This window comes from Clarias gariepinus, chromosome 17 (assembly GCF_024256425.1).
Source record: "Clarias gariepinus isolate MV-2021 ecotype Netherlands chromosome 17, CGAR_prim_01v2, whole genome shotgun sequence".
NCBI lineage: Eukaryota > Metazoa > Chordata > Actinopteri > Siluriformes > Clariidae > Clarias > Clarias gariepinus.
Window position 1 is genome coordinate 15,308,683 of NC_071116.1, and position 121,312 is coordinate 15,429,994.

General features: G+C 37.6%; 5 protein-coding genes across 25 annotated transcripts in view; 3 read left to right on the forward strand and 2 right to left on the reverse strand.

Moving 5' to 3' along the window:
• The window catches only part of zpld1a (zona pellucida-like domain containing 1a), a 5,741-nt gene extending 3,126 nt beyond the window's left edge, over positions 1–2,615 (reverse strand). Inside the window, exons 1-4 of the mRNA XM_053476164.1 lie at positions 2,510–2,615; positions 2,068–2,288; positions 1,250–1,431; positions 219–291 (exon numbers count right to left, since the gene is read on the reverse strand). Coding sequence (XP_053332139.1) covers positions 219–291; positions 1,250–1,431; positions 2,068–2,288; positions 2,510–2,615 — 582 coding nt within the window. The remainder of the gene's footprint in view (positions 1–218; positions 292–1,249; positions 1,432–2,067; positions 2,289–2,509) is intronic.
• Positions 2,616–28,742: 26,127 nt separating this feature from the next.
• On the forward strand, positions 28,743–75,910 carry picalma (phosphatidylinositol binding clathrin assembly protein a). 17 transcript variants are annotated; one of them, XM_053515747.1, is made up of 23 exons: positions 28,743–29,362; positions 51,415–51,557; positions 51,887–51,962; positions 52,725–52,827; positions 52,964–53,057; positions 53,131–53,242; positions 53,930–54,036; positions 54,266–54,307; positions 55,294–55,379; positions 56,027–56,150; positions 56,424–56,560; positions 57,328–57,425; positions 62,084–62,233; positions 63,540–63,620; positions 64,032–64,139; positions 64,835–64,963; positions 65,574–65,604; positions 65,699–65,798; positions 66,016–66,039; positions 67,250–67,309; positions 71,237–71,329; positions 71,924–72,026; positions 74,510–75,910. In XM_053515747.1, exons 1-22 carry the CDS (start codon positions 29,233–29,235, stop codon positions 72,014–72,016), a joined length of 2,121 nt encoding a protein of 706 aa, XP_053371722.1. In that variant the 5' UTR covers positions 28,743–29,232; the 3' UTR covers positions 72,017–72,026; positions 74,510–75,910. The 17 variants fall into 17 exon arrangements, with proteins under 17 accessions (XP_053371722.1, XP_053371723.1, XP_053371724.1 ...); XM_053515748.1 differs by lacking the exon at positions 74,510–75,910 and adding an exon at positions 72,268–73,256; XM_053515749.1 differs by having other exon boundaries at positions 28,744–29,362; positions 64,847–64,963.
• An 899-nt stretch (positions 75,911–76,809) lies between these two features.
• ccdc83 (coiled-coil domain containing 83) lies at positions 76,810–84,276 on the reverse strand. The gene is made up of 10 exons (XM_053476222.1): positions 84,135–84,276; positions 83,946–84,030; positions 83,400–83,568; positions 82,942–83,109; positions 81,011–81,102; positions 80,863–80,931; positions 80,653–80,774; positions 78,790–78,851; positions 77,567–77,697; positions 76,810–77,092 (listed from the first exon to the last, which is right to left on the reverse strand). The coding sequence occupies exons 1-10, from the start codon at positions 84,191–84,193 to the stop codon at positions 76,916–76,918; spliced, it is 1,134 nt and encodes a 377-aa protein (XP_053332197.1). The 5' UTR covers positions 84,194–84,276; the 3' UTR covers positions 76,810–76,915.
• A 2,020-nt stretch (positions 84,277–86,296) lies between these two features.
• On the forward strand, positions 86,297–96,890 carry vps26bl (vacuolar protein sorting 26 homolog B, like). Of its 2 annotated transcripts, XM_053476103.1 has the most exons (7): positions 86,297–86,778; positions 89,381–89,537; positions 89,708–89,872; positions 92,063–92,238; positions 92,456–92,598; positions 94,321–94,488; positions 95,113–96,890. In XM_053476103.1, the coding sequence occupies exons 1-6, from the start codon at positions 86,556–86,558 to the stop codon at positions 94,453–94,455; spliced, it is 999 nt and encodes a 332-aa protein (XP_053332078.1). In that variant the 5' UTR covers positions 86,297–86,555; the 3' UTR covers positions 94,456–94,488; positions 95,113–96,890. The 2 variants fall into 2 exon arrangements, with proteins under 2 accessions (XP_053332078.1, XP_053332077.1); XM_053476102.1 differs by having other exon boundaries at positions 94,321–96,890.
• Positions 96,891–103,271: 6,381 nt separating this feature from the next.
• On the forward strand, positions 103,272–117,864 carry fez1 (fasciculation and elongation protein zeta 1 (zygin I)). 4 transcript variants are annotated; one of them, XM_053475804.1, is made up of 10 exons: positions 103,272–103,568; positions 106,274–106,643; positions 111,608–111,725; positions 112,490–112,576; positions 113,616–113,784; positions 114,278–114,552; positions 115,222–115,302; positions 115,428–115,503; positions 116,957–117,022; positions 117,148–117,864. In XM_053475804.1, exons 2-10 carry the CDS (start codon positions 106,324–106,326, stop codon positions 117,162–117,164), a joined length of 1,209 nt encoding a protein of 402 aa, XP_053331779.1. In that variant the 5' UTR covers positions 103,272–103,568; positions 106,274–106,323; the 3' UTR covers positions 117,165–117,864. The 4 variants fall into 4 exon arrangements, with proteins under 4 accessions (XP_053331779.1, XP_053331780.1, XP_053331781.1 ...); XM_053475805.1 differs by having other exon boundaries at positions 111,608–111,707; XM_053475806.1 differs by having other exon boundaries at positions 111,656–111,725.
• The last annotated feature ends 3,448 nt before the right edge of the window (positions 117,865–121,312 follow it).

Sequence of the window (121,312 nt, forward strand, 5' to 3'; positions counted from 1 at the left end):
GTGTGGCTCCTATTTGGCTGAAAGGAGAAAAAAAAAAAAAAAAAGACTGCTGCCACAACGACTCTTTGTGGATAAGGTTAGTAGCCCCTGTTGTAAAGACACATCTCAATTGTAAAGAAACTGCCCAGCTTCAGATCAACACATTAAAATAAAAGCACCTGCACTTTTTCCCTAAAAGGTAAAGCACAGCATGAGACAGAGTGGATGCAGAAACTTACATTGTACAGCAGTAAGTTCAGTGTGCTTACAAATGTACCATTGCTGTCCTTTACTGAAATGGCTGCGGCAGACCTTTAAGAAAATAATAATGGGAAACATTAAACGCTATACTCCTGGTGCCCCTGATATCTATTTTCCTGTCTACCTCCTTTACTTCACGTAACCTTTTCTCTGCATGTGTACTTTCTCATTGTTTGTCTTGTCAAAATATTAATCTTAAAATCTTAGCACTTTACATAATCGGAACCATCTCAAAAACCACACAATGACTTGAAACTGGCTCAAAGTGTGTAAGCATTTTCTTCCCAAGGTTTTTCTTCTCTTTTTTTTTTTTTTTTAGTCCTATAATGGGAAACAAGGTCACTGTGGTGCATACAGTTTTCTGATTTTGCAGCATCTGTAATATGCTTTTACATCCTTACCTGGTACAACCATTATCTACATTATACACTGTGTATACCTAAACACTTAGGTAAACTTTATATGGGTTTACCTAACTTTGTATTTAAAAAAAACTGATTGGGTTTAAATTGTTTGCTTAAAATAAAATAATAATCATGCAGACTATTTTTTCCCTATCCTCACAACAACAAAAAAACGTGTGAAAACTAGACCAATTTGGCATAAAAACTGTGACCTGAACAAAAGCCTTCAGGATGATCAATGAAAAGCAAGTAAATAAATTATGAGGAGAGCACTGTCGATGTAGAATGTTTGCAGTCATTAGAATTGCCTCTGAACATAATTATCTAGGATTTGCTAAATTCATTTGTTTCTTATCATGCTGTGATCAAGGCACGGCCACGTCTAGCTGCGAAGATACACAAAATTAACTATTATCTATATTGACATTTTAAACTGCCTGGATGCATTAGAAAATAATCCTTTATGCCTTTATTGTATTGAGAATGCATACTCTGCTTCATGCAAATCCTTGGCACCCACATAAAGGCTTGACAGGGTATTTTGGGCCACAATGCTAGACCAGAGTGTATTACAAAGACTGAAAGAGATGGTAGAACCCACTTACGATGCCAGCTGTGTGTTGTTCACCAGGTACTCCAGTGGATAGCTGCAGCTGAATTTATAGAGCAGTCCAGGCAGGTAGCTGATGATAGTAGGAGGGTCAGGCGTGTCAATATACCCTGATATATTTCCAATCTGCACCAATGAAAGGTTCCCATATGCATTGGGCCCCTGAGCTGTGGACACCTGCAATCACAGAAGCAAACACAGAGGCGAACACACACACACACACACATCAGTAGCAGCTTGCCTTCCTAGCTCATGTTGTTTTGCTGATAAGAACTTCACACCTCCTTAGTGAAGCTTTGTGTAACACAAGGCAGCACTCAGTCAATCAGAGCTTTTATCAAACGCTTAGCTGAGCTCAAAGCATCTAGAATTATATGGTTGCTTTGTTGTCAGTTATAAGCAATTTCAAGCAACATGTCCGAGCATAGCTATGCTAATAGCTTATGTTTATCTTTTTATATATTTTAACCAAAGGACGTACACATATGTATGATTTTCAGTAGATAACAAAAAGCAGGTTGACACTCATTATGATTTAAAAATGGCAGTGAGATCCAATGCTGATAATAGCTTGCTGTTTACACCATGAGTAATTCCATAAGTCGCATCTAAATCATTAACAGGCCTATAGTGTTGGAAAATAATTTAGAGATCTTACACACTGACCAAACCTGATCAACACTCCCATATTCCTGCCTTAGTACAGTATATCACTATGGTGATGCTTGCACAAGGTTGATGGTTGTAACTCAATAGTCAAAGCATATATTAGCAGTTTTCCTAAGGTCTAGTGTTGCAAGGCCAATGTCCTACCACTAGCAAGTTGCCGCAGGCCTCCAGTGTACTAAGGCTGATGCTGAACAGCACCACAGTAGGAAAGGTGTTGTTGTTAATGAATCCTCGGCAGTGGGCATCACCATGGCGCCCGTTCAGGGCCAGGTCAGTGTCGGTGTAGCCAGAGAAAAGCACCGGGCAAAAGTTAATTTTCAGAGTAATGGTTTGTACTCCACAGTACACGCTGATGTCTCGCTCAGCTACAAAAAGAAGAAAGAAAAGAAAAGAAAAGATGTTCAGTTCATTTAAATTTTCTTTTCAAATAAAATTTATTAGTGGGTCAGTGGACTTAATAGAGTTAGATGCAATACATTCTTTCTTTATTATATACTTGTGATTCATATATTCAGTAACAGAGAGAAATGTTTATGAAAAATGCAACAGGCTGGCAAGCTCATATTTATTGCTTTGATATACTCACCAGGAAAACGGCTATGAAAGTTCGCATCACAGTTGTATCCGTTGAACTGAGCTTTAACTATTAAAAATTTATATAACAGCAAAAGAATCAAACATATACGTTCCATGTCCGCACCTGAGAAAAACAACTTGTTAGCATTTTTCTTTTACTTTGTAAAAAAAAAAAAAATAGACAAGAACAGCACAAGGATATTTTTTTTTGACTCTTAAAATGTATTTTGTTATTCCATAGTAGTATCAAATTGCTCTTCTGGATTTTGTAAAAGAAAATAAATATGCCAAGAAGTATTATGTTATGCATTCAGCCAATATTAAAAAATGCTTATGGAATAAGTGAACCGAATCATTCTTACAGCATATCAGAGTCTATTATTGCATGAAATATGCAGTTAATAATGCAGCCTTGTTATTGTCTCATTATTACAAATCAAGTATTCTTTAAATCCAAAAAGATAAAGCTTATCTAAAATGATTCGCTTTCTTTTTTAAATATATATATATATATATATATATATATATATATATATATATATATATATATATATATATTAACCAGTTTGGTTTAAACCTTCATGGCGGTGCAAGTCCCCCTGCACTCACCCGAATCCCTGGCAGCCGAGGAGTCAGCGGTACTCCATATGCTCCCACCTCCTGCATGAGACTGACTGAACGCGCATCGGCCTGCATCGCTGCAAAACAAGCTCACACATAGGTTTTACTTTCTCAAAAAAAAAAAGATTAAACATAAGAGATACTTTATTCGAACACATTCACAAAAAGGGCTGTCCAGGGAAACATGGGAAAGTCCATCAAAAATTGAATGTGTTATACAAATCCTTTCACGGACCCAGAAACATGAGCGGGTTTTGAAGTTTCCCACTCATATCCTTTCTGCTTGATCTCTCTCTGTCGGGGTTCGCAAACGGGCCCCAGCATTGCATGAGATCTGCGTGGGGGGAATTATCTTTTCATCAATTGAGTGGGCTGCTGACGGAGATGGCCCTTTTGTGTGCCAGCATGAGCAAACCCAAGTCCAAGGATCGGTTGGCCACTTTGGAGGCTTTGTTTCAGTCTGCCTCAGTCAGCACGTCCCCAGCCACCTCACATGATGGCTGCCGAGGCCGTTATCCCACTTATTTGTTCATGCCCTCCCACTCTCTCTAGAGCTGAAGGCTTTATGCCAAGCAGGCATATGTGCCCTACTCCATTCTAAAGGCCATTGTGAAAATAGATCAGATAAAAGACAGATTCAGGGTCTCGCATCATCCTTATTTTTAATTAACATATTCTTATGCACTGCATGACCCTATAGGACAATGCTGCACCTATTCCTAGTTGATCTTTATTTTCTGTGCAGTGCCAGCCCCAAGCCTTTAAAAAATGCAAGGTTTGCGTCATGAAGGGCATCTGGGGTAAAAACCAAGTTGTGCACATCGGATGGTCCACTGTGGTGACCCCTTGATGGGAACAGCTGAAAGACCAATGACAATCTATGTTTGGATCTATGGATCTATGGAGCAAAAATGACAATAAAGGTAGAAAAGAAGTAAACTATATTCACATTTTACCTGGAAAACCAACTGTGATATATGTTGTATGAACCTAGTCCTTAAGCTTATACTTTAATATTGGCTTTCATCAGTTGCAACAATGTGTGAAATGTAGAAGTATTGAAAAGTTCATGACATGTTATCGGCACTGGCCCCTTAAATCCTTAATCCATCACAATTTTATCTTAGGCATGGAGCACAGATTAGGCTCTATTTTCCTCTGCTTGGACTTAGCTGGTCTTTTTTAAAAGATAAACATTTCCATTTATGCAGCTCCAGCAAATGTCATTTTTTATTTTTCACCCATTTATCTCAAGTAACAGTAGGTCACATATTTTATGCTATATGCATGATGTGCTTTTTTTATCAGTACAAAGCAATCATATTTAACCACACTCCACTTAAGACCAGGCCTAGACCTACAGTAAATATGTAGACCATATTCTTGAGATCCCTTTAATCTGCCAACAATAAATTACACTATATGAACAAAAGTATTTGGCGAAACCTGTTAATTATTGAATTCAGGTGCTTCAATCAAGCCCCTTGTTCCCAGTGAAGGGCAACCTTAATGTTTCAGCATACTGTACCAAGACATCTTGGACAATGCTATGCGTCCAACCTTGTGGCAACAGTTTGGGGAAGACCCTTTTCTATTCCAACATGACTGTTTTTCGGAGCACAAAGCAAGGACTATAAAGACATGGTTTGATGAGTTCAGTGTGGAGGAACTTGACTGGCCCGCACAGATCCCTGACCTCAACCCCATCAAGCACCTTTGAGATAAACTAGACCAGAGATTGCAAGCCAGGCCTTCCAACATCAGTGCATGTCCTCATAAATGCTTTAAAGAATGAATAGACAATTGACAAATCTTGTGAACAGCCTTCTAAGAGGAGTGGAAGCTGTTATACAAGTAGCTGCAAAAGGGGAACCAACTCCACATTGAAGTGTATATATTTGGATACAACATCATCGCAAGTTTGGACAAATATTGTTGTCCATATGTGTACCTTGGGTGGAATTTACAGCAAATTAAAAAAAGTTCATGAATTTTGTTGTTACTTTAAATTTTCCCCAAAATCCTAAACTTAATAAACAGCAACATTAAAATGATTGGTGCTTTTTACAAGAGACTAGTCTATATGTTCACCTACAAATAAAAACATGTTTATTATTACCTAAATAAATTTAATTGTTAATAAAATAATGCTTTTCACATGCAATCTCAATTTTTTTTACTTTATTTTGTCTTTAAGGTTAGAAGGTTTATTGTTATAGAAATAACTTGAATTGGTAATAACAAATTCATATCAGGATTAATACTGACTTTCAAAAGCTCTCTGTTAAACCATATAAATCCCCCTCTTATACAACTTAAGTGGGAACAGCAGGTAATTCAATCTCGCAAACGAAGGACTTCTGCACTCTGAAGGATGCCTCTAATTCCACTTAGTCACTTACTCACTCATTTACTTTCTCATCGTCTACTCTATATTATTATCTTGTATACAGGGTCCTGGAGCCTATCCCAGGAGATTTAGGGCATGAGTTAGGGTACACCCTGGACGGGGTGCCAATCCATTGCAGAGCACACACACATATACACACACTCACATGCTTATTCGCACACTACAGGCAATTTCGGAACACCAATTAGCCTAATCTGCATGTCTTTGGACTGTAGGTGGAAACCAGAGTACGCAGAGGAACCCACCAAGTATGGGGAGGACATGCAAATTCCACGCACACAGTCCACCAGGCAGGAATTGAACTCTGGACGCCATCGTCTTGCCTCTGATTTCACTCTTTATTAAAAACTTTATTTCAAACTCACAGCATTTGTGAGTATTAATAAGGATGACTTGCATTTATATTAAACAATATCACTCAAAGGCACAGGGCTGGCAGCTTTGTGCTGCTGGGATTTAAACTTATGAGCCTCTGATCAGTAAGATACTGTTACTACGTTACCCTTAAAAGAGGGCTAAAACTACCTGACTGGTAATAATTAACTGTATATCTATATGTGTGTGTGTGTGTGTGTGTGTGTGTGTGTGTGTGTGTGTGTGTGTGTGTGTGTGTGTGTGTGTGCGTGCGCGCGTGCGTGTGTGTGTGTGTGTGTTTTATGATTAATAGCCTGTTCACTGGTATCATAAATTGGGAAAACATTGCTGGATATTTTTCCACACTTGTCTACCAGGTTTGCTAGAATTGTATGTACACACAGTCCCATGGTTAGAATTCACAGTTTATTTAAACAATGTTAGAGTTATGTCTTTATTAAAGATAGCAATAAAACAAATTCATGATCTCAATAGATTATCAAAAATAAATCAAAGATTTGCCTACAACCTACAGAGTGACTGGTGCAATATATGATCTGAACAAAACCATGTCAATAGCAAATAATCCATATCAGAAATACACGGGTGATTTTATTTCATGAAACCTGACATTTGAATCTCGTTATTGTTCAAGGCGCACAGAAATTTTAATGAGCGAGAATAATTTTGCTGGATCTTTCTCATGTCTTTTTATACTTGTTGGGTTTGCAATCATGAACCAATGATCCTGGGTCAGCTTAACATCAAAAAATTATTACTTACTCAAACAGCAGCTGTGTTGCTAGGCATCCTAAATGCTAGGCAACAAACATAATGCCTACAATTTAGATAAGGAAAAACTTTTATTAATGATATGAGAAATATATCAGCAAATAGCAAGTCTAGGAGCTGGGTGTACTATATGGGGACATTAAAGCAGGTGCTGGATCTTGTAATATTTACAAGTTCCAAAATTAAATTCACATTGCAAGAATCAAATAACAGGAAGATATAATCTAGGCAGCATTACTGGAGAGAAAGCAAGTAAAAGCATGGAATATAACATAGTAAGTCCCCTACAAGACTCTTCACTTGTCCTTGTTCTTTAGGATTGTGCACATTCATGTTGAAAGAATGAGCAATGTCTGCCATCTTTTCACCTCGCTCCACTCACTCAATTATATTTACTTTTGTCTCCATTGTTATTGCTTAGCACTACCAGCTTAAACCGTACCGGCTTCATCACCATGGCTCTTAGGCTTGTTTCTGGACATTCTGTGCTTGTATTGCACTACTATACTCTATACAGTACAGTACACTCGAATGATTGTGTGTATGGGACTTAATGCAATGTTCTCAAATCTGCTCAAACAATAATTATAAAACATTGCACTGCTTAGGTAAAGTGAAATGAAATTCACTTCACTTATTCTCATGCTCAATTTTTTTTAAGTCAATACTCAGTCTAAACATCACATTAGTGTGAGCTTAACTCTAGAAATTAGGCTTAACATACAGTATATACAAATATTTTGCATACCCAAATATAATATCAAGAGAGTGCCATTCTATTGTATTATACTGTACATGTAAGCCTTAGTATTTGGATTGAAACATTTACAAGTTCTAAAATTGCTTGCTAACAAAATATTATATATATATATATATATATATATATATATATATATATATATATATATATATATATATATATATATATATATATATATATACTGTATATATAAATTAGATAGATTCGTTGGTACTGTAGCAGTAAGAGTGAGTCTTCAAAGGAGTTTAGTGAGCAGGTGATAGTTTTCTGGGTGGTGTTAAAGGCAGCTGGCATTCCACACAATAATATAATTTAGTACTCCTGTGTTTTTATTTGTCCATGAGAGATTGTAAGCGATCTGTTTGCAGGGACCTGAAAACAAGACATGCAGCCTCTGTTGATGTGTAACAGATTGGGGCTTGTCCTATAAATCTAGAGGTTTTTATAAATCCTTTGTTTTTGAGAAAATATGGGTGAAGTTGTTTTCTGAACATGACTTTACCAGTCATTGGATTTCATCTCTGTCTCCTTCTGAGATAAGTTTAATCACAATCATGTGTCCTGCAAATCTGATGGTACTGGTGGTGATATGGGAGTGAACTCAGACATAAATGTAGAGGAGTAGAAAAGAATGCTCAACACACAACATCGGGCTCTATTGCTGATTGTAGAGTGGAGGAGTGATTGGGGTGGTCTGGGTTTTATTTGTCAGAAAATCCTTGATCCAGGGCAGGTGGTTTGGGACAGTCCCAAGTTCCTAGAATTGGTGACCAGGCTGCCTGGTATAGCGATTGAAGGCAGAGTTAGGTTAAGGCAGATTATGTAGGTTAACTGGCAATCCTGAATTTCCTCGAGTGCATGAATGTGTGAATGAGTGTTTGAGTGTACGTGAGGGAATAATTGTGGCTTTTGAATACATTTGTGAAGACCACAGTGAACTAGTCTCCACTTTTCTTAAGCTAAGTTCACTGCTTTAAGGATATACCTTACATCATGCTCCTGCACAGTGAGCATGTGACAATTGGAGGCTGATGGAGGTGTTGTTACGAACTTGCAGCAGACACCTGAGAGCAAATAATGAAACAAGTTCTTCTGCCAGCAAGGTGTCACCTTAGACATTCCAAGAGAGTTTTACTGCAGAGCTTGCTGTTAAGTAGATTGACACTTTTTTGTTTTTAAACGTTTTGGAGGGGAAATACCACATAAAAATTGTAGTTAATTAGAAATCGTATACTATTTTTTTTTTTCAATTTAAGTTTACTACGTTTTTACTACGTTTTTAAGTCGGTAATTGTAGCACTTGTTATGAAGATGTGGAGTTAAGAAAACATGGGCACAGGTCTTGTGATAACAAGGTGAACCTATCCATAGATAATATGTATTGTTTTTCAGTTTGTTACTAAATACACAAGAAATATTAGGTAATAACTAGTGTGGCATGTTTTATTCGCCATACTTTTTAATGATGTCTTTCTAGACTTCTTTTTAGACTTCAAGAAAAAAAAGTGAACAGGTCATAAAACAGAAATGGTCCAATTAACAGATTTTTATTCCTTTGTTTCTAAAATATTTATTTGTGGTAGCACTGTCTTGTAACCAGGCAGAGATGATGTTGCCTTTTTTTCCATGTGACTGTAAAAGGTTTGTACACTGAATAATTGGGGCCGGGTTCCTGAACTTGCATGTCTTTATTTTTTGCATTGAATTTTCTTTTAGCTGAGATTTTATTGTACTGATGAACACACAAACAGCTGAAACCTACACACACAAGGTAAATTGCTCCAGCCACTATACTATACACAATGTGTAGATGAAGGATTCTGTTCATAACCACTGAAACACTGTGGCTGCTTCACGATTCCCAGACTGAAGTGCCATGCAGTGGTGTAAGTTGAACAGTGTGGATAAATGTTTTCTGTTTTTTTGTTTTTTTTTTACATTGAATTTTGGATATATGGGAATCTGGAACAGATTTTTTTCCATAGTTTTAAAAGATTGAGTTGGTAAATTTAAAATGCATTGCCTCTATCCATTCACCTAACCGCAGAGTCAGCATTTTTGACTTACTGCTTGACCTCAAATGGTCCATGGCACTTTGCGAGTTTTAACAAAATGAGGACTTTATCTCCTGGGACAAATTCCAATAGCTACGTGTCTTTGTTATACAATACTGTGAACAGATGAAAAAGATATTGAGCTCTACTTTTATTTAAAGAAAGTTCTTCCTTGCAATTTTCCAATGATGTCTTATATAATAATTTAAATAGGGAAAACCCTGTAAAGGCTTTTGAAGGGGACTTTGATTAACAGTAATGAGCACAAGGGCACTTTTGGGGTTGCTGGCAGATTCACCAGCTGACATGCGTGGTGCACACCACCTGCAAATATCTCCATAAATGCCTGACCAATTAAATAAAACCATTAGATGGTGTGAAAGTGTTTTAAGTAACATTTTGGGTGATTTGAGATATGCATATTTTTAGATCGCTTCCGTCTGAGTTTGTTTTGTTACCAAGTTTATTGGTGCATAATACCCAGTTGCTGAGATATGGCCAGGGCATTTTTGTTTACAAGGTTCTCAGAAACATCTGTTAAAGTATTGGTTTAAGAATATTTAAATGAGTTTATTATGAAGTAGTATAAAAAAGGGAACCCTTAGCCACCAGAATGTCACTGCTACTCCTAAAAATAACTTTGACAACAGTGTTGATTTATAGCAAAAAAAGCAAGGTTTTCTGTCACACCTAGAGACAATTTAAACCATTCACATGCTTTAAAACAAAAGTTAGAATGAAAATTTGGAGGGTAAGAACCAGGAAGATAAGGCATTTATCAACTTTATACATTTCACCTACAGCACACTGTGTGCCTTAATACCTGACTTGATATGATGGGTCACAAATCTTTCCCTCATCAAAGCCTGAAATACTGGCCAATTCATCTTAAGAATTAAGATGTGAGGGAAGGTCTAACTGCTGCCTCCACTTTATGATTTTCATTAAAATCAGTGTGCACATACTTCACCTTCATCATTTATGGATTTACCCAGATAAGTATTTAGGTACAGCAAATGTGCACAAAAAAGATTCAGAATGGTGGTGACATTTTGTGTGATTGGGTGTTCTATCGCTTATTTGCAAGTCAAAAAAATTATGTGGGTTTGGTAACCATTGTTGGACAGCCTAATGCATGGGAAGATCTTCCAATAAAAAAAGACTGAAAAAGAAAAGGGCGGTGAGGTGAAGGAACCTCAGGAATCAATAAAAAAGTGCACCTGTAATTTTATACAGTAATGCAATTAGTAAAATCAGCTAAACTATGAAATGCTACCAAATAAAGGACAGTTCATTATTAATTGTGTCTCCATACTATATAATTTCACAGAAATATTGTTGTTGTTTTTTTGTTTGAGTGAAATAAATATACAGTAATTGCACATAATTAATGTGACTTGGTTTAGTCCTGACTAAATAGTGACATTTTTAGAAAAGAAAAACAAGAAAAGGAGAGACAGGCAAAAGATAAAGGTATGAAGCTACTGTATGTTATTTCTTTATAATTATTATATAATGCATGCAGTGAAATAGGCTAGTATAACACTTATGTTTGTTAACCTATGTTATGATCATGTATGTAGTCTGGAGCAAAATGATTCTATCATAACTAGTTTATGACATATTTAATTAATTGTCATAGAGGTTAAATCATAAAAGATTTCTGTGTTTTTGTTGACTAGGTCCTGAGCATAGGGGAATTTCCAATGCTAAACTTTTAAGATATCCATATACTGCTTATATGTTGTATCATTTGTGATATAATGCTTTGGTGCTTTTTTTGTCTGCAGGGTGCTTAGTGGGAAATTTACCCAGAGCCAGATACATGCTAAAACTGGCACTGCGTGTCCCAATTTCAAAACTATTAAAGAACACATATGGCATTAGATAATGTAATTAGGTAACAAGAAAAGAATGAAAAAGAACAACAACAGTCAGTTGTTATTTTAGGACACTAAGGTCAGCTGTTCTGGAACAATTCTTGTAAATAAAAGAACTGCTTGTCCTGCAGTCCTTGTCCTACAAAGATTACTGTATATATTTAGCATCAAATTTAATTGAACTGACACTCACACATATAGAGTCTCACATACACTCGGCTTGGTGCAGATCAGCTCTCATTCTCGTTACCATTCTTTATGTGCCATCAAAAGGACAAAACAGATCTGATGTGATGGCTATCATAATATGTTACCCGCTGGTTCAGCCTGCTGCTCTCTGTTCCTTACCAACACTCGCTACAGTGCCTTGTTTATTACATTATGTATTACGGGCCTAAAAATAGAATTTAAATAAAAAATATATATATTAGATGATTGTAATGCACAATTGGTCATACTTTGTAAATCTCTATTGCCTGATTGTAAAAATGCAGTAACAGATAGGACAGGTGGAGGTGTTAGGCAACAGTGCTAAGCCCTTGTGTGTGTGTGTGTGTGTGTGTGTGTGTGTGTGTGTGTGTGTGTGTACACACACACACACACACACACACACACACACACACACACACACACACACACACATGTATACACAGTATACATGTTCCCAATGTGCTGTATCTAAGCACAGTAATAGAAAGTTATGTGGATGGGAAAAGTGTAGAAGAAAAAGGTGCACAAGCAGCAGGGATGACCACAGCCTGGAGAGGACGGTCAGGAAAAGGCCATTCAAAAGTGTTGGGGAGTTTTACAAGGAGTGGACATGGGTTCCAAATGTTGTTTTCCCCTTGTCAAGCCGCCCCTGAACAAAAAACAACATCAGAAGCGTCTTACCTGGGCTAAAGAAAAAAGGATCTGGTCTGTTGCTCAGTGGTACAAAGTCCTCTTTTTGTGATGAGAGCAACTTTTGCATCTCATTTGTAAACAAAGGACCCAGAGTAGCCGTCTCCCAGGAGATTTTGGAATACTTCATGCTTCCTTTTGCAGATGAGCTTTATGAGGATGCTGACTTCATTTTCCAGCAGCACTTGGCACCTGCCCACACTGCCAAAAGCACCAAAACCTGGTTTAATAACTGTGGGAATACTGTGCTTGATTGGCCAGCAAACACGCCTGATCTAAACCCCATAGAGAATCTATGGGGTCTGTCTGTCTGTCTGTCTGTCTGTCTATCTATCTATCTATCTATCTATATGATTTTGGGCTTTACTAACTTATTAATCAAAACAGGGGTCTAGAGTTACCATAGACGTCTTTAATCATTTCGGAACAGTAACAGGATCTTGGATCTTCCATTCTATCTTAGAATGGATAGCATTATGCATTCTAATGTTGCGCATGAACAATGCAACTTTTTGGTTTACAAAGACAGAAGTCTTTTGTGGTTAACAGAGATTATTTTTAAAAAGATCTCATCATGCTGCTGAAAAGGGGCAATTTGATCCAAGGGCTAGGTTAAATTTATATAATAGAGGGATCCCAAAAGTGTCCATAAACTTGAAAATTTTCACTTTTTAGCAAAATGTAATTTTATGTATTATTTACATGCCTGGCATTTATTTGTAAACATGCATGGACTCATTTCTCCCACTCATAATGAACTTGTGTTAATACATCTGGTGTTTTGCATGTAATTGTGCTTTTAATGCGTTCTGGATGTGACAGCTTCCCAATGCAGCCATGAGAATGATTTTGATACATTCTCCTTTGTAAAAATGAAAGGACTACTCCTTATGTAGACTAAGTATGAAAACTTTTAAACAATCTTTTGCTTAAAAAAAAGAAAGTTAGTTTTACCTCTGTATGGAAACTTTTTCATATTAACATTCATATTCAAAATTAGACATAATTATTACTTCCTCTTGGATAAGGGTACAACATATTTATAGCAGAATAACTATATATTACTATTTCTTACAGCAGTAATAAACAAACTGCTTATTTTCGCACTGAAATACATGATAGCTGTTAACAATCGTTAGTTCGAATAAGACTGGAAAAATGTTATTTTAACTAACAGTTCGTTCTAATGCTTGAGAAACCTCAAAATATTTAACGATAAAGCCTGAAAAATGACAATTAAACCATCTGATTACTCAGCATGTGAAATGTTTTCACTCAGGAATATAATAACTTTATTGTGTGTGATTATCTGAGATAATACATTTTGAAGAGAACTGTAGGTGATTCATATTAGTTGGTAGTAGTAAGTGAACCAACCGCATGTTGATTATATTTAAATAAGCTAATGATATATATATGGCATAACAGTTGTAGCAATGAACAAGCAACACAACATGCATAAGCCTAACCTTAAGCACTACTGCTTTTCATATACGTATAGGATACGTATATATCATATATATTTTATACAATTTCACAGACAAATCGACTAAACCCAATTAATTTTGATGAATTTCTAACTTTTGTTTTAGGTTAGTTTTAGTTACAGTAGATATATGATTTGGTTAAGTTACAGTATTGCAATTTTTATTTTTTACACTATAAAAAGTTCCCTGTGAGTACCTTATACTAAAACGTTAATTTTTTTGTATATTTCTTTTTTTTAATCAGTCTTAAATAAATGTTTAGTAGTTTTAAAATGTGTGTTAAGGAAATAAGTTGTGGCATTACCAAAACTGAAACATGAACTATACATATACTATACATTTATTAAAAGAAAAACATGCTTATGCTAGTAAGGATATGTTTCATATATTAATATGAAATGTAGAATGTAGAAAAGACTGAGAAGCTGAGAAAAAAACTAAAGAGACTGATAGAGAAAAGAACTCTTTAAATACCACATTGCTGATTGATGTGTGGGGTAATACAGTAGATAAGGTTTTTACTGAGTTTTAGGTTTACTACAGATGTGAGTAACAGTATTGCAGATCAGACCTCTTCTTGTTCTCACCCTCATTTTTTAGCTGGTGTTTATATGCTTCTGTCATTGCATTGTAAAAAAAAAGAATATATAGAGATTATGCTGTGCTATTTCACTGCTTCTACTTTTCATTTTTTTATATTCCAGAGGTGCAAAAAATGAAAAATTCAATAAGGAATGTGATCCATGGAAGTTATTATGGGCTTTTACAATAGCATGCCAAGAAGCCACAAAGGGAGTGAATAGGGTACAGTAATAACAACAGTGTTAGACTTTCATTGATATATTTCATTGGTATAATCCCAGGCAACAATAGCTCAGTCACACACTTTTTGTCAGCCAGTTGCTATCACGTATCCGAGATTAAATCTCAACATGGAGCTCCCAGTGCAAACATATCTCCTACGAGAAGTTTGTTTGGTTACCATGGCTCGAAACAGAACAGGACAGTTGAGTAGGTACACACAACATTATAATGATGCCTTGTGTAATCCTCTAGGCAGTTAATTCTTGTTCATTTGTGTGGGCCCTTCTACATTTCTCTTTTTCTTTCAATCGTGTGTTCCAATAACATATATAAAGTATGCTGGTGATATTAAATTATAGAAGAGTAATGTTTACTGAAGCAGACCAATTGAGAGAGAGAGAGAGAGAGAGAGAGAGAGAGAGAGCGATTTCGTTGTGAGTAATAGAGTAATAGTAATTTATTGGTTATTTATTTTCTGCTAAACTACATAAAACAAACAGGTTAACAAAATTTGCTTAAGAGCAGGTGACATTTAGAAAGCAGATTTTTTTTTTACTTTTACCTTTATTTAATTTATAACCTTAGTCTAAAAAGAATTATTATTTCAGACAATTTATTGCATTTTATTAGATGCTTAAATATTACTACCAATGTTATTATGATTAATGAAGCACAAACACAAGGCGAGAGATCCTTTGAATGCGGATAGGGTTTGTTGAATGACTCAGTTGTTCTGAGGAGAGTGCTATTGTCTTGTGTGTGTGTGAGAGAAAGTTCTCAGTCTGAGCTGACAGTGAAGCCGCACTCAACTCCCCAGTGGCAGAAATCAACAGGATGCCTTATTGTTTATATATGAAACACAAACCACGTGTATTCAAACCACGGGAATACACCTCTCTCTCTCTCTCTCTCTCTCTCTCTCATACACACACACAAACACACACACACACACACACACACACACACACAAAATACCCAGTGAACTCTATAATACACAGCTATTCTTACAAGTTTTGTATGCAGTGGAGCGCATTATAAAGTTAGGAGAGAGAATTTGAGTGACATATATTGAATATGTATTCACAATATTCATTTTTATTCATGAACTTCAGTGTCTGAAAATTAAATATGGACAGAGAATCAATTTATTAGGATTCTGTGGACCTGGTTTTTATCTGATTTGAGAAATATCTAACTCTACTTTTTCTGGACTGCTAAGCAACCCAGCCAATAATAGTCAATTTTGTTAACTGTTTGACTTACTTCGATATATTTAGTATTGTATATTAAAGCCTAAAACATTAAAATTAAGAAATTAAGAACGAATTTGGACACTCATGACATTCTCATAATCAGCCTCATGAGGTAGTCAACTGGACAATTGTTTTCCATCCTCTTGAGGGAGTTCCCAGAGGTGTTGAGTACTTGTTGGCTGCTTTTCTCGTACCCTCTGGGCCAACTTATTCCAAACCATCTCAATAGGATTAATGTAAGGTGATTGTGGAAGCCAGATCATCTGATGCAGCTCTTCATGACTCCCCTTGGACAAATAGCTTTTACATAACCTAGAAGTGTGTTTTGGAGCTATGTCCTTCGTGGAAAACAAATGATGGTCCCACTAAGTGTAAACCAGATGGAATGGCAAATGTCGTGCAAAATGTTGGTGCATAGCACCAACCAGCATAGCACCCACACCATCACACCTCCTCTGTGTTTCCCAGTGGAAACCACACATTTAGTAATCATCTGTTCACCCCCTTTAAGTCTAACAAAGACATGGCAGAATTTGACCATGAAGATCTGACTCAGGTATTTTTCTGAAGAGTGCATATTAAATATTGAAATATATCTGCCTCTTGAACCCTGAGAGGCATTTGTGTGTGCAATAAATGCTGTAAATCAAGAGTTTTTGAGGCTGGTCATTCTAATAAACATATCTTCTGCAGCAGAGGTAGCTCTTGGTCTTCCTTTTCTGGGATGTTCCTCATGAGAGCCAGTGTCATCATAGGGTTTGTTGGTCTTGGTGACTGCACTTGGGGATACATTCAAAGCTCTCAAGATTTTTCAGATTGACTGAATTTCTTAAAGTAATGATCCACTGTCTTTTCTCTAGACAAAAGCTAACTCTTTACTTAACTGAGCATTTCTTATGTCATAATATGGATTTGTTTTGGTAGCATTAATAGGGCTATTGACTTTATACCCTCCCTTTCTCTGCACAAGGCAAAAAATATCACAAATTAACTCTGGACAAGAACACCTGTTAATTGAAGACCATTCCAGGTGACTACCTTATAAATCTGATGAGAGAATGCAACGAGTGTGCCAAGCTGTCATCAAAGTTAAATGTAGCTACTCTGATCAATCTAAAATATAAAACATTTAGAAGTACAATACATCGAAGTGCATTATGGGTAGTTTGTATTCTGCAAGGTAAATTATTTGGAAATTAATCCACGGTATCCTACAATGCATTGTTTAATTGCATGGGTTCATGGACATTGTCACCAAACAGTTAAAATTTTTAACATAGTTCACTACAGATGATTGTAGTAAATAGTAGTAGTATTTCAGTATTTTTGTCACAACACATATAGTAAATTTGTGTACCACATTTAGAGGTAAATATAGCTTAAAAATACTCGGATGAAAATTTTAATTGCCATGTCTAAAAGCTATTTTTTTTTTTCATTTTTCATGATTGCCAGCAACTAACATAGGCAGAAAATAACTGAAAATATCTGGAGAATAACACAAAAAAATAAGTCAAAATTTAACATCATGCTAATTTTGAAATAGACTTATTTGCTCTATGAACCTGATTAAAAATCAGCTAAGTACTGTATGTTGAAAGTGGATCAGTTGGATCTCTATGTGTGAGGTGGAGATATAGCTGCAATCTGTAAATCTGTAAAGCCAAATGAGTTCATTACTGTCCACTCTGCAGTGTTTTATTACATTTATTTAAATATGTAAATTGAACAGTTATTTAAATGTGCTACATACTTACTGACAGGTAACAGTGCTCCCTAATCCACAATATTAATATCCAGAAAACTAGTACTTCCATATTAGAAGTTATTATAATTATTGTATTTTATATGATAATTATCTATCTATCTATCTATCTATCTATCTATCTATCTATCTATCTATCTATCTATCTGTCTGTCTGTCTGTCTGTTTGTCTGTCTGCTTATCTATCTACAGTATCTATCTACATCTGTGGACACCGGACCAACAGATGTGGCTCTTTTCAAAACTGTTGCTGCAATATTGAAAGCACAAAAGAAAAATAGAATGTCTGTCTTGTAGATGTAGCTTTAGGATTTCCCTCTACTGAATCTAGATATTGAATCACCTTTGGGATGAATGAAAACGCTGACTGTGCATCAGGCCTTCTAATCCAAAAACACTCACACATTCAGTCATACACTGCAGGCCATGTCTTTGGACTGTGACATTGGGGAAATCAAAGTAACCACAGTATAACCACAACGCATAGGAGAACATGCACACTTTCACTTTATATCCCCTTTAATTGCTTATATTAACACTTGGGGTGGATTTCCACAAACTCCTCACAATATTTTACACAGATGCACAAAATCAGGAACAACTCCAAACAAAAACCCATGAACAGAGACTTGTGATTCAAGGGGTGATAAAAGATGTGGTTCAGCACCTTCTTCAGAAGTTCTCTACCTTTTTGTTGGAGCTCAAACTAAAATCTGCAGGACAAAGGGGTCTTTTAGGCCCAGGGTTAGAAACCACTTTTAGGTGAAAGTCAATTGTTGACCTTAACTGTATCCATCTGTGTGGGCTCTGTATGAATTCTGAGGTGGTCATCAGCATCATTATTGTTGGGAGGAAAACTGGAGCATGTTAAAAAAAAAAATCCATCTGCCCCCTTCTGACATTAACGCCTCGTTAATGCTGTTATCAAGTCATTATTGATTTTATGCCCATTTATGGAGTCCTTACCTGTTTGGCAGTATTCGACAGCCAAAAATCCTCATATTAAATGCAGAGGTAATGACAAAATTAACATAGGGATATTTTTAGGAAAACAGTCATGGTTACACACGATTAAAAGATACATGTTCCTGTTAATGTCATAATACAGTCTGATGACAAATTTATCATATTTTTATAATAATTAATTTTGAATAATATAATCATATTTATTATTAAATTATTATTTTAGTAGATGCAAAATAACACCGTTTTTACAATTATTATGATTATTATTATTATTATTGTTGTTGTTGTTGTTGTTGTTGTTGTTATTATTATCATCACATATTTATATTGTGATTATAGTTAAGTATTTTTTACTTCAATTTTAATTTAATTTAATTTAATTTTAAAGCCTAAAGCTTAAACCTATTGACTTTGAAATCTTTTTTGAAAACATGCTATATAAATACATTTTACTTGACTTTAATTTAGCCTTTTTAAGCTGAGACTATGCAATTCTATGCACAATACCTACAACTTTTCACTAGATACAACAGAGCAACGTGAGCTTCAGTAGTCTCATGTAGATGTGGCCAGACACGAGGCTGCGTAATAGCGGCATACTGCCCCCTAGCGGAGATATTAATTGAGGCACTGACTGCAGTTTAACTCTTTTCTGAAAGCAATCATTCCACATTTTGCTTTGCTATCTTATACCTTATCATTATTTACTATCTATCTCTCTCTTTCTCTCTCTCTCTCTCTCTCTCTCTCTGTAATTCTCAGTTCTCAGTTACACAACAAGGTGCCATTTTCTGTGCTCTGTCTCTGCCTAGCAGTTTGTAATAACTGTCTACTTCCTTGAAACTAGGTAGATAATGTTACAGAAAATCACTAGTCAGTTAAATCTAATCAAATTACACATGATGCAGTGAAAATATTATGAATCTGTACTACTCATAGCATACTTCACCACTTATAGTCTAACAGTTCCAGTGATGTTGCTGTGTGTTCACCCTGTTGGGGAAAGGTTTTTGGGTTAGTGGCTTCGGCCATGTGTGTGTGTGTGTGTGTGTGTGTGTTACAGTAGGTGTGTATGGCCTGTTGAATGTGCTTCAATTTATGCTAAGGCTAAATCAGGTGTGGTTTTCGTGTGAATGTGCTATACATGCTGTGTGTTAAATAAAATGCTCCTAGCCATTGCATTGGGTAGCAATTAAACTCACTCATCTCTCCAACATCCCTTCCGATGGTAAAACGCTACATTGGTGTCAGAAGTGGGATGGAGAGTTTGAGGGCGGCTAGCTAATCTAAGGAAAGTTTTTACTTTGCGGGCATGTGTGCTGGGGATGGTTCATGGGCATGCAGGTTCGGGACACTTCAGAGTAACTAAAACTCTGCGGCGTTTGCGCGCTCGCTTCTACTGTAATACTGGGCTGTAATACTGATAGCGAACTCTTTGTTCACAGATGCGACTTCTGCACGGCAAAGAAGGGCCCTACCCAGCGCTCGCGAGCACCCCTGCAGGACTTTCGGGTGGGGGCAGCTATGGAGCGTATGGGCGTGGACATTCTCGGGCCGTTTTCCCATTTCCGATCGTGGGAACCAGTATGTGCTGGTGGATCCTGACCAGAGCGCTTCCACCACGGCTCGAGTGCTGGTGGATTAGGTGTTCAGCCGATTCGGCGCCCCACAGCAGTTACACAGCAATCAGGGGCGCAACTTCGAGGCGGAGGTGTTAGCGGCGGTGTGTGAGCGCCTTGGGGTGAAAAAGACCCGCACCACGCCCCTTCATCCGCAAAGTGACGGCCTCGTGGAACGGTTCAATCGGACGCTTACCACACAACTCGCCATGCTTACCAGCGCTCTGCAGAAGGATTGGGATGAACATTTGCCTCTCGTGCTCTGGGCATATCGCACAACAGTGCAGGAGACCTTGTGTTCGAACCACCTCCCCAAATGGATCTACCCACGAAGCCTGGGTTGGATTATTTTTGTTCTTTAAAAGACAAATTGTTCCGTGTTCACGAGTTGGCGCGTAAACACTTGGCGGACGCCGGTGTTAAGCAGCGCCGTGTGTACAGTATGACAGCCGGGGGCGAGACTTTGCTACTGTAGAGCAGGTTTGGGGGTATTCCCCAGGAAGGAAAAGGGAGCTCTTGCCTAAGCTTATGTCTCACTGGGTGGGCCCCTGTACGGTAATTGCCCAGCTCTCCGATGTTGTCTACCGGGTGCGGTTGGCGGGGCGGGCGCAAGTGGTCGTGCTCCACCGAGACCATCTCGCTCCCTATCAGCCCCACGCCAGCGAAACATCAAACTCTGTACAGGCAGGTCTGCCTCAGGGAGATGGTTGCGTCCCTCTCTCCCCCGCAAAAGGACTCCGGCGTTCACAACGCCAGCGCTGACCACCGTCACGTCTTCGAGACTGAGTTCGTCATGGTGACCAGGGACGGTCACAGCTCGGGTGGGGGCAGTGTGGCGTAGGCGGGGTTTCGGCTGGCGACCATCATGCCTTGCGGGAGGGGTTGCTGTGTGTTTACCCTGTTGGGGAAAGGTTTTTTGTTTATTGGCTTCGGCCATGTTTTGTGTGTGTGTGTGTGTGTTAGGTGTGCGTGACCTGTTGAATGTGCTCCGATTTATGCTAAGGTTAAATTGGGTGTGGTTCTTGTGTGAATGTGCTGCTCATGCTATACATGCTGTGTGTTAAATAAAGTGCTCTCAGCCATTGCATTGGCCAGCAATTAAGCTCACTCGTCTCTTCAACATCTTTTCTGGCGGTAAAATGCTACAATATAAAAATACTTAAATATTTAAACATCGATATATGTAATAATACCATATAGGAATAATAAGAGATTAAACAGGATGTGGGTCTGTCATCAGTAAAAGAACAATAATTTATGATTTAAGTGCTTTATGAACTTTAATCATTAAGGCTTTTAATCATTAATCATTTTAAAAAATATTGATATACAATTTATATATCCATTCCTTAATATTAGGCTGTTATTCATGTTTACTTGCTTGATAAACAATCAAAGTCGCCTTGCAGCTCCAGGGTTCGATTCCCAGGTTCAATTCCCTCCTTGGGGTCTCTTTGGAGTTTGCATGTTCTCCCTGTGCTTGGTGGGTTTTCTCCTGGTACTCCAGTTTCCTCCCACAGTACAAAAACATGCAGATTAGACTAATTGGCATTCCCAAATTGTCCATATTGTGTGAATGTTTACTGGAGGTCTTACTACAGTTGTAAAAAACAATGTAAATACAATGACACTGACCTCCACGGCCACTAGTTGGACTACAGAGGCTCCTAGATTGATAGATGGATTGTAAATGTGACTGTGTAAAAATGACTGTGCATCCTTGACAGCAGCTTTGCTTGTATCACTATTAAAACTTGATGGCCGCAAGGGGGCGCCAAAGGACTTGTTGACTCCGTTTAGTTGGTTTTAATTTAGTCAACTTATTTATAAAATCTGTTCGGATATGGATGGTTATTGAACGTCATCAAAATTATAAATAAATTCCTGTAATTGTAATTAGAATGACTAAAGCTGTTGAAAGGGGGCATCAGACGCTAAAGCTACTCTAAAACTTGTGCAGTGATTTAATTTTATGTTTAAGAGGTTTTGTAGTAAATGTACCATAATCCACATAATCCATGCTTTATAGTTTAACCATACTGTATTATTTTACTGTATATATGAACAAACATCTATCAGGAAGCACTCATTTCCGAGATGTTTATTGTACTGTATAAATGCTCCCTTGTTAAATAACGGTAATTTGGTCAGTAAATAAAGTAATTTTGACCAAAATGACTGAAGTAACTGGGTCATATTCAGTCCCTTTTGGGCCTTAAAAATGACTATTTCCAAGCATCATGTTTTTAATGCTTTGTCCAAACTTTATTATAAAATGATAAATTTAAATTTGCATGAATGTATTTTGCCCAATTATGTTAAGATAACAAACTTGAGTCCACACTGTAATGGACAAGTGCATAACTGTTCAAAAGACTTAAACATACTGCATGTGTAATGGGTCCATATCCTGCACTTTTTCACGTTTTTTTTTCCAACTTACCAAACAAATTTTTTTCTGTGTAGGGTGGCGGGAGGCCTCACACCTATCCTACACAAGCACACACTTTATCGTCAATTTGGAAATGCCAATTAGCCTACTGTGGGAGAAAACTCTGAGGCCCGCGCACGCATATAGGTGTTTTGAGGGGTCTTCCCCTGATGACCCCAATAAGAAGTTAAATTACACTTTCAGTTTTGATCGTACAGACAAGATCTATATATTAATCAAATCTGTAAAGTGTCTACTTTTTTGTTTGCACACATGTTAAAAATAAAACTTTGTGCATTAATAGGATAAAGAAAACAAACCGGGTGCGCTGTCTGTCGCTTTGGTCTGTGTGAACTGCAGGGAGAAACACGTCATTAAAATGAACTGAAACTCAGCAAATACTCCACAGAGAGACACAAAATACATATCTATAGAAAGCTTGAATTGTCTACTTTTACATTTACCAATTCAACTCGAAAACAAATATGAAATGAACTCCCTTTATAAACAGCGTGAACACAGGGAGGTGGGATCACATTAGCTGTAATGAGCCAATACAGGAGAATCTGTACCACTCCATACTTTCATACGGATTACATTAAAACAGATTATTTGTTTTCGAGTTGGATTAGTAAATGTAAAAGTAGACAATTCAAGCTTTCTATAGATATGTATTTTGTGTTTCTCTGTAAAGACTAAAAACTGAAAGTGTAATTTAAGTTCTTAATGGTGTCATCAGTGTTTTTTTACACTGTTCTTACACTTTTATATTTTAACATGTAATGTATGTGTAATTTGTGATAACAGCTATATTTTCTGTTATAGTGACTGCACTAATGCTGCTAAAAAGTCAACTTTAATTGTTTAATTGTGTAAAACTTCAGCAGCAACCTCATTTCTCTTCTCATCTGTTTCAACCCGTCGCATTCAGCATTGCCAGTATTCTAATCGCTGGCCTGATCATCTGTCATCATCTGCACCTGGCTCTCACTGGTATTTTTTTTATGCTTGAATGATTCATAGATCACTGTGTGGTTTAACAAACCACAAGCATTCCTCTGAAACTGCTCAGATACATAATCTTGCCAAAAATGAGAGCCAAAAAAGTTCTCCAGGAAGCTGGGAATGATATTTCTCAATACTGCATTAAAAATGCAAGAAAATCTGGCTCTTTGGAAGCAAAATATGAAGAAATGACTGATTGCTTAAGGCATTTCCACAGTATGGTATAATTAAATGCCTTTATTTTGTGTGACTAAAAAAAATAATACATTTAAAAAAGTTTTTGAAGTTTTGTTTCTAAATACAGAATGTAAGGACCATGGGGTGACCAGTCCACCAAATAAACAAGAAAATCTCACTCTTATATGTTCAAACAAATAACTTCACAGGAAAAGAGATGGCCCAGTACTTTTATTGATTAAACAATTAAACATTATTTGTTTGTTACACAATTACAGTATTTGGCCATCACATTTAAATAACATTGTGCCAACATCAAGCTTACAGTAGCACCATCATGAACATGTACAGTAAGAGCACATCTCAATTAGTACCAGTTTTGGCAAACTCAGTAGTACATCAAAGTAATGTCTATATTTCCAGTAGAATGTTTATGCATATTTCAAATTCAAATTTTATTTGTCACATACACAGTCATACACAGTACGATATGCAGTGAAATGCTTAGACAACTGCTCGTGACCTAAAATAGAAGACTATGAATAGTAAAGGAAATAAATATGAAAATTAAAATATAGGGTAAATAAAATTAGGAAAGAATAAAATAAAATATAAAACTAAAGTTAAAAAATAAATAAATAAATGTACAACAAAAATACACAATATAGAAAATATTTGAAGAATGTATAAAGAAATATAGAGCAATAAGAGCAGCTGAAGGGGTAGGTATATATTTATGTAATTTTTGTGTGGATAAATGGTAGAATAAATGAACGTTTGTGCAATATTTAAAGTGTCTAGTGCAGTGCAAAATATGCTTAAAAGTGATTTATTTAATTTATAATTCCCTCATATGATTGTGGAATTAATTATTAACGAATAGGTTTATGAAACAAAACAAAACAAAAAATATCAAGATGCATGCCATTTATTTTCCTGCAGAAATTAGGCATCAGCTTAAGGCTTGATCCTGATCACACCCCCTTATATGACAATACATTATAAGTCCTATTATTTTTTTATCAGGCACTCCCACTGCAAGGGCACAATTAATAGTGTTTAAATTTCACTTTAGGCCAAAACATAAATACTGCTATGTTTAAATGTTCTAGTACACATATCTTTGACACATTCATTCTGTCAGTGCTTAGAGCAGTAACAAATAAGCTGGGAAATGCTGAATATACATTTTAAATCAGTGTGACTCATTTAGAAATAAAACCCTCCTGTGACTACAGTACTTAATTAATTCTATGGTACACATTGACTAATGTGTCTAATACTTGAACACACTTGTTTTAAATTTAAAATAATGTATAAATGTGTTATCAAATTAATTCCATTGCTTTGGCTTTTTCCACTAGATGGCATCTGTGGAAACAAAACTGGTTTGAGCTGGCTAGTCACAACTTGATCACATTCATGATTCACTCTTGAGATAAAATGCAACTTATATCTCATATAAACTTCTATTTTATTAAATAAACCTTCACAACATCATTCATCAATAAAAGTTACATAATGCATAATATGTTTTTAAAAGGCCCCGGTTTAAAAGGTCAAAACTTAAATTAAATGTGTTTACTTAATAGCTTTAATTTATACACAGATTAATCAAAACACATTCATTTATATACACCACCAGTCAAAAGTTAGACACAGTTTCTACTTCTTAATTTTCCTTTTTTCCCACATTGTAAAACAATGCTGAAGTCTTTCAAAATATGTAATAATCTCCTTTGAACAGTTGATATTGAGATGTGTTTCCTACTTGTGCTCTGTAATGCCTTCATAACAGTTTTTGAAGTTGGTAACTGTAAATGAACTTCTCCCCAGAGGTAACAGCAGAGGTAAATTTTGGTCTTGCTTTCCTCGGATGATCTTTATAAGAGCCAGTTTCATCATGGTGCATGAATGATGGGTTTCTCAAATGCACTTGACAATACTGTTCTTGCAAGAACTATTCCAGAACAGCTGACCTTAGTGACCCAGTGTATTTTTTACAATTTTACGTGATAAACGTGGTAAAAACCTCTGGTTAACATACTAAAGGCAATTTGGGAATGTCAATTAGCCTAATCTGCATGTCTTTGGACTGTGGAAGGAAACCGGTGTACATGGATGGATTTTTTGCTGTTAGCATCACAAGAAAAGTCGAGACATATACTACAGTACCATAATAGCATCACACTCTAGCCAATGGGGGGCAGTTCTTAGTACAGTATGTTTGCTATTGAATCGACTCTGAATGGGCGCAAGCTAGTAATGGTTCGTTCATGAACGATTCGCTCTATTTGAACGAAACTTTAACGTGACTCAGAAGAATTAGTAGTCTCGGAGGGTGATTCGATCTTTTTCTACTGGGCGCAAATCATCGCAAAACCTTCGTAGGTTCGGTACAGGAACCAGAATTGAGTAATTCTTTCTCAATGACTCTTTTACTTCGAGTTGTTCGTTCTTTTGTTACGTGACTCCCATAGACGCTATGCAGTGCAGTACACAGAAAACAGAATTGAGCGATTCTTCTCAATAAGTCTGCTACTCCTAGTCGTTCGTTCTTTTGTCACGTGACTCCCATAGACGCTATGTGGTGCAATAAATCCAAAAGAACGAACGACTCAGACTGGAAGATATGAGAGGTGAGCTACTCATTCTGTTTTTATAATATTGTGGCGTGGGCGGGGCGGCGGCTGACGACCAGCATGCCTTGCGGGGATGTCGGTGTGTGTTCACCATGTTGGGGAAAGGTGTTTGGGTTGGTGGCTTCGGCCCTGTTTGTGTGAGGGGTGTGTGACGTGTGAAATGTGCTCCAGTTCAAGCTAGTGCTGAATTGGATGTAGGCTCCTGAGTGAAGGTGCTGCTCATGCCTTACATGCTGTGTGCTTAATAAAGTACTCCCAGCCATTGCATTGGGTAGCAAATAAGCTCACTCGTCTCTCCAGCATTCTTCCCGGCGTAAAAACGCTACATTGGTGTCAGAAGTGGGATGGAGAATAACGGGTTCAAGCGCACAAAGGAGGACCTTCTAAAAATCCAAGCGGGCCGCCGAGTAGCGGAGCGACTACTCGCGCAGAAGAAGCGCTTTCCTGGCGGAGCTAGCGCGAGCACACCACGTCAACCAACGCGGAGCGGGAAGCAGAAAATCCCGGCGCTGGATCTCGGGGCGGAGGCTGGCGCTGCGCAAGAGCCGGAGCAAGATACAGCTCCGTGCGCTGTTAGCCGGCAAAGCAACCTGCCGCTGCGCGAGGCCGAGCGCGCTGAGCCCATATCGGCGGCACATCGCGGCGGAAGAGCCGAGCGACCGCCCGCGGCTCAGTGGCGCTCGGTTCGTGAACCTAGCCGGGGACAGGGCTACCCGTCGCGGCTAGGCAACGAGCAGCTCTCCGACGTTTCGCGGCGAGGTGACGGCGCGGGTGACCGTAAGGAGGCGCTGTGCGAGGTCGAGCGCGCTGAGCCCATAATGGCGGCACATCACGGCAAAAGAGCCGAGCGACCGCCCGCAGCTCAGTGGCGCTTGGTAGGTGAACCTAGCCGGGGACAGGGCTACCCGTCACGGCTAGGCCTCGACACCGCTTCCGAGATTCCGCGACGACGCCGAGGCCAGGGACCGCCGGACTACCACTGCAACGTTCTCAGGCCGGAGGGACAGCCGGACTACCGCTTCAACGTCCTCAGGCCTGAGGGACAGCGTACACCAGCAGCCGCTAAACTAGCGCCGGGTGGACGGTTGGGGAGCCCCGCGGGGCTTTACATCGACTGTGTGCCGGACGGCGTCTTACTGCGGGCGCTCGTGGACACCGGCTCCACTGTTTCCCACGGGTTGTGGAACTGTGAACCGCTCATCGCCAGGCAGAAGGGCCCCGCCCAGCGCTCGCGGGCACCGCAGCAAGACTTTTGGGTGGGGGCACCTATGGGGCGAATGGGCGTGGACACTCACAGCCAGCTCGGCTCTCCGATGTCATCTACCGGGTGCGGTTGGCAGGGCGGGCACGAGTTTTGCCCCACCGGGACCGTCTTGCGCCTCCACAGCCGCACGCCGGGGAACCATCGAACTCTGGAGGCCGGACCGCCTCAGGACTACATTCGCGTTCACTCCTCACCTGCCAAAGGACGCCGGCGTTCCCACCGCCAGCGCCGACCGCCTCCACGCCTCCGAAACGGAGTTCGTCATGGTGACCAGGGACGGTCACAGCTCGGGTGGGGGCAGTGTGGCGTGGGCGGGGCGGCGGCTGACGACCAGCATGCCTTGCGGGGATGTCGGTGTGTGTTCACCATGTTGGGGAAAGGTGTTTGGGTTGGTGGCTTCGGCCCTGTTTGTGTGAGGGGTGTGTGACGTGTGAAATGTGCTCCAGTTCAAGCTAGTGCTGAATTGGATGTAGGCTCCTGAGTGAAGGTGCTGCTCATGCCTTACATGCTGTGTGCTTAATAAAGTACTCCCAGCCATTGCATTGGGTAGCAAATAAGCTCACTCGTCTCTCCAGCATTCTTCCCGGCGTAAAAACGCTACAATATGTCCTTAGCTGCATTGTAATATTTTCATTACTGGAACTATAGCCAAAATGTGTGTATGTAGATGTATTGGGGGTCTGTTTATTAAAAATGCAACATTTTATTTCATTTCTTATAAAAAAAAAACCGAAATGAACTAAATGACTAAAAAAAAAAAAAAGATTCATTCATTTTGATGAACGAGATTTTAAATAACCGAGTCACTAAAATGATTCAAACTTCCCATCACTAGCAGAAGCACCGTGAATGAACTATGAACTAGCACCTGGGTCACTTCGGTGGGAAGAGGGTACTAAAGGCCGGGATTTTTTTCCCAGTACCAAATAACACCAGAAGATGGCGGTTCTCCCTCAGCCGTTCACACGCTCCGTATAACAGGGCTAATCGGGAATGCGGCATCTATGTATTTATATCTATGGTTACATGGAGCACACAAGCGTTGGGATGATCCAGTGAGAAGAGGAAACAGGCCCGCCATTTTCCTACGAGCCTTCAGTCCTTTTAAAAGCCACCGAGGGGCGGCGAGCCGAACAGGAGCCAGTCATAAAGGGGAAAGGGGGAAGTTATAAAGAGAGACAGGGAGGGAGGGAGAGAGAAAGAGGAGAGAGAGACGGACAGACAGATAGGGAGAGGGTAAATGAGCAGGGGGTAGTGGAGAGGACGGTTTTGTAATAGAGGAGTATAGCTGTGGTATGTAGTGAAGTTTGTATCTCTGGCTTGTGAAGAAACACACAGACCGAGCTGATATTTAAAGCGGCTAAAGCTGTACACAGCTACCAAAAAGCTTTAGCCTGTTAGCTAACTACAGTTTTTTCCCCTTCAGCCGTTATTTTTTTTCCACTTTCCTCTCCTGGTTTTAGTGGGCTGGAGGAAAAGTGAGCATCTTTTGTGGGATAATACCGGTCTACGTTTTGGTGCTTGTTTTTTTTTATACATAACTGCAAAAATGTCTGGCCAAAGCATAACGGACAGGATAACGGCAGCGCAGCACAGTGTCACCGGCTCGGCAGTGTCCAAAACGGTGTGCAAAGCGACCACACATGAAGTCATGGGGCCCAAAAAGAAGCATTTGGACTGTAAGTATGAACCTCAACCAGCACCCGAGCTTACTGTACAGGAGTGTGTGTCAGTGGGAGTGTGTCATAACTGTGGTTTCGTGACCGAGGCCTAATACTCATTTAGCTAACGTTACAGTGATGTGTAGCCAGCGTGTCTCTCTGTCCAACTTTCGCCCGTCTGTCTCCAGGTTAGTCCGTGTTTAAGGTCCTTCATGTTTGCTCCGAGTTTACAATAAGCGATGACACGTGAACGCTCGATTAGCTCAGACTGCTGCAAGAACTGTACTCATTCACAAATAATTAACCACACTCAGATCCAAACAGAGGTCCAAGTTACCTGCTCTCTGCTGAGGACATTCTTCATACACATACATTCTTTCTACACACTTCACGAGATCTACTTAGGATATTTTTCCAGCTAAAAGCCATGAAGGGTTATAGTACCTGTGATAAAGTCTTTAAATGATCTGTTATTAGAGAACTGGTATCACTTGTTAGAAAAGTTTTGTTTTTTTCCCCGTATGGTTTAGAGGTCAGAGAAAAAGAACAAATGTGACATAATGATGGGAAACAAAACCAATCACAAATGTGCAAATACATAATGCTTTTTAAAGATCGTAATCACAAAATCAAAACAATTTAAAGTCAGATCTTCTCTCACTTTCTTTGCTGTGATCTAAGTAAGGACACAAACACAATTGCATGTTCAGTTTGATGTTTTCGTGAACCTGATCACTTTTACTCCAAGAACAGTATTTATACTCTGCCCAGGAACAATTGCATTCCCGAGCTAGTCAGCATTCACATTTATTACTATTCTCCATACTCTGGCACACTTTATTTTCAATATTATCTCCTAGTTGGTTGGACCTAGTTGATTTGTGAGGCTCCAATAAAAGAATATCCAAGAAGAGAACAAGTTAGTCGATCTTCACTCTATGACTAATATTATTGCTATTTTTTTAATGCCAAGAGCAACACTATCGCGTGCCTTCCTACTTTATCAGCTATTAGTGTGTAGGTCAGAGGATGAGATTGGCACATGCTATGAACACGTAGAGATTTCAGAGGAGACAGACGGCACTAATGACGATGTTTTAAACAGCTAACCACTTTTGTGTTCAAATATGATTGGCTTTTATATGTCAAATTATATTTGATTTGATCCGTGCCGAAGTACGTAATTCGGCACAGACCACCATTTTAAGAGGACTTTCGGCCCAGTTCCCCAGTTCACACAGATAAAAACGAACTAAACTTTGGAGTCAAGTGTACTTGGAAATGATCCCAGTTCCCTATTTGTACAATAAATAATATTGGTTCCATACCAATGTCATACCTAAATGTAAAAAGGAACAACCAAAATAAAATTAAGCATGAAATAATTTAACATTTGTAAAAATGCCACTGAAAAAAATCACTACAACTTTTGCATTGTACTCTTGATTCTCTGTGCAGAGCAGATAGCTGTTGTTCCCTGCTTCTTTTCAATTAATCTTTTTTTTTCTTACATTTTTTCCTGTCAAATAAGTAAAAAAAAAAAAAAAAAAAAGATTATCATCAACATCAGAAATTTTTTATGTTCAGCTCCAGAGATCATAGAAATTTAAAAGTCGACCTCATCATGATGGTGTGTTCAACATTCATGTTTGTAATGTCTGTGTCGAGTGAATGAGCCTCTGTTATTGATCACAGCTTGAAAACACTGGCCGGATTTTCTGTATGATTTCTCAAATGACTGGTCTGTCTTGTCTTAAAGGGATATTTGGGTTTTCAAAACATGAACTTTGTAAACACTTGTACAATGTAATCTTTTAAAAGTTGCTGGTTATTCCATACAAATTTTTGTTTTCTTTGTTTTTATGGTACATAAATCGCCTGTAACTTCTGCAGAAGCTTCTTTTATGTATTTTTGTATGGAACAAGGGTTGTGGAATTTGACCCTGATTACTTACATTGTACTCACATTCCAGGTGACAATCTTCATGGTCAGTGTGCAGTGCAGGAAAACTTAAAACAACCAAGATCTACTTTAATGTACTTATGTGCAACTTAAACTTTATTTTTTTATTTTATCTATTTAATTAATCCTTCCTGTCTTGGCGTTGTCAGTCCTAAATTTTCTCGAACTGGGTTGATCAGCAGAGGAATCAGTTGTTAGGAATCTAACTGGAAATGGTATTCCTGGCCACTCCAATCCGTCTGGCAACGTCAGCATGCGTTAAAGCATTCCGATGGCCCTCTCTCTTTTAAGCTTTGTCTAAATTGTATCATGAGGACAAAATGCACACTCATCATGCAAAAATCTGAATTTTTTCTTCACTTTTAATACTGGACCAAAGGACTGATCTTAAGCCATTCAAGAAATTATTAAGCACCTTCTGGCTAAAAAGTATTGGGAGTTAATTCAACAGCACTGTAATTTAAATATTCTGTAATAATCAGTATTATTATTATTATTATTATTTTTTTTAAATCTATTTTTGCATATTCTCTGAGCAACTTTTTGGATCCTTCTAGCATTCTTCTGTCAGATTGCATCCTATTAGTGGTGATTTAGTTCTTCTTTAATTTATATACCAAAATGCACAACATACACTAACTCGCATTTAGTAGTGTGTGTAAGGCACATACACAAACTGCTTTACTTTTTTTCCTTTCTTTCTTTTTTTTTTTATAGTTGTGTTTCAGCTGCCAGGAATAAACACCTATGTCTGTTTGCCTGCTATCTGATGTCATGGATGCTGCATTCACCTTCATGTTCTCTTTATAGCTTTGGCTTTAGCATTGTCTGCTGTCTAGTTTTTTGTACATGCTCTCTTTAGAGAAGCTCCCCCACACTGGAGTTGGATGAACTGCCATGGAAGAAAATCTGGAGGGTCAAGATGGCGCAAGCCCTCTATTTAACACATTGATGTTTGGCCTTTTTACTTTTGTGTGGTTAGCTGAGTGACTTATTACTGATAATGATCGTTTCCTCAGTCTCTGTTTTAAACATTGCAGGTGAGCCATTTAGGATATGTAGGCTGCTCTTTGCATTTGTTGAAGCTGTAGTCAGGTTGCAAGTTTTGTACTTGCAAGCAGATGTTTGTGAACGCTTGTTGATCTTATGTCACTCAGGAATGGTGGGGTTGCAAGATTTTTTTTTATTTTATTTTTTTGGCAACTAGAATACCAGCACCAGTGCTTGTGGATAGTGATTATATTTTATATGTTAATGCACTTCTGTGTAAAGCAGGAGGCTGTGGATCAATTTCCATAATGGTGTACGGTACACCTCCTACCAAATCCTAACAAAATTGCTTTGCAAATGGGTTCACTTGTGCAGGAAAAGTTTCAAGAGAGCTTAAACCACAGCATAGTTAAATTCTTTGATATTTTTTTTTTATATGACCACACAGCTCGGATAGTAGCTGTAACGTGAATATATGTAAATATATTTTTGTTTCTATAACAACAGATCATTCACAGGGGACGCTTCATGTAATCTAAATTTTTCTAAAAATATATAACTCAACGAAGAAAAGCCTTATAATAGTTAATGTTTTGGAAATATGAATTTTTATTAGCTAGGTAACATCTATGTAATCTTAAAGCATAAAAGCTTGTGTTGTAAGATTTAAATTCCCAGCACAGGAAAGTCTTCAGAACGGAGAAGTGTGTGCTTCTAGTTTCTCAGTAAAATGCCATGATGCATTTTGTTTATTTTGAGAGTGAGATGGTCTGGTGAGAGAAGGACTGTTAATCACTGCACTTCCAGTCCTGGAGCACAGTTTTTTTCTCCTTGTTCTTCTTCTACTTCTTTTTTTTAATATATATATAAATGAACCAGACATTGGACGATCTTCTGGTTTTATTTGCCATAGTGAAGCTATAATAAAAATCTATAAATACAGTTTTTTTTTTTTTTTTTTTGACCATCTAATTGGGTCAAAGCTCATTCTGTAAATGGGTGATCTGCTTAAAAAATCAACGAACAATACATTTTGGAACTTGTGTTTTTCACATACATTATGACTTTGAAACACCTATGTCGAACCCTAAACCTACAGTAGATGTCCACTGGAATTGCTAAATTAGTATTAGTATTTTCTCACTGCTCAACTGCCTCTTAACTCATGTCTCAAGTTGTAGTATTTAGTTTTCCACTAGGGGCGAAACGAAAGTAATCCGTTATGTGACACGGTATGATTACAGAGAACTCACTTACCATATCCTTCATGTCCTTAATGCTGTCCCTTGCATGGAAATGTTGTCTATTTACATCCAGTCTCCTGTTTCTAAGGTATTGATGATATGATATGATGAATTGTTGGAAAGATTATTTGTAGTCGTTCTTCCGGGTTGATAAAGTAAGTGGAGTGCATTCCAGACACTCCTGTAGGACTAAACTAACCGTTACTATCTTCGTTAAAATTCTCGTTCTGGCATGAACTTTATGACCTCCTTACACACAAGGGCAGACTTTGAGGGCTGATTTTGTTTCTAAAATCTGTTTTTAGGTGAATTGTACACAATTTAAATTAAAAACAACCAGAAAGTTGTTAAAGTACTATTACTAAAGTAAGTTTTGTTCTGATTGCAAAAAATGCTTCCTGCTTTAAAAAAAGGAAATATTGAAGATCAGAGTTGAGCTGTTTGAACAAAATTCAGCAAACTTATTCTTTAATCAGGAAACGTTCATAAATACCCCTATGTTACCATGACAACCAGTGTGAATATGCAAGTAAACCTGACTACAGTCTGTCGAGACGGATCGAATTTGGTTGCTTGAAATTTTCAGTGCTGGTATTTGATCTTAAAATTTAAGAAATAAACCCGACATGCTGTTTTCTGTCTGACAACATGGACGAAAAGAGTCCTGGTCATGACTGAGGGTTCTGAACATGTTCCGGTGAGTGACTGGTAGTGTTGCAGGACGGTGACGAGGGTCGTAGGTATTTCAAGCAGCTTGTTGTATGCTGTAGTTTCCTTTGGGACAGAAATAGCAATGTGTCTCGCCCCTTCCCTGGTTGATTTGTATGTTAGATATGGCTGTACCCCTCCCTCGGCCCTTTTGATTTGGGCTGGGTTTCCGGGGTAGAGAGAACATTCCTCTCAACTTACCCTTGTTTCTTAAAAGACTGCACAAAAATACACAACAATTGTTTTGTACTGAATCTCTGTGGTCGGTCACATTTTACCATTTCTGCCATCACCACACGACATTAAACTATGATCCGTTATTTAACATGAGCAGCAGGTTATGGTACTTTTGTTTGGTACAGGCTTTGTTCAGACATTTATTTAATGAGGTAAATGAACCAACGTCAGCTGAACGAACAGGACTTTGTCCCTGATCTGCTTATATATATATACCAGGTCCTTCTCAAAAAATTAGCATACTGTGATAAAGTTCATTATTTTCTGTAATGTACTGATAAACATTAGACTTTCATATATTTTAGATTCATTACACACAACTGAAGTAGTTCAAGCCTTTTAATTATTTTAATATTGATGAAATTCTCATGAAAACCCAAAATTCCTATCTCAAAAAATTAGCATATCATGAAAAGGTTCTCTAAACAAGCTATTAACCTAATCATTTGAATTAACTCTAAACACCTGCAAAAGATTCCTGAGGCTTTTAAAAACTCCCAGCCTGGTTCATTACTCAAAACCGCAATCATGGGTAAGACTACCGACCTGACTGCTGTCCAGTAGGCCATCATTGACGCCCTCAAGCAAGAGGGTAAGACACAGAAAGAAATTTTTGAACGAACAGGCTGTTCCCAGAGTGCTGTATCAAGGCACCTCAGTGGGAAGGAAAAAGTGTGGCAGAAAACGCTGCACAACGAGAAGAGGTGACTGGACCCTAAGGAAGATTGTGGAGAAGGACCGATTCCAGACCTTGTGGGACCTGCGGAAGCAGTGGGCTGAGTCTGGAGTAGAAACATCCAGAGCCACCGTGTACAGGCGTGTGCAGGAAATGGGCTACAGGTGTCGCATTCCCCAGGTCGAGCCACTTTTGAACCAGAAACAGCGGCAGAAGCGCCTGACCTTGGCTACTGAGAAGCAGCACTGGACTGTTGCTCAGTGGTCCAAAGTACTTTTTTCGGATGAAAGCAAATTTTGCATGTCATTCGAAAATCAAGGTGCCAGGAAGACTGGGGAGAGGGAAATGCCAAAATGCCTGAAGTCCAGTGTCAAGTACCCACAGTCAGTGATGGTCTGGGGTGCCATGTGAGCTGCTGGTGTTGGTCCACTGTGTTTTATCAAGGGCAGGGTCAATGCAGCTAGCTATCAGGAGATTTTGGAGCACTTCATGCTTCCATCTGCTGAAAAGCTTTATGGAGATGAAGATTTAATTTTTCAGCACGACCTGGCACCTGCTCACAGTGCCAAAACCACTGGTAAATGGTTTACTGACCATGGTATTACTGTGCTCCATTGGCTTGCCAACTCTCCTGACCTGAACCCCATAGAGAATCTGTGGGATATTGTGAAGAGAAAGTTGAGAGATGCAAGACCCAACACTCTGGATGAGCTTAAGGCCGCTATCGAAGCATCCTGGGCCTCCATAACACCTCAGCAGTGCCACAGGCTGATTGCCTCCATGCCACGCTGCATTGAAGCAGTCATTTCTGCAAAAGGATTCCCGACCAAGTATTGAGTGGATAACTGAACATAATTATTTGAAGGTTGACTTTTTTTGTATTAAAAACACTTTTCTTTTATTGGTCGGATGAAATATGCTAATTGTTTGAGATAGGAATTTTGGGTTTTCATGAGCTGTATGCCAAAATCATCAATATTAAAACAATTAAAAGGCTTGAACTACTTCAATTTTTTTAGAAGGACCTGTGTGTGTGTGTGTGTGTGTGTATATATGTATATATGTATATATATATATATATATATATATATATATATATATATATATATATATATATATATATATATATATATATATATATATACATACACACACACACACACACACACATTTCTTTTCCCCAAACTATGGCGTAACTCAGAAATTATCCGAAGTGCACCATGCTCGCAGTGTGGCCAAATATCCACATAATACAGTTTTCACATGGAATGACTCTGATCTCTCTCTGACGCCTAATCTCTGATGCAATTAAGTCATGTACCTGCTGTGTACTGTTGTATTCCGGAGGGTGTTTGGTCTGATATACAGTGGACCTGCACTCCTTTCCTTAGGCCGTGAACATGGTTGCGTGTGGGGAGTTTTTATGGGTGCTGACATTTAAGTCAGGAATAAAGTCCACATGATCGTCAGAGTGGGCTAAAATATCAGACATGCTCTGTACGGCTTTGCTGCAACACCCAAACTTGCCCACAGTGCAATTCTTTGTCCCTTGTTCTGCCTTTTCATCAGACGGGCAGCATCTGTTTTCAGGAATGTGAGAATTTTGAACAGAGGCCTCACCTGAACAATGACACAAGTGTAAATATTTTGCTTAAAATTATTATAGAGGAATTCCGTAGAAAGCCTTTTGGTTCATCACAGTAGAGCTAGTCTGTATTCTTTACGTTTGGTTGGGGTCACATTTTATGCGATTATACCTGCAGTAAGTTACCTCGGGATATTATTCATATTTTTTTTTTCTTAAATGCAATTTAAAATCTGTGAATCCCTTACTGTTTGTTTCCTTGTCACTTTCACTGCAATATAGAAATATGCGCATGGTGCTGCATATTTTTGACTTTCGCGTTTGCAAACAGTTGCTCATTTCGAACCAAACAAAGGCACACAATCTTTTCAGTTTATCGCATCAAATAAGCTTTATCTAATAGTTTAATATTGACATGACAAACATTGTTCTCATAATCGCAGCAGAAGATAAAAATCATATTATAGTAAAAAAAAAACACGGTCTGGTTGTGAACATTATATCATACATTTAATAACTTGCTGCAGTAGTAAATTATAGTCCTGGATGTTTGGTGAGAACTGGGGAAAATTTGTAGACCTGCATCATAAACCAGTTCAAATATGTCAAACACGACCAAATACCTAACTTCAGTCTTCAACTTCAGCCGCGTTGTGACAGACGGCTGCCAGCAACCAATCAGTGGAGTAGAAGAGTAAATGATAGCCCAATCAAGGTAAAAAGAGGAAGTGGAAATAAAGACTGGACCGTGTGTGTATTGGATTCTAAAATATTAGGTGTGGTGGAGCTTTATCCAGATGCAAGTATGTTACAGCCTGTTTTTACTCATTACAGAATTTAACTTGTTAGCCAGTAGTTAGCAAATTAATACAGCCTTTCAAGGACCATCATGTCAGGTGAAGACTTTGTCAGTAGTCATTTTACTACGTTGGGGTTGTAATGAACCGCAGGTAGGTAGGTTATTTTAGGTCCAATTTTTGAAAATTGAAATGTTATTGTGCACAAATTGCCATTTAAACACAACAGGACAGTTAACTGGACTGTAAATGACTAAAGGGTAATTTATGCATTGTGAGCATTAATACTTGTATCAGTACTAGAAACAATAGTGAATGAAACTGAATGGATCTTGTTGGAGTTGATAAATGTTACTTTTACTGGAATTCTGCCGCACAGAAACACGATGGAAGAGATGGTATGAGTGTTGAGATGGACGTTCAACTCAATTCAAGAATTGAATTGAGATGGACGTTCAACTCAATTCAAGAATTGAAGTGTAGAGAAGGAAGCCAGAAGTGCTATGCTACCAGACGGACCAATCACAGTTGTTGGGATCACTATACACCTACGGCATAGACTTGATGCTGAAGCATAAATCAGGCTTAATGCAGCTCCCTCTCTGACTCTGGGTGTGGGTGATATTCTTTGTCTCAATAGATGAAAACCGTTGATGATACCTCATGATATAATGCATTACTCAACCCCAGGTTTCATTATCAAGATGTAAGATGTTGGCTTTCCCGGTTAATATCTCCACCAGCTGTCACTGACTCTGTACATAGCACTTTTATAAACCTGAGGGAACAGTGATAACAGCAGATAATTATATCTTCAGAGCTGTAAATACTTGGTTAGGCCGTGGTTTGGGAGGTGCTTTAGGCCAGTTGTCAAATTAAACCGCACAGGCCCAGGGATGAAGCCCAAACCACTTTATAAAAAGGGGTTCTTCCAAAGTAGATGACAGTAGCGCTTTGCTACCAGAGAATTTGTTTATTTTCGCAATGCTTATATTCTCTAGTTTTAAAGCAAAATCATGCATCAGTCAGCATAATTTTTTATGAATCCATAATGAGACTTGCTTTATCTTAGTGGTTAAAATATGTAGATTTTTGTGGCACAGTAAAATGGATTTACCATCAGTATGTTCATATATTTCTTCAATATCACCTTAGCCGTGTTCCAGGAGACAGAATTATAGCAGTGGCCAAAACCTATAAGAAAGAGAGTGAAATTCAGTGTTTTAGATTTATTCTCAATTTTTTTTTAATTATGACAATCTAGATAATAAGAATAATTAACTTAATGCAATAAAATGGTTATATAACAATCAACATCTAGTGTGCAATCCTTCAAGACCTGCTGTATCTGCCTGGACATAGAGTCAGAAAGACATCTCAGGTGGCGTCACTCGCTTAATCCATGACTGCTTGATTTCTTTCTAAATATCATATGCAGAAGTTTACAGTCCACTTGGAAATTCTCTAGCTTTGTGCAGGGGTGGACACCTTGGCTTCAGAAACTAAAAGTCATGCCACATATTTGTTCAATCTTTTAACTAAACCTAAACCAGCTGATTTTTAATAGCACAACTTTTCATGCAGGATTAGCGAGAACTAATTGGTGACATCTGTTTTATGCATATGTATGTCATCTTAATACGTTACATGTATATGTTGTCTTAATACTTTTGGCGACCACTAAATTATTAAAATATCCTTAGCAATGCCTAGTCTTAAGAGCCATTACTGAATCTTTTTTGGGCCTTTAAAATGTTGCATCTGAGCTAAAGTTGATGTTCCATACAAACTCTAAAAGTGGTCATCAGAGATGGCATGAAATGCTGTGTCTCATTGATTGGAGTCTGAGTCACATTGTACGATTCAGATTTCTTTGGGGCAGATTTGCGTGTCATGATGGTTTACATTCATAATTAGAAGTGCCATTTTTTTTCTGATTCTATTGAATAATGTGTCTGTCCTCTAAATGGAATGTACTGTATACGTCTTTGCTTGTGCCATCTCAGGTTAAAATAAATCACAAGTTTGGGCAACCACACATTCACTTCAAATAATGGATGCAATTTTAGCATAAAATATGCCTGTGATTTTACTCTAGGATGGCAACCAGTTACATGGCTGTAATTTTTGAGTTCCAGAAGAAGGAAGAAAGCCAGACACCTCACTTTAACATTTTTTTCAGAAATTCTCATTCTGCTGGTGCTGATTGATGTCAACAAACACCACACACATGCGCTGGGACAAAAAGTTGCATAAATTACAATCTCACTGTTCTCATTCAGGTCCCATGACCACGTATGAAACGTATCAGATCTAGGAGCACATATGAAAGTGATTTAGTTCCAATCTGAGAAACATCAGATTTGTGAGTTCAGACAGTCCTAAAAAAAAAAAAAAGAAAGTTTAGATCTGTGTCACGTTATGGTAAAAATTCAGAACTGAGTCACTTCATGCTGGTAATATGAACCTTGTGTGTGCTGCTGTTTTTTTTTTTTATGTTACAATAATTACATGATTTTAGAATTTCAGTGTTGCTTTTATACTGTCTGATTAGCTCATGCAACCCAACCTACAATGCTTAAGGACTCCCGGGACCCATCACAGCCTCCTGGCATTTTGAGGCGAATGAGTAGAATATTATGTGTGTTGATTGCATATTGTAAAAATGGACTACTGGGACACACCCAGCTGAGAGTAATGTACATGTATTTTACTGATGGGAAGTCTTGGCGCTAGGCAGTCATGGCTAGTTTACTTTAAATTATGTGTATTCAGCTCTTTGTGTGCTTCATGCTAGGTCAGTCTACCTGCTATAATTAGCATTAATTCACATACTTCTCCTGATATTAACAGAAAGCTAGAAGTTTTAAGCCTTTGCATGTTTGTGCTGTGCATTGTGTGTGTGGCGGCTTTTCTGAACCACAGATTTGAATAATTCAAACCAGGGGAAAAGGAAGTCTTCCGTCGTGGCTCCATGTTTTATTTTTACTGTGGTTACACTGATGCTAGCAGTTGACAGTGGGGGAAAAAAGCTGTATGAGGAAACAGGAGTGCATTTGAAGCTGGATTTTATAATTTAACAAGAGAAAGATTATTTTAAACTAACACATGTCTGCTATAATTGTGATAGTGAAAAAACAGTAGAACCAATGTCCAATTCTTGCCTCAAAATAAAAATGGACATCTCAGTAAGGTGGCTTGACATGTTGTTCTCTCTCTCTGCTGCTCTAAGCTGTTCATGCTTTGGCAGGCAGCCCAACGTCCCATGTGATGGGAGCAAAGTTTGTTTCGAATTAAGAAATTATGGCTGATTACATACCATGTGCTGCTTCGTTAAAAAAAGTTGGTTAATTTAATTTAAACATTTATAATTTCATATTTAAAGTAATTTTTGCGTTGTTTAAATGCGTAAAGCTCATTGGTGTATGGCTATAAAGTTATGGTTACCCTTGTGTTAAAGTTAGCTGGGCTCATTGTTGCTCTTTTGTTGTTAATACATATATTTTATTTATTTATTTTTAATTATTATTTTTCCCCTATTGAAATGGCGGTTTTACCAATACAGATGTTACTCGCTCTGCTAGCTCTACAGCGCCCTCTGCTGGTTTGGAGAAATCACCTGGTGCATATAAAGAGGTTTATTTCCTTGTTGTGATATAAACTCAGATATAATTTTTGTGTATTTATTTAAAGGCATATACATTTTTGTATTCAAACAAATGTGTGTAAAGTCCAAAGGCAGATGCTTGTAAAAATCCTCACAGATCAGCATTTTCTGAAAACCGCAAACCAGTAAGTCTGGAACTAACCACCATGCCTCAGACAAAGCCACACTTTCCAACCATTCTGATGTTTCATGGGAACCTTAAATTAATACGCTCTTTGCCCATATCTGTGTGTTTTTATTTTTTTAGTGCACTGCTGACACTTGACTTGATTGGCTGATTTAGATCATTTAGATCACTGCACAGACAGGTGTTCCTTGTAACGTGCCTGCTGAGTGTAATAGTTTGTCCGTCAGCTCTGCTTTCCCTCCACCTTTGCATCAATTGAAAGCAGTTGTGGTTGTTTTGGAGAAGTGATATTGTTTAGCTCTGCAAATACAAGCCAGTGTTAGATTTAGCCACGCTTGGTTGCCTGCGCCGCATCTCACGATTATATTGCATTGTGATTCTCAGTGGGTTTGCGCTCCCAGTGGTGGTGTGTTACACAGCACAGCTGTTCTTGAGGTTTGAGTCTTGCCTTCTAGACATAGTGATCCCTAGACATCCATGCCGATCAAACTAACTTGAAAAGTCTGCAGAGGGATAAGGGTTAGACTGTCCTACTTAACTGCCTCTGCCCAGTGATAACGCTGGGAAATAGGCCATAAATGTGCAGCTGTGAGGCATTAAGAGTTGCTCCATATTTGTGTAAGGTCTGCTTAGAGAACAGAACAGGGGCAGGCAGGCAGGGACCTTGAGCACTTGCCATGCGTTTTTTTTTTTTTTTGTTTGTTTTTGTTTTCCTTCCTGTGTGTTAAAGCTGTTAATTTACTATGAAGAACAGGGGTTAAAGGTCACTTATTTTTATTTATTTTTTTTATCTGAGCCCAACTGACAATTAGTGATCGCCTCCCTTTTTTTAAAGCATGTTCATTAGGTTATGAGGAGTCGGTACTCCTTTCTAGATTAGCATGCTTAGCACTTCTGCTCTGAAGTAAAGAACCAAAAATGGGAGTCTGAACCCAGTGAACCTGACAAAGTGCTTCCTGCATTCTTTTATGTCGTCAGCTATTCTAAATGTAAACACCCAAAAGGAAGTTATTACTTAACTCATGAAAGAAAAATGTCAGGACATGATTAAATATGAGATAGTCGTGATTATAGGATGCGGTGCTATTATGATCAGTCTAAAGCAGGAAAGTCTGCTGTCGGCCCTTAAAGCGCTAGATCTGTTACACAATTTAATTCTTTTACTGCAATCCGAGGAAGCGGCAAAGAAATGCCTTAATAACGAAATGTAAACATGGCTTGGTCTTGTATTGTGCTGTGTAACTGATTTAGATGTTTAAACTTGGATTTCTTGATTGTGCGACAAAAAATTTTTTAGTCACGTACAGTTCATCTGCTCCTGTGATGGTCAGTTTTGCCCAGATAATCAATCACCGTTTACTGGCACAGAGAATTTTTTTTTTGTTTGCCTGGAAAGAAAAAAATACTTCCTCCAAGGGTGGTCTGCCTTTTTCATCATCACACATCTGGGAAGGACGTCTGTGAATTTACAAGCGGCTGTTGCGTCTTTTGCAGGATACCATTGCACATCATGCTTCATCGTATATGTGGGGAAATTGCAAACTTAACAAAGTCTCTTTCATCACTTCATCTCTTTAGTGTCTATTAAACGATCCAATAAAATGAAGAGGAGAATTAAACCCACCAAGTGAGCGAGAGTCTGCAGTTAAAGAAGCAGCAAATACTACATGTACATGTGTCTGTTTCCAGAATCCATTCACCATTCACATCACTGTGCGTGAGACAAACAAAAAGGTTCATAAGAAAACAAACCTGCTAGTGATGCCCAAGTTTATAGACGTCACGTTGGCAGAGTAATGCTGAATATATCTATTGATTTTTTTATATTTTTCTAGGGAAAGGGGTGGTGATGGCTGTTGTATGCAGGAATGGAGTGAATGTGAATTTGCGTTTTCATTTAGAAATGGTCAGATTATTTCTGCTGCCTGAAGTCCAGTAATACTTGAACTTATAAATGTAACAAATGAGTCAATGTGCATCTCTGCTACTTGGTTAAAGATTTCTTACGAGAGCACTGTTCTTATATGGAAATAAATCGGCTTTAAAAATTAGTTTGGCCATTTTAGATTAAATCGCAATATGGGACTTATTGTCATCTTATTAACATAAGTTGTTAACTTTATTCAAAAGTCTAAATCAAATCAATGCTGTCAGTAAATGCTTTATATACAGTAGGATGGGGTGCAGCAAAACAGGCAACATCCTAATATTGTGGCATTTGATTTGGATTCATGTTTAATTGTGCACTTTCATATCTTGTGGATTTTGTACAAGAGGTGTGTTTAATACACAGACTCTAGCTTTGCGTGCGCTTGCATGTGAGTTTTCCGAAAAACTAAAAGCTTTCGGATGTGTGTGTGTGTATATATATTCGTGTGCTCTCGGATGTAGTTCTGATGAAGTACAAGTATTCCTTTATTCTTTTACATGGCGCTCCTCTCATCTCGGCAGTAATAAATTTCATTATGTTTAAAATACTGTAAAGTATTGCTGAATGTGCTTTAATGTTTAATGAGTTTCCATGAGCAAATTAAAAAGGCGACTTGTGTAACATGCCATTAGCTTGCTGATGCTTGTATTTTAAGGCAGTGTGTGAATACTCTGCGTTGGCCAAGCACAGTTGTGTTGGTTTTGGGCCCATTTTTTATGTAGTGGTACATTTAATAGTGGTACATATTAGTGTAGTGGTACAATTTTAATGTAGTGGTGTCCTAGTGGTACGCAAAGAATTTAGTTCTTTGTGTACCACTAGGAGTCTGGTAGCCGGGTAAAAGTTGCTTGTTTTATACTTATTGTTTGCTATAGAAGTAAAAAAAAAAATAATAATAATAATCCGGCATCCTGACCTATAATATACCTTTTCCTGTGGCTTTTTTTTGGCACTTTGACTTGCATTTTACTCACATTTTCTCATTACCAGCTTGTGTATTTATAGTTTTTCCACTTTACATCATTGAGTCAGACAGTTACATATTCAGAGTTTGAGATATTGATCATAAGAATAGCATTTGGATGGGAAAACCATGACTTTTGTCTAGGCGGCATTAAAACAAACATATGTGCATGACTAGTCTCTTGCTGTTAACATTTTGCTGACTGAGGTCACTTGATGTGGAGGAAGTCATCCTTATTATTCTGCCTTAACTCACGGGACGCATGGGAGTATTCAGTCTCTAATACATACTTAGTTGCTTTAAGTAAAAATCGCATTGCCCAGATTTAGAGTTGAGAACGCTGTTTAGTAACGAACCCTTGATGACTGACACCTACTCTTGTCCATGTCTGCCCACAATCGCTTCCAACTCTCTACCCACTTCGCTATGATTGGAATGTTCACATCATTAAAATGTTTGAAAGGTATTGACATTGTAGCCCATGAGCAGATGAAAATTCAGCTGAAAAAAAAAAATACTACCTCCATGTGCCAGATAACCAATTTCCTTTTAAAGCCCTGAATTTGTAAAGAGGACCTTCGCAGCTCATCAAGAATATTAAACTTCCTTCCTGGAAAATTTCTCACATTGCCTAATATCATAACCATGCGGAGCAAAGGTGCACAGAAAGAATTTATTTACTCTAACAAGAAAGAGACGATCAGATCATGTGTTTAATAATCTGTTTAACAAAAAAATATTAGCCATGTTAAAGGTAACACCAATATATATTTTTTTAAAAACCCGCCGGTTTGGGTCGGTCTGTTCTGATTACATGGTTAGTTATTATTCTGATTAGGATGTTATTCAATTCTTTAGTGGAATATTACAGCCCATGAAAATGCAACAACTTGTTATAAGAGGGTTTTATTATTTAGAGGGTCATGACAAATAGCAGCTAAAAATTTTAGCAGAAATGAAAGGCTTAAATATGTAAAAAAAAAAAAAAAAAAAAAAGTTAAAATCTATTTTTAGGGGCGTGCATGCATTAGTCTAGGACGGTGGTACTCATGTGGGTCATGGCTGGCCCTGCACATTTCCTCTTAGGAATTCAGGAAAGCCTGTTAATTAACTGATTAATTAAATCAGGTGTGCTGGGAGCTGTGTGGTTGAGGGGAAAAAAAAACACACAAACAGATTTGCAGGTTCTCCATGACCAGGGTCTAGGATCTATATATTAAATGGTTGCACCCAGCCTCACTTTTTTTTTTTTTTTTTTTTTTCCTGACACTGGACACTGACCCTGGAAGTGCAAAGAGACAGTACTGACCATTAAGCTGCAAAAGAGAGAGAGAGAGTCTGTACCAGTCTGTGTTATTGGTCTGTAAGGTAGCTTAGTAATGTGAAAACAGGGTGTTTTCTACTCTCTCAGTATTTTTTCTGGAGACATATGGCCAAAATCTTTTTTAGTTTTTTATTTTATTGTTTAGAATAATTTTACAGGGTGCGGATTTGCAAAATTTACAGCAGTAACAACGGCATTGACCAGTTGCCCCGATGCCCTATTAATTTTAGAAAACCACAAAGGCAATAATTTGATGTCCTTTTCTTATGGTGTCTTAGTGTCCTTTTTGTTAAAAACCAAAAAAGGTCATTAAAGTTGTTAATATAGGATATCGGCTAGGGAAATCCCCTTCCACTGACACTGCACCAAAATTTATTCCATACTCTGTTGACTGGCAGTGATGCCAGGTTACTTTACTTGTTCCATCCATTATATAAAACATACGGCGACTACCATTACTATCATAACTAAGTACTACGTTGGCAAGTGCAGCGCGGCTAAAATTAGTTTACTTCACTTTTCCTGGGTGACGTGCACTCAGCCTGCCACAACTTGCTCATGGCAGCACTGTGCCTTACTTCATTTTGTTTTACTTTACTGAATAAATAAGTTAACTGTGTTTATTTAAATCATTTGCAAGCACTGTGTATTTACAGTAAATGGCATTTTATTTTCTATGATCTAGATAATGAGCTCTCCAGTAATGCCATGAGGTCATCGATATCTTCAGTTTTTCTTAACTACTTAATTTACTATATAACATTCTTCTGGTCCTGTAATAGTTTACTTTGTACAATATAATAATCTCTTCCTGCCCTTAGGAGCGATAGCTATGTTGCCTCGGTGCCGCTTGTAGAACTTTAAAAAATGCCCCTGCTAATTCCAGGACATTCAAGGCAATAAGTGCGGTTCTCCTTGAAACATGAAATCTATGCTCTGATTTTAGTTGTTATTAAATAATTCAGATTCCTGTCATGAGCTATAGGAAGCTTGAGGTACAGTATCTTTCTGATGCATTTTTTTCCCCCTGCCTTTAAGAACACAGACAATTGTGTCTCATACCATTTGCTTGTAAGTGGTCTTGACAGACCTTTGATCCTGCCCCTGTTCTGGCCTCTTCTTGACAGAGTGAGAAACCGTAATGGTGGCAAAAAGCTTGTGCTATATTCTGATCTCCTGCCAAAACAGCCTCATAATCAGTTTAGCCTCACCTGCATGCATCACCTTTATTTGTGAGATGAAAGTCAGGGACACAGCAGGAACACACGTGAAAAACCATGTCTAATTGAGAGCAGTGTGCTGGCCTGCCCCCAGTGCATGTTGTTGCATATCAGTCTTTCCCACACACAGAGTATATCTAGGCGTGCCAAGGTATATTGACGGGTTCCCAAGCATATTTGCGCACCATTTTTAAAAAAATCTGTCCGGAAGAACGATGCCAACATTAGATTAACCTAGTAGCAGACAGTACCCTCTCACGCTACCGCTCCTGTACCTGTTTATTCTGCTGCAGTGCTAAGAGTCAGTACATGCAACGGGTGCCAGCTGCCGTAAAACACAGGAATGCGAGAAAAAAAAAAGGCTTTGACAAACTGCCATCTTTGTGCATAGAAGAGTGGTTAGTTGAGGATTTCCCCCCCCCTTTTTTTTTTGTCCAGTTTATCTTTCTCTTCACATATGGATAGATGGAGGTTTGTAGGTTAGATCTCTGAAATGACAAAGTAAAAGAAATATTAAATAAATCTAGTGTTAAAGGTCATATACAGGAATAGGTGTTTAAAGTTAAAAAATCCAATTAGGAATGTAAATTGTAAAAGTGATAAATGGATCTCAAGTCATGTCCTAAGATTTAAGTAGGGATTTTAAGATTGTGCCTTATCTCGAATTGTTCTCTTAATCCAATTTGTTGGTCACAATGCAGACAAATCAATTAATGCTTAGCAAACTCATAGAATTAAGGTGGCTTCACCATTAGTGTAAAATTCAGTTTGGTTTGTGCTGCTTGTATCGTTTCTTAGGTGTCGTTTGTCTTTCCCTTAGGTCGAGATTCTCATTTACGCAATATTTGAGAGTGATAGAAAGTTTTAGACTTAAAATTCTAAATTATATATATATATATATATATATATATATATATATATATATATATATATATATATATATATATATAAGAAATCCCTAAAAACACTGAGGTACACCTACGCATTTGTGCATTTATCTAATAAACCAGTCATATAATAGCATTGTAATGCGTAAAATTCTGTAGGTAGACACCATACGCTTCAAGTGATATTCATGTCATCCATCAGAATGGGGCGCAAGTGTTGAGTTTCTGGTGTTTTTCACACACAGTATCTTCTAGCATTTCCACAGACCAGTACAATAAAATAGATTAAAGATAAAGACAAAATGCCCAGTGAGGGTCAGTTCTGCAAATAGATAAGTCTTGGTGATGAGAGTGACTAATGGAGAAACCCCAGACTAGTGCGACCTAATAAAAAGGCTGCAGTAACTCTAAGAACCACGCTGTACAACTGTCATTAGCAGAAATGCATTTCAGAATGCACAATGCGTCAAACCTCGAGGTGGAGAAGCTTCAGCAACAAAAGCCCACATCAGATGGACGCCCAGTAGGCCAAAAGCAGACAGCATGGCCTGATTGGTTTTGATTTTTATTGATAGACAGGTGGTAGGGTCAGAATTGTGTGCCATCAACATGAATAAATCCATAAACGCAACCTGCTTCGTGTCAACAGTTCAGGCTGGTGGAGGTGGTGGAATAGTGTGTGATTATTTTTTTTTGCACATGTCAGGCAAGTTTAGTACCAATCAATCATCACTTGAATGTCATTTTAACCTTTTTAAGTATTCTTTTTTCCATGTGACACCTGACTCAGAAACAAGTTTAGTTCAGTAGAGTCAGTTAAGTTCACTAGCACAGGCTGTACGTCCACTAGATTTCATTGACCTTAGAGTTGTACATTGTGATATCGCAAGTACCACAATATACGACAACACTAGATACGCAATCATTTCTAATCCTTGTTCTGTAGTATGTTGTCTGCATTTACTATTTTTCTTTTAATATTATTATTATTATTATCATTATTAGAGAAAAGAACCCAACTTGAATGTTTTTATTTTTTACTTTTTTTGGTCTTTCCTAGTTTTTATTTACAGTAGAATTCAGTGGATGTTTGCATGCCATGCATTCCTGCTGGCTCTCAAAAGTCTTTTGTTTCATTCTAGCTACCGCTTTGTGTGGCTTTAAATAGTGATTGTGGCTTATAAAGAAAAAGGTGCTCTATGGGCCACCCTTTTCCTCCCGTACCAAGTAAAGACCGATCTTAAAATGAAACTGAACAAGCTGCTGCACTAAGCCATCAGAGTGATGCTGTAAATAGTCTTTTAGAAACTCTTATGGTTTCTAACAATGTGTATAAACCTCCCCAAATAGATGCTGGTGCATGGTGGGAAAAGGTTTTGTGTGCAGTACAAGTGAATGAAGACCTGTAGATGCTGATTTAAAAAAAAAAAAAAAAAAAAAAAAAAAGACAGGACATGTGAGCTAAGCAAGATGAGATTTTTCCCATTGACAGCAAAGTCATGATACAGTGACATGCACTGTCCAACCCAGCATACATCAATCTTTGTCTGTACATCATCATCAGCCTTGTGCCAAACTGCACTGAGGGCCTGTAGATTATTTGAATTATTAAAACAGTTAATTTCGTAAGGTCTAAGTCAGGTTCTTGGACCTTGAAAGAACTTCTCTTTAATGAACTAATGAACAATGCATTTTGTGAAGGTGTTATTTGTTTAGCACTATTATTTTATAGGGCTTAAGTGCTTTATTTAGGAGATGATATGCGTATGAGCTCTCATGATGTGTTTTACATCATTTATACTCTTTCATCACCAGCTTCCTCGCTTTGACTTTAGCTATTAAAGCACAGCTTATCGGCAAATCTCTAAAAAGTTTGGCACAGCGCTTCTGTCTGACATCCCACTTAAGAGCCAACAACGGCTAAGTAATAATTTTGACTTATCACGTGGATGTGTCCCCTTCCGTATCGAGCAGTTTTCATAGCTTGTCACTATTTAGACAAATTGTGGACATTAGTAAACTGCTAGGAATCGTCAGTGCTCGCCAGTGACGCTGACTTGTATCTATTTAAATAAATTCAAATAAGCTCCTTCAAATTTCCCCACGGTCTACAAATAACCTCTCTCTCTCCACCGCTCTCTCGCTCTCACTCGCTTGTCCCAAATGGATTTCTAGAAATTCTTTAAAATCTTTTTTTTAAATCTTCTTTAAAATTCCTACCACAGAAAACAAGCCTCCAAACCATGATGGTGTCAAGGTGATGTTCTAAATGTGTCTCTCCTGTACTAGAGTAAAACTGTTCATAAAGAAGCAAAAATAAGAAACGAGATCTTGTATTCAGCTCCTGATAAAGGAGAGTGTGAGCCATACTTGGTCAAGTGCAGCTCAGTTATAATCATTCTGAGTCTGAAAAGCATTTAGATTATTGTAGCGTATTAATACCTGGACAATATTTCTTCGATTCAATTGAAATCATTCAGATTTAAGTTTCCAACTGTTTGCATGGACGTTGTTCTGATAAGCTGTTTATTATGTTTGCAAAAAGCATTAGAGTGGTTCTGCCTGCGGTGAAGTTTTATCTGCATAAAATATAACCAAAGTGGAAAAAAAAGATTTAAATAGACTTTCCCTTTTTTTTCTTTTTTTTTTTTCAGATGAATCCTCCTTTCTGTGTTATGATTTGGTTAGAAGGGGAGGGTTAGAAGGGGGTTAGATTTCTGATTTTCAAGATTTCATTAATTATTGGTTAGGGAAGCACTGATAACAATACCAGCATTGTGTATTGGTCCGATCCTGTTCTTGTCTACTCGTACTGCCCAGCTGTTCCCAACACTATTGCTCCGATACCACGTTAAAGCAGAATCAGCCACTCATTATGCAAATGACACAATGTCCTCCTCCTCTTGTGTTAAAGTGGGTGTCAATGTTGACAGCTTTGTTACCCCCACATGAGGCTAACATGCAGAGAAAAAAATTCTTTACAGCAAGAAAGAATGTTTTTTTTTTTTTTACCAGGTTATCAAGAGTTTAAACCATACCTCTCAATTGTTTCAAATTGTTTGGTCCAGTTGAGCATTCCTGATTGGTCCAGTATGTTCTGATTGTGTAGATGGTGATTTATTTGTGTGTGTGTTTGTATGTATATATATATATATATATATATATATATATATATATTACTGTTGGCTATTATTGAGAGATTATTGTTGATGAGACAATCATACATTTATTTACCTTTTTCCTTCTTACGTATGAACTGCATGACTACATTACAAGGGTTTCAACAAAATACTTTGGTTGCATGGAAAGCAGGAAGCATTATGTGCATAATAAGTGTGATAATAGCTGTTGGTTATTATCAGATGTATGTGTTTGGCAGACAAGTGTATGTTAATATTTTTAAGCAACTTTTACTGTTTTACAGCAGACTGTCTTGTGATATGACCCAATCAGATGCAAGTCTGTCAGTCGATCACATTCTTGACACTAGCAAATTACAAGCTAGCTGTCATGGAAAAAATAATTTCCAGCAGTTCAGCTCTGCTTGGGCCCTTTTGTCAGTTAATGTTGCTGCTTCTCTGTCTTTCTTTATTTCTTAAGTGAGAAATCAGTACTTTTTTTACTTTTTTTCTTGGTAGGATAAAATAAATTTTTGGGGGGCACAGCAGTGTACATACTGTACATATGGATCCATTCTTGTTCATGAGCACATCCACGTTTTAGTAACCCATCTGTATTGCTTTCTTCTCAGATCTGATTCAGTGCACAAATGAGATGAATGTGAACATCCCTCAACTGGCAGACACGCTGTTCGAGCGTACCACCAACACCAGCTGGGTGGTCGTCTTCAAATCCCTCATCACTACACACCACCTCATGGTCTACGGCAACGAGGTCTATATATATTACACACACACACTTGCCCTTAACACTTCAGGATATGACCAATAGAAACATTTTAGCTTGCACCACATTTAAAGATAGATTCTCAATTTGGATATTTTGTTCAGCTATGTGTGTGCTGGTACTGTACAAGTGTACCTTTTGAACATTTATAATGATTGAAGTTTCTTTATTAATAGTTTATCTCATAGAATTGCAGCTTTTCCATAATGGCTGTTTCCATAATGTACTGCATCGTAGTTCTGATCGTACTACTTGCTCTTTTTATAACATGTTTAATTTTTGTGAGTAACCAATGTCTTTCCTTTTTATATACCTAGAGATTTATTCAGTACCTGGCTTCCAGGAACACATTATTCAACCTCAGTAATTTTTTGGACAAAAGTGGTTTACAAGGTAGGAGTGACCAAACAGAGTACATTCTATTCTGTATGCAGATTTGGTATTTATGCCTATAATATAATACCAGAAATTCAGAACAAAACAAATAAAGACCAAAAGTAAAGCTTAATTAAGGTTAATGAGGATACAACAGACTGAGATAAACCTCATCATGAAGTTTGTCCGTTCCAGAGCTAGAAATGCGTAACTCTGGTTTGTCTAGTAGAATTTTGATTTTCTTTCTGCTGCTCCTTTAACAAAATAGTCACACTGTTGGAGAAGCACAGTAACAGAGTCACATTGATTTCTTTTTCACATTTTTTATATTTCTAAAGACATTGGATGTAAATATGTCCATTCATGCTCTAGTGTAGTGACGTAAAACTAAAGCTACCATGTGCAATCGTGTGATTGGTCTCTCCCTCTCTCTCTGCTTTCTTACTTCCTTATGTGGCATGTTGTGCAGTGTGGATGAATTTGAGTTAAAAAAAAAAAAAAGAAGGGAAATCATGGATTTATTTACTCAAGCCTTTTCCCATGTTAGTGGGAAGGCAAGCAGTAAGCACTAGTTCAAGATGAAAGCTCTCTAGATTAGTTCTGGCTCAATCTTCTGGTCTTGTTTTGCATAAACACTTTAGGTGTCATCTAAATGCATTATATTTCCATCAGAATCTTTCCAGTATTAGAATAGCCTAAAAGTTAATAAGAACTTGTATCTTTGGTGCACCAGAGAGCTTACCATTAAACATAGTCATTGTTTTTTGTCTTGCTTTTCAGGCTATGATATGTCTACTTTCATTCGGCGGTATAGCCGTTATCTTAATGAAAAGGCTGTGTCCTACAGGCAGGTTGCATTCGACTTCACTAAAGTGAAGAGGGGGTAAGTGAATTTTCTTTTTGTACAGTACATACAATACCATGATATTGTTGGTATTCTCTTATATATTCCAGGCAACAGTTGTATACTACTGGTATGTCCTTATAGTATGGGATATTGTGTGTTTTTTCACTCCTAGGGCAGATGGTGTTATGAGAACCATGAACACAGAGAAGCTGCTGAAGACTCTCCCCATCATCCAGAATCAGATGGACTCGCTTCTTGACTTCAATGTAATTTTATTATTATTTGTTTATTTATTTTAGTTTACGGAAGTTACCTTCTAAATCATATGTCCCTCACCAGGTAAATGCAAACGAGCTCACAAATGGAGTCATCAATGCCGCCTTCATGCTCTTGTTTAAAGACGCCATCCGGCTGTTTGCTGCCTACAATGAAGGGATCATCAACTTGCTCGGTAAATAGTTTTTGCCCTATAGGAACTTGCATGTATTGTGCTAGTCTCTGCTTCATGTTGACTTTGCCCTGTTTGCCTGCTTCAATGTTTCCTGGTAAAGAAACCTTTGAGCTCTGATTTGACCTGCTCTGATGTGTCTCAGCCAGTTCAACTGAGCACTGCACTTTGAGTCATCATACTACTTTGGAGCCCGAGGCAAAGACATGAGAACAGCTCCATTTTACAGCAACTACCCATAATTACACCTCTCCTGATAGTCGTTTATGTAATAACAGTTATAACAAAGAGTTATTTCAACAATCTACAATTATATAACTTTATGGTGTTTTGGATTATGTATTAATTTTGTGGGAAGAACATGCAGGGTTTTGACCCACTAGGAAAATTTTTTAAGCATCTTGAGAATTTCCCAGTGTTAACAGCTTTGTTGTTTTTGGAGCATGTTTATGTTGGCTGGGTAAGCAGTCACAAAGGATTGCAGAGTGTTTGCCATAAGCGAATGTGAATAAGTCGGTAGTTTGTAGACAATGGCAGACTGGTGAGACATGCTTTGGATCATTCCCTAATGACAAATACCTGAAAGCCTCTGAAGTAGAGTTTTTCTTCTTACTGTGTATTGCAGCTGTGTGATTTTTAAACAATAGATGAGCATTTTTGTGAACATCCATTTTTGTCCAAATTAAACAGAGAAGTACTTTGATATGAAGAAAGCCCAGTGTAAAGAAGGACTTGACATCTACAAGAAATTCCTCACCCGTATGACGAGAATCTCAGAGTTCCTCAAAGTTGCCGAGGTAAGCGTATAGTTTCTATATTTAGTTCTTTGTCTATGATCATGACGGATTTAGGCAAGATTGTTCGCCATAGTTTTTTAACCAGTAAAAGTTTATGTTGCTGCGTTAAATCTTGCTACAGGGAGCTTTTGTACTTGTTCCATCTCCAGTACATGAAGAAATTAGAACTCATAATATCTGATTGGTTGTCACCTGTTGACATGACAAATGCCTCTCTCCTATTTTATAGCAAGTGGGCATTGACCGAGGCGATATACCAGACTTGTCTCAGGTAAGATCGTAATTCTTTAACACTCTCAACTCTAAACGTAGACCTGTGTGGCCTGCGATATTTGATTGCAGTACTAACTGATGCTGTGTTAACCACACACACAATCGTGCTTTCTTCATTCATGACTATTAGCTTAACTTTCTCAGTCTCTGCTCAGCTAAATAATTCATAACCACACACACAATTCTAATCATAAATCTGTTGTTTAAGTTTAACAGATGACCTTGTTTAAATTCCAAAGACTTAAAATTGCTAGAATTGCAATCAGTGTATGAGGCACACATTATAAAAAGGAACACATTTCCCTCCCCCAGCATGGCTCTGCCTTAGCCCAGTGTGTGCAGTGCCTTTTGCATGTTGCAGATTCCTCAAACTTCTTTCCATCGTTCTCCTTTTTTCTAGCAATACAAACCAGTGCATTGTTTCTATCGCAGGTTATATATTTTCCTCAGGTAACCTGCAAATTAAAATAAGAGTCACACACTGAAAAATTCTAAATATCTTCCAGTTTAAGACCATGCAGGTGTTGGGGTAGTCTCTACATGAACAGAGAAATGAGTATGCCCAGTGATCATGTGTTAGTCCTGTGCAGTTTGGTCTGGGTGACTGAATTTAATTTGTCTGAACAGCTACAGTATATACATGGAGTTCAGCTTGTACAAATTAAGTTTAGGTTGGGTGAAATAAATTCAGTGTCTGCATCTTCACTCTAATCTTTGTTTGAAATGCCTTTAAATACTGTCAAACTACCACCTTTATATTCTGTATCTTTCCTTATCTTTCCGTTTTCAGTTTACAGTCTGTGTAAGTATCTGCACCTACCTCTATTTTTCCTCCTGTCATTGATGCAATCTTTTTCCCTGTCTGGTACTTCAGTGTTCTGCATGCTCACCATGGTTGTGTATGTGAGACAGTGAGTAAAAGTATGTGCAAGTTGTATGTTTGAGAGAGGATATCACTTAAATAATAATAATTTCTATTTCCAGGCTCCCAGTAGTCTCCTGGATGCACTGGAGCAGCACTTGGCATCACTAGAGGGAAAAAAGGTTAAGGACTCGACGGCAGCCAGCAGGTACAGTGACCTACATAAGTAACTTTGCTTTTCAGTTCCCTGCCAAGCTGTTGTGCCCAGGTACCAAATTTAGCATGTGTGTGAGATTTTCTAGATTGACGTGTGCATGTGTGTGGGTGTGTGTGTGTGAGAGAGAGAGAGAGATGTCAGGCCTGCTAGGAGAGCTTGGAGTCAGGCTCAGAGCCAACTTTTATTGAACTGTTGAATGATTTCAAATGTAGAAAGCAGATGTCCCCAGTGTGTTTTGGGGCAACTGATAGCCCTCAGTGGTGTTGCATGCTCACACAGACCAGATTGTTCTTTACTGAACTAGGTCACTGCAAAAAAAAAAAAAAAACCTATAGATTTCTGACCTTTTTCTCTGCAAATGACATCCTCAAAAGTGGAATCTTGATGAGTTGCATTTTGTGCAGCAAAAAAAAAAAAAAAAAAGCTAGAAAAGTGTCTAGCTTTGCTAGTTCTGACATTTTGGTAGGAAACTTGGGTCAAAGTTCACTGCTGTTAGAGGAACCCATAAAAACCTTATCTGCCTGTGTGCCATGAGCCAAGGAAGACCATTTCCTTTAGCACATCACCTGATACTGATGTTTGCTCGGGTGTTCTGTCACTCTGCCATTCTTTCTTCCCTTTTTTTTTTTTTTGTACAGGGCCAGCACACTGTCCAACGCTGTCTCCTCTCTGGCAAACACGGGCATATCTTTCACCAAAGTGGATGAGAGGGAAAAGCAGGTAGCCCTAGAGGAGGAACAAGCTCGCTTAAGAACGCTTAAGGTGCTTCTAATATTGTACCTGTTTATTAGAGCAAACAGCAACAATGTTATACTTACAAAGAAATAATACAAGTACACTCGTACATCTAGTGCTGAAATGTTGAAATTTATCACCTTGTTTGTTTGTTTAGGCCCCAGATCAGTTGTGCATGCTTAGAGAGGAACTTTGTGTTACGAAGTTTTGGCATTATAGGGAAACACATTTGTCTTTAATTTGTTGTGGTTGAGTGTTTTTTTTGGCTGTTACCAAAATGTCCTCCTGTTTTTCCTGCAGGAGCAGCGCCTGAAAGAACTCTCCAAAAAGCCTTCCACATCCTCAACCACAGCAGCCTCTCCTGTATCTACAGCCTCTGGCAGCATCATCACTGCTCCAGCAATTGACCTGTTCTCTACACCCAGCTCCACCAACAGGTGAGTATAGTGTCCCATTCCTGCACAGCTCTTTTAATTTTTTTTAATACCTGCGTACATAAAGCTTCTTTCCCCTGCTGAGGATTCTACCTTATTAGCACCAATAGGTAGATAGAAAGTATAAGATGAGTAGAGCAGAAAAATGGGAATGCTAAAGGAAGGATAATGAGATGTGCATTGAAGGTTTAACCAGCAAGACTGTGGTAAGCTATTTAGTTTGAAAATACAAATTAATTTGTGACAGGGCCTTATTTTTAGCTCTAAGGATGCACAAATATAGTGTCTATCGTCTATCTTGGTTTAACTGTGGGATGGTGGTTTTGTATAGAACGGTATGCTCACAAAATATAACTTGGTCTGAGCTATACAGTATGCAGCTTCCTGTCATCTGATATTCCACCATGTCTTCATTGCCACTTTTCTTCCCATTGAACATTAAGCAACATTCCCTGTGCATGTTACTGAAAGCATGTGGGCATAAAGTAATACTAATAAGATGGTTGTGTTGAAAGGCTAAATAAAGCACAGGAACATCTAACTTGCACTCTTAGCTTTGAAAAGGTATTGTTGCATTGTGACTTCCTTCAATAAATAACTATTTCTTTGCATTCTCTCAGCAATAAGGTGATGATATATATCTGTGTTGTGTTCTTTGCTCTAAAACCACAAGCATTTTGAATTAGCCTTCAGTGTTTAGATTTATGTGTCCGTGTGAGATCCTTGACCTTCCCAGTTGTAAATTTAGTTTGTTTTATTCTTTTCTCTAGTGCTTCAAAGGTGCCAAATGATCTGCTAGATCTGCAGCCAGCATTCCAGCCGTCTCTGTCTCTTCCAACTGCTCTGCCTGTAGCTAACTCATGGGGAGGTGAGTGCTGGACATACTGAGCATCTCTCTCACCGAATAGATTTCATTATCACTTGGGCATGGATTAGTCACATGTAAGCAAACATAAACTGTTACATACAAAGATTGTTGCATACAAAAAGATTGTTATTATGGTTCTTTTAGCTTTATGTATGAACATCCTATAGTCACATACAACGCGAATACCAGAAAAGTTGGAATGTTTTTTAAATTTGAATAAAATATAAACTAAGAGTTTCAAATAACATGAGCACGTATTTTATTCACAATAGAACAGAGAACTTATCAGATGTTTTAAATTTAGATACTTTTGTCCATTAAATGAGCTAATTTTAAGTTTGTTGACCGCTACTGGTTTTAAAAAAGTTAGGACAGGTGCAACTATGGCTGACACACAAGCAATTTTTTAAAAGATTCAGCAGGGAGACCATCTAGCATCTGGTTTGTAACACGCTTGGCTATACAAGGGAGAGAGGCAGTGTCTCTTAGAAGTAAACATGGGCAGAGGCTCTCCCATCTGGGAAAAAGTGCATAAAAAGATTGTGGATACTTTAAAAACGACGTTCCTCAATGTCAAATTGCGATGTCTTTGCAAATCTCATCATCCACAGTACATAACATCATAATGTGTGTAATGAACAAGGCCGAAAGACTCATATACGGTTGAGTGCATATACAGTAGTATGGGCAGCTTGTATGTTTTGGAAGGCACTATGAATGCTAATAGGTATTCAGTTTAAAGGTTTTAGACAAAGTCTATTTCAGGGAAGATCATGCCTGCAGTGCAGATCATTCACCCATATACCCCTTTTCCACTGCTCTGGTTCCCAATTTTTGAACCAGTGCCGCGCTTTTCCACAGAAAAAAATTGGTGCCGGTGCCCTAAAATAAGCACCGAACCGGCCCCTAAACTCTGCTGGTCTAGTTGCGAGAAACCGTGACGTCACGAGCGGTGGGCAGCAGAGGTGGGACCAAGTCATTGTTTGGCAAGTCACAAGTAAGTCTCAATTCATTGCCCTCAAGTCCCGAGGCAAGTCCCGAGTCAAGTCCCAAGTCAAAGCCAACAAGTCTCAAGTCAAGTCAAAAGTCCTACGGTTTGACTTTCGAGTCTTTTCAAGTCTTTTTAGCAGAAAAATAAAATGTATACAGATTATGTATGGTTGTAAGATCTGTATTTATTAAACAAACCTTTTTTTATGAAAGAACATTGCTCAGATACATAAAAATACAAATGTTAGTAAATGCTAGTAGCAATGTAAAATGGTAGCACATATTCTTAATGAAGTAGGCTACTTCATACAAACAATAACGTTGTTTTCTTCACATAACATTAAAGAACTTTGCTCCCTACCTTGATACACTCACGTAGGCTACCTCATACAAACAATCCGGTGCTGTGTCGAAGTTGGTTCCCCAATTAGGATGCGTTTTTTTAGCCCCACCCCCGTGAAAAGGGCACAGGGAACGCGCATTTAGGAGAAGGCTCGCCCGCGAAGGGTTATGCGCGGACCACTGAGGTTCTACAGAGCGCGGTAAAGAATAAAAAGGACAGTTAGTGTTTTTTAATCCCTGACGAACTCTAGCCATCAGGATGTGTTTCCCTTGTTATCTTGGACATATTTAGAATGATGAACCTCGGCTGAGTCACTTGTAGGCTGTAAACATGTCAGTATTTAGTCTGATATTTCATATCAAATATGCCTTTTCAGCAAAACCATAATGCCAAAATAGAGACCCGTCAGATACAGTCTCAAGACATTAATAATAATAGTAGTAATAATTATTATTATATATAAATTAATAATAATAATAATTATTATATTATAATTAAATATTATATATTATAATATTAATAATAATAAGTATTATTAAAATTAAATATATAATAATAATAATAATAATAATAATAATTATTATTATTATTATTATTATTATTATTATTATTATTTTTATTTTTTATTATTATGCGAGATAATTAGCATTTTATCCGTGTGATGTCAATTCACTAGGTCACATTATTTGAATAAACCCAAACTGCATATGAAAGAATGGGTAGTGTATACCAGTGATTTAATGTAAACAATACAACGCATGTACTGACATGTTTACAGCCTACAAGTGACTCAGCCGAGGTTCATCATTCTAAATATGTCCAAGATAACAAGGGAAACACATCCTGATGGCTAGAGTTCATCAGGGGATTAAAAAACGCTAACAATTTCCTTTTTGGCCTTTACTGCGTTCTGTAGAAGCTCAGTGGTCCGCGCATATAGACAATTTTTTATAGCCAAACGAAGCTACCTTCGGTATCATTTCGCGAACTGGCGCGTGCACGTTGTTGTCACGTGTTGGACGCTGTCGAATCAAAAGAATCTACGGTACTTTGATTGGATGTCGTGCCGAATGCGCGCATGCGCTCTGTCACACACACGCGCACAGACACATAAACAGAGATAGAGCGGACCGTGTTAACATACTTTTTATCTTTGGGCTTTTTAATGGGAAGTAGCAAGTCTTTACAAGTCAATAGGCGCAAGTCCAAGTGAAAGTCCGAGTTATTTATGTTAAAGTCCAAGTCGAGTTGCAAGTCTTTTTATATTTTGTCAAGTCGAGTCTAAAGTCATCAAATTCATGACTCGAGTCTGACTCGAGTCCAAGTCACATGATTTGAGTCCACACCTCTGGTGGGCAGAGTTATTGGAAGCGTTAAAAAAATGGCGGAGACCCAAAGTCCGTTAATGTGGAGCGCACACGAAACAAAAACGCTTTTAGCAATTTGGACATTAGCCGAGATTCAGCAGAAATTGGAAAGTGCTTTAAGAAAAAAAGTGTATATAAGAAAATTAGAGAAGAACTAATAGTCGCAGGCTTCACACGAACAACCAACCAAATAGTGAAAAAGCTAAAAAAAAGAAAAAAAAATGAAGAAAGACTTTCAGCGGTTATAACACGTCAAATAAGCTGCCTTTGGATACTGAAAGACATTTTTATACTAGTTTGGAGAATAACCAGTAAACTGACTTCGGCCATGGTCGTTTCTGTGACGTATTATCATGCAGCTCCGGCTAAGCTCCTGTCTAGTGTAAATGCGGGCCGGTTCTCGGTGGCACCTGACACCAGTGTAGTGGAAATGAGGTAATAGAGAACATTCGGCACATCATTAAATGAAAAATATGTCAAAGATGACCACAAACTCTTAGCAGCAGGAAAAACTGTTTTCTTTTTAAAAACTGGTTTAAAAAGAAGGGCTGCTACACCATGATAAATATGCCCCATCCCAAATATTTTGAGACCTGTTGTGCATAAAATAAAATAAAAATCATCAAACATTTATGTTTTCCATGTTCTACTGTGAATAAAATATTGGCTCATGTGATATGATTTTATTAAAATTAATGAATAATGAATAATGTTGGCTTTAGATATTTAGATGATATTTCATAATTGACAAGCAAGAGGTGGTGTACTGGCCATCAGCCTTGTAATAGTGGATATTAAATATTTTGATTATTATATAACCCAAACTGCAGACCAAGGCTAATTTTGATGGAGCAGTTGGGCATCTTCACTTGTTTGTGTACTTGTTTGAGTAAAAAACTTCACAAGTAATATACCAGAGTAAAATACAGTTCCAATTTTGAGCAAATTCCTTTATACACTGCAAACATATGGAAAAGCTTGCATGCAGCAGATCATGTTTAATTTATCTTGTTCAGTTACAGTTCTAATGACTTCCCAGTCATCAATTAGGGTTTGCAAGTTCATTAATTTACTGTTTACACACATTACAATACGCAGTCATAAAGTCCTTTCATGGACAACTGGCAGTTAACGTGAGCTCATTGGTCTTAAGAATGATTAATGAATGGATGAATAAGTGGAGGATGTGATGTCCAAAGTAGTGTCTGCATTGTTTTTTTTTTGTTTTTTTCCTGCCTTGTGCAGCTTCTGACTCGGTAGCCTTTGAAACGGATTGTAATCACTGATTTTTAAACTAGCTAAGTGGGATTGTATAGTGATGCGCAACCTGTGGCACCAAAAGCTTTTTCACAAACCTCTGGTCACAGTAGCATTCACTGTGCCACAGTACAAAATATTTAATTGTGTTTTTTATTAATCTAGGATTAAATTTAAAAGCTACAGTAGGAATTCCTTCAATAAAATTTTATTTAGTTAGTCTAAAAATTTTTACTTGCCTTCTTTTACTATTTGCCGGCCTTGTCTTATCTTCTGCCTCACTGAGGAATATAGATTTTATTTAAGAATGGCTAAGTGATTTAACTTTAACTTGATACTACTTTTGTATTTTGTTTGTATTTACCATTTATTTATTTAATAGCTGATCAGGTAAGTGTTACCAAAATGTCCTGGAAGTACAATTAAATACTGGTTCAACCATTAATCCTTTGCTTCAAAGGTTTAGGAAACATTATGAACTAAGTACCTGAAACAGTTCATGCTCATTGTAACCCACCAGTAAATAACAACAGTCTTGTTCCATATGAATGTTATTTTTAAATAAGAAATCGAATTATTGATTATACATGTGGCTTTTATGGATTCCTCATCTTTCTTCACCTGAATCTGCATGCTGGTTTTCATGGTTCCTCTAACATTTCTTGTTGATGTCTTGTTTTCTGTTTCTGACGGCTGTGTAGATCCTTTCACTTCTTCAGAGAGTGTCGATGACTCCATTCCAAACTTTAATCCTTTCCTTTCCAAACCTGTCGATGCTGTTCCTCCACCTCCTCTGTCTTCAGATGCTGTTAGTTTTCCTTCTAGGACTCCCAGTCATGAAATGTTTAGTGGTAAACGGATTTTCTTTTGCCCTTCTTAGCATCACGGTTTGTTTGCATTTGCCTGCTGTGCTTTTGAGAATTTGTTTGCCTTGTTTACTTAATGCATGTTCCATTACACATCATTCTCACACATTATTACACGGCAGCTGATACTGTATTCTGATAAGTGTGTGCTGAACAGTAATGGACAGATGCCTTGTGTGCCAAAATGTATGCACTTTTGCAGCCGAACAGTAATGTGCTATGTTTTGCTTATTATCTTGGTACTCAGATGACACTCTGCCCTATTTGCATCTAACTGAGGCTTAAGCTGCTGTTGATTTCCTGCTCACCCATTACTCCGATTAAATTTTATTTATTTGTAATATTGGAGTTTTCCACTTAAATATACATCCCAGGTCTATCATTAAGAAAAAGATGCAGAAGGAGGAAAAACTAAATACTGTTATATATTACAATCAATATATTACCATAAAATTCATTTTTAAAGATTCATGGCACGCTTAGAGATTCTGGTGCTAATTTTAAGACAGTGCCGTTTAATAGCAGAAAGCTTACAGCATTCTCAGACATGGGATTAGACATCATGATGCTCATATTTCATTGTTAGCTTCGGAAAACAAGAGCAAGATCCTTTTTAGCAATGTTCATCATAATATTAACACATCTAAAGATACATTTGTCCTCTACAATAATACAGTTGTAGTAAGGTGGAGGGTGTGGTTGGCTTGTTTTTTTTTTTTAATACACGTTTTTCATATCGGGTACAGTGTGCCTTTTATTATTTGTTCATTGCTTTTGTTTAAATAATGCAAAAAGAATTTATGTATCTCCTTGAGGTATTTAGGTGATTCCTATGGTAATGTTGTATGCTAAGGTCATCTGCTCCCATTTTGCTTAGGCTCCATACCACTTCTTGCATACAAATTCTTGCAGAATGCAAGTCTGTATGTTTTGGTTCTCCAGATTATTACAATCCTTTTCTTGATTCAGGCTCTTCCATTGCCTGCACTCTTGTGCGCTTTTTTTAAAATGATTATTGTATTTATTTTATTTTAATCCCCTTCCAGGCTTTGAGCATCCTGTAGCACCCCTTCTTCCTCTTCAAATAATTTGGTTCTTGCTTTATGTTGTAAATAAGGTTTTAAGTCTGTTTTTGTTGCTTAAAATAGTTTTTAAGTTTGTTTTTTAAACACAGATACTGAATCAGAGAGTCTGTGTCTCAGAAAGCCAGGTCTTTCTCGCTTTCTTTCTGTTACTTTACTAATATCTCACCTCTGGCTTTCCTTCCTCTGCACTCTTCTCGCTGTGGCAGACTCGTTCTGCTCCTCGGCCCCCTACTCTAAGACCTCACTGTTCCACTCCGAGCCTTCCGCAGTAGCTGGACTATTTGGAGGTAGGTCATGAATCCTGCCTCCCATTCCCCATAACTATTCTGTTAACTCCTGTTCTTTGTTTTCTTTTGGTCTTTTTCAACTTTCAGATCTGGGCTTCTTTTAACCATCCGTCCTCTTTTAAACAGCAGTTGGAGATGAAATGGAGTCTACTGGTCATAGGTTGATGTGTACCCTGTAATTGCCGGGGCAACTCATGTGTTACTGAGTAGTGTAAGGGTGTGGCCGAATTCCCAAGTGTTCCTAGAATTAAGTGCCCCCAGTCCCAGAAGTATTAACACCTGTGTTTGAGTGGAATAGAAGTGAACTGATCCATTTATGTTAAGACAACAATAGTGGATCATGATTTCATCACAGATTTGCCCTTTGGCTTTAACATCTAACCAGTTCACTTTGTCGTTTGTACTTTACAGGGTTTTCAGCATCTCCCATCCCTCAACCAGCCAGCTCTTCTGGCCTTAGCGTTGACTTTGACTCTGTGTTCGGCAATAAATCCACTGTTAACAGCACAGACGCTGCTGGTAAGAATGTCTTTCTCCTCCATCGTTACTATTGTGATGGTTGCTAGGAGAGCGACCCTCTCTTGCTTTCTCACTCACAGCTGAAATATGAGGGCAGGGAGTTGCAGTGCTCTACCTGATGTCCCATATACATCTCTGAATAAGTGTGAAATTGAGACATTCAGCATGAATGGTTGTATTAATTAATTTATTTTTGCATTTGATTTGCATTTGCATTTCTAAATAAAGCATGAGATAAGTGAGGCATTGTATGGACTTTTCTGCATCCTATCAGTATGCCAAATAAAGTACAGCTTTGCATGCAGGACACACAGACACACAGCACTAGATTTCCAGGCACTTTACCTTCTCCATTCTTAGTTTGTTTGAAGAGTTATTTGTGGCATATTCTCCATTTGTTTTAATATAGGTGTCTGTTTGTTAAAATATTATATTGACTAGTATCTCGTTTTTCTGTCTCTTCCTGTGCTGTGTGGATAAACTCTGGGCCTTGGCTTTGCATGGCATGCATGACTTCGGTGAGTTGAGGCTGACTGTTTTAGGAGGAAGAAATTGCACATTTTCAGTTTATTTACATTTTAAATAAAGTTTTACTCCATCTACAATAACTACTGCTTGTCTTGTCTTCTGTTCTTTACTGTCTCCTCCTTTTGCTCTCATTCTTCTCTCTTCCTTTATATTGCATTATTGCAAAGATGATGTTTTAGGTGGTATCCTGAAACCAACAGTAACTTCTCCGAGCCAGGGCATGCCACCCATTGCCGAACTGTCTGGCAAACTTGTGTCTGATGACCTTGAATCCTCTCTGGCCAACCTTGTGGGCAGTATGTTTCTGATATTTGTGTATATCTGAATTTTTTTTTTACATATCCAGCATAGTACACTTTACAGCCAGTAAAGTATATAGACTCCTGGCCATCACACCCATATGTTGGCTTTTCTTAAACTTTTGCCATAGAGTTGGAGAGACAGTTGTAGAAGATGTCTTTGTATGCTGTAGTATTATAATTTCACTTCACTGGAACTAATGCGTCCAAACCAGTTGGACCAAGACAATAACCATGTGCACAAAGCAAAGACTTTGAAGTAAAGACTGAAGGTCTCTATAGAGCCCTAACCTCAACCCCAGTGAACACCCTTGGGATGAATTGGAATGCTGACACTTTCTCATTTGAAGTCGCAGTCTAACCTCGCTAATGACCCCATGGCTAAATGAGCACGATGTCCATGGCCATATTTAAAAATGTAGTTATTATAACAGCAAATGGGAGACCAACTCTTTATTAATATCCATAGTTTCAGAATGGGCACATATGGATGTAAAGGTCAGATGTCAATATACTTTTAACCATGCAAGTAAAATTGCATTCGATATTTGGATCATTATCTTTTTAAACATTTAATTAAACTAGTACTTTTTTTTTTTTTTTGCAGATCTGGATATTGGAAATGGCACAACAAAAAAGTAAGTCCACGTGTAAACGTTTGTACTCAAAGCTGCTTTGAAGTCTGGGTTAACTTGAAGGGTGTACTAATGTCTTTTCTTCTTTGTATCTAAGTGACATTTACTGGAGTCAGCCTGGTGAGAAGAAATTAACAGGTGGAACCAACTGGCAACCAAAGACAGCTCCAACCACAACATGGAACCCTGCCAGTATGGTAAGGAGAGATGTTTTTCCGTTTGTTAACACAGTAAGACACAATAAGGCCCATCTTCTAAGTAAAAAAAATAAAAAATAAATACCCCTTAGTAAACACTCCTGTTGGTACAGGTTTAAAAATGTTTCATGTTTGAGCTACAGTGTCATTTGTATCTTTGTGTCCTCTAACTGACTGTCTGTTGCGTTGTGAAATTTCCGTCTGGGGGAATAAACAGAATGGCATGCATTTCCCACAATACGTAAGTCCAATAATTGAATTGTTTTAAGACGCATGAGTGTGTATTGTTTACCTCACAGCTTCTTACTCTGGTCTCGGACCATGTCGATGAGAGTTTGTGTATGTGTGTGCATGTCTTGAGCGTACTTTATAAAAGTGGCTGTTTGCATACCAATGCACACACCAGTGACCAGAGTCACACTGAAGCCTCTGTACTCATTGTGATCAGCTGAACTAACCAAGAGCTTCCACAGCATGGCTGTCACCTATAGTATCTTCTTTAACTTCCCTTCTTCCTTTTTCAGCTTGCTGCATCATAAGACTCGGTTTTATCCGAGTGTGGTGCGATTCCATTAAAAAATGTTGAGTGTATGATGGTTGTGTTGAATAGATACAAATACGTACATTTGTCTTAGACTTAAGATTAAACATTAGCGAAGTCCATAAGTCTGTTCTGTGGATCCTCACTGCAGCAAAATATTGTGATTTACAGCGCTCTGCAATTACAGTAATTATTGTTTTAGTTCATTTCATGTATATAAGTGTTTTTAAGTATTCAATCCTAAATGTACAGCCATTTATAATGTATTCTTTTTTTTTTTCACTAATATATTTTTCATTTGAGCCCCATTCGCTCAATAAAATAAATAGCTTGATGGCAATTAGCTAAGAAGGCCCTTTCACACATTTGAGCAGTCTGTAAGTAAAGACAAATGTGTTTCTGTCATGAGTTCAGTCTCTTTGAGAATCTCACGGCTCTTTTACAAAGAACTCCTCTTTGAATCAAGATCTGCACCTGCTACTGGCGACACTACCACTGAAAACTCATTTACTCAAGCACGCACGTGCACACACAGACTGTCTCACACTCTTTTATATGCCTCTCTCCTCTCTTTCTCTCTGTGGTTATACTGCTATTCAGACACACCGGACAACATTTGCAATGACTTTAGGTTAAGAGCTGTTAAATGTCCACCAGAGATTTAAGAGCAAAAAAACTTCCTACAATCTTACGTGCACAAAGTGTTTATTATGAACTGAAGGGTACGTCTGTGTGCGCCTGCACAAGTGTATAAAGGTGGGAGCTGAAAGACTTGTTGTGGTCTTGGCATGCTCCTTTGAGTGGAATTTCTGATGCTGGAGGTGTTGAGCTGAATGGCACTTTGTCAGCTTTCTGAGTAGCGCATTCTATACTGCCAGTGTTTCTAACTCTGGACCCTTGTTTGTCCCAGGCACCGTCTGTCATGGCTTTCCCTGCCACAACACCCACGGGCATGATGGGATATGTAATGGTAAGTAGTTGGATGTAAACAGATGATGTATATATGACTTTGTAGTATCACTTTCTGCTTATTTTATTCTTGTTTATATATAGTGACTACATAGGATGGTTTATTGGTTACTAATAATAAAGTTCTTTAAGAATGTTGTTAAACCTTGAGGGCCATGCTGGTATTTAATGTAATGATTGTTTTGGCAAAAGGATCTTCTCTTATGAATGAGAATCTATGCAAATAACATGTACTAGAGACTGTAAATAACCCTGTTCTCATTCTCTTTTAATGGCTGCTGGTATTGAATGAGAAATAAGTAGCCAAGCACAAATGGTTAATTAATTAAAAGCATTGCCTGATAATTGCATAGCTCTTCTGCCTGCATATTGATTAGCTGCTGTTCTACCCTCAGTCACAGCTGTGACAGTGCGGAGGCATGAAGAGTGCAGGAAATGCTTAGAGTACTGACACAGACACTGCTAATACATTTTAGCTTTTGTTCTTGAATTCATTAAAATTTAAAATGTTCACACTTATTATAACTCACTTGTTTGCAAGTTTTTTTTTTTAAATGAATTGAATACGAGTGTATGGGCGTTTGTGGTAGTCCAATTTAAATTTAAGAGCCTTACATTTTGCAAGGCGACTTGGTGCCTTTTTCTTATTCTCGTGTAACTGTACAGTGTTTCTCAGTAAAGATTAAAGATTGAAAAGATTAAAGTTCTGAGTTTTCCAACATGAGCCACATGTTAAAGCTAATGTTTAACAGAGAGAGTAGTGTTGGCAACATGCTGGTGTGTGGCTCTGCTTCTTCACTTATGTAACCTCAGTTCTGTGATTCATTTCTCCATTTATACACAAATGCAAAATAACTGTCTAAGGGTCCTCTATTGTGTCCTCTATTTTTGGCTGGACGATTCAGGGTTTCTGTTTCTAAAGGAAGTTAAATTCTGTTGTTTAGCAGGTTTTCTATCATAGGATGGGTAGGGGTCTTAATTTTTGTAAAAAGTTAATTAATAAACTATTAAAATAAATAATCCTTTCCAAAAGGAAACCCCTGCATTTAACTGCTACACATAACCTATTAAAGCCCCACCTACATCAGAGTTTAGAGTGGTATTCCAAAGAAGAGTGGTTGCACAAAAAAGAAGCCAATTCTGACCGTGAATTATGGTGGAGAATCCTGCTGCTATAATGCTATGGAGTTGTTTTTTTTACCAAATGCCCTGAGAACCTTGTTGCCATCACAGACTACATGAAGTGCCAAGAGGTTTTAAATAAATGACTGATTTCCTCTTCCAAAAAGCTGCTGCTGGGTCATGGTTGGTTCTTCTAGCAGGGCAATGGTCCAAGACTGTCTAGTCACACACAAAAATCATTGAATAGCCACAGAAACAAGCTTTTGACACAGACATCCTGGTGACCCCAACATGAGAGGTGAACTAATGACACGTGTACAAGAGAAGACCTGGGACACTAGAGTATTCTGTATTGAGTAATGCCTTCACATAATTTGGTAAGAATGAATTATTGATTGACGTACATGCCGAAAATGTTTTTCAGCTATTTCATCGAGTAGACAATTTATTCAAACTGCTCATAAGACTTCGTGTTGACGTAATGGAGCGTTTAATTGGAGAGTTATGTGTCGTTATTTTACTTTCTCTAGCTGTGTAAGCTGTTTTGAGTGATACTTAATTAGTACCCGAAGGCAGATGAATGCATAACAGAACATTCAACTCCATGAAACATCTGGATTTTTTTAATACATACAGTAGGGTCGCATTCATTTTTGGCCAAAATCTTGTATTAATGATGGAAGAGAGAAACCATTCTATAAAGTTTTCTTCAGCACATCCCAAAGACTTTCAATGGAGGTAAAATCAGGCCAATTTGTGTATGAAAATGATTCCTTATGCTTCCAGAACCACTGGGAAATTTCAAAGTTTGGGCCTAATGCAACTTAGCATTGTCATCCTGGAATATGCCTCTGCCATCAGGGGAAAAAAAAATCCATTGCTGTGAAAACTTGGTCATTTAGTATACACTACCGTTCGAAAGTTTGGGGTCACTTGCAAATTTCTTTGTTTTTGTTTAGTGATTTATTTTCTATATTCTATAACAATACTGGGGATTTCAAAACTATAAAATAACACACATGGAATATCAGCCTGAAAAATGACCAATTAACAGCACTTTGGATTAGAGGCGTTATGAAGTCTTTACAGAGCATAAGTAGCAGACACATCTTACCATTAACTGTTCAAAAGTTTGGGGTCACTTTCTAACTCCATGATTGTTCTTAATTTTTATTTCTTTCTTCATTTTAAAGGAATGCACTAATCTCCTTTGACTAGTTAGTGTATGTAGATCATCTGCTGATTTCATTTTATTGCCATGTAACGAGTCTAGATCTGTTTAACTGAAGCAACCCCAGATCATAACATGCCTCCAGAGGTTTGTCTAGTGGGCAATATGGGGCACATTGTTTCATGCACATCTTTACTTATCTCGTTGCTCTCCAATAAGGTTATTTTGGACTCCTCAGACCACATGACCTTTATTTATTGTCATTTATTGTCAAAATCCAATATTTACAGTTTACCTAGCAAACTGAAGCCTTTTTCAGAGTAGTTTTACTAACAAGTGGTTTTCCTAAGGACACACAGCTGTTTAGCCCCAGTAATGTGAATTCTTGTTGTATTATGCATGTGGAAATGCTCTTAAATTCATTATTAAATGTTGCTGTGACTTATCCTGTGCATCTTTGTATTCCAATGTTACAAAGTGTTTTAAGTGATCTTTGATTACGTATTTGAAACACATTTCTTTAGCAAAGGTGACAGTTCAGCCTTATCCTTCTGGGTTTTATTAATGGGTTGGGCAATTCTCAACCTCATGTCACTAAATTCAGCAATCTCCTAAATTTTTTTGCTTGCTGCACGCCGATAACTAGTAACCATCTAGCAAGAGCAGATACAGTAGTAGAGCAGATACAGTAGTAGAACCTTGGTTTAAATAGTGTTAGAAATATATTGAATTAGCTGAAGTACAGTTGTTGATGGGAGAAGAGTTTGTAAAAATAGTTGCGATTAAAGCTAAAAATAACCTTATCAACTGTAATCAGTGGTATAATAATTTCTGGTTGGAGCCAGACACTGTCATTTCATCTTATTACAATCATTGGGAAAGAAAAATATAAAAAAGTATGTTTACACCCTATTTACGACAAGTTGTCCTTTTTTTCCTCATCAACCAAATAAACTCCCTGTCTGGTAATCGGAGAGTGAATCACAGATAAGAAAAAGTAGATTTGAAAAAAAAAAATTTAAGTTTTGTCTTAATGACTCCAGTGCATTAAAATCCACTTGTACCACTTCAGTGATGTTATTTTAGCTGTGAAAATATTTACTATTCCCAGAAAAAATACTCAGTTTTATTTTAATTGATATGTATTGGTGCAGGTGTTTTGTTTACATTAAGCAAGTAGTGCATAAGTAGATTATTAAATCCATCATATAACTGTTAATATTTACTTAACATTTTGATTTCATTTATCATGCAGGTTGAACTTCAGGCAGATATCTAAGTTCTAAACAAGTTTTATTAAAATCTGTCTAGCCGGTTTTGTGTTACACTGTGATAATCTTGCTGCACAGACTATATATATAACGTATATAACGTAAAGGTATGATTGAAAGACCAAGTTCTGACCAATGTACAGACAAAACTTTTTTTTTATTTATAAAGACTCAAAGTGTATCCTCGCAAATACACTTTTACATTTTATCCAACTGGCAGATAACTACTAATAACTTTATTGCGCAGCTATAATGTTAGGCAAATATCTAGGTACTTCAAAAGTTTATTTTAGTTCTGTCAATGTACAAGCAAAACTTTCTTTTATTTACATAGATGTATTAATTTTCTTGTTTGTCGTTCTAGCCGGCACAGATGGCTCCAGTGACCATGATGACGCAACCTACCATGATGTACACACAGCCTGTGATGAGGCCAGCTAACCCTTTTGGAGCACAGGTAGGATAATATGACTTCCAAGGGGTAAACTATTGCACCATGCCACAATTGTTACTGTACAATCCTGATATGGTTTCCCAGAGTAGACCATAGAAATCCAGTTTTTCCTATTTTATTTCTTCAGTCTGCTCTGGAGAAAAATAAGCAACACTATGCTCCTCCTGGTGGTCCCTGAAGAGCTGCTACTGTCTGATTAACGGAATTCTTTTCCTTGAGCAAAAGCAGCTCTAAAACATTTGAAGCTCTGTTCAGAAAGCACTTGAATGGATCTCGTACATCTCCATGTTCCATTACAGGGCTCTTCTGAACAAGGCTAGCATGGATGCATTGAGATATGACTACAGATATGCATTCCATTTCAATCTGTACAAACAAAACAATGCTTATCCTGCTTCTATCACACCACCTTTTTGTCTCTGTGGTATGCCAGTGTGCAACCTTGAAGAAGCAGACCTTTCTCTTATCTCAAAACAGCTTCACTCTTTCAGCCTCTCTGGCACTGTTTTTCGTTGTTGTTGTTTTTTTCCCCTTCTATGTGCGTTTGTGGCCTATGTATGTGTCTTCCTTCACACTTTCTCGTTCTCTTTGAACTAGCCCTCAACTGCCTCTAGTCCCTCCAGTCAGAGTCCTCTCAGGCCTCCAGGACAGGACCCCTTTGCACAGCTTTCCCTAAAGGAATTCCTTTAGGGACACTTAGGTACAGCATGCCTGGGCCATGTGTGTATATTCTGCATGTTAGTAGTGCTGGGTCTGCTTCTATTAACAGCTGCTTTATTATTTATACCCTGTTTACTGTTACTTTAGAATTCAGTTATAATAGAAATAATAAGCTTTATGAAGTTCGTTTAAATACAGTATAATTTCTGAATATCTCTTCTAATGTGTTGCTTCTGATTTCTTTGTGTTGTGATTTCACCCCATGTGATTCATTGCACTAGCCATTGCCTACCTGGATGCAGGTGCTTGTTTTCAGTTCACCTCATTACTGTGGTGTTTGGTGGTCAATAAAATGTAATGCTCAATGTTTTATTACTATTCATTATTTTGAATAGTAATAAATATTAATATTATTACCGTGAAGTTACTCAATTATTGTGAGTATAATTTTTCTTTATATATATACACTAGTCACAGTTTGCTCAATTATTCACCCCAGTGAACTTTTCCACATTTTGTGTTGAGCTGGAATGGAAATGAACTTAGTTTATGCATGTGCTTATTTTTTATTGTGACTTATTGTACACACTCATCCTTATAGAAACCACATTGTCTGGGTCATGGGATGCTAGTGCATTTTCTTTCACTCTCTCCATTTCTCTCTTTCGCTCTCATTCACTCTCTCTCTCACACGCACACTCTCATTCTCTCTCGCGCACACGCACTCTCTCTCGCGCGCACACGCACGCGCTCTCTCTCACTTTATTTTAGCCAGTCCACCTATTGCCATGGTTTTTCGTAGGTGGGGAACCAAATATCGCATATAGCTGCCCATATGTGTCCATAGCCTAGGATTACACCTGAAATCAAAGTCTGTCATTCGTCTCCATGAGCTTTGCACATCTGGTATATTTGTCCACTTCTAACTAAATTGCTCAATCAGAAAGAATGGAGACCATTGTTGAACAGCAATTTTCATATTATGACACAGGACTGAGGTCTGGGGTTTGACTGCCTCATTTGAACATATTTTCTATTTTGGTTTTGTACCACTTTAGTATAGCTTTTCTAGTATACACTGATCAGTCATAACATGAATACCACTATCAGTAATTTTGTTACGCTGGCAACTGTTAAGAACAGGGATTTACACAGCAACAAGTAAACAGTCAGTTCTTAAAAGTGATGTGTTAAAAATAAGAACAAATATGTGAGTGTAAGTATCGAAGTGAGTTGGCCAAATTGGTATAGCTAGAGCATCTCCAAAATGGCAGGTGGCATTGCAAAATGGCATGCAGTGATTACTACCTCCTAGGCAGAACAACCCATAAACCAGCAATAGGGTCATGGGCTCGGGGAGTGAAGGCCAGCCTGTCTGGTCTGATCCCACAGAGGAGCTAATCTGGTGCAAATTGCACAATAAATTGAGCTATAATAGAAAAGGTGTCAGAATGCACAATCACAGCTTGCTGTATATAAGAATAGATAGCTGCAAAACGGTCAGGGCGCCCATGCTGACACCCGTCACCTACAATGGACAAGCGAGCAAGCAAACTGGACCCTGAAGTAATGGAAAAAAAGGTGGTCTGGACTGATCAATCAATTGCGCATGCTTCACTTATTTGGGGAAGAGACGGTAGCAATACACACTATGGGAAGAAGGCAAGCCGGGGGAAGACAATCTGATGCTCCTAACAATGTTTTGCTGGGAAACATTGGGTCCTGGCATTTATGTGGATGTTACATAATTCAGATCACCCACTTACACATTGTTGCAGACCAAGTATACGCCTTTCCCAAATGGCCATCACTTCTTTCAGCAGGATATTTTGCCCAGACTCATGGCAAGAAGGAGTTCAGCAATGGTGGAACACATCAAAGAGATTCCTCAAATCCAATCTGATCGAGCATCTATTGGATGTGCTGGACAGATTTAGCCCAATCCGAGCCCTACCTTGTGCCTTTCATAACTTAAAGTACAGTATCTGCTTCCTGCCCATTACCACAGCGTACCTTAAAAAGTTATATGTCGTCAAATGCTGGCAAACGTTACTCGCAATATGAGGTTTCACAGTATTTGGTTCCATTAAATTGCCTTCAATCCTGAAAAATTACCCAGTCCCCACTGATGAAAAGCAGGATCCCTGAAACATAATACCATCCTGGACATGCTTCATTGTGGAGATGGCATTCTCAGGGTAATGAATTCAGCTTTCTGCCTATGTGTGGCCAAGGCCAAAATAGTCTTGTGCGTTTTGTCAAGCTCCATATTTTATGGAATTTTTTTCTTACCAATGTGCTCATCTGACCATCTAATCAGCTTCTTTGATTTAAAATATGGATCTTTACAGGTCTGTGAGAGTTACTATTGAGTTATAAGTCCATTTCATTTTCAAGAATGCAACACTACAAAAATATAAAAGTTCAAGGGGGTGAAAACTTGTACAAGAGACTGTAGAAGGTTTGCATCTGTAATGCTGTTTTGAGCTGAAATTGAAGTAATACAGTTTTGTTTTTTCCTAGATGCAGTTCATGTGAAGGCGCAGCGATTGTTTGCTCCCTGAGGATGAATCATGCAGTCTCCGATCTCAAACCTTTAATCTGTCCCCAGTTCACTGTTTGACTCTACGCTAAGAGCGTGGCCCCAGTACTGATCTGGACAGAATGGAGGGTGGGTGGGTTTTTGGAATAAATGAGTGGTTTATGATAAGAGACATTACAGTCTAGCAAGTCTTTTGTAATTTGTGTAACAGTAACACAACTGCAGGTGTTTTCTCCTGGACCAGACTGTTCTTGACTGATTAGCATCTGTAAAACCACACGGGTAATTTCAGGGTAGGGAAGAGGGGGGGATGTAAAGACAGTGGGATCATTACACATTTCTAACATGAGTAAGAGACCAGGGTGGGGTTGACTGTATTTCTTTAGTTTTTTCTTCTTTTTTTCTGATCACCATTGTGATTTCCTTAATTTAACCATCATTAGAAATCATGACTTCAGATTCTATTATGATTTTTTTTTCATGTTATTATGTTTGCAGTACACATTCCTTGTGCATTTTTTTTCTATTTATTTATGATTTACCCACTGAAGACATGACAGAAAAATATGACCTTATCAGTCTCTTCCTTAATGGGAGGTGTGTAGGAATGAATATGCTTTCATGTGTATGATGGCAGAATTAGAGTTTGTGAGTGAGTGTGTGTGAAGAAAATGGAAAAAAAAATCATGATCTGTAAACTAAATCACAGAGCACTAATTATTCTTTGAACCCCATCCCTTCTCCAGTGCAATTATTTGTAGTACACAAACTCTCCCCTGCATTTTAAGGGAAATGGGAAGAGAGTACACAATTTATTAAGTCACATGGTTAATTCTGTGCCTAATGTTTATTGTTTGTTTGTTTTTGCTTCTCCAAGGGAACATTTATTTGACTGGTATCACTACATTTGTGACTCTGCAGGGTTGTGTAGGGGGGTAGCTGTTTTGCTTTATGCTTGGCATGTCATTATTTTACATTGACACTTTTACAACTTGAATGTGCAAACTAGCCTTCATGCTTGGGCCATCTTTCTTCCACTGGCACTAGGGGGTGGCCTTCACTAAACTGGGAGCACAGGGAAATGGGTGTAAATGTCATAAGTCACCATCAGGGTGGTGGTGTTTAGTGTCTGTAAATTAGCAGTAGGCATAGTAGATCATGGGAAAGTAAAGCACTGTTGATCGGTGCTTTGTGTAAATATACCCAGACCCTGTCCAAAAGAGGAGCGTGTGAAAGATGGTCCCAATATGAAGTGATTCTCTCCATTGGTTTAGCATACTTGCTGCATTGTCCCTGCAGATTCTATTTTTGTTTATAACTATATAAAATGTATGTGAGCAGAACTTGGTTGATTTTCAAATAAATGAGCAGCTTCCACAAGAGTCATGAGTTTTATTTACATCAATGTTAAATTGGAATTTGGATGTTTTTTTATTTGCGACTCGTACCATTAGAATTGTATGTTAGATTAGGGATGCACAACCTATATCGTTAACCTATCAGCTGGATGACTAGTCAAGTATGAGTTCTACAGTGCTCTTTAGGGTTAGAATTTGGTTTGCTGGATACCCAAGTAATTGTGTGCGATAAGGTATATAGCGAGATGTTCCTTGGTAAGGGAGAATTTGATCGTGCCATCTTAAGATTTTAATGTGGGCAACAACAAAGTCAACAAAATTGTTCACTATCTTGGACATGAATGTAGCAATTATTGTCTTTTAAATAACATTTACTTTGGCTTGTTTAAAGTGAAGGGAATAACCAGGGACTAGCTGATGCGATATTACGATACCTAGGTGCCGATTCGATTTGTATTGCAAATTCTAAAAGAATCACAATCTTATGAACATCCAGATTTAATATAGATATACAGTTTTTTTTTTTTATTCTTTTACAATTTTAAAACATTGAACCATAACCATTGAGTCATAACCCTAAACCTTTATACCTGTAAACGCTTTGTATTTAAACTGTTGAATTACTGATGTAAACACCTTGGATCTGCCCTGATGGCCATGGTGCCAGCGCACATGGCCATGTTTTTGATCTGTTGAAAAACGGGTTCAGAACAAGTTTGAAGTGCTAAAGTGACAGCCGTTGGGTTTTAATGTACATGGCACAATATATATATATATATATATATATATATATATATATATATATATATATATATATATATATATAATTATATATATATATAATTTTTTTTTTTTTAGCCAGGCCTTAAAAGTAATAGCTTAAAGCAGACTTAAAAAAAAAAAAAAGTCTGCTTTAATCTGCTTTTTGATTTGTTTACGTCTCCAGGTTTTTTAATTATTATTATTTTATTCCTTAAAGTAAAACCATTTTAACTTCGGAAATAAAAGGGGTTTCAGTCTTTTGTTTGTTTACTGGAACTTTTTGCGAAGGATATTTGTTGTGAGAGTGCCATCTTGTGTCTGGAAGCGGGCTTGGTGTGTTAACGTGTCCGAATCCTCAGGGTCAGATGGCAACGGATGAAGGGGCATGGCTTGGCCAACCACACTCAGCAGATTCTGTTCCAAAGGGCCCAGGTGCAGTGGTTCCTACACACACATATACACACATGCACAAAAGCGCTTATTTTCTGCTCATAGAACAAGGAGGGTCAGTGTGTCTAAGTAATGCCAGTCTCATCTATATTCCTGCCAGGTAATGGGGGAAATCCAGTGCCACACTTCAGCTACTCAACACACACAGGTCACAAGATATGAAATGTATTTTGAAGTTTGGATATGTACAGTGTTCTTATTAAATAGAAAGCTGCTGAGATTAGGTCGACCATAGTCTGTAAACCCGATCCTATGGATAAATAGTAAATCTAGGCAAAAAAAGATATTTTGATTAACCGAGTCTAAAAGATTTTCTAAAAATAACTGCCCTCTTTGTATGTAATTGTAGAATATGTCTATTATATATGGAGAAAAGGAATTAAATTCTAGCTGCCAAAAAAAGGTTTAAGGTAAGAAAGCAAAAATTTCCTGTTTCACATGTCATATTTCTAATGATGAAGAACTCACCCTTAAGTCACTCTGGCAGCCATACAGCAGTGCACTACGATGGCGAGTAGAGGAGGAAGACTTGCAGCTGTGATTCGTTTCATCTTCCTCCAACTCCCCAGACTGCTGGTGCTGTTTGCTCCCAATTTCCGCTGCGTTGTTGAGGAGACAAAGAGGGGGGGGGGGGCCGTTAACACACACTGAAAGAGGAGATGTGTTGCTAGATGATCCTGCTGTCCACATTAGGAAGTGTCCAGTTACAACATGCCTGCTATGTTTGGCATTCACTGACTCTGGTTCACTTGTGAAGTCATTTTATCTTAAGCAGATCTGAGTTATAGGATGTCACTTGAACCTTATCCTAAGAACTGGTCCGAATACATTTTTATCTGGTGCAAGTGTCTTATAGGCTATTTCTATATGCAATGCAATTCAATTTTATTTCATTTTTATTCTGTCTTTTTAACAATAGACATTGTTTCAAAGCAGCTTTATATTTATGCAATTCTGGATATGCGTTTTAAAATTATTTGCATTTCTATTTCCCAGAGGGGACCCACCAAGCATGTGGAGAACATGCAAACAGACCACAAGGCAGGCATCGCACCCGGGCCCTTGAGGTGCAAGACGACAGTGCTAACCACTAAGCCACTGTACCACCCCGCTTCAATTGCTTAAAGACATAAAATCTTTTCTTTTTTTTAAGTGTGAGTTTGATTGTTTAATTATACTTCTTTTTTTTCTTACAATGCTGATCACCACAATTAAGGACCATTTTGTACATATGGCACAATACAAAGTTTAAAATAGTTCAAATGCATAACTAAACTGGATCACAAATTATTTTCCCAACAACTTCCTCCTTTATCACTTTTGGTAGTAAATAGATTTTATAGTGCTGTAACTTTTATTAAGCCGTTATTGAGATTGAGATGCAGATAAGACAGATTTCAGCTCAAGGAAGCTTGTAGTTTCCAGTTACATAATAGAGTTTTCCAGGCTACTGCACATCGAACAGACTTTTAGTTTAATTAAGCCATATTTCTTTTTAATGAGAGTAATGACAGTTAATTAATAAGACAAAGTTCTTTTTCCTACTATCTGACATGGATTTGTCAAAAAGACTTACCATGAAGTGTTGAGCCTTGCTCAGTTACTATACTCTTTGCGCCCTCTTGTGGTCTATGAAGTGTAGCGCTATGAAAATGTTTGTGAGTTTACAGTACTGTATAGGGAAAGATCACCTCCTTTTCCAAAAATGCTGAGTTTCTGCTCCAACTCTTCAGCCTGTGTCAGGACCAAGTTGCTGCAACACAATTAGGATGGATTAGATGATTTTTAGTCATTTTCAATCACAATCTCTCTAACTTGACGCTATACACAAGTTTATTCTCTTTAATACACCTGATTTTATTAATCCATGCACAGACCTCTGTGCATGGATTAATAAAATTCCTCAATAAGGAATATCAGCAGTTCCCAAAGCAGGAACCAGGTACCTTAAGGTGCATGTTTTATATTTATTTATTTATATATATATATAAATAAATACACACACACACTAGTGTTCAAAAGTTTGGGGTCACTTTCTAACTCCATGATCACTCCTGATTAGAGGAATTAGAGGAATGCTAAAGGCGTCCAAAAAAAATGCATTAATTTCCTTTGAACAGTTAATAGTGGGATGTATCTGCTACTTATGCTCTATAAAGACTTCAAACGCCTCTAATCCGAGGTGCTGTTAATTAGTCATTTTTCAGGCTGATAACTCTAAATGAAATTTTTGTCTGCGGTGTCTTGGTCTCGCCCTCGGATGACCTGGGATGGTTCTAGAGAGCCAGTTTCATTATGGTGCTTGACGGATTTTGCAAATGCACTTGACAATACTGTTCTTGCAAGAACTATTACAGTAAGGCTGACCTCTGTGTCTTACAATAACAACTAACTGTTGTTTTTGTTGTTACATAATTAACTAATTCCATATGTGTTATTTTATAGTTTTTAAATCCGTAGAATGTAGAAAATAAATCACTAAACAAAAACAAAGAAATTTGCAAGTGACCCCAAACTTTTGAATGGGTGTGTGTGTGTGTGTGTGTTTGTGTGCGTGTGTATACATACATACATACATACATACATACACATACACACAGTGGTGTTCAAAATAATAACTTTAAATTTAAATCACATAAATGCATTGGCGTGTGGCGTGTAGTACAACTTTCGCAAATGTGAAGCAGTTCTCAGAAAGCATAGTTATACAACTAAATATTGGTTAAGAGATGCGCAAGAAAAATTAAACTTCAAGCATTTTTGTTTAAACGGTAAATTAATTACTTTATAAAGATGAGCGATGAAACTGACTAATTAAATGTTTTAATGTTGCTACTTAAATATTTCTGTACTGAGAGGGTGAGTAAAAATGCACACTGTCTGGCTGAAAAGAGGCACCACCTGGATTTAACTATGCCAATAGGTAAGAGCCTTCCATTGCATTATTACCATATTGATTAGTAGGATTCAGATATGTAACTTGTTAAATTAAACAACCATGGCAGAAGACATCCCGTGTTCAAGGCAAAGATATAACTCTGGTCCAGAAGGGACAAATTATTGTCCTGCAGAAGGAAAAAAAACAAATAAGAAGATCTAGGTCCAGCAACCTTATGTGGCCAAAAAATTAGGTCAGTGGACCCTAATATACTGAATGACCAGATGTTTCCATCAGTAGATATTTCTATGTCCCTGATGGCACAGGCATATTCCAAGATGGATTCATCATGCTCAAAATGGGACAACATTTTTTCACATGAGCCTAGACCTTAACCCCATTGAGAATCATTGGGATGTGCTGCAGAAGACGTTACACAGTGGTCAGACTCTCCCATCATCAATACAAGATCTTGGACAGATATTAATGCACCTCTATATGGAAGTAAATGCTGTGACAGTGCATGACCTTTTCGTCATTGCTGTAACCAAAGCAAAAGATGGTCCAATTAAAAACTAGTGTTTTTTTCAGGGCCGGGTAGTGTATTTTACAATTAAATAAATCCATGGCCTAGAAATTAGTTTAGAGGGTTTAAACAACTATGATTACAGTCCACCTAGAAATTTGTAGATCATTGAAGCGATGCTCAAGCAGTTGCTTCATGTGATCCAAGTTCTCCTCCTCCAAGTTTTTTACAGCTGCATCCAGTACTGAGACTTCCTCATGATAGATAGCAAGCTGGAATGGGACATAATTGCACACACATAGCAATTTAGACTTAGTTTGAAGTTTTCACACTTTGAAATAAATTGTATAAATGTGTTACCTTTTGTTTAAGCCATTCATTCTTTTTCAGCTCCAGAAGCTTGGGTTTGTCCAGCTTTTTTATTGACCTCTGAAATAGTACAGATCTTGAGGGACGTGCCAATATGCCATCTAATTTAATATACAGGTAGCTCTGGTGTATACAGTACCTCTTGTGCAGCCTGCTTCTCTTCTTCAATCAGCTGTAAGATTTGCTTTTCAATATTACAAATGGTTGCTTGAAGAGAGTTTTCAACATTTTCTGTGATAAACAAACTTCAGTTAAACAGACTTCGGTCCACATCAGCATTAAGTTATCTTAACATCGAAAAAGATTTTTTATATATATATATATATATATATATATATATATATATATATATAAAATACAGTGGCTTGCAAAAGTATTCGGCCCCCTTGAACTTTTCCACATTTTGTCAAATTACAGCGACAAACAGGAATCAATTTCATTGGACTTCCACGTGAAAGACCAATACAAAGTGGTGTACACTTGAGAAGTGGAACGAAAATCATACATGATTCCAAACATTTTTTACAAATAAATAACTGCAAAGTGGGGTGTGCATAATTATTCAGCCCCCTTTGGTCTGAGTGCAGTCAGTTGCAGATAGACATTGCCTGATGAGTGCTAATGACTAAATAGAGTGCACCTGTGTGTAATCTAATGTCAGTACAAATACAGCCACTCTGTGACGGCCTCAGAGGTTGTCTAAGAGAACACTGGGAGCAACAGCACCATGAAGTCCAAAGAACACAACAGGGAGGGTCAGGGATAAAGTTATTGAGAAATTTAAAGCAGGCTTAGGCTACAAAAAGATTTCCAAAGCCTTGAACATCCCACGGAGCACTGTTCAAGCGATCATTCAGAACTGGAAGGAGTATGGCACAACTGTAAACCTACCAAGACAAGGCCATCCACCTAAACTCACAGGCCGAACAAGGAGAGCGTTGATCAGAAATGCAGCCAAGAGGCCCATGGTGACTCTGGATGAGCTGCAGAGATCTACAGCTCAGGTGGGGGAATCTGTCCATAGGACAACTATTAGTCGTGCACTGCACAAAGTTAGCCTTTATGGAAGAGTGGCAAGAAGAAAGCCATTGTTACAGAAAACCATAAGAAATCTCGTTTCCCATTGCCACAAGCCATGTAGGGGACACAGCAGACATGTGGAAGAAGGTGCTCTGGTCAGATGAGACCAAAATAAAACTTTTTGGTCAAAATGCAAAACGCTATGTGTGGCGGAAAACTAACACTGCACATCACTCCGAACACACCATCCCCACTGTCAAATATGGTAGTAGCAGCATCATGCTCTGGGGGTGCTTCTCTTCAGCTGGTCAGAGTTGATGGGAAGATGGATGGAGCCAAATACAAGGCAATCTTGGAAGAAACCTCTTGGAGTCTGCAAAAGACTTGAGACTGGGGTGGAGGTTCACCTTCCAGCAGGACAACGACCCTAAACATAAAGCCAGGGCAACAATGGAATGGTTTAAAACAAAACATATCCATGTGTTAGAATGGCCCAGTCAAAGTCCAGATCTAAATCCAATCAAAAATCTGTGGCAAGATCTGAAAACTGCTGTTCACAAACGCTGTCCATCTAATCTGACTGAGCTGGAGCTGTTTTGCAAAGAAGAATGGGCAAGAATTTCAGTCTCTCGATGTGCAAAGCTGGTAGAGACATACCCTAAAAGACTGGCAGCTGTAATTGCAGCAAAAGGTGGTTCTACAAAGTATTGACTCAGGGGGCTGAATAATTATGCACACCCCACTTTTGAGTAATTTATTTGTAAAAAATGTTTGGAATCATGTTTGATTTTCGTTCCACTTCTCACGTGTACACCACTTTGTATTGGTCTTTCACATGGAATTCCAATAAAATTTATTCATGTTTGTGGCTGTAATGTGACAAAATGTGGAAAAGTTCAAGTAGGGACGAATACTTTTGCAAGCCACTGTATATACATACATACATACATACATACACACACACACAGGACATTATTCTGCTGTGGTCATTGTGAAGGATTTTTTAATCCTATGAGAAAGGGAAAAAAACTACAAGTACATAGTGTTCACCTGACATTATTTGAAAGTGCTTGTGCATGGAGTCGAGTTCTGACTGGAGTTTTTGGATCTGCTCTTGATACGGAACACTTCCCACATTCTTATTCAGGTGCCAAGCTTGCCCCTGCCCTTTCAGCTCCACAACCTGGGCCTGTATACTTTCCAGATGCCTCTGCAACTCTTACATACACATATTCATACTTCATACACAAAATCTGAATAAGCTGCTCTCTTTCTTTTAAAAAAAAAAAAAAAAAAGCACATGATTAAACCTAAGCTCTTTAAAAGTTTTATAGTATAATATGTGAGTATAACGAGTAGAGTAGATTAATTAAGAATTTAATTAGTGTTATGCAAAAATGTATCTTATAACCCTATTTAATTACATTATAATGAATTTTCATGAATACCAAATGTCTTGTATAAATGTATTCATATTCAGCTACATAACCGGTCCCGTGTGTGAGTACCTGCCAGCTCTTCCTCCTGGACGTGTGTGAGCTCCAGATTGTGCTGAACAGCCTGTTTTACTTCTCCTTTATAGGTCACTTCTTTTTCCTCAAGCTTCTTCTCCTGCTCCTTCGCTTGACTGTGCAGGACACTAAGGTTTTCCTGTTGCTCCCCTAGCAGCTGCTCTCGCTAGGACAAACCAGAACCAACATTTCATCATCATCACTGTTTATACTAATTAATACTATTTACATGGGGGCCTGGAACGTATTCCAGAAGACTTGGGGCACAAAAACATACACATTTGCACTACAGGAAATTTGGGAATGGCAGTTAGCCAAATCTACATGTCTCTGGATTGTGGGTAAAACCAGAGCACCAGGAGGGAACCCACCAAGCACAGGGAGATCATGCGAACTCAATGCACATTAACCAGAGGCAGGAATCGAACCTGGACCCTGGAGGTGCAAGGCGATATTAAACACCCAGACATTAATGAGCCTATGTAAATGGAATGAGTTAAATCCAGATAGACTAAACAAAAAAAATATATTTTAAAGTTTTACCAATTCAACCAGCTGATGATTCTTGGCTTCCAGTTCACTTATTTCTTTCTTAAATTCTTCAATCTCTTTACTTTTAACATCGATTCTATAAGTAATAAGATTCACAAGCTCAAGTTAAAAGTTATAAACAATTGAAATGTTAAAAGAAATTGATATAAATCTTGTTTCTTACTGCATTAGTTTACTTACTGGAACTGGATGAGAGACTCTGCCACTGTAGCTTTATTTTCTCTACTCTTCTTTCCCATCCTGAACTTTCTAATTATTTTATTTATCTATGCATTTTGACGTTGGTTTACACGTCAACTATGTTTACGTGCTATTTTGCTCACTAACACACTGATGTTAAGGCGTTGTCCGGAGGAGCTTTGCTTATGCTGTTGCCTTGGAAACCACAGTAAATCATTCCCCATGTCGGTCTACAGGGGGCGACATGCGGTGAAAAAGAAGCCCAATAATCAGGCTTACTGGCTCTAATAATCCGAATAATTCGCCTAAATATAGGTTATATAGGTGTACAGTATATTGAAGGAAAGGGTGATCTCTGTCCTGACATTACGTAGCGCATAGTAGAACGCATGCATTAAACTGCAGGTTGTAGTGATGTGTCGCTTACTGAGTCAACTCTGTGAGTCATTTAGGTGAACGTTGAGATAATGAAACACTTATCTAAAAAGAAGAATTATTTTTATAAACGCAGTAATACTGAATGTGAAATGAAGACCATCTGAGACCATAAGAAGAATATGCAAACTCTATGCACACAGACCCGGGGCAGGAATTGAACCTTTAAGGTGCAAGGCCACAGTTCTAACCACTACATCACTATGCCAAATCATTAATATAATAAAAATATAATAATGATCAGGCAAAATAATATATTACACAATTATGATGAAAACAAGAAAAAGTCATTCATTTTTTAAAAGAAGAGCAAAATCCAAATCCTGGTGAAAAGCAAAATTAAATAAAAAAGATAAGGATAAAATTTTTTTTTAAAGCCTCACAGCTGTTTAATTTGCCTGTAAATTGTAATTCATAAATATGAATTTTGCTATCAGAAGCAGTCTCAAAACAGACTTGATCAAACATCAGGAATTTAGATTATTAGTATTATAGAAATTAAGAAACTAAAGAAATATTACTAAAAATATCACACGATTGCTAAATGTATGTCATTTTCTGTGAATGTTTGAATAATAATAATAAAAAGAATTTTACATTTTTTGATTTTAACAAAAGATTGTTACCCAATGTATATTTCATGTAGTCAAATGTTTTAATTAAAAACATTTTAATGCCATTTTTATAAAGTAATTATATGATCCTAATGTGGCCTTTAAAGCCTTTAAATGTCTTTATTTGTCGTTATACAGTTTTAATAATTGTTTAATGCATTTTAGAGGATGATTTACTGTATAAGAATAATCTAATTTCAAATTCAAATTTTATTTGTCACACACAATCATACACAGTACGAAATGTAGTGAAATGCTTATACGACTGCAAGTGACCCTAAAAGAGAATTAAAGCTTCTAATAAGAAATAAATATGAATAAAAGAAATACGATAGAAAAATTTAATAGAAAAATTTAATTAAACTAGGAAAAGTAGAACTAAAAAAGAAATATGCTGTACATAAAAATTGAAATATACTGTACAACTTGAAATATACTGTACTGTACAAGAACATTTAAGAAATTGAGAAATTTTGATATTTTGGAAGAAAGATGGTGTGCAAATATGCATAGAACAAAGTGTCTTTGTGCAAAGGGTATTAAAGTGTCTTTGTGCAATGGTCCAGGATGTAAATGTAAACATGTCATAACATATATAACATATAATGTTATGTCAGTTCCAGTGTTTAGATCAATAACATGCCAACAATAAATATAAATAATCTCAACTGGGATGTAATTACATTTTTTATGTATGTATGTATTATTATTATTATTATTATTATTATTATTATTATTATTGTTGTTGTTGTTGTTGTTGTTGTTATAGAACTGTGATTTGAGTTAAATGCTCAGAAACAAGAATTTCAATAGTGTGAATTCCTCCTTAACACTAAAAATAATAATAATAATAATAATAATAATAATAATAATAATACCTAACTGTCATTACATCCCAGTTGAGATCATTTATATTTATTGCTGACATATCTCAACATTGAAATAGCCATGACAGTATATTTTATATGTCATGACAATATATTATTCACATAAATCAATCTCTATAATTTGTGTAAGCTTTGTGTAGTTTATTTTCTATAGTTTGATATCCCCTGACAGACTGAAACATTAAAGACTTTTATTACGGAAACAATCACTTCCGGTGGAGGTTACTGTCGCTGTCCTAGCGTTCCTCTTTTCGCCGTGTTTGTAGCAGAGAAATCTGGCGCTGTGCTGGAAATAGAGCTGCTCGTGTAATAATATAACTGCGCTAATTGTATCTTTTTTTCTTCTTTTAAATAAACAACTGGTTAAGAAATCTCCATGTTCTGAACTAGACTAGCGTTCGGTGGATCATTAGGACGCGCTGTGTAGATGCTGAGTTGGATCAGGTGTTACAATATAAACAGTGTTCCCTCTCCACGGTGCAGGAATGAGCTTCTTCGGTTTTGGACAGAGCGCTGAAATCGACATAGTTTTGAATGATGCCGAGACGCGGAAAAAGGTGGAACACAAGACAGAAGATGGGAAAAAGGACAAGTACTTCTTATTCTACGACGGCGAGACGGTTTCTGGCAAAGTCAACATCACGCTTAAAACCCCGGGGAAAAGACTCGAGCACCAGGGCATTAAGATCGAGTTTATCGGGCAGATCGGTGAGCGACATTTCATCACATTTCTCCTTACGCAGTCCTGCTGTAATCTACCAGCAGTCCTGCTGTAATCTACCAGCAGTCCAGGCTTTACACGGAGCAGAGGAAGCGCTGGAGTGCAGGGGAAATGTGGATAAACAGTGGCGCAGGCAGTAATCAGTCTCTAAGTAGTAAAGTTAGATCGGGTGTGTTGTGTTTGCAGTTGGATTAGAGCTGGAGCTTCATGGAATTTATTTAGATGTTGTTCATGCCTGCTGCTGTCTCGTGACATGTGACATCCGGGGAAAAGAAAGAGCGCGCTATGATTACTCGGCCTTTGGCCTGGATCACGTGACGCCAGGCTTCTTCCTTAGGTTTCGGTTAATTCGGTTAAGTTCAAGTCACAGTGTATACTACTTAAAGTGTTAAATATTCCTTAGTAAATGCTCTTTTAACCCTTGAGATACCATGGAATCAGCCATAACATTGTGGGCACCCATTTGATATTGAGTAGATCCCAAAACAGTGATGCACTGTGTGTCCTGTCACCCTTCAGCCACAACCAGCATGAATCTTATCAATTTGATCTACACTAGTGCTTCTATTGGATCGGACTACACAGGCCAGCCTTCGTTCCCCATGTGCCTAACTGCCGTTCCCCATGTGCATCAGTGAGCCTTGACCACCCATGACCCTGTCGCTGGTTCACCGGTTTTCCTTCCTTGTATCACCTTTGGTATGTCCTGACCACTGCAGACCAGAAACATCCCACAAGAGCTGCAGTTTTGGACTTGCTCTGACCAGTTGTCTAGTCATCACAATTTGGCCAGTCTCAATATTTCATTACCATGGTGACTGGAATCGGGTGGGATATATTAAGCAGAAAGTGAATCTTTTTTCTAAAGTTGATGTGTTGGAAGCAGAAAAAATGAGCATGCTTAAGGCTTTGAGTGACTTGGAGTGACAAAGGCAAAATTGTGATACCTAGAGGACCAGGTCAGAGCAACTCCAGAACTGCAGCTCTTGTGGGATGTTCCTGGTCTGCAGTGGTGAGAACCTACCAAAAGTAATTCGAGCAAGGAACCGGTGCACTGGCAACAGGTTCACTGATGCAAATGAGGGTTTTTAATGAATATATTTTATATACAGCTTATTGTTGGAGAGACTTGTATTAACATCTTAACCAATCATGTTTTATTTAGGTGAACCCAGTGGTACCTACACTAACTGGTGATTTTTTTTATTTATTAGGTAAACCTATCCTTTAATCATTTAGTTCAAAGGACTACCATAGAACCACCTCAGTCTAGGTAATAACATACTGATGTACATTTCTCAGCTGAGCAGTGACAGTGCTGGTGTGAGTGTTTCAGACACAGCAGTGTTTCTCAGGTTTTTAAACACCCCAGTATGACTGCTTGAGTTGAGAATTATAAATTAGCCCTACATTTCCAGCCAACAACCTCCTCCAATCAGAAACTGACATATGGAGAAAGATGAGTTCAGTCTTCAGCTGTACACCCGTCAGATAGATATGATGAAGGAAGAGGCTCTGTAAGTTTTGATGTGTCCTCAGGTTCACCACCATGACCAGGGTTACGAACAACTGATCTAAATCAAATACACTTGTCCAGCACTCTATCCAAGTAATACATGGAATGCTGTGGTCTTATGATTGTTTCTACTGGTGTTTGATACAATTCGTACAATAAGATTGATGAATTTATGAGCATCATATCAAATGCAGTTAGCAATTGTATACCTACACTGTGTAAGTTGGGTATAGTTTGATAAAATGGCCAGTGTTTGGAAAGTTACACATGAGTCCTATCTTACTACTACGAGGCACTAAAGTGGCAGGATATTTAAAAAGAGGAAGTTTTTCTGTGAAATTCCTCAAGTAAGAGTAAGGGCGTGGTCAACCCCATTGCAACAGACAATAGTGTAAATATTTATTGATGCAATAAGAGTATGTGTGGTTATCATAATCCCAATACATTTTATAAATAAATAAATACAATTGTACAAATTTCTTATAGCAATAATTTCATGTTGCACAAGTAGTGGAGAGTTGTGTGTAGGCGTCAGGGTTAGCTCAGTGGTTAAAGTGTTGGACCACTGATCAGAAGGTCCTAGGGTCAAACCCTAGAACCCAGCCCCTTTTCGGCCCATAAGTAAGGCCATTAACCTGCAAATGCTCAGATGTATATTGACAAAAATGTAAGGTCACTCTGGAAAAGGGAATCTGCCAAATGCCATAAAAATAAAAAGTTTGATCTCTGGCAGTTCTGCACTACTTTATAGAGGTGGCAGTCCTTATGATTCCATTGGCATATTCCTACAGTTGACACATTTCATTTTTGTGCTTTTTGGCATTTAAAAATATCAACACGTATACTAGTAATTTATTAAATTGCATGTAGAGTTGTTCGTGATTTTTGAGACTTCTGGAGTGCTTCTAAGCTTTCAAAGGTTTTCCAGCGTTCTTCCAGCACTAATTATGTTTAAATGAATAAATAAATAAGGAGGATATGCACTAATCAGTATTCACTTGGGATGAGCTTTAAAAAGACTACACATGCATAATGACATTTTCCCCCCTTTTTCCTCTACTTTGTGTTTTCAGAGTTGTACTATGACAGAGGGAACCATCACGAGTTTGTATCTCTGGTAAAGGATCTGGCTCGGCCAGGTGAAATGAGCCAGTCTCAGACATTTGACTTTGAGTTCACGCATGTGGAGAAACCATACGAGTCTTACACGGGCCAGAACGTCAAACTCCGGTATGCATCTGAAAAAGAATTAGCAGAATGTGTTATATCTGGTAGTGTTAAGTTATTTAAGTGTTTTATTTGCATAGAGTTTAAATAATTATTTAATAGTAGAATAATAGTTTTTATCTTTCACTTTTGTCATATTATACTTCTGCTAACTTCTTTTTGCCATTTTAAAGCTATTTTCTCCGAGCAACAGTCAGCAGAAGGCTAAATGACATTAGCAAAGAGATGGACATCGTTGTGCACACTCTCAGCACATATCCAGAGTTGAACTCCTCCATTAAGATGGAAGTGGGGATTGAGGACTGCCTACACATTGAGTTTGAGTACAACAAATCCAAGTAAGTATCTACAAGTGTTGAGAGGGGAAAAAAAAAAAAAAAAAAGTTTGGGTGTATACTAAATGGGCACATAAAGTTTCAGTAAGCTCTAAGATCTCTTTAATGATCCCCTGCTAAACATTTTACAACCGGTACTCCCCTCCCTGGAGACTGCCAGCCTGGAGGTTGCCAGATTATTATTCACACACTACGGGCAATTTGGTAACACCAGTTAGCCTAATCTGCATGTCTTTGGGCTGTGGAAAGAAACCGGAGTACTTGGAGGAAACCCACCAAGCACAGCGAGAACATACAAACTCCATGCACACATACCTTAGGCATGAATTGAACTCCGCCGCTGGAGGTACAAGGTGACAGTGCCAACCACTACGCCACCATGTTGCTTAGTAAATAACTTTAACATTTTCCATATAACTGCACAAGGTTACAGGACTTTCTATGTTACTATTCAGAGCTTTGCTGTTCAAATAAAATCATACGAAAAGTAAAAATCCAACAGGGAAAATCATATTCTTCTTCCAAGATACATTTGATGTGATAATGCACTGCTCCTCCCTGAGAGCTTCTGGCTACACATGTCTTTAATCAGATTTAAACTTGCGATCTGTTGCTGGAGCATGTTCTACCATCCTCTTAAATGCCAGGACCCAAAATTTCCAAACAGAACATTGGATCACACTGGCTTGCTTTTCTTCAACCAGCTACAGTAAGTGATGACCATGATGGTCGTGCAAGGCCGTCCACATGATGTAAAAGAAAACATGATTTATCAAATCAGGCTACCTTAATTTATGGTTCCATGTCCCAGTTCTAATGCTCACATGCCCATTGTGGATATTAACTGTGGATGTAGGTTGGGATGGGCAAGTATGTCTAGTTGTCAAGCTGTGATGCATTCTGTGTTCTGACACCTTTCTGGTAAACCCATTATTAACTTTTTCATCCCCTTCTATGGGATCGGAACACACAGGCTACACGTCACTGCCCATAAGCATCACTGGGCCTTGGGCACCCATGATCTGATTGCTAGTTTACTGATTGCCTGTTCTTGAAATTACTAAAGATGTTAAAAAATATCTCAATCCGAAATATCATGATACAAATTTGTCACGATATGTAGAACTTGGTCTCGCATTAGGTATCGTCTGATCTCCTTTGCACCAGCAACTTTTTCATTCTTGGGAACTCTAAGTCTTGTAGATCTAAAACATTAAATTTTTCAGAACATGTGTAAAATACACTAGTGTTAAAAACACACATTTTACAGTAATGTAATCTCTAAAATAGCCAATAATATCAGTATTAATGAAATTTTATGTGGGCTGAATTAATACAGTTAGCAAAATATTTATAAATAAAACATTACAAAGTTAAGTATTCACATACTGTAGGTGTTACATAAGCAATGCAAGAAAAGGGACATGATTACACCAAGTTTATTGCTCTACTTTGCCCCCCTGTGGAATAAGAGACACTAGGACTCTTTAAACTCAGTAACAGTCCACAAGACAATTCTAATTTGGATCACTGATTCCTGCTTCATTTGATGGTGGGTCAAATTAGAGCCATTATGTTTAATGGTTTAATTATGAGCTATATGTTTAACATTCCTATTATGTAAGCTTATACACTCAGATTTTGCTTACTAATGTAAAAAACAAAAACCTGCAGATTACTGTTGCATATAAATATCAGTATGATTTAGCATTTATGATATATTTATGATTTAGCATTTATGATTTACATTGTTGGCGGCATGATGGCTTAGTGGTTAGCATTGTCCCCTTGCACCTCCAGAATCCGGGTTCGATTCCCGCCTAGGGGTCTGTGTGTGTTTTCGGATGTTGTCCCTGTGCTTGGAGGGTCTCTCCCAGGTACTCCAGTTACCTCCCAAAGTCAGACATGCAGGATAGGCTAATTGGCATTCCCAAAATGCCCGTAATGTGTGATTGGTGACCGGAGTTTCTACCAGTTGTAATAATTACAATAGTAATCACCATTGGCCTCCACGTTCCCTAGTTGGATGGTTAGCAGTGTAGGCAGTTCTGCTATATTATTCAGTTCCTGATTATTGGTACAAACCTTCAATAGGTTTCATATAATACCGTTTGCTGTTGCTTATTTTTTATATGAAAATATAAACAGTATATTGTGAACAATTTGAAATATTTGACCCGCTCGCCTTTCTAGGTACCATCTGAAGGATGTGATAGTTGGAAAGATTTATTTCCTTTTGGTGCGGATTAAAATCAAGCACATGGAGATAGACATAATTAAAAGGGAGACGACAGGAACTGGACCCAATGTCTACCATGAAAACGACACCATCGCCAAGTATGAAATCATGGATGGAGCACCAGTCAGAGGTACACCAGTCAACGGACATAGCTGCATATTTCTCAGATTTTGAAAATATTACTCCTGCCATAGTTGCACTTGCATTCAATCTCAGTGATGTATTATATTTAATTATGAAACAAGAAAAACAAAACGATGGGCTACGATGTAAGATACTACAGTACACTTTACACTGTAAAAGTATCTGAGTGTCTCTTTCTCACCCTCATATCTTTCTATGTTTAGGCGAATCAATCCCAATTCGACTCTTCTTGGCTGGCTACGAAATGACTCCCACAATGAGAGACATCAACAAAAAGTTCTCTGTTCGCTATTACCTCAATCTGGTGCTCATCGATGAAGAGGAGAGACGTTACTTCAAACAACAGGTTTGTGTCATCCAGATTTGCATGGTAGTTTTTTCTAACTTGATGTTCTAACCAAATAGAAAGACAACTTGATACCTGGCTAAATGTTTCTTCATAGTACAATATTTTGTTTTACAAGTCAAGACATGCTTGGGCTTTATTAATGAAAAAAAAATATATCATCAATATCAAATTCGCCACTTTGAGACTAACACTTGACACTTTTCACTAAATGTAGACAAGGTCCACACACACACACACACAGACACACACACAGTGGTATTTTTTATATAATCACTATTTGGTGCAAAATATGACATTATTTTAATAATTGTCTAATGCATACTCAAGTTCAAGGTGTATATTATGACGAGGTGTGCAACATAAGTTTTACAGAAGTAGGTATAGCATTTTCATTAACTGACAGGTCATTTGCATTGCACATTGCATACAGTACAGTAACTATATTGATTAATTCCTTTTGTAAGGGGAGAAGTTACCAATAGAACAATATCTGTGCCAGTAAAAAAACATTATTCCCATATTTGCTTTACTTTCAGAACATTTCATTAACATTCTATATTAATTCAATTAATTGATTGATTGTGATGGATTGATTGTAAAGAGACATTTAACATAACTCTTTACTAAAGTGTTTCCTGTGCTGCTTTAAGTTAATTACAGAAACTTTAAAGGGAAAACATTGCCCTTTGTAATTTATTGGTAAAAATATATATATTATAAATATATATAATAAAAACATTAATTGCTGTTGAAGTTATTACTTTACTTTATAAATGTTCTAAAAGTAAGTATACAGTATCTATAAACTTTAAATTATAAAATTTGCAAAGTTATCAAAGACAAAACACTTGGGTTTGTGTTCTTATTGTAAAATAATAATCTTTAGGTCATGTCAGGCCATATCACAATTCCCTGTTAATTATTTTCTTGTAACAGCACTCACCATCATTTTTTATTACTTACATAAACAATTTAAGATGCAGTGGAGCCATTTTACATTTATATGAGTGTCACTAACTCATACAATGCCCATCTTGTGATCATTCTTGTCCTTTATGAAGGATATGGCATGTAAGAAAACAATTTAGCATTTTGATAATATCATTCATTATATTCACTCACTATACATCTGCATGTTCAGCCAAACAAGTGGTGGCAGCCTAATGCAAAATTCATGCAGGTCAAGAGCTTGAGTTAATGTGCACATACTGTAGGTACAAAATGTTTGTTGGTGCTAAACCTAGTTTAGGTATTTCAGAAATTGATGATCTCCTGAGATTTTCACACACACACAACTGTCTCTAGATTTTAGACAGTATTGTGGATGTGCAAGCTGAGATAAATTGACGATTCGGAAGTTCAAGGAAGAATGACCTGAAGCTAAAGGGTAGCCGCAGAACAAATAAAACATTAAGGTGGATGGTCTACAACAGCAGAAGACCAAATCAAGTTTTTTTTTTATCTGTCAGCCAGGAACAAGAAACCTAGTCTGTCACAGGCACAGGGTCACTAGACAGTTAAAGACTAGAAGATCCCCTGATCTTCAGCTGTTCTGTTGTTTCCTGACAGTGTAGCCTCCTGCTGTTGTAGCCCATTCACTTCAAGGTGTCATTTGTTGATGATGCTGGTCTATAGCTGTTTCTAGTAAAGTGGATGTTAAGTATATGAAGGGAGGAAAAACTTTCAATTTAAAGTTTGCCTTCTGTTTTGGTTGTGCAGGAGATCACATTATGGCGGAAGGGGGACATTGTAAGGAAGAGCATGTCCCATCAAGCTGCCATCGCTTCACAGCGCTTCGAGGGCTCTGCCAGTGCAGAGAAGGCCATCGCCCAGGCCAAGGAGGAAGAGGATTAATAACCTGCAAAAGGAGTCTCTGAGTGTAATATTGTGCGTGTCTGTGTGTGTGTGTGTGTCTGTGTGTGTATTTTCCAACACACCTGTTTTGAATGTATAAAAATAGGGGTGCAGCTATGGCATGATGGTCTTTTCCATTCCTAACCATTATATTCTATGATTGGAAAAAAAAGAAGCTTGAAAATAGCATTTTAAGAAGCGGTGTAAATGGGGAAGGTAAATGTTCCTTTAAAGTCTTGTTTGCCAATATGGAGCAATTAAGTCTAACCAGGACTTTTCATTGTGCAGAATAACAGAACACATTTGTGAGAGTAAAAACTACCTTTACTTGTATGTATAATCCCCTGCTACACTAATGCACTTATCCCAGTGTTTCACTAGTGCTTGGATACCATCAAGTTAGAAAGATTTCTCAGTTTCCAGAGCCATGATCTGCTTTATACCTGGCACTCTGGGCTCCCAGGAACTCCTTAAATGACCCAAACATGTGATCACTTAAGGAGAGATCAGGACCGTATGGGGGGTTGTGGTAATAACTCCCGGCCGGCTTTCTGAGATGTGCAAGTTGTGTGGTGGGCAGTAAGATGTCCTGCAAAATCAGAACCCTTTCGGTGATCAAATCAGGCAATTCGCCCCCCACTCTCCAAATGTTCACAGGAACGACGTCAGCGAGCTCAAGAGCCACTTCGGCAGGGATCGTCAATTCAAGGGAGTATGGCATTCTTTAAAGCAGTTGCACCGTTCAAATGTTTTACTGCAGCTAAGAGTAATTACCGCAATGTACTTGGAGGCTTTCTGCCATCATTCACATAAAATTTTATCACAAGTCCTGGTTTGACTTGAACACTCCTCCTAATATCAATTCACCATTTTTTTTATTATTCGTTTAAATTTAATTTCACTTTATTTGATCCCACATTCCTGTCACTTCCCTCTTACATTTTTTAAATGTCAGGATACCTACTATTTAGCAACTGTCTCAGATAAATCTCTCTTACCATTAAATTTTTATAACATTTTCATGCAGTTAGGTTTTTTAATGTCGCTAATTTCAATTCTTACTTGTTTGTTATAATATTCAAAGTCCTTTCAGTTTGGAGTTGAATTTTACAGAAAATAATCGATATGTCCTGTTTGCGCACATAAAAGGTAATGTAGCCATGAGCAGGACCAAACCTAAGTTGATAAGGACTTGTATACATATATAATGTGAGTGCTGACCCAACGAGGCTAAGTTCCTGGTTGAAATTCACCCGAGACGCTAATGATGTACTGAGGATCATCTTATTAGACGATATTCTTAGAGTTTTGTAGACCCGCCTCGTTGTCATTCAGTGTTTCATATCGTGCTGTAAATTTAATGCCAGAATTTGTGAGGCTTTAATGAAGTCATGTCTTGAGATTTGTGCCTAATTTTTGATTAGACTGAATTTCATTATCTGCAGTACTGGAAATAAGATATCTTTGCTTAACAAACTGGTAACTGTTGACTAACTCTTACAGAAATATTTGACTATAACAAGTATAACTTAATGCACTGTTTAAAAAAAAAGAGTGTGTACAATAGACTAGCCTTTTTTTTTTTTTTCCAAGAGTTACAAAATAGTTCTTACTTATTTCCAGTGTAGTACTGTAACTGTTAAAATTTTCATCCTTTATAATCATTCCTTAATGTGACACATTGCGAGCATTTAGAAACAGCAGGGATCGTTTTTATGTCCCAGGTTTAACTGTCAGGACAGTCTTTTGGTCCAGTATTTCCTGTTTTCCCAGAAAAAGGGATCTTCGTCAGTATTAATTTACTGTAAATTACATAATTAATTAGGTGTGTGTGTGTGTGTGTGTGTGTGTGTGTGTGTGTGTGTGTGTGTGTGTGTGTTTTAAAATAGACAGTTTTGAGTGCTGTTGCCTTAAAAGAAGTGACACTGGTGTATGAGTCGTTGCTTAAAAGTTCCAGAGAGGTTTTCCAAAAAATAGTTTCAATAAAAGTTCCCAAATGCCATAGAATGAAGTGCTTACTTTTTGGTATGCCAGCCATCCATCAGTTTCGAATGATTATTCTTATTTCCAGAGAATGATAGGAGGGGAAAAAATCTATCTTTTGATTTGCTTGCAGTTTTACCTTCTTAATCCTTTACCATTATGAGATAAAAAAAAAAAGTGCATTAAACAGCATTTCACAGTTATATATGAAATTTATGTATGTACAAAATTTATTTACAGATATGAAAGTATATATATGTTTTGGAAATGACGTCTTTAGAAATCACCTACGAAAAGCTTTTAAGGTACTCGCAGAATTAGCGCAAAGGGAATTTTAAAGATCTTTTACTATGCAGTACACAAGCTGCTGTCACTGCTAGTATTTCGTGTTCTGTAAATGAAAATGTTTTTACTCAGATTTCCCTGATTAAAAAAGTCCTCTGAAGTTTTCATTGTTTTCTTTTGTGAAATGTTTCTTCTCCACCTTCTCAGCTCTAATCCTGGACACTTGAAGAACCAGAAGTGATGCGGATGCAGACACAGTGTTACTATTTCATCATATTGGATTAGTTGGCATGTTGACTTGATGTGTCTGTTTATATCCACAGACTGCGTTGTAAAGTAGGCAAGTCATTATAAGACTCCTCTTGAATTAAGTGAGGTATAATACAGATTGACAGCCTACCCTATTCTTAAAAAGTATCCTCCTCTTTATCTCGAACCAGACAAGACTAGAGGGATAAAAAAAAAAAAAGCTTTCACTATACTCCCAGCTATATAACTAAAGTAATTACACCCCTTGCATGTTACAACTACAAACGTAAATGTATTTTTACGTGCTAGGATGTAATGTGATAGACGAACACAAAGTGGCACATTTACATTTAGGCATTTGGCAGACGCTCTTATTCACAGAAGTGCTTTGTAGTTTCCATCATTTTATAGATCCTTACATTCGGTTTATAGGTTACTAACTTAAGTACTATCAGTTAAACACTTGAGGAATTTTCCTTTCACTTCACATTTATGTGCCAGTTTGTGTTGGTCTATCGCATTATAATAGATCCCAATAGAATCCCAATAGAATATGTTTGCATTTGTACTGTAGTTGTAACCTGACGAAATGTGAAAAAGTTCAAGGGAAATTAATGCATTTGCAAGATACTGTACATTGGTGTGCTAGCATTAGGGAACAATAGTGCAAACACTATTGCATATCTTTCATGTTTGGTTGGACTAGTGTCAGGTCTTTTTGTAAAAGTAGCTGAGGAAATTTTGCTGATCCTGATGTTTAATTAGATGTTAACTTTGTTTATACGTTAATTCAAAGCTTTCAGTTTCTCAATATGGTGCTAAAATATTCATGGATCATGAAAAATCTGTCATAATTACATTTTACTTTAATATCTACTTTAAATGGTTATTATTTTAATGAGTTGCTGAAAGAAACCCCCAGCAATGTTTATTTCTGCTGAAACGAAACTATATTGTCTTATGACAGGCGTTATTGTTAGCATATAAGCATGTAACAAAAATTGACTTTAGAAGCAAAGAAAACACCTAATGAGATTGCTGAAACTACTGAAAGTGAGTTAAGAACTGTTCAATGCATTATTAAGACTTGGAAGGACAGTGCTGAACTGTTCCCTTTATGAAAGAAATCAGGAATAACTGTGATCAGAGATTACTTGGTGAAATTGTATCTTAAACAAATATACAGTAGAAATTATAGCCATTTTTAATATTTAAATTGAAAACATGTCCACACTCACAGTCCAACGAGAACTCATACAAATAAAGAGCTGTGGCCCTGTTAATAAACCACTCATTAGTGAAACGAATCAGAAGAAAAACTTTAACTGCTGGGGTGCATAAAGATTGAACTTAGAAGCAATTGAAAAAGGTCATGTAGTTTGATGATTCCAGATTTACTCTGTTCCAGAGTGATGCATGCGTCAGGGTAGGAAGGGAATCACAAAGCAATGCAGATAATCTAATGTGAACATTCCAGGATGCAAACTCTGTACAAGTGTTACTCTGAAGCATCCCAAAGACTTTCACATGTATGCATCTCTGGACGGAAATAAATGTGACATTGAATTAGGTTGTCAAAATGCAACATCAAATGCATTTCACAGTCAAAGCTAAAGGAGTCTCAGGAAATGTTTACATGTGCAACTTTTTGAATAAAACTACTTTTAGTATAATAAAAATTATGCAATTTCTTTTCACATTTTCAGAATTTTGAAAGCCTTTCAGAAGTAGGGATACAGTACTAATCACTGTACTGCAGTTAGTCATGGTAATCACTAGAGGGCAGAACCACGCTCCTGTGTGGTACAAGGTGTTGATAACTTCTGTGTCTTTAAGAATTTACTGAGGTGTTCTACTCTGCAGTTATTCCATTACAGCACCATGCTCTAGAATAGTCGTTATGGTGATGATTAGTAGTAGTATTTATTTATTTATTTATTTTGTGGTGGTGATGCAGCAATCCTGCACATGAGTTTCATCTAGGTTTTATTTAACCACATGCCAGTGGATGAGCTGTTTACACCAAATTGCCCTAGTTGTAAATTTGATACAGTAAGTCTGTGAATGTGTGTGCATGGTGCCCTTTAATAGACTGGCATCCTGTCTAGGTTGCATTCCTGCTTCATGCCCAGTGTTAGGCTCTGAGACTGTTAGGATCTGTTATCCACTGCAACTTCACCAGGATCAAGCGGTCACTGAAGATAATAATTAGTTAATTTAATTATTATTATTATTATTATTATTATTATTATTATTATTATTATTATTGTTGTTGTTGTTACCAATAGTATGGACAATGGGGTAAAAGCACTTATTTCTACTGATCTGTAAATGATGTATTGTGTGAATTACTTTCCATCTGTTCAATCCTTTTCAGGCTGGATGGTTAGAAAAGTTGTTTTAGAAAAGTATGTAGCTATATGATGTCTTCCTTTAAGCAGTGGAAGAGCAATATTGATCAGAACATAAGTGCTGCTGACAGCTCTGTTTTTCAGACTGAAGGCTGAAATAGCAAGAAGAGCAGCGGCTCTTGTTATTGATCGCAGCCAGGAGAGAGCTGGGTGTTGCAGAATGCTCAATGAAAGACTGACCTAAACCTGCATTAATGTTGCATTAAAGCATCGCACTTGACTAGTGTGCTATTTACCATGGAACAGTTTAGTTTGTCTCTGAAACTTCTTCAGAAGTGTAAAAGTCACCATATGGTACAGTAGGTGTTAGTCAAATCTGTTCAGTTGGACCAGTTTGACTTGAGCTTAAAAGAAAAAGCAGACTTGAAGAAAATTAAAATTCTGAAGAATTGTGTTCATTTAGAATTTTGAGCTAAATGAAGTTCCCGCTAAATAGACATAATTAAAAAATATAAGTGTGTAAGAATTAACAATGCACAAGCTATTAAGCTTAAGACCACAGTAAAAAGTGTCAATTGCACAGCAAGCCCCAGTTCATATGTTTGGGTTGAGAAAAGACCAATAAAGAATTTTTAGAAGCATAGCATGTATCTCTTAAAATAAAAGCGACAAATTTTATGAAGATGTTGGCACTAACGCTTTATGCAAAGCTACAAGAATGTGGAGATGAATAAGGAGCTGCTATTGAACTCGAACCAAAGAAACCACTTTAAGTGCAGTCCTCAGCATAGCTGACCGGTTGTTATAGCAACAGCGCCCTCTCCGTCATTCAGACTCTCTTCTGACTGTTGTAGAGGGTGTACTGTATGCACGTCTCTGTCGAGTGGTGGGGGGCCAGTTCCTCTTCAGGAAAAATCAGGTCATCACAATTTGTGCCTCAGGAGGCTTGATGATTTCTCTCACTCTTTTCCATATAAAAATGAAGGTGGAAAATTAAATCAACCATATGGTAGAAAAAAAATCCTGTATGCATTTTGGCCTCATGCAATTTATCTATTTATCATTTTGACATATTTTTTTAGCAATATTACTCCTTCTGGTTTGATAGATTTAAATACCGAATTGAAGTGTGTATTTAACCTTATACTGTATGATGCAAAATGTTTATACTGTATAATACAGAATAAATCAGTAGGTCAGTTGATTATGCAGTGCTTGGACAGGTATAGTGGCAGATTTCAAATTGATTTGTAAAATACTAGTTAATTTGTCATTCATGTCTGTTAACATGAATGTTGTGACAGCAGCATCTCACTGGTTATGGTGTTGGTTTACTGATCCGAAAGTCCCAGGTTTAAACCCCAGCACTACAGAGTTTCCAGGTTAAAAGGCCCTTGAGCAAGGCCTTTAACCTTCACCTGCTTAAATGTGTCATGAGATACACGGTAAATAGCTCTGGATAGGGATGCCTGTAAAATGCTGTTCATGCGTTGCCACAAAGTCGCTATCCAACGAAAGTTAATTGTGTGTTAGTTCATTCTTCCATATGGAAGTGACACTTATAGGATAAAACTATGAAACAGATAATAGACGTGTTAAATTCAAATAATTTTTATATTGACCTCATGTCATTGACCTCATTATATTGACATCACCTTAAATAGGTTAAAATTCCTCCATAGCAATGTGGAAGACGCATTGCCAAGCACAACCAGTTATTAAGTTTAAGGGAACTTTTTCACCTACTCTACTTTTTTCATGCAGGGCCAGGTAGGTTTGGACTCCATTTTACATTTACTTAGGCTATCTTTGTATAATACTAAATTATGTTTAATGATCTCAATCATTTAAGTGTGACAAATATGCCAAAAAAAAAAAAATGGTGGGGTCTGCAAATACTTTTTCACTGTATGCATGATGCTTGCCAGCTGTCTTTAAACACAGAAACTGGTTGCATACTTAAAGGGGCTAAAATTTGTCAATCAGCCATAATATCTGACCCGTTAAGGAGTTCACCAGACCTCTGAAGGTGTGCTGTGGTATCTGGCACCACTATGGTAGCAGCAAATCTTTGAAATCCTGTAAGTTGTGAAGTGTTGTCTTGATTGAACACAGACCTGTTTTGTCCAGCACATCCTACAGTACATATGCTCAAACAGATTTCTGGGAGGCCATTTGGAGGCCAAGTCAACACTTGTAATTCTTTATCAAGTTCCTCAAAGCATTTCAGTGTGGCAGGGAAAATAATTTTGCTGGAGAAGACCACTGTCATTAGGAAATACTGCTGCCATGAAAAGCTGTGCATGGTATGCAACAAAGTTTAGGTACTGTAGGTGTTGCATGCCAAAGTAACATCCACATGATTGTAGTACACAAGGATTCCCAGAGGAACATTGCACAGAGCATCACACTACCTCCGCCGGCTTGCTTTCTTCCGGAGGTAAGCAATGCACATGGACCTGGCCATTCACATGATGTAAAAGAAAACATGATTTACGGTATGAAACTAGGTCACCTTGTTCCATTGATCAGTGGTCTAGGTCTAATGCTCACATGCCCTTTGCATGTGCTTTTGGTGGTGGACACAGGTCAGCATAAACAGTCAACTGTACAGCTCCTCTTGAAAGAAGCCTTAATACTCATTGTGTTCCGACACATTTTATAATAGAAAAGGTGCATAAAAAAAACAATAACCTTTAAAAATAACTGTAAGGTAGCTCTATTTATCGGGCTAGTCATCACGTCATATGCCCATCTGTGAGCTTTTGGCATCCATGACCCTTTTCCCAGTTCACTGATTGTCTTTCCTTAGCCTATTTCCGTAGGTATTATCCACTGCATGCTGGACCAGCTGTTTTGGAGACCTTTTGATCCAATCATCTAGCCATGACAATTTGGCATTTAACCAGTACCAGTTTTCTTTTTACATTATGGCTCATCTAAGTATACTGATGTAAATGTTCAAAAAGTTAATCTTATATTGATGGATATATTTGAAAGACAAGGGAATTAAACTCAGCTAGTTTACTTAAACAAGCTTTTCATTTTGTTGTATTGGTTTAAGCTTAAAATTGTATGCATTTTTCCATGCCAGAACAAAATAACACAAGTCTAGGGTTAAAAACAATAAATATAAGAGCAAAGCATCAGACATGTGTGCACTAATGTGAGTGTAAATGAATTTTGGAAGAAAAGAGGAGGAGTTTAGATGTGTCTGAATGTACGAGGACTCTTTATGGACCATTGCTTAAAATTAGCACATGAGATCAGCTATGCACATGAAGGTTTATGACTCTATTTATAGTTTGCTTGTAGGTTAACATGAACATGTTTTGACCTCATTACACACAATATGTCTTTACAACATTTAGGTTTAAATCCCATGCATTATTCTCATTGTTTTTGATTCAATTGTGAAGATAAATGTGACTGTTTTGTAATGAGATTAATCCGGCTCTATAATAAATTGTACAGATTGTGGTTTTTTTTTTGTCTGGTAAAATTTCAAATGCATTTTTAAAAAACATGTTAATGTTGTTTATTCTCTTATGTCTGTTGTTAGAGTTAAGTCAAAAATGTCCGCTTGTATGGCCCTTATGTACAAGTGTTACATTCCTGTATTGTAAATCTGAGCCTGTAAGTGATGCTGAGAATAGTGAAGAGGCAGAAAAAAAGAAGGCTTCTGTCATCCCCCTGCCACATGGCAGGTGACAAAAGAGAGGAAGGTGTGAATGAAGCCCTGCAGCATCTCTCCCTCCTCTCCCTCATTCCTCTTTCATGAATATAGAGGCCTTTCTGCCTGGGATAAAAAGAGATAAGACGGAAAGGGGGAGGAAGGGTGGAGGCGTGGACAGAGTAAGCGAATGAGGTGGATGAGGAGAGCAGCAGATTGAGGAGGGGTGAAGGAGGGAAAATGATGGGATGTCGGTTGCCGTGGCAATGCGCAGGCTCGGTGAGGAGAATAAGGCTTACTGCTGCTTACTGATCAGGAGACGAGAGCCTGGGCTTCTGCTAGCATACACTGAACAACAGTGGAGTGAGAGAGAGAGAGAGAGAGAGAGAAAGAGACAGCACAGCCATTGTGAGAGTTGTTTTCTCTTGGTCTGAGAGACAGAAATGAAAGTGTCCACCATTGCTCATCATGCAGGGGATTTGCTGACGCTAGTGTGGTTCTGACCAGCTCGGACTAGGAGGGGCTTTCACCAGTCTCCAGCCTGCTACACAACAACGAGGATTCGACTGCAGGTAAATACTCTCTCGTCCCCATTGTTTTCCCACCATCTCCCTCTCTAGGGAGCATGTAGCATTGATCTTCATCCATCCTTTCATCACTGTCTGTTTGTATCCTTCCTCTTTTTAACCAGCTTCCTTTTAGTGTCATGTTTAGAGTCCTTTATATTAATGCACATATTTTCTTTGATATGTCCAGCATTCAGTCTACAGCATAGGGTTTATGTATTTACAATATTTTAGCTAGGATTTATGGCATGTTGTAATTTTGTTTATTATTTTAAGCATGGTGTTTTGATTAATTTGGTTGGTTGGTTTTAGTCATTTTTTAGTTGTCTTGTGCCGCCATATTTTTTCTCTGCTTGAGTCTCGTGGCCTATTATGTTCTTCCTGTACAAGGCAGGTGTATGAAAGGATCAAGAATTTAAACACTGTATTTACAAATTTATATTTGTAATAACATAGTAATAATATATTTATTAGAAAGAATTACAAGATTGTGTAATAAAATGAATAGGTAATTGAATAAAATAGATCATGTTTTTATTTTTAATCAGAGACAAATGTGTTAATTTGATTTTTTTCCCCCCATTTTGTATTTCATAACATTTGCTCTTTGTTTTTAACATTGTAATTACTATTACACAATTTCCTCTCTCTGGCCGAGTGAATCAGGGTCAGCTGCTCGTCACCCTGTCACCGCAACCTCTACTTCTAATCAATGACTTTCATTTTAAAGTGACATTGCTGTGTTATGGCTTTAGGCATGGAAATGGAACGAGACATATCCCAGAGGAGTGTACACTTGAGTAGATTTGAAGGTCAAAACCTTCTGAGTAATTCCTAAAAAAGAAAATGCATAGGCACAATATATTAAAACCTATTTTTGTTTCTTCGGCTGTTCATGTATACTGATATGATATTTATAAACAAAAGATATTTGGTTATGAATTAGAGTAAAAGAGATGAGTCATTGGGGAAAAAATCATTTGAAACATCTTTTTTTTTGTACGTTTTGTACAATCTGTCACATTTTCTGTTTAAAATTGTTTTATTCTATTAGCAGATATTTTTTCCCAAATATATATATATATATATATATATATATATATATATATATATATATATATATATATGTTTATCTAAAAATATTCTGTAAAAAAATATAATTGTATTTTGTATTTGTCTACATTGAGGGTGTTCAAGATGTTTAGATATATAAAAAGCTGTTATCTGGGAATGTACCTACTGTTTCCTTAACAATTAGTAATTAACCTAAGTGACGTATTGCAGACCACATCAATCGTTATTCTGGGAAGTCTTTATAGGGTTTATCTGGCAAAGTAAAGTGCTCTAATATGGATAATGCATAATTATTAAATGTTCATTGTGCAAAGAGGTGCAACTTTTTGAAAGAACATTGTTTAACACCCACAAATTTAATTACAGCTCACAAAAATAATACAAATCTGTAGCTTTTAATGTAAAAATCCCATAGAAATAAATACATTTCATGTTACATTTGTGGGAAATTATTGCAATTTTTTTTAAACTGAAGAGTTTCTTATTTACACAAATGTAACATGTAAATTTCTATAATTTGAGATTATGAATACCATATTAAAGATATGCAAATGTATTTTAGCCCATATTTATGGTTTATTATGTTGCCTGGTGTTACAAACATGCTTAAAAAAAATCTAATTGGGCATGCAGTATGTAAGACTGAGGAGTCTTCTTTTGTTTAAAGAACATCACTTTCGTTCTGCATAATTACTTTCTAATGGTGTGTGTCCCTGAGTCCCCGAGTTCATCACAGGGTTTCCACTGTAGTTCAGATAAACTAACCAAGGTATGAATTTAATTTTTCATTTTAGAATAAAATCTGATCTGTGGAATCCTGCAAGTTATTAGCAACACAAATGAAATTACAAAGTCACAGATGTAGTTTTTACATAAAGGTTAAACAGGGTGGGCCACAGAAAAGTAGATCACCTCTAATACACCGTTATTGAATTCGGGCTACTTATCCGTGGCCCACCCTGTATAACTTGTATGTAAAAACTATATCTGCAACTTTATAATTTTTTTTTCTTTCACACAATTTTTTACACAATATATCATAATATAAAACAGATATATAAACAATATCTGTTTTATTCTCACATGTAAAATTTCTCATTTCCGTAAACAGTTCTTCTCCCACACGTGGTCAAATATTGTTCATAATTTTCGGTGCTAACAGGGTGAAATGCACCTGTCCCTGTGTTTCCACATGTTCACACATTTACAAAATAACATTATTGTTGAATAGACATAAAAAAGTGCTTATGCTGACAAACTGACAATAACTGCAAATAACTATTGAGTTATGTGAATCTCTTTGTGATGTTATCTCCTTAGTATCGTTAGTTGTATGTGGGAAGCTGATAAGGCGTTCTTGTAACCTAGACGGCCATATTTCAAGACACAGCCTAAGCCTAGTCCTAGGATAGCAAACATAAAATTGATACTGAAAACTTATTCTTATGATCTATAGATAATAGAAGCAATTAGAATTTATGCATAAATAATGTGTTACTGTACATTTGCACTTTCCTTTGAGCACTAAATTTGTCCCACGTCTTTAAGTGCTTCCTAACAGAAACCTCAATGGAAATGTTGAACTTTTTTTTTTTTTTGTGGTGGAAAAAAATAAGCTCTGTGTTTTGCCTGGCCAGGCCCGTCTAGGAACAGATCTTTAAGTGGCCGTGTGAGTGTGGGCAGAAGTATGGAGGCTCCACTTGTCTGTCTCGATGAGGAGTTCGAGGATCTCCGGCCATGCAAGATGCAAGAGGAACTGGAACCGGAGCTGGCACCGCACCGAGCTTACGGGACCATTCCTCTTGCGCCGTTGTGCCGGGAGGACTTCTCTGAGCTGGAGAACTTCTCAGAGATGATGAGTTTTAAGTCCATGGAGGACCTGGTGAACGAGTTTGACGAGAAGCTGAACGTGTGCTTCCACAACTACAACACCAAGACAGAAGGACTGGCTCCGGTACGCGATCAGTCTCATGCTGAGGAGGATGAGGAGCGACTGCAGGATGAAGAGTGAGTGTTTTTTTTTCACTCTTTAATTTAGAATTATGTATGCGGTGACTTGTTCATAAAAGATGTTACTTTGTTATAGTGATAATACTTAATCAGGAAGTTGTTTTTTTATGTATATGTATATTTTTATGTATATATCCATAGCATTACAGTAGATATGTTTCATAAACTGTATGTAATAATTTGTAGTTAATATTACATTTATATTAGCCAGTTTCAACAACTACAGTAGTGAGTATGAGCTCATGAGTGATGTCCATGTCTCTGTTAAACAAGGTGCAATCCATCACCTGTGTGTATATTTTTATGTGTCTACAGTCCTGAAATTTAACTGAACATTTTTTCTTTTTTACACATCAGAGGTTTTGTTTGTCTAGTCCAGTTTTTACCACCAGGTTGTTATCATGCTGCTCTTTATTTTGCTAGGTCTCAGTGTTTGGAATATAAAACACTAAATATATCACATCGGTGTAGATATGCTTTTGAATGTGTTATTTGATCCAAACGCACAGAGGCGAAGTTTAAATTTGTGTCAATGCAATGAGAACTGAGACGTTGGTCGTTTTTTGAATTACACTTTGTCAGCAGAAAAAGAAAAGTCTATTAAATGATAAATCACCTCTTATTTTTTCCTAGTACAGCATTCCTACCAAGCACTGTATTAACAGAGATGCTTACTGTACAACATCTTGTTTCTCTATTTAGCCCAAAAGATTGATAGTTAGTAGTGTTACCTCTCAGTAATCTCATCCTCCTAGTTCACAGACTTCTCAGAGCTTCGACCATATGCTCGTGTCACTCGGAATTGCAGTTGTTAAGCACAGAAGGCTTGTTTGAAGGCTTATTGAGTTCTGAGTCAGTTTTTGGCCTGCATGTAGCAGTTTTACTCAGAGGCTCCTGCTGTGACGTTCTTCCCTGTGGTTCTTGTTTTTGGCCTAAATCAGTCACAGGCAAATCTGTGCCTGTTTACAGAATTCAGCACAAACATGCCCTCCATCTAGAATAGAGCTGTCTTTAAAACAACACAGTGCCTTCGAGCCACTAAACTGGAGAATCAGACACAGTGTAGGAAATTAACATAGGCACCACACCTCTTCCCACCTACACACAGACACAACAATCTATTTCCTCTATAACTGCACACTCGGTCCTTTCCTGCATGCAGCGGTCACTGCTTTGTTCATAGTGTAGTTGTTTGTTCAAGAAACACACACATACACATACATACATACATACATACATATACAGTATATATACACACACAATGCCTTGCAAAAGTATTTATACCCCTTGAACTTTTCCACATTGTCATGTTACAACCATAAATGTATTTTATTGGGATTTAATGAAATAGACCAACACAAAGTGGCACAAAATTGTGAAGTGGAAGGAAAATGATCGATAAATTTCAAAAGAATTTATTACAAACAAGAATCTGAAAATTGTGGCATGCATTAGTATACAGTACAGCCCCTTTGCTCTGATAACCCTAACTAATATCCAACTGCCTTCAGTAGTCACCTGATTAGGTAATAGAGCCCACCTGTGTCTATAAAAATATACAGCTGTTTTGTGAAGCCCTCAGAGGTTTGTTAGAGAACATTAGTGAACAAAAAGCATCATGAAGTCCTAAGAACACACCAAATAGGTCAGGAATAAAGTTGCGAAATTTAAAACATTGTTATATAAACACACACATATACAGTACATATAAACACACACATATACAGTACATATACACATATACTGTATACACACACTATATATATATATATATATATATATCATTATACTTCTTTCAGATCCTTGATCAGCAATCCTTTCTTATACTATTTTATATATACTATATTTCCCCTAAATTGTAGATATAATTATAAATAATATATATTATATATCTAAAATATATGTATATAAAAATATAATATATATTCTGTTTAATTTAAGTTTTTAGTTCAACCATGAGAAGACATTACATATACTGTACAACAGTTGTGATGTTCTGCACATTTAATATGCACCAAATCTGCACATTTAATATGCATCAAATAAGGACGTAAATTTGAGCGGACAAATCATTTAAGATAACTGACCTAAAACAGTCCAGCAATAGCATTTTTAATGGTTTGATTTATGTCAGGACGAACAAGCTCACTAATGTACATCTATGGGCGTATCTGGCCAGTCAGTACTCAGTGGAGCAGAGTAGGCTATTACCACACACACTCTCTCTCTCTCTCTCTCTCTTTCTTTTATTGTATTAGTTACATCTATGAACATGACTGAAAAACGCATTTGCTACCCCCCCGTTCTATTTGACTGTCGGTAAAAAACACCGGTGTATTACAACAGTCTTATTTGCTTCTTATTTCCCAGGTCATTTTAGCATTGCATGCTCAGCTGTAGGAAAAAGGAAAATGACCACTGTCACACTGGGAGAAACATTATCTAATAAAGAGCCAACTAAATAATCTAGTGCTAACATCAAAGGAAGTGACATTAACTAGCTTAAGCTTCATAATAATTATAAAGCTGAAGATAAGGTGCTTGTGTATAAACTGGTAATGAAGCATTTGTGGATAATTGGAAAGTTAATCTCGATTAATATAAATAGATACTTCTGTAAAATGTTACTGATTTTTGTAATTGAATAATGTCACCCTGAGATAGAATGTGAAATATTTCAAATAGCCATTCGGTGTTTGCATGAATATATTCTACATTATGATTTCAAAACACATATGGCTATGGCATGTGTTAAATTTATAAAATAATGCTCTGCAACTAGTATTCAGAATGTTGTTGTTTTTTGGGCCCATTAACACAGTGTTGTGTAGAAAGTGAAGATTTGTTTGGTCAGCTGCTCTCAGATGCTGTGGGCAGACAGTAGATGAGTACCAGTACCAGTTTGTCCCTGTTGTGTCCCAGTGGCCTTTGTAAGGGGTTTTCTGTTGAATGAGTGTTGAATGTGAATGAGGGCTTGTTCTTAGATTGATTGGTCTGCAGTATTGATATGTTATGGATGCTTATAGAAACATTTCTCATACAGTCTGTTTGACTGAAAAAATAGCATTTTGTTTCTTATCGTTAATCCTTAGGGTTCAGTGGGGGTTTTGGGAATCCTAAAAAAGGACTATTTTTTATTTATATATAGGACTAAACATGTATTGTAAATGGCTAAAGTCTAATTACTAACTAGCACAAGCTGGGATACCATAAAATATGAACAGCAAGTACAGTTGTGTTCAAAATAATAGTGTGTTGAAAAAGTGAGTAACGCTCCATATCCATATAATAACTTTTCATTTAAATCACGTAAATGTATTGGACACCCTGCACATTCTATTCTGAATCACAACACGAAAAAAAGGTGCTAAATGTATTATTAGTTTAAAGAAAGTGGGAAAAAAAAATATATATATATATTTATATATTAGTCTGTTAAAAAAAATAGCTGTCATCATTCATCTTTATAAAGTGATGAATTTACCATTTAAACAAAAATGCTTGAAGTTTAATCTTTCTTGTGCATCTTTAAACTAATATTTATTACACGCCACAATTCCTCTGCATTTCTTGTTTTTGCCACAGAAACAGCATTTTTAATGTCAGGCCACAAGTTTTCTATTGGATTAGGGTCTGGGGATTGGGCTGGCCACTCCATAACGTTAATCTTGTTGGTCTGGAACCAAGATGCTGCTCACTTACTGGTATGTTTGGGGGTCACTTGTTGTAACACCCATTTCAAGGGCATTTCCTCTTCGGCATAAGGCAAGATGACCTCTTTAAATATTCTGATGTACTTCAATTGATCCATAATCCCTAAAATCTGATAAATAAGACCAAGACCGTAGTACGAGAAGCATCCCCATATCATGATGCTTGTGCCTCCATGCTTCACTGTCTTTACAGTTCACTGTGGCTTGAATTCAGTGTTTGGGGGTCTAGACCCAAAAAGTACAATCTTGCTTTTATCAGTCCACAAAATATTGCACCATTTCTCTTTAGGTCAGTCAATGTGTTTTTTGGTGAACTGTAACCTCTTCAGCACGTCTTTTTTCCAACAATGGGACTTTGCGAGGACTTGACTTTACATAGCTGTCTTCTAATAGTATCAGTACTCACAGGTAACTTTAAATGTTCGAGTCAATTTTTGTTATTCTTTGATCCATTCGAATGGTAGTTTTCTGTTTTCTTCCACGTCTTTCTGGTTTTGGTCTCCATTTTAAAGCTTAAAAATGATTTGGTATCATTTTAGCAAAGCATTTTAGCATTTTAGCAGAGCAGCCTATCATTTTCTGCACTTCTTTATGTTTGTTTTTCCATCTCAAATCAACTTTTGAATCAAAGTACGCTGTTCTTCTGAACAATGTCTGGACAACCAATTTTACTCTGATTTTCAGAGGGAACTGCACAGGACAACCTTTTCTGCATTTATTCTTAAATATAATCCTGGGGAACTTGTTTTACACCTGTTTTTTACTTACCTGTTTTTAATTTACCTCTCTAATTGAACTCCACACTGCTATTTTTTTTTAACAGACTAATATTTGTTTTCCTTCACTTACATTAAACTAATAATATATTTAGCAAATTTTTTTTCATGTTGTGATTCAGAATAGAATGTGCAGGGTGTCCAATTCATTTGTGTGATTTAAATTAAAAGTTATCATATAGATATGGAGCTTTACTCACTTTATTCAACACACTGCTATTATTTTGAACACCACTGTATGAGCAAGTTTTTATTTTGGAGAAAATGATAGTTATGCATTGTTATCAAAAACAACAAAAAAAAATTTGTCAATGAAATAAGGCCACAAAACACATTCATAACATAACGACCGCCGACGACTGAGGGTTGCCAAATATCTCTTTTACTAGGTCGAATATTGCATATGTGGTCTCTGTTCTGTGTGTGTGTGTGTAAAGTTTGTGTTTATCATTGTGACTGTTTGTCTTTGTAGTGTATGGGACGCTCTGACTGATAACTATCTGCCGTCCTCTGTGTCCAGCTGGGATGGCCCGAATTCAGAGACACTGAATGGCAACCTTTCAGATGATGAAGTAAGCAAGCAAGCTTTGGTCAGTTCTTCGAACAAATATTTGATTAACCGTAAATGGAGAAACATCTTATGTCCAATAATGTCATATATTTGTCTAACTTTAAAAATTTTCAAATATTTCTCTATACTGAAATACTATCTCTGAGATTATTAGCCCTTATTTGTATTCAAAAGATGTCCCTAAGGAAAGAGTGCTTCTTCTGTCTCCTTTTATCTATCCTTTGAAACAAAGTCTCATCCCTTTCCTCCACACCAGGCTCATACCGTTCAGACAGATAATAACACGCAGCAAAATCACTTTAAGTGCTTGGAGCCTTGCATCAGCCCAGACATGTGATTTCTAGAAAAATGACAGCTTGATTGTGTTTTATCCTTTTAGGTTTGACTTCTGTTTTATTTTTTTTCCAGACTCCAACAAATTGTCGTTTTTAATTCTTGACAATTGCCAGACAATATCGAATCATTAAAAGCTTAAAAAGGTGTAGATGAGTGGTTATTTAGACTTTATCTGTCAGACATTAAGCACTTAAAAAGCTGTATGTATATAACAATTCAGCAGATTTCAAAAAGACCTTCCATTAGACACCATTCATCAAATGTACAGCTAGGTTGTGGCGAAAATATTCAGCGGCACTCAACATATTAGATAACATAATAAGGGAATAATGTAGAGTCATTTGCCCTTCCACTCTGCCATTTGTCTTGTGTCAGGATGACGTTAATAGTAGCAGACTTGAGCCGAGCGTTGTCATAACAACCGTGTTCCTAACCTACTTTTTATAGATACACGAAAAAGAGGAGGAGGAGATGAATGAGAAGAATGAAAATGGAAACTGTCTGAGTGAAGAACCTCTCATCACAGCTGACCAGGTGAGACCCTCTTGACTCCTCAACCAGCCGCTAAACACTCCCCGGTGATGCACTCACGATGGAACGGCTTGATTTACACACACTGCGTTTGCAGTTGATGATGTCACTCATGAGTATACGTCATAACTTTATTTCAGATTAGTATCACCAGTGGAGATGGTTAAGATTAACAGCAGTACCTTAAGCTTAATAGTGTGCTTTATTCTGTATATAGTGTGCTCTGTTTTGGATATTGTAAAGGAATTAGCAAGAAAAGAGCAACGTATAGAAAATGAATCAGGAAATAAATAAAGGAGTTAACCTCATCATACCTTTATGTAGTTTATACATTTGTGTCTTAATTTTTTGTTAAGCTAAATAATCTTACATGCATCCTAATTAACACTTTGAAATATGTACAATTGTTTTTATACCAAAAATACCTGTTTAATTCTTAAATCTGATTAGTCTAAAGGTATCGACTCATTTGCTTTAATAAGTTAAATTCAAATATCAGTTTAATATGAATACAGTCATTTGAATACATTAGTGTTCTTATAATAAGCATTTACAGTGTAATAAAAACAAGAACTTGTATGAGCTACATAATATAAGTCCCATAAATAAATAAATAAATACATTTAATATGTCTAACAATTTACATAAGCTTACTGCATGAAAATGTCTATTTAATATGTAAGGAAATGTGAAAGGTCCTGTTTCTAGCTGTTATAATATCAGCAATATCAGGACCTAACATTTCTCATTAATGTTCTACAAAATGAAATGGTAAATGGTATTGCATCATAATTTATTGGAAAATTGCTGTGATATTAAAGGAATAAGAGTTTTCATAGGGAAATTATATCTTCAGATTGCTTAGTGATTTGTGTCTGGTCATATCACACCGCCCCTTTGTTACACATTTGCTGATTCCAGAACGCCTCCCTGTGTTTTATTCATTACTTAATGACTTGCATTTAATGTTTGCATGTTTCAGCATAATATTGTTGTTGTTTTTTTTAATAGTGGTGTTGTTTGCTCTAACCACTAATTCTAGGTGATAGAGGAGATTGTTGAGATGATGGAGAACTCTCCTGATCCAGGTGAGACAGAGGAAGAGGAAGAGGAGGAAAGCGGAATCTCATCCCCTAAGGCTAACCCCTCTCTCCTGGAGGAGATCCGCATGCTGTCTCAGGCTACCAACAACAACAACTGCTCCTATGAAGGTCAACCTTTTCTCAAAATCTCTGATATAAGAGCTGTGCTAAATCACACCTTAATTTATATTGAGTGTTTTAACTCATTTAAGCTATTTTCACTGTAGTTAGTTACTAAAATTACTGATGTTAACATTTGACAAAATGTAATATTTGCAAAAAAAATTCAATTTAAATCTAAGTAACAATAAGAGCAAAACAATATCCCTGTCTTTATCTGTGTGTAGCGCAACATTAGTCGCATATGTACTGTGTACTCCAATAGCTAAAAACATGTTTTAATCTGGGTTTTTTGTAAACCCAGTGTAATTCAATCACTCAGAATTCACAACAGATCTTGATGACTAAAAGCAGACATCAGCATCCGCTTTGTTTGCACGTTATAGGAAATGGTGTCCTCTTGTGGTAATGTGAAGAACCACAAAAGAACCATTATCCAAAATCCTGCATTAACATGTATTAATGCCTAACCTAAGTCTTATCTTCAACTTTTTGTTCTTAGGATTGAGGCTGATGCCGAGCTCAGACCTTCAGGAGCTGCTGGGCCGTGTGGAGATAGCAGTGAGGGAGTTCTCAGAGGAACTGGTGACTCAGTTGGCACGGAGAGACGAGCTCGAGTTTGAGAAAGAGGTGAAGAATACTTTCATCACGGCCCTCATGGAGGTACAGAACCGACAGAAGGAGCAGCGGGAGCTCAGCAAGCGCCGCCGCAGGGACAAGGCCATGAGCCTGCACGGACCCGGCCGCTCTGAGAAGACTGGTAGCATGCCAGTAAAGGTGTGTGGTTCAAATATAGGCCTAGTATTAAATACGATTAGTAAAATACAATAAGCCTGAGCATGTCTGCCACACAGTAGGTGAACGATGTACTTACTGCTACACTGATTGCACTGTTTGTACGTGTGACTTAAAGTAAATGAGTTGAGGTGCTTTCTGAAGTCAGAGTGCACTGTCTGTATGTCTCTGGGTAATGGAACTCGCATCCATTAACTTGAACTGCACTTAGCACTTACAGGAAGAGCAGAGAGCGCTTACACAGATGTTTCAGCTCACACAGTCTGCGCTGTTACTGTAAACTAATTTCTAACATGGTATAGCTGTGGTTGTGTATCACACTTCGAAGACAGCTCATACTTTCCTCATAGAATTCGCATTGCAATCAGTTTTGTTTTGGTCTTTTCTTTCATAACTTCTTTTGTATGAAATCCAATAAACTTACTTTTGCTTGTTTAAATATTAATGAATGTTGCAAGAGATTTTTTTAGAGTCTGGTTGTAATCTAAAGCAGGGCTTCCCGACTTTGGATGACTAATGCTATAGTATGACTTAATGACAAGTCTCGCAAAGTTGGATGTGCTACTAAAGGCAAATTATATGCATTGCCACTAAAATTATATATACATTATTTATAGATGATTGACATGTTTCTTGTCTGACTGTTTGCAGAGATTCAGTATGGAGGGGCTGTCTAACATCCTGCAGACAGGAATCAGACAGACATTTGGAAACTCAGGGATGGACAGACAGGTGAGAAAGCATTACAGTGCAATGTGCAATCATGTATGCATTGCAAACATTATCAATTTAATTTTATGGATATGAGAGCATTAGCATTGTTTCTTTAAGTCTTTGTATTTATCTGCTTTATGCAGTATTTAAACACGGTGATCCCGTATGAGAAGAAAGGAGCCGCTCCAACTGTTGAGGAACTTCAAATGCTGACAAAAAGTATGTGTAAAGGTGACATACTTGGTCTTAATGAGCATGTTAAGTGCTTTTAATAAAACTATGCTTTTAAGGAAAAGCTCTGTCCTGAAACATGTTTTGAATTAAATCCCATGGTTCTGGGATGTATTGTAGTTCTTTCCGTGGCATCACAGTGATGTTAAGGAGTGCCATTTTGGTTGTGTTGTTACCACCTACAGTAGGGGCAGCACAGTGGCTTAGTGGTTAGCACTTTCACCTCACACCTTTATGTTCCAGGTTTGATTCCCATCTCAGGTCTGTGTGCATGTTTGCATGTTCTTTCCAACAGTCCAAAGACATGTCGATTAGGTTAATTGGTTTCCCCCAAAATCCCATAGTGTGTGTGTGTGTGTGTGTGTGTGAATGAGCGTGTCAGTGTGTCCTGTGATGGACTGGCACTCTGCCTTGTGCCCCAAGTCTCTTGGGATAAGCTCCAGGTCCAATGTGACCATGTAAAATAAAAATATACAGCTTTGCATTTTTTTAGTGTCATGTTGTAACGACGAGGGGCGGAGCCGCGGAAAAATACTTTGCACCGTTCAGAACGGGTAGATCCGCAGGCTGCTACTTTGCGGAGTTCTTAACAGACAGAGGCGTGGCCTCTGTACATGCGGTTGCCAGGCAACGCCCCGTAAGGCAATCAGCCCGCATACGCCGCACCTGGAGGCGTGTTTATTTAAGGGTCCTGATACCGCCGCACTTCGTGTGATCATTTAGGTAGCACCGGTAAGGTATCAGGGCAAAAGCGAGAAGACAAAGCGTGCAGAAAGTCTAGAGATATAAGCAATGACTCAGCCTCTGTCTCCCTAAGACGCCGGCGCGAGAGAGAGAGCGCGCGCGAGCGGCACGCTACCCTTTAAGCGTGCGCGCTCAGGCAAGCTATAAAGTGTACACACACACACACACACACACACACACACAAACCCTTTCATAAATCCTCAGTAAGGGTATAGGCCCCGAGGGGATATCTTTTTTTATTTTTAGTTTCTCTCAACATCCTGTTTCGTTGACCCCCTCAGAAGCCCTGCGTTAGGGCTACTATAAACATTATAACATCTCGTGGTGTGGCCCAGTGTAGAAGTTGATGGTAATATTAACGTTAAAGTTAATACATAAATTGATCTGTTTAAAAGGTTAGTTAAACACTAAAAATGTTTCTGGCACTACAGTAGTTAAATGCATTGTGGGTAGGAAAATGTTCATCAAAGAGAAATTTGTTTACCAACAACCAGCCAATCAAAATAATTTAATAACAAAATATAAAGATTAATATGCAAATAGTTATATTTTACATTTAGTATCATTTTAAGTTGAAACAAATATACTGTACACAATACAATGTAAAAAAATAATACAAGGTAGCGTATGCAGTATATTGGTCATGTAAGTATATAACTACTGACAATGTTGTGCTTTTCTCCTTCCTCTCTATCAGTTCTTTTCGCCATGAAGGAGGACAGTGAGAAAGTCCCCACCCTCCTTACTGACTACATACTCAAAGGTGAACATCATTTAAACTTTAGATACGTAATCTCACCTCTGTAGAAATAAAAGAATGTTTAAACCTGTAACAAGATTTTTATTGCTTTACCATATTATAACAGATTTCTATTTTTTCCCCCTCAGTTCTGTGTCCCACGTAAGCAGCTGTGTGTGCTGTCCTGTCTTCGGGGTTGTGAGGAAGACTTGAGTCTGCCTTGCACTGTCTCCCACCTCTCTCTCTGTATTCCACTTCCAGCTGCATGAGCTCCTTCACCCTTTCATCAACAAGGGACCCTTAAAATCTAACCATCCTCTCTTTCGCTTAGCTTAATCCAGCTCATCTCGCTGTCCTTCCTGCGTGTGCACATATCCACAAGGCCAGTACAGCAGAGCCTGGTGCTTTCCTATTTTTTTTGTATATTTTACAATGGGCCAAAAGCCATATGGAGCATGTTAGGAGGAAACAGACAAATAAAAATCCGTTTCCATCACTGATCAGGTATTCTCTATTCCTCTCTCTTTTTTTAAACCTGGACGAGGGCGCTATGTTACTACTTGTCTGTTCAGAAGGGGTTGGCAGGTGCATTGAGGGACGTTTGAGCACATGCGTAAATGACTAGTCTGTCCATCTAACACTTTCTGCTTTTTGCTGTTTCCGTAACGTGGCTTCATCTTAGTAGACAGCATGTTTTAATGTGCGTATTAATGCTAATTTATAGAAAAACACCCACTGATAACCAGAGGCCACTTAGTTTATTTTTATTTTTTTTGACAATGCAGAATTTGTTTAAGAATATCAAGTTTTTTTGTTTTGTTTTTTTTAATCACTAATCATGTCACTCATTATCACCAGAGAGTAGAGTTACCACCCTTACCATGCCATGATATTATTAGCATATCTTTACTGTATATATTTCTTGTTGATTACGGGGCATGGAGGAAAGTAAAGTATGGCTGACTCAAAGTCCAAATAAATGTTAAACCCTGTGAAAACTAATGTACAGTATGTTTTTTTCTTTTCTTTTTTATTCTTTCTTTTTGCCACTTTAACCAAATGCCTGTTTTTGTTACTGCAAACAAGCTATTTAGCATTTCCTAGGTGATATAAAAAAAATTAAGTGTAGTCAGTGTTCATTTAATAAAAAAAAAAAAAAGTCAGTACAAAGTGTGTATGCTAAGTACAAAAAGGTGTCCAAGTCAAACTGAGACTTGGGATGAAATAAAGGTAGAAAAACTGGTTGACATTTACAGAAAACTCTTAGTACAGTGCAATGATAGGCAAGGCAAGTTTATTTGTATACCACATTTCATACACAATGGTAATTAAAAGTGCTTTACATAAAAAAGAAGAAAATAATCATGAAAAGAAATAGAAAATAATAGCACTTAAATTTTTTAAATATTTAAATTTGATTTAAAATAAAAACTATTTGTAGTTATGCTTTTAAAACGACTTAAAATTTGATTTAGAATAAAAATAAAACTGTTAAAAAATGTAAGGTAAACAAAATACAGTGCAGCCAGTTCGGACGTAGCACAGTGCTCATTCAATAAATGTACAGCTAAACATCTGATTTCTTCTGGAAGCTGGTTCCAACTGCGGGCAGCATAATGACTAAAAGCGGACTCCCCTTGTTTTGTGTGAACGCTTGGTATTTCTAACTGACTCAATCCTAACGATCTGAGTGGTCTGTTAGGTTTATATTCAGTGAGCATGTCTGCAATGTATTTACTGTAGGTCCTAGGCCATTAAGTGATTTAAAAACTAGTAAAAGTACTTTACAATTTATCCTAAATGTTACAGGAAGCCAGTATAAGAACCTGAGGACTGGTGTGATGTGCTCAGATTTGCTGCAGCTGTCTAATGGTCTTCTTGGGAAGGCCGGTGAGGAGACCAATAAAATAATCCACAATGCTGGTGATAAAGGCATGGACAAGTTTCTCCAAGTCTTGATTGGAAACAAACAACTAATTTTTCTAAAGTTTAAGATGATAGTATGCTGATTTGGTTAGTGCTTTGACATGACTATTGAAACTAAGGTCTGTCTCTATAATCACCCCAAGATTCTTGACTTTATTTTTAGTTGTTTGACACCTACAGTAGAGTTAAGGTATGCAATCACCATCAGAGCTTCATCTTTGTTTCCAAATGCAATAGCTTCAGTTTTCTCCTTGTTTAACTGAAGAACCTTTTGGCACATCCAACTGTTAATTTCATTAATGGATTGGCAGAGGGAGTCTACGGAGCTGTAGTCACTTTGAGATAAGGCTAGGTAAATCTGGGTATCATCAGCATAGCTGTGGTTCTTTCTCATCATCTGACTTAGTGGAAGCAAATACAGGTTAAACAGGAGGGGTGCAAGCATTAAGCCTTGTGGGACTCCACATGCCATGGATGTCCACTTATGCTCTCCTATACTCACATAATAACCTCTTCCATCTAAGTATGACCTGAACCATTTTAGTACCATCCCAGAAGGCCCGACCAAATTTTTTCAGTCCTTCTATTAGTATGTTATGATCGACAGTGTCAAACGCAGCATTAAGATCTAGCAGTACCAGCACTGATATTTTGCCAGAATCAGAATTTAAACAGATGTCATTTATTATCTTTGAGCGCTGTCTCTGTACTATGATGCGTTCGGAAGCCAGATTTTTCTGACCACTGCATAACTTGATGTATTAAGAGCCCTTCTAATATTACTGATTTTTCTCAGTGGGTTTGTTAGTCTCTCAACCGTAGCAAAAAGAGTGTGTGTGTTTAAGTTACTGTAATGTTTGAGAAAAAGGTCTGTCTAGCGCTGGCTAGTTTTACATTGAAAGCAAGAAGGCTGTCTTTATAGATGCTATAATAAATATCAAGTTTCGTCTACCGCCGCATCCACTCAACTTTTCGGCATTGTCTTTTCATACAGTACTCTGAACTGCTGGTGATTTTCTCCATGGTGATTTCTATCTGCCCATCTTTTGGATCTTTAACGGCAATATTATCAATTACATTCTTAACTTTTGAGTTTAAGGAATCAAGGAGAAGATCAACAGAGTCTGCAGAAATGCTTGGTGTTAAAGATATAGCCTTTATAAATAGTGCACCTGTATTCTCATTAATGCATCTCTTTCTGACAGAGACAGATCTGGATTCAGTGGTAACAGAGAACAATATATCAAAAAAAATACAGAAGTGATCAGATAGAGCTACGTCCTTAATAAGAATGGATGAGATGTTTAGACCCTTACTGAGAAATCTAAAGTGTGTCCACGATTGTGTGTGGGTCCGTGCACAAGCTGATTTAGGTCAAAAGTGTTTAAAACACTTAGCACATTCTTGGCACTTTTGGTACATTCTGCTGAAGGATGATGGAGGGAGAGAATACATATTTTCCTTTAGCACCCTTCCACCAAGTTTGTTTGGGTGGAGACCATCCAGTTTAAACAGTTGTTTATGGCCCCAGAAAAGATTGAAGTTGTCGATCAAGTTGACTCTTTTGAACTGCAGGTTCTTTGTAGCCATGTGTTCAGCCCAAGCAACCATGAGAACATGCTAGTTCCCCCTGCTAGGAGTGGTTTTTTAGAGTTCACTGAAATCCTTCTTGAGGAATTCCGATTGCTCTTTCCAAATGTTCTTCTTCCCCACAAGGATGATGATTAGATTTGCAGTCTTGTGCTTTGTCAGAATGTTCCGAAGTTCCCTGTTAATATCAGAGACGGTTGCATGAGGTGTTGACCTGGTACTGATGTTTCTGATAGTGAAATTCCTGATTATCAGAGTCTTGACCTAGGTTCCACTCTGAGTTTGCATCTGTTGGTAGCGGCGTTAGCCGCTGGCTGATCTGATCCATATTCAATCACATTTGGGTATTCCTCACCTACATGCATTATTGCTTTAAATCTGTTCTTGAGATGAATGCGAGGTGGCAAAATATCAGTGTTTGCAAGTCACAGCCATATATGAGATACTCGAGACAATTTGATGACTCGAGTGCCTTTGGGTCTCGCTCCCTGTTTGTACCATTGATTAATCTGTCGATCAGATTTGGCATGTTCCTCTACACTTGTTATAAACTGTTGAGATTTGCTAGATTCACGAGACTCACTGGGTGTATGCTAAGGGGGTCCATGCTGGCTCGGAGCACATTGCAGTTGTTCCCGAGAACCTTCATTGAGTGCAATGTCTGCATCTTGAAAATCGATAACTTGTTGCCATCCAGCGGTAGAGACATATCCATCTATGGGAACTTTACTCACAATCACTTATGAACACCACTTGCACATGACAGGAACTTTACTGGGCCTTGAGCAGGGAGTTATT

What these genes read in the sequence shown, in the direction of transcription:
- picalma (XM_053515747.1), top strand. Translation starts at nt 29,233, where the DNA reads ATGTCTGGCCAAAGCATAACGGACAGGATAACGGCAGCGCAGCACAGT. An exon ending in ACACCCAGCTCCACCAACAG is followed by an intron (nt 56,561 to 57,327) that starts GTGAGTATAGTG and finishes TCTTTTCTCTAG; the next exon opens with TGCTTCAAAGGTGCCAAATG. An exon ending in TGTAGCTAACTCATGGGGAG is followed by an intron (nt 57,426 to 62,083) that starts GTGAGTGCTGGA and finishes ACGGCTGTGTAG; the next exon opens with ATCCTTTCACTTCTTCAGAG.
- vps26bl (XM_053476102.1), top strand. Translation starts at nt 86,556, where the DNA reads ATGAGCTTCTTCGGTTTTGGACAGAGCGCTGAAATCGACATAGTTTTG. An exon ending in CGAGTTTATCGGGCAGATCG is followed by an intron (nt 86,779 to 89,380) that starts GTGAGCGACATT and finishes TTGTGTTTTCAG; the next exon opens with AGTTGTACTATGACAGAGGG. An exon ending in TTTGAGTACAACAAATCCAA is followed by an intron (nt 89,873 to 92,062) that starts GTAAGTATCTAC and finishes TCGCCTTTCTAG; the next exon opens with GTACCATCTGAAGGATGTGA.
- fez1 (XM_053475804.1), top strand. Translation starts at nt 106,324, where the DNA reads ATGGAGGCTCCACTTGTCTGTCTCGATGAGGAGTTCGAGGATCTCCGG. An exon ending in AAGTAAGCAAGCAAGCTTTG is followed by an intron (nt 111,726 to 112,489) that starts GTCAGTTCTTCG and finishes TACTTTTTATAG; the next exon opens with ATACACGAAAAAGAGGAGGA. An exon ending in ACTCAGGGATGGACAGACAG is followed by an intron (nt 115,303 to 115,427) that starts GTGAGAAAGCAT and finishes TGCTTTATGCAG; the next exon opens with TATTTAAACACGGTGATCCC.
- ccdc83 (XM_053476222.1), bottom strand. Translation starts at nt 84,193, where the DNA reads ATGGGAAAGAAGAGTAGAGAAAATAAAGCTACAGTGGCAGAGTCTCTC. An exon ending in ATCATCAGCTGGTTGAATTG is followed by an intron (nt 83,569 to 83,945) that starts GTAAAACTTTAA and finishes GGTTTGTCCTAG; the next exon opens with CGAGAGCAGCTGCTAGGGGA. An exon ending in AGAAGCAGGCTGCACAAGAG is followed by an intron (nt 80,932 to 81,010) that starts GTACTGTATACA and finishes GTACTATTTCAG; the next exon opens with AGGTCAATAAAAAAGCTGGA.